This window comes from Artemia franciscana, unplaced genomic scaffold (genome assembly GCF_032884065.1).
Source record: "Artemia franciscana unplaced genomic scaffold, ASM3288406v1 Scaffold_1294, whole genome shotgun sequence".
Lineage (NCBI taxonomy): Eukaryota > Metazoa > Arthropoda > Branchiopoda > Anostraca > Artemiidae > Artemia > Artemia franciscana.
Window position 1 is genome coordinate 1 of NW_027062784.1, and position 114,620 is coordinate 114,620.

Sequence of the window (114,620 nt, forward strand, 5' to 3'; positions counted from 1 at the left end):
CTTCCTACAGTGAAAATTGAAGGATCCAGGGACACCATTTGGTTGAGGGTAAGTGGAACTCTATCTTTGCGGTTCTTGATTTCCGATAGTTTTGGAAAGTGGTTCATCTTAACTCTGAACTATTTTTGACATCTTGCCGTGAAGATGGACTATTTGCTTGAGGTAGAGAGCATCAATTTTGAAGATTTCTGCTCCATACGTAGGTATATACGATGGGGCTGATGTCAATCTAAATAATTGAAAATACAGTATTAGAAGGGATGTTACCGATACAAATAAATTAAGACTGCATCATTGCGGTTCCCTCAACCTATAGAAGGAATGGTCCTGTATCCTGGTAACCAGGATCCTCTTTTTGGAAGGAATAGCCGATTTAAATCTAAGAGAAGAGGAAAAATAAAAGGGTGACTCCTCCTTGTTGCCATTATGTTCTAAAAAAGTATATACTCTTTTTCAGAATTGCTGCCTTCATTTGTAGCAGATATACCTGATCCCACCTAGCTGGGCTACTTCCCACAACAAATATTGAATATATCAGAGAAACGTAAGCAGAAATATGGGACTTCAAGCAATATCACTTCAATAGAATCTAAAAAACTCTTACGATTTACACATAGATTCCAGATTTTGTACATAATTCGTTCGTTTTGTTGCGTTTCTCTTTAATCTTTCCTCCCTCCCCCAAGATAATTTGCTACGTGCATCCCAGTGCTATGCTATTTTCAAGTCAAGATATTCGTTAATGATATTATGTTGATATTCAACTCTTAGGAATTGCTTATGGAAGCAAAAATTAGGAATGAAATGATGCTAAAGTTAAAAAAAAATTAAAAGAAAAATTTTATAATATATCAGAAAGCTTGAAAATTTACATAAAGAAACCCATTAAATAATGATTTTCGAAGCTACAAATACTTTTTGGGTATAGAAGTGTTTCTAAAAGATAAAGATAAGAAGAATGAATGTTAGAACATTCCTGCTTTTAACTTGTAAAGTTCCCAAGACCTGATCATGCAACTTTCTGATCTTATAAATTTTTAGCTACAACATGGAATATTTTTGTTAATATGAAAATTCAATTATGATTTAAGGAGAAAAGCTTCCTTAATGAACGTGATTACGATTTCTAAGGATCACCATCCATATTTTCAAAGGGATATATTTTCACACTCACATTGAAATTTCCTATCCCCGAGATGCAAGAATCACACCACCATTCCTTTTAGTTTGTTGGCTTATTCGTTGCTTGAAAGCAGCTTTAAATATAGGCCTTTATGCAAAACAGTGACAACCCGGGCAATTGGGTTGTTTCTTTCAGAAGAAATTTCCAGGATTTATTAAACTCGGGGCAAGTATCCCTTACCGTTCCGGGCTACAAGTAAACTCAGGAAAATATCACAAAAATAATCACAAAAATCATTATGGTTATAGGCTGGTATTTATATGGTGAAAAACAAATGGTTACTGTCCTTCTGAAGGTGGTTTTACTTCCTGACATATATCTCAAATTCAATAAAGCTTATCATGAAACCGTATCCTGACTCAAACGTAATGTCCTGACACAGAGGTTGACTCCCGAGGTTGTCAGAGGAGAGGACATAAATTCAATTGTCTTCGATTCGTAGCTTTATCACACGAACATCTAGACGTTTGTATACAGTTTTCGCTTATCATATTTATTATGGCGCATTGAATTATGCCTGTAGTCGTTTGATTTCTAAGCATTTCTTCGTTTGCTTGTTTTTTTTTTTTTTTTTAATTTGACCCTAATTGGTGAAGCGTTCATAAGATCTACGATGTGGTAATATTTCCAAGCAGATCCAACTCAGCGATGCGTGTAAAGAGACCTGCAGGTAAGGGACGTTACGTGTCTCCCAAATTCCTTCTTCTGAGAATCAAACAGATCTCTGACACGATCAGGGTTGACGCTGACATATCACCGGACACAAAGCAGTGAATTTAGCGGGTATTCTTCAAAAATATGAGTACACATTTTCAATTGCTTCATTAAGGGAGTTGATAGAATCGAAGGTTGGTTTCAAATGTGCCGACAGAGGGATGAAATTTAGGTAAATAAAGCCGAGAAGCTGGAGCCAGATCTCCTGTTTAGATTTGAAGTTATTAGCTACTGAATAGGTCTGTTCAAATACATTTATTTAACGAGCTGGTTTCTCCTTCTGAATTTATGGAAACACTAGTGAAAGGCCTTCCACATTGCTACATTAGATCTTACATTGAAGAGCTTAAGTACACAAAATGGTCTTTGATTGGACAGCTCAGAGTAATTCACCAATCGGAAATGAGGTTATCTTCTTACTGACTTCAAGTAAACAATTCAAGGTTGCCACGGTTGCACCACTAGGTCACTTTTTTAGGCAACCGTACATTGAATTATTCAAATTAGAAAATTTTTCAAAGTGAACTTCTTGAAAAGTTACCTTGGGGTCGCAATGTTTCTCAGAACACTGTGCTCTTGACTAGGTCATATCCAGGGGGGAAAGCAACATGGTTTTAACCTCCTCTCTCCCTGGAACTCTGGCCGACATGTAAAAAGAAAGTGGCAAGAATGCACATCTATAGATTTTTTACCTGTTCTGTGAAGGTTTTTGTACCCCCTATCCCCCCAACGAAAATCATTCCCCCCTGAACAGAAATCCTGAATACGCCCTCGGCTCTCGGTACTATTTGCCTTTCATGGTTGTCCTATCTCTAGTATCTTTGTTATAGCCGTACTTAGTCAATGTGAAAGCCCTAAAAGGAAACTGGAGACTATTTAATAGGCTGGCCCTTATTTTCCAATTCAGCAGAAAAGGGGACAATTTTCCAGTACGTGAAACTTGAAACATCTATAATTAGATGGTAGCTATAGATAATTATTCTTATTATACATAAATTATATTTATATTTTATAACAGCGTAAATATTATAAATACATTATTATTATAAGGGAGGTAGTTAAGTATAATTTACTCGTGAAGATGTTTCATGACTGCGAAATGATGACCACTGCAGATGGTTAAGAGGTCTTTTTTTTCTTTTTTAGTCTGAGTTCTATAGCCCATACCTCCTTGATATTTTTTTCCACAATTTTTCCGCCATTCCATAATTTTCCATATTTTTTTCCCCATAATTTTCCGCAATTCCACAGCCTCGCAGAAAAGTATTATAAAATCTTGGTCCCAAATTGCTGAATTGCTTGATCCGATCCATTGATCTTGTTTCATTTCCCCCTTTCTCCCTTGTTTTTATTTACAGTCTAGTTTATTATGTAGTTTAAATTCATTTTCAGTTTACTCTTTGAGAGAAGAACCTTCATGAACCTTTTTAGTCTACCCCTGCATCTGAAATATATAAAACTATATCTTATAATAAGGAGCACGGGAATTGATATACTTTATTTACATACCTACCTTTTGAGTCCTTTTTTGTTTTGTTATACTGTTTAATGATCAAATGCTTTATTTATTATTTTTATTGTTTTTACTCTTTTCTTTTTATTTGAATTTGCTTTATTTTTATTTTACTATTTTGCCTCTTCAATTTCTTTAACATAAATTTTATAATGAAAAAACAAATCACCAGTACAACAGCACAAATACAGAAATAAAGGCACATCATGAAACCAAAAAAAAAAAACGTATAAAAAAAGAAAGACAGAAAGAGAAAGAAAGACTGTTTTCCTATTTTAATAATTAATATAGATCAGTACTTGAGCGAGGCCTTAACCCTACTCATCCATCCAATTACATAGGTCGAACAGCATAGCCATAATCCACAACGTAGCCAGAATCCTAATCCAAAAGGGATTTAACCAGGCAATCCACTGACCTTGCTCCATGTTACCTGTAGTAAGATTGTGCCCATTTATGGGAGGATTCCCTCAATCATGTGCATTCATGCTGACGAAGGCTAGGTTCGCAGCTGATTAAACATATTTTAAACGCGATCCTAACAAATAAAGTTTTATTATTTGTATATACAATATATTTTATATATACAATATATATATATGTCTTTTAATGATTCAACTTTTATGCTTAAATTTTCTACCTTGAGACTTTCAAATGTATTTTTATATAAATTTTACCACGCATGTTTTGTGATTTTATATGCTCCAGGGCATCATGCCTTAAGTAAAAAATATTGGGAAACATTGATCTAGAAAGTCGGGAATAGAAAGTGTAATTTAGGTAAAGCATGTACATTGGATTTCTGCTTGGGGAAGGGAGGGAGGGGCAATAACGAAAGGTGATAAGTGTATAGATTCCGAGAAAGTTTAGGATAACAGGGGAAGAGCAGGCACCGAATTCCCCTTTCCTTGTGTATTTTTATGATCTAAATAACGAATTTATACTCCAAATCGTCGAAAGAAAGCACCTAATATTTGGCAAAATTTACCATATAAGGTGTAATCTGCCAACTGAGGAAAGTGTAATTGATGTCACTTATTACAGTGATCTTCGTTGTCTCTACCATCCTCAGGTCCTTTCCTTAATTCGTCCGAGGGCTGCATCCAGAGTCAAATGCTAAGTGGGCTATTCTGGAAGTTTGTAATCCAGACTGGTGCTGCATTCTATCCACAAAGAAAAGGCACTTGAAGATTACCAAATATAGCGTTCTTCGGTGTCTATGCTAATTTAAGGTCTTTGGCTTTATTATTGTATGGACCACATTCAGAGTCAAATTCTTAGTGGAAGTAAAATTCTGGAAGTAAGTCTTTGTCATTATGTAAGTAGGTCTTCTTAAGTCTAAAGTAAGTAAGTCTCTGTTATTGCGGAAGTAGGTCTTCATAAGTCTGAAGTAAGTCTTTGTCATTGTCGAAATAGTGCTTGGTGTGCTATTATAGAGGTAAACAGGTCTTATATTTGGGTTTATTTCATATAGTTTATTTTTCAGTTCATCCGCAATACATGTAATTATTTTATCAATTTGAGAAGGTTTGTTTAAGAATTTATTTTTAGTACATGCCTTAATTCAGTCGTCCTTGCATTTTTGTGTAATAGAGATAAGATAAAACATGCATAATTCGTTTGAACCTTGTCTTGTATGTTGAAAAGATAGAAATGGCGCAAATTGTCTGAGGTATTGAAGACCGAAACTAGTCCTTTGTACATTCTAATAGAAAACTGTCCATATATTTTTGTATACAACCGAAAGTTTAAGGGGAGGATCTAAGCCTTACCCAGAATTTTCATTCTTTAAGGGGGTTGGGGCTTAAGGCATTTGGAAAGGCTTAGATGTTTTTCTTCCTTTTTGGATGATATATAAACAAACAGTGTATATCTTGATATTCTTTTTTTTTCACTTTAGAGCAGTGGGTCTCAGTCGATTTTATTGTGTATCAGCCGATTTATGTGTATTCACCTGAAGGAACCTCAAAAGGCTATTAACTTGGTATTTTTTCTCGGGTCGTCCTCTAGACCTAGGTTATACTAATGAAAAACATTATGAGAATACAGCACCTTTTATGCAATTCTAAAGTCATTATACCACTATTATGTATATTTATTTCTACTCTTTAAATGCATTTCATGTGACGTCATTCACATGAATTTTTTTTTAATAAAAAGTTTTTTTTTCAAAATTAAGCCCCTAAAGTATAGTCAGCCGGAAGGTGCACGTCCTACCCTTGACCCAAATTGGTTAAACGTCTCACGTTAGGAATCACACCCTTAGAGGCACAGCGAGACAATCCCTAGATGGGTTCTTGTAGATGGATCTTTTTTAAGTTTTACTGACCATAGTTCTTACCATATAAGATTTTTTCTCTGGCTTGTTTCTTTCGTTTCATTAGTTTTTTTTTTCGCTGATGTGTTTGACTAAGGCGACTTGATGGTGTGTTGAGTTGTTAGTTTGGAAGGGGATTGGGTATTTTCTGTCCTTTCTGAACTCTTTCTTTTTCATTTGAGAGCAGGGGCGTACCTCCAAAATTTTTGGTAGGGACGGTTTAACCATATTGTTCTCCCAAATAACTTTGGCTTAACATTATTTTTTAGAAATATGTCAGAAAATTTAAATGAACGATTTTTCCAGCCAAACCCGGTCAAAGTGCCATTTTCGAAACATACTTTTGAACGTGGTTCAAGTAATACTAATGAAATTCTTAATTATGTTTTAAATAATAGAGCACGTGACTTAATTCCAAAACGTTATGTTTATTTTATAACTGCTTAATATGCGACTTAATTAATCACTTGATAAATATTTCAGATCTTTCGAAAATGACAAATATGAACAAAACTAACAGAAATCAATCATAGAGCAGAAACAGAAATCAAAGAGTAGGCCTACTCTAACAGAATATACTGTTAAAAAAGGCGAGAATATTTTGTTTTATTTCATTACCTTTATCAAAAGTTTGAGATATATACTTGCGCATTGGGGGGGGGGATGATGGGGTGCATTATATCAAATACCTAACTTAACCTAATCACATCTATATATAAAATATTTAATTAAAATGTACCTGTATCGTAGCTTGTTTCACGAAATAGCCTAGATTCACTTACTGAGTGTGTTCTGAATAATACACAAGTACCCGTTTTTCGCCCTCTAAGCCCATCTTAGGTCTATCCTACCAGAAAACTGTGATTCCCTAAGATTTTCTTTTGGTTGCCGCGAAATGATAAAGTTTTCAGGGCTGTTTCATAATTCCAATAGCGTTGCCATGTTGAACCGTTAAAATAAATAAGCAAAACTAATTTTACTTACTTTAAGATTATATTGACAAAGCTCAATTTCACTGTCCTTGGTACTTTAAGAAATGTGTTTCAGATTTATACAATATCCCCCTTAGGTTTCTTTCGCATTTTCTGACATAAAACTGTTTATATACATTAGTGTCTACAAGACATTCCCTAGATGGGTTCTTGTAGATGGGTCTTTTTTAAGTTTTACGGGGGTATTGACTATAGTTCTTATCATATAAGATTTACCCCTGGCTTGTTTCTTTACCCCTGGCTTGTTCTTGTTTCTAGATTTCCCCTAATTTTTTCCATTTCTCGTTTTTTCTCGGTTTTCCTATTCCCATTTTGACTGTCCTTGGTACTTTAAGAAATACGTTTCAGATTTATTCGTTTTTTCCTTAGGTTTCTTTCGCAGTCTCTTATATAAAACTGTTTCTATACATTATTGTCAACAATCAAAACTTTAAGAAGAGAATATGAGTTTGACTGTTTGTCCCAATTTTTTAAGAACAACCCCTGAAAAACAAAGGGGGGTTTAATTAAAAAAGGAGGCGTTTTTAAACGTGCCGAAAACTTACCGTAAAGAGCAAGGTATTGAGAACAGGGGTAATCCCTTCGTAATTGGAATAATTTCTGTTCTTTTTGAGTTTAAAATGTTGCTCCTTAATTTCAGCTGAAAATACTTATTTTTTAATAAAATTACAGGGGCCAAACAAATACAATGTTGAAGCAATAGGGAAAATCTTTTCAAGACACTGGAAATCAATTCTGTGAAAGCCCTATGTCCAAGGGCCGTCTTCAGCACAATACAAGAAACAGAGAGAGAGAGGAAAAAAATATGTATATATGAATAGACTTACGTTAAAATGCGAGAAATAAAACTAATAATGTTTTTTTTTAACTTTTTTACAACAGCCCTAGCATCCTTACTTCAACGATGTTCAACCAACTTTGTTGAAGCAAGGATGCTAGGGCTGTTGTAAAAAGTTTTAAAAAACATCATTAGCTTTAATTCTTGTATTTTAATGTAAGTTTATATATATATATATATATATATATATATATATATATATATATATATATATATATATATATATATATATATATACTAGCTGTTGGGGTGGCGCTTCACGCCACCCCAACACCTAGTTGGTGGGGGCACTTCGCGCCCCCCCCCCCCTCCAAGCCCCCCCGCGCGCATAAGTCGTTACGCGCCATATTAGTTACGCGCCATTGTAGTTGTGTCCCTATGTCCCACCTGTGAATATAGATAGATATAATATACAACATTCTTTGCTGTCCCATTGTCTGTGCATATAAATAGATTGTCAGGTTTACCGACTCTTGAACATGCAACATATAATGGTCAATGGGAAAACAATCCGTATTCAGATCTATACCTCATGATTCTAATGATTGCCCTTGAGCTTTGTTGATGGTGATTGCTAATCGACCATTCCCTGAGTCGCCATCGTCATTTATATACCCCCCTGTGCACACCGGCGTCCCCTTTGTAGTTATGTCCCTGTGTCCCGGTCGTCATTTATATTCCCTGTGTCCCGGTCGTCATTTGTGTCCCAGTGTCCCAGTCTCTGATTTCTCTTTGAGTGTCCCGGGCGTCATTTATATTCCTTGTGTCCCGGTCGTCATTTATATCCCCCTGTGCCCCCCGGCGTCCCCGTTGTAGTTGTGTCATTTATATTCCCTGTGTCCCGGTCGTCATCCCGGTATACATTCGTTTTTGAATTGGTATATGATGAAATAAATTTTTAATTTTTTCCCTTTTTTCCTTTTAGCTTTTTTTTATTGGTTTTGACCTTTTTTTAGGTTTCTAGTTTTTTTCTTTTTTCTTTTTAGTTTTTTTTGAAGTTTTTATCTTTTTAGTTTTTTTATTTTTATTCCTTGTATTGTGCTGAAGACAACCCTTGGACATAGGGCCGAAATATTCTCAGAATTGATTTCTACTGTCTTGAAAAGATTTTCCCTATTGTTTCAACTTTGTATTTGTTTGTTATTAAATAAAAAAACTAGGTTTTTTAACTGAAAGTAAGGAGCGACATTAAAACTTAAAACGAACAGAAAATACTCCTTATATGAAATGGGTTGTCCCCTCCGCAATCCCTCGGTCTTTACGCTAAGGCTTTTAATTGTTTAAAAAGCAGAATTGTGGCAAAGACTCAAACTTTAGCGTAAAGACCGAGGGGTTGCAGAGGGGACAACCCCTTTCATATACTGAGCGATTTCTGTTCGTTTTAATTTTTAATATCACTCCTTACTTTCAGTAAGGAGTGAGTTACTTTCAGTAGTTCAGTAAGTAAGTTTTTTCGGTTACTTAAAAGGCAACTAGAACTTTTAATTTTTAACGAACGTTTTTATTAGTAAAAAATATACGTAACTTAAGAATTAACGTACGTAAACAGTTTTTATATTCTTATATTTTTATTATGTATATGAGGGGTTTTGTACCCTCGTTAACACCTCGCTCTTCACACTAAATCGTAAGTTTTGTCCCAATTCTTTAAGAATGATCCCTGAATCAGAAAGGCCGTAGAATAAATAGTTGAAATTACTAAAAATACTTTAGCATAAAGAGCGAGGTATTTATCTCCTCCTTAATACCTCACTCTTTATACTAAAGTATTTTTAAAACCCCTCATATGCGTAATAATCTCTGTTCGTTTTTTTTCAATGCTACTCCTTACTTTCAATTAAAAAAAACGTTTTCATGTTTATTTTTTCATTGTTTTTTTTTATAGCAATGCTAGAAAATCTTACGCCCTTTTCATTGAATTTTTCTTCCTCCATGACATATTCATACAAGGAAAGATCCTCCCACATAGCCCCCTTCCCTCAACCCCACCCCCAAACAAAAAAATACCCCTGAAAACGTCAGTACACTTCCCAATAACCATTACTGTATGTAAACACTGGTCAAAGTTTGTAACTTGCAGCCACTCCCCCAGGGAGGGATGTAAGTCATTCCCAAAGACGTAGTTATTAGGGTATTAGACTATGCGGAAAAAAATAACTATCTCAAAATTTTGGTCCGTTGAATTTGGGATAAAAATTGGCGTGGGAGAGGGCCTAGTTGCCCTCCAATTTTTTTGGTCAGTTAAAAAGGGCACTAGAACTTTTCATTTCCGTTAAAATGAGCCCTCTTGCGACATTCTAGGACCACTTGGTCGATACGCTGACCCCTGGGGAAAAAAAACAACAAATAAACACGCACCCGTGATTTGTCTTCTGGCAAAAAATACGAAATTCCACACTTTTGTAGATAGGAGCTTGAAATTTTCGCTACAGGGTTCTCTGATACGCTGAATCTAATGGTGTGATTTCCGTTAAGATATTATGACGTTTAGGGGGTGTTTATCCCTATTTTCCAAAATAAGGCTTTTCTCAGGCTCGTAACTTTTGATAATAAAGACTAAATTTGACAAAACTTACATATTTAAAATCAGCATGAAAATCCGATTCTTTTGATGTATCTTTTAGCATCAAAATTCCGTTTTTAAGTGTTTCGTTTACTATTGAGCCGGGTCGCTCCTTACTATTCAGGTACACGAACTGTTTGATGGAAAGGCAGTGTGGTCTTCGTCGCTATTTTTATTACAGGTGCCAAATAGGTATGGATTACTTTCAAAATTGACTAAGCGAATGAAATAACTAGGAAGGTTGTGTGAAATGAAAAGATTAAATATTTGCGTTTGATTAATTTCCTTGACTAAGCAAATAAAAAAGTATGGTTAGACACGTTCAGGATTTTTATCCGGCAGGGGAAGAGGGCTGCCAAAATATTTTTAGTTCGGGGGAAGGGGTTAAGGGTTTTAACCTATATTTTTAAAACTATATTACGAATTAGAAAATAATTCGGAAAATACCCGCCCCCGAACACAGCTCTAGTTACAATGGTTAGATGAGAAAAAACATAATTTTATTTCACTAATTCACTTTGACTAAGTATATAAGAAGGTTAAAATGGTTGGACAAAATGAATGAATTAATTTTGTTTTGGCTAATATTCTTCTAATAAGCAAACGTAAAGAAATAAAATTAACAAAAATAAAACCACTCACTTTTCTGATTTATCAACTAAAATAAGTCTTATAAGCCTACTAAGCACAAAAATTAGTCTTTCTATTACAACCTAATATAGTAGGAAAATCTATCAGAGTTTTCATTGACTAAACAAATGGAATGGTAGGATAGTCGCTATATAGTAAACCGATAAACTTAAATGTCAAAGAATCAGTGATTATATTCTTTTCTTTTTGATAAGAGACGTTCTAAGAAAAACCAAAAATTTTTAATGATTTTGCCATTCTTATCGTTGCAAAAATATAGTAGGTGCCTTCTTAAATTGTGACACTTGTAAATAATAAAAAAAGAGGATTAACTAAGCGCCATGTGGGCAAACCGATAATTTTCATAAGCAATTTAGTATTTTAATTACAATTAATTACAAGGACGAATTATAATATTTAAATTAATTTAATTATTTATACCCGTAAACATTTAAATAAAATTAACGTTAATTATAATTAGACCCCAACTTTTTGTAAATTTTACAATGCTAACGTATGTTTCATGTCAACGTTCCCAGTTCGCAGATTCAAAAATGAATATGTTCAAACATAAAACAAAACACAAACATAAAAAGGCAACTTTATTTACTTAATCTATTTAATCTAGCAAACCGATAATATTCGTAAGCAATTTAATAAGCAATCATGATATTCAGATTAAATTTAATTATTTATACTGGTAAACATTTAAATAAAATTAACATTAATTATAATCAGACACCGACTTTTTGTTGGGGTCTGATTACAATCCTAACGCATGTTGCATGTCAACATTCCCAGTTTACAGCTCCAAAAATATATATGTTCGAACACAAAACAAAATACAAGCTTACAAAAAGCAATTTTGTTTATTTAATCTATTTGATCTAGCAAACCGATAAGATCTGTAAGTAAGTTAATATTTTAATTACAATTAAATACAAGAACGAATTATAATATTTAAATTAATTTTAATTATTTATACCCGTATTATTTAAATAAAATTAACATTAATTATAATTAGACCCCAACTTTTTGTAAAATTTACAATGCTAACGTATGTTTCATGTCAACGTTCCCAGTTCGTAGCTTCAAAAATGAATATGTTCAAACAAAAGACAAACATAAAAAGGCATTTTTTATTTACTTAATCTATTTAATCTAGCAAACTGATAATATTCGTAAGCAATTTAATATTTTAATCACAAGGACAAATCATAATATTCAGATTAAATTTAATTATTTATACCCGTAAACATTTAAATAAAATTAACATTAATTATAATCAGACGCCAACTTTTTGTTGGGGTTTGATCCTAACGCATGTTGCATGTCAACATTCCCAGATTACAGCTCCAAAAATGTATATGTTCAAACACAAAACAAAATACAAGCTTACAAAAAGCAATTTTGTTTATTTAATCTATTTGATCTAGCAAACCGATACGATCTGTAAGTAATTTAATATTTTAATTACAATTAAATACAAGAACGAATTATAATATTTAAATTAATTTTAATTATTTATACCCGTATTATTTAAATAAAATTAATATAAATTTTAATTAAATCCCAACTTTTTGTAAATTTTTCAATCCTAACACATGTTTCATGTCAACATTCCCAGTTTCCAGCTCCAAAAATGAATATGTTCAACCACAAAACAAAACACAAGCATACAAAAGGCAATTTGTTTATTTCATCTATTTAATCTAGCAAACCGATAAGATCCATAAGCAATTTAATATTTTCATTACGATTAGTTACAAGAACGAATTATAATATTTAATTTAATTGTAATTATTTAAACCATTAAATATTTAAATAAAATTAACATTAATTGTAATTAGACCCAAACTTTTGTAAATTTTACAATAATAACGCATATTTCACGTCAACGTTCCCAGTTCCGTGCTCTAAAAATGAATATATTCAAACATAAAGCAAAGACAAACATAAAAAGGCAATTTTATTTATTCAGTCTATTTAATCTAGCAAACCGATAATATTTGTAAGTAATTTAATATTTTAATTACAATTAAATACAAGAACGAATTATAATATTTAAATTAATTTTAATTATTTATACCCGTATTATTTAAATAAAATTAACATTAATTATAATCAGACCCCAACTTTTTGTAAATTTTACAATGCTAACGTATGTTTCATGTCAACGTTCCCAGTTCGCAGCTTCAAAAATGAATATGTTCAAACATAAAACAAAACACAAACATAAAAAGGCAACTTTATTTACTTAATCTATTTAATCTAGCAAACCGATAATATTCGTAAGCAATTTAATAAGCAATCATGATATTCAGATTAAATTTAATTATTTATTGGGGTCTTTTAAATATTTTTTTTGGGGTCTGATTACAATCCTAACGCATGTTGCATGTCAACATTCCCAGTTTACAGCTCCAAAAATGTATATGTTCGAACACAAAACAAAATACAAGCTTACAAAAAGCAATTTTGTTTATTTAATCTATTTGATCTAGCAAACCCATAAGATCTGTAAGTAATTTAATATTTTAATTTCAATTAAATACAAGAACGAATTATAATATTTAAATTAATTGTAATTATTTAAAGCCATAAATATTTAAATAAAATTAACATTAATTGTAATTAGACCCAACTTTTGTAAATTTTACAATCCTAACGCATATTTCGTTCCCAGCTCCAAAAATGGATATATTCGAACATAAAGCAAAGACAAACATAAAAAGGCAATTTTATTTATTCAGTCTATTTAATCTAGCAAACCGATAATATCTGTAAGTAATTTAATATTTTAGTTACAATTAAATACAAGAACGAATTATAATATTTAAATTAATTTTAATTATTTATACCCGTATTATTATAATAAAATTAACATTAATTATAATTAGACCCCTACTTTTTGTAAATTTTTCAATCCTAACGCATGTTTCATGTCAACATTCCCAGTTTCCAGCTCCAAAAATGAAAATGTTCCACCACAAAACAAAACACAAGCATACAAAAGGCAATTTGTTTATTTAAACTATTTAATCTAGCAAACCGATAAGATCCGTAAGCAATTTAATATTTTAAGTACAATTAATTAGAAGAATGAATTATAATATTTCAATTATTTGCAATTATTTAAACCCTTAAATGTTTAAATAAAATTAACATTAATCAAACAGTTCGTGGTAACGAACTGTAGTAAGGAGCGACCCGGCTCAATAGTAACCAAAAGTCTAAAAAATGGAATTTTGGTACCAATAGCTACATCAAAGAATTGCATTTTTATGCTGATTTTAAATATATAAGTTTCATCAAGTTTAGTCTTACCCATCAAAAGTTACGAGCCTGAGAAAATTTGCGTTATTTTAGAAAATAGGGGGAAACACCCCCTAAAAGTCATAGAATCTTAACGAAAATCACACCATCAGATTCAGCGTATCAGAGAACCTTAATGTAGAAGTTTCAAGCTCCTATCTACAAAAATGTGGAATTTTATATTTTTTGCCAGAAGGCAGATCACGGATGCGTGTTTATTTGGTTTTTTTTTTTTTTTTTTTTTTTTTTTTTTTTTTCCAGGGGTGATCGTATCGACCCAGTTGTCCTAGAATGTTGCGAGAGGGCTCATTCTAACGGAAATGAAAAGTTCTAGTGCCCTTTTTAAGTGACCAAAAAAATTGGAGGGCACCTAGGCCCCCTCCCACGCTAATTATTTTCCCAAAGTCAGCGGATCAAAATTCTGAGATAGCCATTTTATTCAGCGTAGTCGAAAAACCTTATAACTATGTCTTTGGGGACGACTTACTCCCTCACAGTCCCCGTGGGAGGGGTTACAAGTTCAAAACTTTGACCAGTGCTTACATATAGTAATGGTTATTGGGAAGTGTACAGGCGTTTTCAAGAGGATTTTTTGGTTGGAGGCAGGGGTTGAGAAGAGGGGGATATGCTGGGGGAACTTTCCATCGAGAAATTTATCATGGGGGAAGAAAATGTCCATGAAGAGAGCGCAGGATTTACTAGCATTACTTAAAAAAAACAATGAAAAAGTTTTTTTTTCAGCTGGAAGTAAGCAGCAGTATTAAAACTTAGAACGAACAGAAATTATTACCCATGTGAGGGGCTCACCTCCTCCTAATACCTCGCTCTTTACGCTAAAATTTTTTAGTAATTTCAACTAATTATTCTGCGGCTTTTGTAATTCAGGGGTCATTCTTAATGAATTGGGACAAAATTTAAGCTTTAGTGCAAAGAGCGAGGTACTGACGAGGGGGCGAACCCCCTCATATATGTAATAAAAACATAAGAATACAGAAGTTCTTTACGTAAGCTAATTTATAAGTTACGTATATCTTTTACTTATAAAAAGATTCGAAAAAAATTAGAAGTTCTAGTTGCCTTTTTAATTAACCGAAAATCGGAGGGCAACTAGGCTTCCTCCCCCGCTCTTTTTTTCTCAAAACCATTCGATCAAAATTATGAGAAAGCCATTTAGCAAAAAAAAAAAATATACAAATTTTGTTTTGATTATTCCTCTGCGGAGAGCCAAGGGGCTTTTCCTTCTCAACGTCCCGCTCTTTACGCTAAAGTTTTTTTTTCTGTTTTTAAATGTGGAGTTAAGAGAAAGAGTCAAACTTTAGCGTAAAGAGCGGGGCGTTGAGAAGGAAAAGCCCCTTTCATATACGGAGTAATTTCTGTTCGTTTTAAGTTTTAATGTCGCTCCTTACTTTCATTTAAAAAACTTGTTTTTTTATTTAATCTTTTTCAAAGATAATTACACACATGAAAAAGCATATGGCTTTTCTTATAAAGCGGAGCCATATATAAAGAGGAGCCATAAGAAATCAAGTAGGGAAATCAAACAAATATGACACCATACCCCAGACAAGCCACAATTAAAAGATGTTTTCATTATATTATCTTGTCAAAAGATGAATGTGTTGCATCTTCATGCGTATGATGATTTATTTTAATATTTCTGTTGCCATGGGCTAGAATTCATTCTTTACTATATGTAGTAGCTATGCCAAAGTACTCACTTATTCTGGTTATTCAATTACGCTGTAACTTAATTCAGTAGCAACAAGGTATTTTTTTATCGCACATACCTCTCAAATATCTTATGCATTAACAGAGGTTATACCCTGTGGCTATAACGTTTTCATCACCTTGTATAAGAAAATGCAGTTTTTCATAAAAAAAAAACAGATTTTTTTAAATATTGTTATTTTTTTGCTAGCTACAAAAGATATTGGATTTGGCATTTTTTTTTTATGAACCATTAAACAGCTCTCGATGATCTTCCAGCGCCCCGCTAACAGAGGAGGAAAAACAAAATCCTTTCGTAGAATATAATGATTGCAGCCACTTTCAAGCCAAAAGACTGTAAGCTTGCTTTAAGATATAGACAATCAGTCTCTTTATCCAATCTCTTGTCCGATTTTTCAGTTTTGTTTGAATTTTTGCATTGCACACCTATTAGAGAATTCTGGTAAGTTTCGCTTCAAAACGTTATTTCATCAATATCTTTTTTTCTCTCTCTTTTTGTCTGTCTGTCTCTCTGTCCATCTATGTCATGCCTCATTAGAGATATACCACCAGCCATCACCCATCCGTCAAAAATATTTACATTCATCACATAGAACAACCACGGCCAGAAATAGAATTAATGTTTCAGGGGGGGGAGCATCAACAAAACTTGAGCCCTCATCGCTATTTTTAGGTCCTCTAATTTCTATAGTTAAAGAAATTTTCGATCTTTCAGGGTTGAGGCACGCATGCCTCAGAAACCACCTTCTGGATCACCCCCCCCCCCAAAAAAAAAAACAACAAACAAACAACTAATGGCAAAATGTGTCGTGATTAATAAGCGCATATTTCAGCCAATGTAATATATATCACTTCAACAAAAATTACACAATTAAAAAATATTTAGCCTAAATGGGCTTTGTCACTTCATCGTTTTTGGCAACTTTTATAGATGGCACTGATTTTATAATCATGTTTTTTCTAGTTAAGTTAAGTGGCCCTTGGATATAATATTTTCTGAAAGGGACGTATCCAGGATTTTTTTCGGGAGTGGGGTTACAAAAGGATTTGCTTTTAGGGGGCTACAAAAAACTTTAAAATGTACCCCCCCACCCCACTGGATACGGCCATGTTTTTCAAAGAAAAAAAAACTTACCAAACAGCTAATGGACTGTCAATACTTAGTCCAAGAAGTGTACAAGCATCTCGCGTAAAAGTTTCAGAGACATCTACCCAAAGGAACGGGTCCAAAAGATGACGATATGGAGACTGATCCATTCCATGTGAGACGTACAACAGTGTTGCCATCAATAACTGGAATTCTATAATGGTGTAAAACCCTTTGTTGAGTTGGTTAACATACCGGTTTGCCAAACACTGATAGATGAAAGGATGTACTACAAATTAAGGGTTGTATAGACGTGGCGTTTTTCGAACTAAGAACAGGAACATTTATTCAATGCTTGCTCTATTTACACCAGGTTTCAAACTAGGAATATTTTCTAAGTTAACACTCATCTCGAGTGCTTTTAACGCTGACTATTTCAAGTTTGAGAGCTACATTAAACAAATAAGAGATACCAGGTAGCAGAGCTTCGCTTGATGAAAAGAAAGACATTCCTTTGCATTTCTATCTCGACACATTATTCTAAGCTATCGAAATTAAAATTGAATAGCAATGTTCTTTGAAAACATTTAGCACAGTCACTCATCTTCATCAAAATTTATTATGACTATTCCAAGTATTTGTGACGTGATTCACATAAAAATTTCGGAAAAATTTTACTATGGAAAAACAAATAAAAGAAATACTCGACTATTGCAAGTCAGGCATAAAAATTTTTTAGAAAAACTTACTATGGAAATGAATTTCAAAGAAAAACTCTACTACTGCAAGAGTTGGATCTGCACCCCTCGGGCCTTAGAAGTCCGATTAAAAGTCGGGCCTTAGAAGTTCGATTCACTATCCATTTCAATACGCAGGCTTATTAACACCAATAATGGAAACAGAATTCATAGACATGCATACAAATGTGATGTCATTCATATGAATTTTTTTTCTCCAAAATTAAGCCTTTAAACCATGCTCAACCCATGCATTTCTAAAATCTTGATGCTTCGCCCCCACCTATGATATTTAAATTTTGTTTCCAAAAATTTACATGTATTCACCTGAAGGAATCTCAAATGGCCATTAACTCGGTATATTTTGTCGGGCTATCCACTTGGCATTATTTATGCTAACAACAGATTTTGTACGAATACAAAACGTTTTATACAAGTTATGACGTCATTTCAATACTATTATGTATTTTTTTGCTCTTTAAATGCATACGAATGAGACGTCATTCACACACAAAAAAATATTGTTTTTTTCGAAACTAAGGCTCTAAATCAGTAATTCCCAAAGCAGTCCAAGAGGACCCCCGGAGTCCACGGAAGACTCGACAAAGGTCTACGTTGACATGAAAAAATAATAGAGATTCACAATTCGTGAGCGGGGGTGCACGGAGATTTAGATGTTTTAGTTAGTGAAGAATTAAATTTAGGCTTGACTTCACCTATCAGAGTAGGCTCACTATGTGATCCACTGAAAAAATCAAGTAGCGAAAAACTTGAAAAATACATTGCACCAATAGTTTAAAGATAATAAATGCAGTCTACAAAATAAGAAGCAATGCATTGAATATGCGTTTATTTTCACAATGATGACAATGAGGAAGACTCATAATGATTGCGCTTACCTATTGAGGTACGCTGGTTGTCGAAAAGTGCAAGTTTAAAAAAAAAATAATCAATTTTTGAACTAGTTTTAGAGTTTCTGGAAAGTAAAGATTCAGATTTAAGAGAAAGCCTGATGAAACAAAAATTAGACATCGCATATTTGGCAAATTTGTCCAAAGATTGAATGACCTTTCCTTATAATTACGAGGGAGCAGTCTCAATTTAAAAAATAAAGCTTGTCGAAAAGTGCAAGTAAAAAATTGTTTTTTACAATTTTTGAATTAGTTTTAGAGTTTCTGGAAAGTAAAGATTCCGATTTAAAAGAAAGCCTGATGAAATAAAAATTAGACATCGCATATTTGACAAATTTGTCCAAATATTGAATGACCTTACCTTATAATTACAAGGGAAAAGTCTCAATTTAGAAAATAAAGGTTGTCGAAAAGTGCAAATAAAACAAAAAGATTTAACAATTTTTGAATTAGTTTTAGAGTTTCTGAAAAGCAAAGATTGAGATTTAAAAGAAAGCCTGATGAAATAAAATTTGACATCGCATATTTGACAAATTTGTCCAAAGATTGAATGACCTTACCTTGTAATAAATAAAAAAAAACTAGTTTTTTTAACTGAAAGTAAGGAGCGATATTAAAACTTAAAACGAACAGAAATTACTCCGTATATGAACTGGGTTGTCCCCTCCACAATCCCTCGCTCTTTACGCTAAAGTTATTAATTATTTCAAAAAGTAGAATTGTGGCAAAGAGTCAAACTTTAGCATAAAGAGCGATGGATTGCGGAGGGGACAACCCATTTCATATACGGAATAAATTCTGTTCGTTTTAAGTTTTAATATCACTCCTTACTTTCAGTTAAAAAAAACTAGTTTTTTTTATTTAATTTCTGAAAGTTTTTGAATTAATGCATTTTTGATTTTGGCTCAAAACATATAAATTATTAAATGAAATTTGCATATTAATTTATTTTTGTTTGGCTACATGGCTTTCTCTTGGTTTTGATGAGATGATTTTGAGAAATAAGGGGTGGGGAAGGAGGCCTAGTTGCCCTCCAAGTTTTTGGTTACTTAAAAAGGCAATTAGAACTTTTAATTTCTAAAGAACATTTTATTGGAAAAAAATAAACTAACTTAAAAATTAAGTCACGTAACAAACTTTTATATTCATATATTTTTTATTATGTATATGAGATGGTTTGTCCCCTCATTAATACCTCGCTCTTTACACTAAATCTTAAGTTTTGTCCCAATTCTTTCAGAATGACCCCTGAATAAGAAAGGCCGTAGAATAAATAGTTGAAATTGCCCAAAATACTTTAGCATAAAGAGCAAGGTATTTATCTCCTCCTAAATACCTCGCTCTCTATGCTAAAGTATTTTTAGAACCCCTCATATGCGTAATAATCTCTGTTCGTTTTAAGTTTTAATGCTACTTCTTACTTTTAGTTAAAAAAACTTTTTCATGTTTATTTTTTCATTGTTTATTTTATAGTCATGCTAGAAAATCCAGCGCCCTTTTCATTGAATTTCTCTTCCCCTATGACATATTCCTCCAAGAAAAGATCCTCCCACATAGCCCTCTCCCCTCAATCCCACCCCCAAACAAAAAAAAACCTGAAAACGTCTGTACACTTCCCAATAACCATTACTGTATGTAAACACTGGACAAAGTTTGTAACTTGCAGCCCCTCCCTCAGGGACTGTGGGGGAGTGAGTCATCTCAAAGACACAGTTTTTATGGTTTTCGACTATGCGGAACAAAATGGCTATCTCAAAAGTTTGATCTGTTGACTTTGGGAAAAAATGAGCGTGGGAGGGGGCCTAGGTGCCCTCTAATTTTTTTGGTCACTTAAAAAGGGCACTAGAACTTATCATTTCCGTTAGAATGAGCCCTCTAGCGACATTTTAGGACCACTTGGTCGATACGATGACCCCTGGGATAAAAAAAATAAATAAATAAACACGCACCCGTGATCTGTCATCTGGCAAAAAATACGAAATTCCACATTTTTGTAGATAGGAGCTTGAAATTTTTGCTAGTGTTCTCTGATACACTGAATGCGATGGTGTGATTTTCATTTACTTTTTTTTTTTTTAACAAACTTCCCCTATTTTCCAAAATAAGGCAAATTTTCTCAGGCTCGTAACTTTTGATGACAAAGATTAAATTTGATGAAACTTAAATATTCAAAATTTCGAATCCCAACCAGATCTTTTGACATTGGGGGAGTTGAAGGGGGAAATCTTGGAAAACACTTGGAGTGGAGAAATCGGGATGAAGCTTGGTGGATAGAATAAGCAAATGTCCTTGATACGTGATTGGCGTAACCGTACTGGATTCGCTCTCTTTAGGGGAGTTGGGGGGAGGGGTTCAGTGATTTGGCGAGTTTGGTGCTTCTGGACGTGCTAGGACGATGAAAATTGGTAGGCGTGTCACGGAGCTGCACAAACTGACCTGATAAAGTCGTTTTCCCAGATTCGACCATCTGGAGGGCTAAAGGGAGAGGAAAAATTAGAAAAAATGAAGTATTTATAACTGACGAGTGGGTGATCGGATCTTAATGAATTTTGATATTTAGAAGGACATCGTGACTCAGAGCTCTTATTTTAAATCATGACCAGTATTAAGCCTCTGATTTTCCTTTTAAATCAATCTATTGATTCTTAGAATTTTGTTAGAGCTCATACTATGTGAGCTCTTGGGTCTGAGCTCTTCTTGGCTCGTCACAAGTGCCATATGAGTTCTTAGCTCTTGTTTTGTTCTTCGCTTTTGTTTTTGGCATTGTTCAATTTTTGCTACCGCTTATTTTCGGACAAGATATATCATTGGTCTTCACTTTTGTTTTTGATTCGTTGTAATTGTCGCTGACACAAGTATTCTGAGTATAACAAAAAATATTTAGTATAAAAAAATAAGTATAAAAAAAAGTATAAAAAAATTTTTTTTAATAACAAAAAATAACCCCAGCAGAGAGCATAAGTCTTAAGTTGGATATATAAATAGTAGAGCAAGTCATCAATAAAATAATACACCCTGTAATAAAAATATTAATAACAAAAAATAACCCCAGCAGAGAGCATAAGTCTTAAGTTGGATATATAAATAGTAGAGCAAGTCATCAATAAAATAATACACCCTGTTATAAATATATTAATAACAAAAAATAAAACCAGCAGAGCACAAGTCTTAAGTTGGATATATAAATAGTAGAGCATGTCATCAATAAAATAATACACTCTGTTATAAATATATTAATAATAAAAAATAACCCCAGAAGAGGGTACAAGTCTTAAGTTGGATATATAAATAGTAGAGCATGTCATCAATAAAATAATACACCTTGTTATAAATATATTAATAACAAAAAATAACCCCAGCAGAGAGCACAAGTCTTAAGTTGGATATATAAATAGTAGAGCATGTCATCAATAAAATAATACACCCTGTTATAAATATATTAATAACAAAAAATAACCCCAGCAGAGAGCACAAGTCTTAAGTTGGATATATAAATAGTAGAGCAAGTCATCAATAAAATAATACACCCTGTTATAAATATATTAATAACAAAAAATAAAACCAGCAGAGCACAAGTCGTAAGCTGGATGTATAAATAGTAGAGCATGTCATCAATAAAATAATACACCCTGTTATAAATATATTAATAACAAAAAATAACCCCAGCAGAGAGCACAAGTCTTAAGTTGGATATATAAATAGTAGAGCATGTCATCAATAAAATAATACATCCTGTTATAAATATATTAATAACAAAAAATAACCCCAGCAGAGAGCAAAAGTCTTAAGTTGGATATATAAATAGTAGAGCAAGTCATCAATAAAATAATACACCCTGTAATAAAAATATTAATAACAAAAAATAACCCCAGCAGAGAGCATAAGTCTTAAGTTGGATATATAAATAGTAGAGCAAGTCATCAATAAAATAATACACCCTGTTATAAATATATTAATAACAAAAAATAAAACCAGCAGAGCACAAGTCTTAAGTTAGATATATAAATAGTAGAGCATGTCATCAATAAAATAATACGCCCTGTTATAAATATGTTAATAACAAAAAATAAAACCAGCAGAGCACAAGTCGTAAGTTGGATATATAAATAGTAGAGCATGTCATCATTAAAATAATACACCCTGTTATAAATATATTAATAACAACAAACTGTAAGTAAGGAGCGTAGCAGCTCAATAATCACCAAAGCTCTGGAGAAAGGAGTTTGTATAACAAGACACATCGAAAGAGTCAAATTTTTATGCTGATTCAAAATATATGAAGTTCATTAAGCATAGTGTTCTCCATCAAAAGTTACGAACCTGAGAAAATTAGCCTGATTTTGGAAAAAAAGAGGGAAATGCCAACAAAACTTCAAGAAACTTAAATGAAAATCATCAACGTTAAATTCGATAGCAGAGATTGAATGACCTTACCTTATAATTACAAGGGAACAGTCTCAATTTAAAAAATAAAGGTTGTCGAAAAGTGCAAGTAAAAAAAAAAAAACAAATTAACAATTTTGAATTAGTGAGTTTCTGGAAAGTAAAAATTCAGATTTAAAAGAAAGCCTGATGAAATAAAATTAGACATCGCAAATTTGACAAATTTGTCCAAAGATTGAATGACCTTACCTTATAATTACAAGGGAACAGTCTCAATTTAAAAAATAAAGGTTGTCGAAAAGTGTAAGTAAAAAAAAAAAATTAACAATTTTTGAATTAATTTTAGAGTTTCTGGAAAGTAAAGATTCAGATTTTAAGAACGCCTGATGAAATAAAAATTAGACATCGCAAATTTGACAAATTTGTCCAAAGATTAAATGACCTTACCTTATAATTACAAAGGAACAGTCTCAATTTAAAAAATAAAGGTTGTCGAAAAGTGCAAGTAAAAATTTTTTAAACAATTTTTGAATTAGTTTTAGAGTTTCTGGAAAGTAAAGATTCAGATTTAAAAGAAAGCCTGATGAAATAAAAATTAGACATCGCAAAATTGACAAATTTGTCCAAAGATTGAATGACCTTACCTTATAATTACAAGGGAACAGTCTCAATTTAAAAAATAAAGGTTGTCGAAAAGTGTAAGTAAAAAAAAAAAATTAACAATTTTTGAATTAATTTTAGAGTTTCTGGAAAGTAAAGATTCAGATTTTAAGAACGCCTGATGAAATAAAAATTAGACATCGCAAATTTGACAAATTTGTCCAAAGATTAAATGACCTTACCTTATAATTACAAGGGAACAGTCTCAATTTAAAAAATAAAGGTTGTCGAAAAGTGCAAGTAAAAATTTTTTAAACAATTTTTGAATTAGTTTTAGAGTTTCTGGAAAGTAAAGATTCAGATTTAAAAGAAAGCCTGATGAAATAAAAATTAGACATCGCAAAATTGACAAATTTGTCCAAAGATTGAATGACCTTACCTTATAATTACAAGGGAACAGTCTCAATTTAAAAAGGGTATAATTTCAGCTTTTCCTGGAAAACTGAAATTTATGAAGCAAAATATTAGGCAGCGCACATTTTTCCTGGTTTTAAACATTGTCAGTGGAAGAATGTCTTGGTGAGGCAGACATTCATACTCAGACAGACGTTGAACAAATAATTGCTCACCATGATCAAACAGTTCGTGATAACAAACTGTAAGTAAGGAGCGTAGCAGCTCAATAATCACCAAAGCTCTGGAGAAAGGAGTTTGTATAACAAGACACATCGAAAGAGTCAAATTTTTATGCTGATTCAAAATATATGAAGTTCATTAAGCATAGTGTTCTCCATCAAAAGTTACGAACCTGAGAAAATTAGCCTGATTTTGGAAAAAAAGAGGGAAATGCCAACAAAACTTCAAGAAATTTAAATGAAAATCATCAACGTTAAATTCGATAGCAGAGAACTTTAATGTAGAGGTGACAAGCTTTTTCATACAAAATGTACAGGAAGAAAAATATATTTTTTTGCCAGAAGAAACATGGATGCGTAATTGTAACTGCGTAACTTTTCACCAGAGGGGGTGGGAGGGGGGTGATTTCCAGGAAAAAAGTTCACAGGGGTATATTTCCGACATGATTTGAAAGACGATCAGAAATTAACGACTTTCAAATTTCATAAGAAAGTAAGCTAAGGAGAATTTTTACGGCAGTATCGTCTGTAGACAATTTTCTGAAGATTTTTTTTTTTTTATAGCGAGAATGGAATCATTAGGGGTAGCTTTCCCAGGAGGAAGGGGGGGTATTTTACGCAGAAGAAACTTTATTTTAGGGAATTTTCTTTGGGAAGAGATTTTTCCGTTGAGGGGAGCAGGATTTCCTGGCATTATTTGGAAAACAATCGGAAGTTAAATAATAAAAAAACAAGTTTTTTCAGCTGAAATTAAGGAGCAACATTAAAATTAAACGAACAGAAATGATTTTGTATACGAGGGCGTTTTCACCTTTTTCAATATTTCCACTTTACGCTATAGTTAGACTTTTAGTTCCGATTACCAAAGAATGACTGCTGAAACACAAGGGTCGTTTAACTAAAATAATAATCTTTCTTAAAATTTCTAAGATACTTTAGCGAAAAAAGCGACTTATTTAAGAGGGGCAACCCACCACACATACAATACAATTTCAGTTCGTTTTAGTTTTTAATGCTGGTCCTTATTTTCAGTTGAAAAAGTTTGTCTGTTTTTATTTAACAACTTCAAAATCCGATTTGAAGATAATCTAACGATGGAACTACCACCACAGATCCTAAATCTGTTTGATGAAACAGAAGTGGAGATTGTGAGACTACTACAAATGGAACTAAAATTATGGCCTAAAAAACAATCTATATAGGTCAGGGGTTTGAGAAAATTCGTTAAGAGCCTTAATTACGGAGGGGAGAGGGGAAAGTGAGGGACATTATACCTATGACCCCATTTCAGGAGCATACAAATGTGACATTTGTCTCAGTAGTGGTTGTATCTTTTTAGCCTCTATGATAAAGGCAAACTACACAAGAAACATATTATTGAAAAAAAACAACCTATGACTGAGGCCTTTTTTCATTAGTATATTTCAAGAGCATAAATTACATTATTTCTACCCCACACCCCTCTCCTACGACTGAACTTATAGTTTTTATATCTGTGTCTCTTGCAACATTGCATGAGGAACACAGCTAAGTATAAATATTGAGTATAATAAGTCTATTTACAAAAAGGCGTATTAAGTAGTTTCATAATGTCCAGAAGACAAGTGGACAACCTAGACCATCAAACGTCACAAGATCAACCCGAGCAGCAAAGGTAAAAGGTACTGAAAATGTCAAGTAAGGATAAACGAAAACGAAGAACAAAGACATATACTCAGAATACTTGTGTCAGCGACAATTACAACGAATCAAAAACAAAAGTGAAGACCAATGATATATCTTGTCCGAAAATAAGCGGTAGCAAAAATTGAACAATGCCAAAAACAAAAGCGAAGAACAAAACAAGAGCTAAGAACCCATATGGCACTTGTGACGAGGCAAGAAGAGCTCAGACCCAAGAGCTCACATAGTATGAGCTCTAACAAAATTCTAAGAATCAATAGATTGATTTAAAAGGAAAATCAGAGGCTTAATACTGGTCAGGATTTAAAATAAGAGCTCTGAGTCACGATGTCCTTCTAAATATCAAAATTCATTAAGATCCGATCGCCCACTCGTCAGTTATAAATACTTCATTTTTTCTAATTTTTCCTCTCCCTTTAGCCCTCCAGATGGTCGAATCTGGGAAAACGACTTTATCAGGTCAGTTTGTGCAGCTCCGTGACACGCCTACCAATTTTCATCGCCCTAGCACGTCCAGAAGCACCAAACTCGCCAAATCACTGAACCCCTCCCCCCAACTCCCCTAAAGAGAGCGAATCCAGTACGGTTACGCCAATCACGTATCAAGGACATTTGCTTATTCTATCCACCAAGCTTCAACCCGATTTCTCCACTCCAAGTGTTTTCCAAGATTTCCCCCTTCAACTCCCCCAATGTCAAAAGATCTGGTTGGGATTCGAAACAAGAGCTCTGAGACATGAATTCCTTCAAAATATCAAATTTCATTAAGATCCGATCACCTATTCGTAAGATACAAATTCCCCAATTTTCACGTTTTCCAAGAATTCTGGTTTCCCCCTCCAGCTCCCCCAAATGTCACAGGATCTGGTTGGAATTTAGCATTAGAGCTTTAAACCAAAAGATCAAAAGATCTGGTTGGGATTCGAAATAAGAGCTCTGAGACATGAATTCTTTCTAAATATCAAATTTCATTAAAATCCGATCACCTATTTATGAGATAAAAATACCCCAATTTTCACGTTTTCCAAGAATTCCAGTTTCCCCCTCCAACTCCCCCCAATGTCACAGGATCTGGTTGGAATTTAACATTAGAGCTTTAAAGCAAAAGATCCTTCTAAATATCAAATTTCATTAAGATCTGGTCACCCTTTCTTAAGTTACAAACACCTCATTTTTCCAAATCACCCCCCAATAGGACTTCAGAGCATGTCATCAATAAAATAATACACCCTGTTATAAATATGTTAATAACAAAAAATAAAACCAGCAGAGCACAAGTCGTAAGTTGGATATATAAATAGTAGAGCAAGTCATCAATAAAATAATACACTCTGTTATAAATATATTAACAACAAAAAATAACCCCAGCAGAGAGCACAAGTCTTAAATTGGATATATAAATAGTAGAGCATAATATCAATAAAATAATACACCCTGTTATAAATATATTAATAACAAAAAATAACCCCAGCAGAGAGCACAAGTCGTAAGTTGGATATATAAATAGTAGAGCATGTCATCAATAAAATAATACACCTTGTTATAAATATATTAATAACAAAAAATAACCCCAGCAGAGAGCACAAGTCGTAAGCTGGATATATAAATAGTAGAGAATGTCATCAATAAAATAATACACCCTGTTATAAATATATTAACAACAAAAAATAACCCCAGCAGAGAGCACAAGTCTTAAATTGGATATATAAATAGTAGAGCATGATATCAATAAAATAATACGCCCTGTTATAAATATGTTAATAACAAAAAATAAAACCAGCAGAGCACAAGTCGTAAGTTGGGTATATAAATAGTAGAGCATGTCATCAATAAAATAATACACCCTGTTATAAATATATTAATAACAAAAAATAACCCCAGCAGAGAGCACAAGTCTTAAGCTGGATATATAAATAGTAGAGCATGTTATAAATAAAATAATACACCTTGTTATAAATATATTAATAACAAAAAATAACCCCAGCAGAGAGCACAAGTCGTAAGTTGGATATATAAATAGTAGAGCATGTCATCAATAAAATAATACACCCTGTTATAAATATATTAATAACAAAAAATAACCCCAGCAGAGAGCACAAGTCTTAAGTTGGATATATAAATAGTAGAGCATGTCATCAATAAAATAATACACCCTGTTATAAATATATTAACAACAAAAAATAACCCCAGCAGAGAGCACAAGTCTTAAGTTGGATATATAAATAGTAGAGCATGATATCAATAAAATAATACGCCCAGTTATAAATATGTTAATAACAAAAAATAAAACCAGCAGAGCACAAGTCGTAAGTTGGATATATAAATAGTAGAGCAAGTCATCAATAAAATAATACACCCTGTTATAAATATATTAATAACGAAAAATAACCCAGGCAGAGAGCACAAGTCTTAAGCTGGATATATAAATAGTAGAGCATAATATCAATAAAATAATACACCCTGTTATAAATATATTAATAACAAAAAATAACCCCAGCAGAGAGCACAAATCGTAAGTTGGATATATAAATAGTAGAGCATGTCATAAATAAAATAATACACCTTGTTATAAATATATTAACAACAAAAATAACCCCAGCAGAGAGCACAAGTCGTAAGTTGGATATTTAAACAGTATAGCATGTCATCAATAAAATAAAACCCGTTGCTATAAATATATTAATAACAAAAAATAAAACCAGCAGAGCACAAGTCGTAAGTTGGATATATAAAAAGTAGAGCATGTCATCATTAAAATAATACACCCTGTTATAAATATATTAATAACAAAACATAACCCCAGCAGAGAGCACAAGTCTTAAGTTGGATATATAGATAGTAGAGCATGATATCAATAAAATAATACACCTTGTTATAAATATATTAACAACAAAAAATAACCCCAGCACAGAGCACAAGTCGTAAGATGGATATATAAATAGTAGAGCATGTCATAAATAAAATAATACACCTTGTTATAAATATATTAACAACAAAAAATAACCCCAGCAGAGAGCACAAGTCTTAAGTTGGATATATAAATAGTAGAGCATGATATCAATAAAATAATACGCCCTGTTATAAATATGTTAATAACAAAAAATAAAACCAGGAGAGCACAAGTCGTAAGTTGGATATATAAATAGTAGAGCATGCCATCAATAAAATAATACACCCTGTTATAAATATATTAATAACAAAAAATAACCCCAGCAGAGAGCACAAGTCTTAAGTTTGTTATATAAATAGTAGAGCATGATATCAATAAAATAATACGCCCTGTTATAAATATGTTAATAACAAAAAATAAAACCAGCAGAGCACAAGTCGTAAGTTGGATATATAAATAGTAGAGCATGTCATCAATAAAATAATACACCCTGTTATAAATATCTTAATAACAAAAAATAACCCCAGCAGAGAGCACAAGTCTTAAGTTGGATATATAAATAGTAGAGCATGATATCAATAAAATAATACGCCCTGTTATAAATATATTAATAACAAAAAATAATCTCAGCAGAGAGCAGAAGTTTTAAGTTGGATATATAAATAGTAGAGCATGTCATCAATAAAATAATACACCCTGTTATAAATATATTAATAACAAAAAATAATCCCAGCAGAGAGCAGAAGTCTTAAGTTGAATATATAAATAGTAGAGCATGTCATCAATAAAATAATACACCCTGTTATAAATATATTAATAACAAAAAATAACCCCAGCAGAGAGCACAAGTCTTAAGTTGGATATATAAATAGTAGAGCATGATATCAATAAAATAATACGCCCTGTTATAAATATGTTAATAACAAAAAATAAAACCAGCAGAGCACAAGTCGTAAGTTGGATATATAAATAGTAGAGCATGTCATCAATAAAATAATACACCCTGTTATAAATATATTTACAACAAAAAATAACCCCAGCAGAGAGCACAAGTCTTAAATTGGATATATAAATAGTAGAGCATGTCATCAATAAAATAATACGCCCTGTTATAAATATGTTAATAACAAAAAATAAAACCAGCAGAGCACAAGTCGTAAGTTGGATAGATAAATAGTAGAGCATGTCATCATTAAAATAACACGCCCTGTTATAAATATATTAATAACAAAAAATAACCCCAGCAGAGAGCACAAGTCGTAAGTTGGATATTTAAACAGTATAGCATGTCATCAATTAAATAATACACCTTATTATAAATATATTAACAACAAAAAATAACCCCAGCAGAGAGCACAAGTCTTAAGTTGGATATATAAATAGTAGAGCATGTCATCAATAAAATAATACACCCTGTTATAAATATATTAACAACAAAAAATAAGCCCAGCAGAGAGCACAAGTCTTAAGTTGTATATATAAATAGTAGAGCATATCATCAATAAAATAATACACCCTGTTATAAATATATTAATAACAAAAAATAAAACCAGCAGAGCACAAGTCGTAAGCTGGATGTATAAATAGTAGAGCATGTCATCAATAAAATAATACACCCTGTTATAAATATATTAATAACAAAAAATAACCCCAGTAGAGAGCACAAGTCTTAAGTTGAATATATAAATAGTAGAGCATGTCATCAATAAAATAATACACCCTGTTATAAATATATTAACAACAAAAATAACCCCAGTAGAGAGCACAAGTCTTAAATTGGATATATAAATAGTAGAGCATGTCATCAATAAAATAATACGCCCTGTTATAAATATGTTAATAACAAAAAATAACCCCAGCAGAGAGCACACGTCTTAAATTGGATATATAAATAGTAGAGCATGTCATCAATAAAATAATACACCCTGTTATAAATATGTTAATAACAAAAAATAAAACCAGCAGAGCACAAGTCGTAAGTTGGATATATAAATAGTATAGCAAGTCATCAATAAAATAATACACTCTGTTATAAATATATTAACAACAAAAATAACCCCAGCAGAGAGCACAAGTCTTAAATTGTCATCAATAAAATAATACACCCTGTTATAAATATGTTAATAACAAAAAATAAAACCAGCAGAGCACAAGTCGTAAGTTGGATATATAAATAGTAGAGCAAGTCATCAATAAAATAATACACTCTGTTATAAATATATTAACAACAAAAATAACCCCAGCAGAGAGCACAAGTCTTAAGTTGGATATATAAATAGTAGAGCATGTTATAAATAAAACAATACGCCTTGTTATAAATATATTAAAAACAAAAAATAACCCCAGCAGAGAGCACAAGTCTTAAGTTGAATATATAAATAGTAGAGCAAGTCATCAATAAAATAATACACCCTGTTATAAATATATTAATAACGAAAAATAACCCAGGCAGAGAGCACAAGTCTTAAGGTGGATATATAAATAGTAGAGCAAGTCATCAATAAAATAATACACCCTGTTATAAATATATTAATAACGAAAAATAACCCAGGCAGAGAGCACAAGTCTTAAGGTGGATATATAAATAGTAGAGCATGTCATCAATAAAATAATACGCCCTGTTATAAATATGTTAATAACAAAAAATAACCCCAGCAGAGAGCACAAGTCTTAAGTTGAATATATAAATAGTAGAGCATGTCATCAATAAAATAATACGCCCTGTTATAAATATGTTAATAACAAAAAATAACCCCAGCAGAGAGCACAAGTCTTAAGTTGAATATATAAATAGTAGAGCAAGTCATCAATAAAATAATACACCCTGTTATAAATATATTAATAACGAAAAATAACCCAGGCAGAGAGCACAAGTCTTAAGGTGGATATATAAATAGTAGAGCAAGTCATCAATAAAATAATACACCCTGTTATAAATATATTAATAACGAAAAATAACCCAGGCAGAGAGCACAAGTCTTAAGCTGGATATATAAATAGTAGAGCAAGTCATCAATAAAATAATACACCCTGTTATAAATGTATTAATAACAAAAAATAACCCCAGCAGAGAGCACAAGTCTTAAGGTGGATATATAAATAGTAGAGCAAGTCATCAATAAAATAATACACCCTGTTATAAATATATTAATAACAAAAAATAGCCCCAGCAGAGAGCACAAGTCTTAAGGTGGATATATAAATAGTAGAGCAAGTCATCAATAAAATAATACACCCTGTTATAAATATATTAATAACGAAAAATAACCCAGGCAGAGAGCACAAGTCTTAAGCTGGATATATAAATAGTAGAGCCTGTCATCAATAAAATAGTACACCCTGTTATAAATATATTAATAACAAAAATAACCCCAGCAGAGAGCACAAGTCTTAAGTTGGATATATAAATAGTAGAGCATGTCATCAATAAAATAAAACCCGTTGTTATAAATATATTAATAACAAAAAATAACCCCAGCAGAGAGCACAAGTCTTAAGTTGGATATATAAATAGTAGAGCATGTCATCAATAAAATGATAAACCCTGTTATAAATATATTAATAAAAAAAAATAACCCCAGCAGAGAGCACAAGTCTTAAGCCCAGCAGCAGAGATGGATATACCTCAGGCCTTAAAGGGCACATTATTAGGTTCGCTTGTTTGAATTTCAGGGATGAGTTCTGCGGATACATGTGAAGAAGGGAATGAAAATTTTATCTCCAAGTCCCCTACATTCCAATGGACGAATTTGGTCTAAATTTACAAAATGGACACTGGTAGATGACATTTCTTTCTTATTGCAAAAATATTATGCGTGACATAAAAGACTGAGTTAATAAAGTTAACTCCTTAAAAGGGGGGTGGGGAATAAAATTCAAGTAATATTTTCTTAAAGGGTCCCTAATTTAAGACCCCAAAAATTAATATCTTATGAGATTGTTATACCATTCTTGTATTTAGTTATACAAAATATTCAACTTGAAAATAAATACCGAGGGTCGAAAGGGATGGCAGCCCTACCAGTCATTTATGAGAGGCACTGATCAGACAGTTGGTGGCAATAAACTACAAGCAAAAATCGCAAGTGGTAGCAGTCTCAAGTAGCATAGCCACAGTTGGAAGAAGTCACTGTTGTACCAGCAGTAATAGCTGGGCAAAAATAGCCCAGAAAGTTTAAAGTTAATAGCCTTTAGCCGTTCCTAAGATATTGTGGATACGCAATTTTGATAATCTGGATGCACATGTTTTGGTTGTGTTCAACATCTTCCTCGACATTCCCTGAAGTTCCAGGTCAATACACTTAGCCTTTCGGACACACCCAGGATTAAACATTCCTCCTTTTCCAAAAATAAATCCTATACGCAAATAATGGGCAAATTGAATAATTTCCGATCATTGCCTGGGGGGCTGTAGGGAATCAGGTTTAAGCCAGAAGTACAGTTAAATGACCTTTACACTACTGAAAAAAAATGAAAATTTTTGTCGCATGTCTTTAGGGGGGGGGGAAGGAAAGCTACAAAAGATGTGGGAGGGGGGTCGGTAGCCTTCCGATAACTTTTAAAACGGACATTAGAACCTCCGATTTCCAATCCAATAAGTAATATCCAAAGTTTCAACGACTACAATTTCCATATGAAGTGGTTTCAGAACAAAATAATAAATAATTCATGGAAGCTTTATGGCTCTTTGCTACAGGCTACGCCAATGCATATACCTGCCCAATTTCTCTCAAGATACCAGAAAATTAGCAAAGAAAATAGACCTAAACACAAATATACACTCACCTAGATAAAATAAAAATAAAATTTACCCCCAGTGACAAGCCAGATTTTATATCTGCTAAGCTAAAACAACTTATTATAAAATTGGGATCAACTTTTTATATATTACACAATCCCAAAAAATTCTAACTAAATTTAAGCTGGACAATTTATTTATTTTACTGTTGTATTAAGCCTAAAAATATTGGCAAAGATACAAGTTCTTAATTTTCAATTGAACTACATGTATACAACTACCATAAATCTTTTGATTTTGTAATTACCTGTAGCAAAACTGGCAGAGCTAATAAGTTCATCATCTGACCCCAAATCTGTACTTGAAAGAACAACAATCTTGACACCTTCCTTGTGAAGATAGTCAATTACTCTGACTGCATCTTCTTCACTTGCAATTTTCATACCAGTCAGAAGCCTATAAGATTACAAGTCATACAAACCAATGTATAGACAAGTTTTGACACCCCACGGCAGGGGTTTCCATACTTTTCCGTAAGTCTTAAACCCTTATATCTCATCATACAGCAGTACAATTCCCCCTCCCCCTTGCGTTGACAACAATATTTTCGCCAGAGCATTATTTTTAAACCATTATGCGTAGAAGAATAGGATGGAGTTCATATGTTAATATTTTTACGACAGAGCGAAGAACTCTAAACATTTTGCAAGAGCAGGTCTTTTTTCAAGGATTTGAATATGAAAAACCTGTACGATTAGTGGTGTCAATTCACAAAAAAATGGTGGGAGGGGTGAATATATCTATTAAAAATACAAGGAGACAATTTTACTAGTTCTTCATTGAAAATATCAGAAATGCAATTTTTTGAAAACATCAAAAATGATATTTTCAAAATCTAGGGGATATGGGGGGAGAACTAATGAGGCAAATTCCCTTGCCCCTGCCTCATTGCCAACAATGGTAAATATGGCAATCAAGAGTCACCAGAATAGTTACTCCAACTTCAGATCAAGGTTGGTTGAGATTTGACAACGCCTTCTGCTAGATGTTAAGAATTTAGGTACATATTCCCTATTCCTCCGCACAAAGGTTGCATCGAAGTCCAGATTCCCAAAAAGCTAAACTCGTATATGAGTATTCACTTCCAACAAATTTTAGTTTATATCTGACCCCTGTTTCAGGTAGACGGCCAGATGAAATGAATTTATTGACCACATTTCCTCTCCCCAGAGAGGATGGATTGTGTTCAAACACCCGAAAGCTACATCGCTTTCTCTTTACGTTCCACGAAGTTTGATTACCTCTTTTTGTTATGTGTCCTGATAAAAAAAAGAAAGAAAAGTTGTGTAGATTTACCCGATGTTGCCTCAATTAAAGGACATTTTTTTAAATCCTCCAAAACAACCACTTAGTAGAAACCCTGAAAGTAGAAAATTATATAGCAATAGACAATTATAGTAAGTAGAAAATTATAGGCATAAAGGAAAACTGTCTTGTTTTATGCCAAAGCGTAAAAAAAAGATGAAGTAAAAGAAATTAGCGCATGATATCCCCTAAGAAAGATAAGCCCACGTAAGGTTCCCCAAAAAGTACGACCAAGACAGTTATTCTTACTCTCAACTCGGTTTGATTGATATCCAACAACCCTTCCTGCCAGTTGCCATGACCACAAACATTTGGAGACCCCTCCACTCCTCGACCATCTAAGAAGTTTGGTTCGGTAAATGGTCCGTAAAAGTTGTAGTTAGGATAGGCCAAGGATTGGTGAAGATCCAGCAATGCCTGCTGCTAATACTGAAGATAACTTAGGAACATCCTTCCACAGAGTGGTCTTGCTATGTCCAAGAACCCGAAAGAAAAAACTAGTACACAAGCTTTTATTTCCTATCAAGTTTGGTTGAGATGTGACAACACCTTCTGGCAAATATACGAATGAAAAAGTTCTATAAAACCAATCCCCTTTTGGTGTGAAATCACTGGTGGGTTTGTTTCAATCTATTTCTGCGACCGATCTTAATCTATATATATATAAAAATAAGTTGTCTGTGTGTGGATCTGTGGATGGATCAGGTGACGTCATGTTTGTTCGCATATGACGTCTGAATTATTTCACACTAATACAAAAGAAGAAAAAAACTAAAAAACGTAAAAACTACAAAAAAAAACTAAAAAGAAAAAAAAACTAAAAAAGCTAAAAAACTAAAAAAAAATAAAAAAGGTAAAAATCTAATAACTAAAAAAAAACTGAAAAAAAATAAAAAAAGGCAAAAACTACAAAAAAAAGGTAAAAAACTAAAAAAAACTAAAAACTAAAAAAGAAAAAAACTAAAAACAAGGAAAAAACTGAAAAATAAAAGAGAAAAAGAAAACTAAAAAAATATGAATAAATATATATAAAAATAAGTTGTTTGTGGGTTATGTCTGTCTGTCTGTCTGTCGAGTGACGTCATGTTTGTCCGCATATGACGTCTGAATTATTTCACACTAATACAAAAGAAGGAAAAAAACTAAAAAAGGGAAAAACTACAAAAAAAACTAAAAAGAAAAAAAACTAAAAAAGCTAAAAAACTAAAAAAAAACTAAAAAAAGGTAAAAAACTAAAAACTAAAAAAAACTGAAAAAACTAAAAAAAGGCAAAAACTAAAAAAAAACTAAAAACTAATAAAAAAAACTAAAAGAGGTAAAAAACTAAAAAAACTAATAAAACTATAAAAAGGTAAAAAACAAAAAAAAAAAACTAAAAACTAAAAAAGAAAAAACTAAAAAAAAGGGAAAAACTGAAAAATAAGAGAAAAAGAAAACTAAAAAAATATTAATAAATATAAAAAATATAAATATAAATATAATATAAATTAGCAATCAACAAAGCACCGAGACACAAATGACGACCGGGACACAGGGAGTATAAATGACGACCAGGACATAAGTAAAAAAAAAAACTAAAAAAACTAAAAAAATGGTAAAAACTACAAAAAAACTAAAAACTAATAAAAAAACTAAAAAATCTAAAAATCTAAATAAACTAAAAAAGAAAAAAAAGAAAAAAGGAAAAAAATAAAGGAGAAAAACAAAACTAAAAAACGAATGTATATACAGACCGGGACACCGGGATACAAATGACGACCAGGACACAGGGAATATAAATAACGACCGGGACACAAGGACACAACTACAATGGGGACGCCGGGGGGGCACAGGGGGATATAAATGACGACCGGGACACCGGGACACAAGGAATATAAATGACGCCCGGGACACTCAAAGAGAAATCACAGACTGGAACACCGGGACACAAATGACGACCGGGACACAGGGAATATAAATGACGACCGGGACACAGGGACATAACTACAAAGGGGACGCCGGGGTGCACAGGGGGATATATAAATGACGATGGCGACTCAGGGAATGGTCGATTAGCAATCACCATCAACAAAGCTCAAGGGCAATCATTAGAATAATGAGGTATAGATCTGAATACGGATTGTTTTCCCATGGACCATTATATGTTGCATGTTCAAGAGTCGGTAAACCTGACAATCTATTTATATGCACAGACAATGGGACAGCAAAGAATGTTGTATATTCGCAATTTTACGTAGTTAAAAACATATATATATATATATATATATATATATATATATATATATATATATATATATATATATATATATATATATATATATATATATATATATATATATATATATATATATATATATATATATATATATTCACAGGTGGGACATAGGGACACAACTACAATGGCGCGTAACTAATATGGCGCGTAACGACTTACGCACGCGGGGGGGGGGCTTGGGGGGGGGGGGGCGCGAAGCGCCCCCACCAACTAAGTGTTGGGGTGGCGCGAAGCGCCACCCCAACAGCTAGTATGTAATAAAAATTTCAGAACATCCGAACAAAATCAGAATGTACTAAAGAAAATTGGAACTTAGGATGGTCACATTGGTAAAATCCTTGGCGCTTTCTAAAACTGAAATCGACAGCTTAGGAGGAAAAGATAAAACCATAGCGTCGCTCTCGCAGAAAAACTATCCTAAATCTAAATTTTTCCACAAAATACCAATATTTTTCAGAGTATTCTCGTCATTTATTGTCCACCCTTTGACCATATTATTTAAAATTTTTCAAATTGTACATCCCTCCCCCTTCGTCATAAATTGGTCGAAGCTAAAAGCTCCACACCAAAAAATGGCCTTGACACACAATAACACGTATAAAATAAACAATTAGAAGTAGTTTGCTATCAGGTAGAGATTCACAATCAACAAGCTTACGAAAATAATAGCTAAAGAACTACAGGAAATAGGTAAAAAAAAGTTTTCATACAATACCAAAATTAAAAAAAAATATATATTGAAAAAATATTTCGAGCCAAAATTTCTCAATTATTCCAAGTCAGTCTGGACAAAATCCTAAGATGTCAAATTTATACCCTTAAGAATTCAGATAATGATATAACTTTTGATACCATACATCCACTACTATATTACATTAAAAACTCCCATCAATATAAAAAAAAAAAAAAAAAAAAATGGACTAAAACCAAACGTATGAAAACAAGAAAGGAAATAATAAATGAAAAGACAAAAATCAAATAGGTGAAAAACAAGGATTTTGTCAGCCAGTAGCAAAATATGAAAAACAGGCAAATTTTTCGACAAGGACCTCCGCCAAGTCGTCCTCATTGCTCATAAAAATAAGAAAGAGAAATAAGCCAATATTTCGACAAGGACCTCCGCCAAGTCGTCCTCAGTGATTTTAAGAAAGAGAAATAAATAATAAGAGAAAAAAAAATCGGATAATGATATAAAATGATGGCATACACCCACCACTATATTACATTACCGACTCATTACATTACATTAAAAAATATACTGGACAAAAACCAAAAAATAAAGACAGTCAATAAAAATATACCTGAACTTACTCTGCCTCATACTGATTCGGAGTGAGAATGTCAGCTACTTTGACCTCTTCTTTTGCATAAATTGGCACTAGCTCTTTAGGCACATACATTTTTCCGTTGTAACCCCAACACTAGATCACACACTATAAAATATTTTAAATAAACAAAATTCTATAAACTCGATAAGTCAGCAGTAAATAAGGCTACAGGTGGTTACGCCAGGATTGGTGATTGGGCCGCACGTTAAATACGTTAAAAAAGAAAAAAATAGGGTAATTACAAGACAAATAAATGCAATCAAAGACAAAACTATTAGATCTATTGCTGATCCTCCCATCAACTGAATTAATTGGAGGCAAAACTAAATTGGAAGGCAATTGAACTTGGTTGCCGAATCATGAATAGTATAGAACGTGACCCATTGGTTATTAATAATGACCTGTCAATGTAAATGTAAACTTTCAAAATTGAGAACATTAACAATGTCAGACGACCAATAATCTAAATACCAATCCAGCCAAAAGAGTTTGAATTCACAAACTATCTGATATTCAGTTAGAGACTGGCTTACTCATATGTCTAATAACCCATTTGTCATTTAAGATTTATTTTGTCAAATGCTTTAATTTAAAGTGATATTTTTACATATATTTATCTATATCGTATTTAAATCTCTCTTCAACGTGATTATGAAATAGAAATCGTCATCCTAACCAATTTCAACTATGAAGACCATGTCCATCGCTAGGAAACTTCTGAAGGACAAGAGTCAAGATATAAATAATTTGGACTAGAAACAAACAGTGTGTTGTCGCAATCCAAAACATTTTAGTTTAAACTTATTAATTATTTATAGCAGAATAGAAACTCTCAAAATGGCGCTCCTTCAGAGTGTTTAAAATAATGGTTTCGCTCACAAAAGTCAGGTTTAAAACTTCTATTTATTTTCTATTTGTTCTTTTTTCATTATGTACTGATTCTATGTTCATGATGTTAAGTGTCATGTCTGACATCCCATCATGACGTGATGTCAAGATTAAAACAAAATGTAAGTATATTCTGACAATTTTGTTTTTTAGTAGTTGATGAAAAGTTTACCAAAACCTTAAGAGACATAACATTATACCAAAATTGAACGATACAAAACTGCACTGGAAAATTAGTGACCCTGAAGTTGTTTAATGACCCATATTTGGATACTGATGTTAAATCTTAATTCAAATTAGGATCATTAACACCATTGAGCATTGATAGAGATCAAATGAAATTGCGCCCCAATTTACTGAGGAGCCCACATGAGGAAGAGAGAATTTTAGAGTTCAGAGTTTTATTCACCAATAAATACAGGCTACAAATACAATATTCTTGTTCCCTCTTGAAAGGCTCTATGGCCAGGGATACAAAAAAAAAAAAAATATAGGCAACAACCAAAAAGAGAATAATAGCCAAAAAACACAACGAGATTAAACAGAGACTATACTTAAGGTCTGGGAGTCAAAGCACAGATAAGAACCATTAAAAAAACAAAAAAAAACAAAACAACTAGGGGACACCAATTCCTCAGAGAACTAGGAAAAAGTAAAAATAAATACAAAATGGTAATCTATTTGATTCTTAACTAAATGATCCTTAAGAAAAGTTTTAAAAATTCCAAACAAGTGGTATCTCTGTACTGAAGAAGGTAGGTAATTCCAGACCTGTTGACAAGCAATGAGGGGATTGAAATCTGACCGGATGGTAGGATTAGAAGGAATGCAGATACTATGTGAAGAAGGAAGGCTATACGGAGCTGAGCTAGAGATAAACACATGAGTTTTTTGAAGAGATTTTGAAAGATTGCCATAAAGCTGGTTAAAGACAAAAGAAGCGCAAAAAAGAATGTAAATAGACTGAAGATTTGAGAGCGGTATTCGAGAGGAACGGTTGGTGTCAATAACTAGACGCCATGCTTTATTATGCATGACAGAAAGTAACCGCAGTATAGAAGAAACAGGAAACATCCATACAATGGGGCAATACGGAAAATATGACTGAACAAGGCAGAAAAAGAGACACTTCAGAATTGATCCAGGAAATATGCGTTCAAGCTTTTGAATTATACCCAAACCCCATGAGACCTTAACACTAATGATGGATATACGGTTTCTAAACGAAAGATTCTCATCAAACAGGATACCAAGAAACCGGACCACTCGATTCTTTGGTCTACACATGGAGCCTTGAGACACCTGTACTTGTACTTGTTTCAGGACACAAGCTCTTCAGCTCTCCCTGGTGCTATGATCTGGCAGACGGTTGAGTGCCAAGCCGCTCGGTCGTGTGTGTGTGGTGCACATATTTCAAGCCACTGCTTGTCCCATCTTCGGCCGTGTCGTCGGAAACCACCAATCGGCTCTAGGTCCGCCTTGAGTGTGTTAAGCCAGGTCTTGACTTGTCCACCTCGCTTCTTCTTCCAGTGTGCGAGGGGTTTGCAGTATAGCGCCTTTTTAGTGAGGGTGTCATCTGACCTCCGACAAACATGGCCAAACCAAGTTAGGCGGCGTTTTTTAATTAGGGCTTCAATGTCTGATGAATGTTCATATCTTCATGTCTTCACGAATATTGCCATAAGGTTAGACCTGATATCACATTCCGTCTTCCCAAGGGTCCTAAGTGTCATCAGCAAAAGCAACAAGAAAACATTCATTAGAAGTAGTATTGGAACACGAACGAACATCAGAATGACACAGCTTACAGCAAGCTAGAGACCTGGTGTTTTTACTGCCGAAATCAGACCATTACCATAAATCAGAAATATAACAGACCTTTAGAAGAACGCAACATAAACACAAACTACTCATGTTCAGTGTAGGAGGGGGAGGAGATGATAAACTGAACCATTGTTTTAGACGTAGGAATGCTGCACTCTTTACGCAGAAAAAAGGCTGAACAGGTTACACACACATCCACAGAGAATTGAGAAGAATACTTTTGATATTCTCAGGTCGTTAATAAAAACTACTGCTGAAAGAATTACTTGACATACAGATTAAAACGTGAAGAACCATCTTGAGGATTTTCAGTCTCTCGCCAAGTTCTTATAGGTTTTTATTATCCGAATCTTTGACGCGGCGTTGTCTGTGTTTATTAACAAATTGTAACTGAGCTTTTGTTTATCTTCGGCAGATTTCTTACGAAAATATTCCAAAAACTGATGAAACAATACTTTTTTCTTTCAATATAAATTCTGTTCTTCCAAAATTGTTATTCTAAGTCGATATATTGTTATATAAATCGCTTAAAAGCCGGCCTCAAGTTGGCTTGGAAAAAGATTCTATCATTCAAATCGCTTAACGTGGCATTGTCAGTGTATATTAACAAATTTTCGGAGTGAAAACATTAGATTTTGTTAATTTTCAGCAGATTTTAAAGAAAATATTCCAAAAACTGACAAAAGGATATTTTTGCCTTTCAATATAAATTCTGTCTTTCCAAGACAAAGTAAGTAAAAAATTATGTTAAGTTGTCAAGAAATTAGAGATAAGTAAATGGATACATCAATATATAGCTGGCTTAAAGGCTGGTCTTAAGTTAGGGTTCTCTTTCGCTACTGTCACTTGACCATTTTCTCAAAAAGCTATCAACCAAAGAGCGTTATAAATTATTTTCATTGAAAGCAGTTGCACTGAACGCTAGAAGACAAGTTTGGTAGTCAGTGTGAAAATCTTACTGAAAGGAGATGCATGTTATGTATAGATTCTACAACTAAAAAATGCCCGTGGTTACCTCACCCATACTATATTCAGCGAATTTGATATAACCTTTTAATACATCCGCGTTATCAAGAAATAACTACACCCAGGCCACATTTTGTTATACTACGTTATGTAATTAACCCTAATAATATGTGAGTTATTTACTATGATTCTGCTATCCGATTTCCTTCCAATTCTTTTTGTGCATGGGGAAATGGTAATGAACATATTATTCTTCTTCCCCATCGTATTAAGAATCCTATCATGATAAGCAAGCTGTTATCTTCCTCCTTTTTTTACACAATCTCTCTTCAAAATGATGCATAAAGCCATTAAATGGCATAATCAAAACATTGCACAAAAATAGTGCACTCAGTTGTAAGGGAAATCCTGCCGCCACATCCTTAATCATTAACACCTTAATCCTTTTTCTTTTACTAGAACTGTGAAATAATAAATTCCTCGTGCATATTTGGGTTCCTCTGAGCTATTCCTTTAAGGACCTGAATTCAGTTATGTTAAGTTATTTCCAAATTAAGAATTCCATCCCTTCCAGTATCAATCAAAACTATTCTTTTGTCAAGATTTCTTCCCTACATTTAAAATTACTTTAAATTCATTCCACAGAAATTGAAAATGTCTCCACTTGTTTCAAAATTCTATTATTGTTCCATCGATCTTTCAATTTCAATCTTGTCTCACTTTATCCCCCCCCCTTCTCTCTCTCCGAGTGCTAATGTTCTTGTCTATACCGCCATTTACAATTAATTTTAGAACAAAGACTTGATCGATTGAAAAAGAAAAACGCCAGGTCAGGAATCAGTCAGGTTCTTCATTGCTCTAAAGCCTCACTTTCATCAAAGAAACGGAAAACTTAAAATGGCCGAAGCATCAAAGCTTTGACATATTCACCTGGGTGTCAAAGAGGAATATTTGACACGCTGCCATCAGTGTCAAAAAGGAAGCCTTGACAAATTCGCAAGGGTGTCAAATATTTGAAAAATTCATATGGGTGTCACTTTAAACTTGGGCACTTTCGCATGGTCGTCAAAGAGGATGCTTTGACGCGTTCACATGGGTTTCAAAGCCTTAACATGTTCTCATGTGTGTTATAAGAATTTTGAAAAAAAACTAGCACCACTGACAGTCCAGCCATGACATTAAATGCCATTAAATTCCTTTAAATTAATCATGCCATAAATGCCATGACATTAAATGCCTGACATTAAATGCCATGGCATTTAAACTCATTTTTATTCAACGTCGAATTACATGAAAACAGGAATGTTCTTTTACTTATGAGCTTTTTGTATGCTGATTGTACATTATTAACAGCGAGTTTAGAATGCTAAATACCGAATAATTTTAGGAACATGCACAAACACGCCTGTAATACTTTTATCACAGATTCTGACCTTTCATTTAACGCCCAAACTAAAAAAAAAAAAAAAAAAAAAAAAAAAAAAAAAAAAAAAAAAAAAAAAAAAAAAAAAAAAAAAAAAATGAAAAATCTGACATCATTTTCATTTAGGTCATTTATACTTAACATGATTTTTCTAGATAACGTTAGATGGCGTGAATCTTTTTTCTTAGAGAAGATCTCGAGTTTCATCCCTTAGCATATTCTTGGACCTAGAGCCTTTTTCTCCCCCTGAGCTAACCGGTCTTGACGAAGACAGTAGAAATCGAAACAGTTTGGTTTTAAAATTCAGAATGTCGGGAAAGTAAAAAGTAAAGACTTTTCATTGCATTGTTTAACAGCTTTTACGATGTCTACAACGTTGTCAGCAGGGTGTTTTCTGGATGTCACACGAGTTGCTATATTAGCATGAGTCCACACTAGCTCCTTGGCTACCATAATGGAATCTATACCAAAAAAGGCAAGGGCTCTTATCGCAATATCATCGGAGCGGATAAGTTTACAACGGCGAGTTGCAATCGGTGGATATCTACAAATAGCATGGTAGAACCTATCATTAGATAACTTCCCAAAAACTGACAATAAATGCAAAGCAAAAAAGGAAACTTTTATTTGCTATCAAACAAGCTAATGATACTGCTACTATTACTAATGCTACTCCTGTTGTTCCTTCTATTACTTCTGCTAGGATATCAAGAATGATTGGTATAGGATATTTCTATACCTGAGATAAGGGCATGAAGTAGGCTTTTTTGGTAAGCAGGGTGTTTTCTTTTTTTTGATAAGTTTACAACGGCGAGTTGCATAGTTCAAAACTGCGTTCCAAACAAGTTTTTCGCTTGGCATCTCCAAAATGGGAAGTGCGGGACCCGGTGCACCTGTCCCCAGCAGTTTAAGTACAAAAATACGGCCGGTACAACGGCACTTCTATAGCGTTCCCGCTCCCTTCTACAAAATTAAAAACTATCTCTCTTTTTCCTCTTTTTACTTTCTTTTTCCTCTTTTCTCTCTTGTTCCTTCTGAAATATTAATCAACTTTCAATCTAATTCCTTTGTTATCTGTTTATCCAGCAATGGAATTGAAGTAAACCAGTCAGACAAGTTTTAATTAAAACCGATCTTTAGCCAAATATTGCAAGATCTAGCTATCTTCACTGTGTTTAAGATTCATTATTAATAAAGCTCCCTAAGAAAGCTTACTCGTTTGATTTTTGAACACTTTTCTTAGATTTACTCAACTTCCATGAAGTTTCTTCATATTAGAAACCTTTATCAACTTAATAATAAACACCTCCCCAATTTAGACGGCTCCATACGAATGTTCCAATGTTTGAAGAAATTCTGCATTTTGTCTCCAGATTTGGCCCTAATAATCTCCATTGCTTTTTCCTTTACAACCACTACAGACTCAAAACGTGTTCCTTTCAATACTCCATTGACATCTCAAACCAAAAGAAAATCACATAGAGAAAGGTCAGATAATTAGGGTGAATGCTCCAATAAAGGAAAAAATGAGAAAGGTAAAATGAGTCATGGGGGCGTGTAAGGTTTTTATGGAAGGGATGGTCGTATAAACTTCGGAAGGGGCTTTTTCGATTGTAAATCAGAATTTCTAATGCCCTTCTCAAGAGTCAAAAGTGATCAGAGGGCAACTAGTCTCCCAGACCCTTCCTCCACACCCCCAATGCATTCAAGCAAAATTTGAGATAGCTATTTTGTTCAAAATAGTTTAAAGATCAAATAGCATAACCCTCGGGGTCGATACATCCCCCCTAGAGGCCGGGGTAAGTATTGTAAGCTATGCCCCAAGGGCATATAAAGTTATATACAACAGGTGGTCGTATAAGCTTCAGAGATGGCTCATTTGATTGAAAATTGAAAGTTGTAGTTGCCTTTTAATAGCCATCAAAAGTGATTGGAGGGTACCTACCACCACTCCTTTTTCCCAAATACATCCAATAAAAATTTTGAGCCATTTCATTCAAAATAGTCCAAAATTCAAATTACTTTGAATTAGGGGTTGAGAAATCCTCCATAGCACCCGGGATAAGAATTATAACTTATGTAAGCTGTGAGTTCTTAAAAAATCGAAAGTAATGAAAAAGTAACAAGCCCCACCTCCACTGTGCCTTTTTTCTCCAAATGCATCTTATCAAAATTTAGAAACAGCCATTTTGTTCAAAATAGTCCGAAATTCAAGTTGCAATAACTCAGGGGTTGAGAAATCTTCCCTTGCCTCCCCTGGGCAAGTGTTGTAACTTATGTAAGCTGCCCATTATTAGAATATAAGGTTCTGTGGAAGGGGTGGTCGTATCAACTTTGGAGGGGGCTCATTCGATCGGAAACGGAAACTTCTAGCTCTTTTTTAAGAGTCAAAAGCAGTCAATGGCCAACTCGCCAACGCCACAATTTCCCAAAAGGAATCTGATCAAAATTCGGAGATAGCCATTTCCTTCAAAATATTTCAAAGGCCAAATAACTATGCTTCCGGGGTAGACCCTAGCCCCCCAACCCCAGAGAAATGGCTTTGAGTTACAGAACTTAATTATTGTTACTTTTGATACTTTGTTTACATTGATACTTGGATTTAGTGATTTACGTGGTAATTTCGATGTACAGTGCAAGGGCTGTAAGTTGTGCAATTTGCTTATAGTTACTTGATACCTTGTTAACTTTGATCCTTTCTTTACTTTGATATTTTTACTTTGATACAAATTTTGATACTTTGAAGAAAGTTTGAAGTTGAAAAAAAAATCGTATTTTGAAATAAGGAAATTTTTAAAAGCTTTAAACTTTCTGCAATCAAAAGACAAGCAAAATTAATAATTCTAATTACTAATAATTAACATTATTATTAATTATTATTAATTGAAAATTATTAATTAAGAATTAATTATATAAATTATTAATTAACAAATATTATAATTAACAATTATTATTAAATTAATTAATAATTCCAAAAAATAATAAATAATTAAAAAATAATAATTCCCTTTCTTTCCGAAATAATTGGGGTTATGTGCTTCTAATGAATGGTGGCTTCACTACAAACAAGAGTGTGACTTCTGTCTATCAAATTTCATTGAGATCTGATAGCCCATTTGTAAGTTAGAAATACCTCATTTTTCAGAATTAACCCCTCCCCCAACTACCCCAAGGAGAGCAGATCTGTTCCGGTTATGTCAATCCTGTATCTAGGACTCGTGATTATTTTTTCCACCAAGTTTCATCCCAATCCATCCACTCTAAGTGTTTTTCAAGTTTTAGATTTCCCCCTTCAAACTTCCCCCCCCCCCAATGTCACCAGATCTGTTTGAGTTTAAAATAAGAGCTCTGAGCCACGATATCCTTCTAAATATCAAATTTCATTGAGATCCAATCACCTGTTTGTAAGTTAAAAATACCTCATTTTTTCCAATTTTTCAGAAATAACCCCCCCCCCCAAGAAAAAAAACTATCCCAAAGAGAGCGGATCCGCTCCGTTTATGTCAATCATGTATCTAGCACTTGTGTTTATTTTTCCCACCAAGTTTTATCCTGCTCCCTCCACTCTAAGTGTTTTCCAAGTTTTAGGTTTCCCCCTCTCAACTCCCCCCCAATGTCACCAGATCCTGTCGGGATTTGAAAAAAGAGCTCTAAGACATGATATCTTTCTAAACATCAAATTTCATTTAGATCCAATCACCAGTTTGTAAGTTAAAAATACCTCATTTTTATAATTTTTCAGAATTATCCCCCCCAACTACCCCAAAGAGAGCGGATCTGTTCTGATTATGTCAATCATGTATCTGGGACTTGTGCTTATTTTTCCCATCAAGTTTCATCCTGATCCCTCCACTCTAAGTGTTTTCCAAGTTTTTTAGGTTCACCCCCCTCCAACTCCCCCAAATGTCATCAGATCCGGTCGGGATTTAAAATAAGAGCTCTGAGACACAATATCATTCCAAATATCAAATTTCATTAAGATCCCATCACCATTCATAAGTTAAAAATACTTCATTTTTTTATTTTTTCCAAATTAACCAGCCCCCACTCCTCCCCCATATGGTCAAATTGGGAAAACGACTATTTCTAATTTAAGCTGGTCCTGTCCCTGATACGCCTGCCAAATTTCATTGTCCTGGCTTACCTAGAAGTGCCTAAAGTAGCAAAACCAGGACCGACAGACAGACAGACCGACAGAATTGGTGATTGCTATATGTCACTTGGTTAATACCAGGTGCCATAAAAACCTTTGTTTGTCATCATAAATATTTCCAACTGTGCTAAAACTGTTTTGCTTGTGACAGATGAGTGCAGACAGCCGAGATACTTCCAACCAAGTTGTACCAGTCTCATGAAACACTGTTATTTTGCCACCACTCCAACAAACAGTTCTTTTTCCTGTCAAAGATAGCCTTACTCATATACCTTCCTAGTTCCTGATCAATATTATCTGCTAACTCTTCTTACTCACTTCTTGAAGTTGTATGAATGTTATAAAAAAGGCAATAAATAAAACTTGCTGTTTCTACTTTCTTTTGTTGTGGGTTAGCCTTGTCTTCTGTTGAAGTGGCTAATTCTGTTTCTTATAATGTCTGACTGTATTTCTTGTTGTAGTCACCTTTTAGTGTCACTGAGTGCCACTTGATTAAGGGATTGGTACTTGTATATGAGATCCATTAGACAAGTAGGAACAACTTCTGTGGTTGTGTATTCTTGAACTCACCATACATTTTGAATACTCCTACACCAGCTGTGTATTGACAATATATATAATTTGACTTCATTTGACTCACCTCGCCTGCTCTCTCCACCATGGTCAGACTTAGCTGGCAGCACTACCCCCAAGGCCAAGCCAAGCAAACACTACCTGATGAAATCTGGCACTATTTTCAAAAAAATTGCACAAATAATGACTGATATCCATTTTTTTTTTACAATATCCAATAATGACACCGACTCCACATCAGCCCAATAATATTGGCTGGCAAAATATACTGGTCAGGCCTCATCTATAGTGAATCCTAGCACATCTTGCACAAGTTGGGAGAGGAATTTGAGATAATGTCTGGCTATCATTTATAGTATATTGGTGCTGAGGATTATTGTGACCAAAACAAATGGTGACACATTTTGAAAATAAAGAAGAGGAGACACCTGTCTGTATACAATTAAGGTTAGATTGTATTGATAATCTGTCATGTAGCCTGAACCAAATAGCTTTGAATCTTCAGCATAAAGGGGCTAAGTGGTTGCTGACTTAGGGTATCATATCATTGATGTAAAGAAGCAATAATATTGTTTCAAGAACAGTTCCCTGGGAAACATTGCTTAACACTTTACAGAGATGTGAGTAGATAAATTTGCCTACCCATTTTGAAGAGTCATAAAGTCTAAGACCAATCAGCTAAGAAGTCCATTAGCCAATCTACTAATTCTTAGTTAACTCCTGATGCTATTAACTTAGAACAAAGCCAATTTATGTGGAACCTTCTCAAATGCTTAATCTAGGTCAAAAAGAATGAAGCCAACAGAAAGGTCTTTCTGTAGTAACTGGATAACATAATCATAAGTATCTAGACAATTAGTTTCTAGAAATCATTTAGGAAATAATTTGGTTTATTTGTTCTTCATGTCTAATTCAACCATAGCTATAACTTTATATATACTAGGGCTAATATTCGTTGTGACTGCAACTTAAATGTTGATTACAAAAATTGGTGAATATATTTGCATAAATTTAGAAACATTACATAAAATCAAAATGTAAACAAGCAGTGGCGTTAGTTCACACAAATCTAGAAGATAGGGCAAGGATTGTATCAAATTGTTTCAATAAGGATGCAAAAAACAATAGTCATTCAAAGTCTGGGGATCCTAGAACCAATTTGTATTATTATGAACTTGTGGAGGGGTAAGCATTTAACACCAGCCAAAAAATTGACATAAAACACACCCTAGCTAAAAACAACATTAATTTAATGCTAGGTTTCTTGTTTTCCAAAGACTATTAAAAAATTATCCATGGGGGGAGAAGGTGCACAGTCAGGATATCATATATAATATTTGGAAACACTAGGTCAATGGGGAAAAATAGCCTAATGGTAGAGTTGGCTAATATCCTAGCTTAGTACTTGGACAAATATTTGTGTCCATAATTAGGCTTTTTTGTTGATAGTCAAGAAATTTGAAATTATTACTGTTGCATATTATTGAATTATGTAAGCTAGCCTAATCTACTGATCAATGTAACTTGGATACATCTAATGGTGGAATAATCCACTTTCTTTTGTAATTAGTTGTCTGACTATAAGATTTGAGCGTATAATACATATTTTAGCACTTAATTCACTATTAAAACTCAATTAAACCACCTAGAAATTTGGTTTTCTTCAATATTGGATTTCCCAATGGTCTACGGAAGTAGGTCCTAATTTGAATAGAATTGCTATACACAGCGACACCTTTTTATAATTAGTAAAAGCTGATCCAATTTAACTTTAGATTTATGTTTTGAAATTTGAAATTCGCGAGGAGCGTGGTTTTTGCAATTGGAGCTTTAAGATAGAGCAGAAGTAAGTAAAATGCTGGCCATTTTTGGGCCTAACCTATGAAACAGTGCTTCTATAATATTTCGGCTAGCCTGAATCAGGGTCCAGGTATCAGATGGGAGTAGGCTAGGTATATATAGGCTATAGCCTAAATGGGAGAACAGTTGGCCTAAATGCAGTTCAGTTCCTTTAGCCTAAAACAACTTATCTCTTGCGATAAAATTCTAGTTAATTGACTTCTTGCTATCAGAAAGGGTTTAGGTTAGGAAATTGAAACTTTCAGGGATGAATCTACAGACTATAGTGTGTCCCAGGAAGGTATTTTGAAGCAACTACCTCCATTCCTTCTGCCTCTGATGACCTTTATAAATATTTCTGTTATAAAAGTTAAACCTTGCAAAATAGATTTTATACTTAATTGAAGTTGGCCTTCAACAAAATTGGGTAAAATTTAGTTAATTGACTTCATCCTACCTTGGAAAGGGTCTAGGTTAAACATACTTTAGTCTGTAGATTCATCCCTGAAAGTTTCATTTTCCTAACCTAAACCCTTTAGGCAAGAAGTCAATTAACTAGAATTTTACCCAAAATTGTTTTCAGCTTCATAACTTTGCTCAATTCCATTTTATAAGGTTTTAAAAATAAGCAAATATATTTCCTAAATTTTGAAGAAAAACATTGATGTGGCTCAAAATTCTACTCAAATAACAGAAATTTCATTTTCATAACTAAAGGCAGAGAAAAAGCAACTAGTAACTGAAAATTAAGGTAAAATGTTGTTTTTTCAAAATTCCAGTAGGTATAAACCTGTCGTGTAGGTAATTTCAGAGTCCTCTAGAGGGAGAAGGAGTTGAGGTGGGTACTTTAAAATACCTTCCTGGGATATACTCTAGCCTGTAGACCCATCCTTGAAAGTTTCATTATCCTAACCTAAACCCTTCCCATGATAGCAAGAAGTCCATTAACTAGAATTTTACCATCTCTTACTGTATATTAATCAGTCAATTGATCAGCAAAGAAGCTAGTAAAATTCTAGTTAGGCTAATTGACTTAAGGGACTAAAAGGGTTTAAGTTAGGAAAATGAAACTTTCAGGGATGAATCATAGACTAAACTATATCCCGGGAAGGTATTTTAAAGCAACTACCTCCACTCCTTTTCCCTCTAGAGGACCCTGACCTTTGATGACCTTTAAAAATATATGTGTTATAAAAGTGAAACCTTGCAAAAAAGATCTTCTGCTTAATTGAAGTACAACAAAATTGTTTTTGGCTTTGTAACTGCTCAATTCCATTTTACAAGGTTTTAAAGATATGCAAATACATTTCCTAAATTTTGAAAAAAACATTGATATGGCTCAAAATTCTACTCAAATAACAGGAATTGCATTTTCAGAACTAAAGACAGAGAAAAAAAACTAGTAATTAGTTTACTAGAAAAAGCATACTGTTATTAGTGAATAAAAGTAAGTGGCATGAAATAATATTTTCCCAAATTTACAAGAGACTAAGAACATTTATCAGTGTTTGAAAGTGGCTGAATTAACAAACCAAAAAAGTGATTAATCTGAATAATCATAACACTGTATTTACCTGTTGATGTATAGCTGCTACAAGTAGGTGTTACCCACAAAGTTACACTCTTATTTGCACATGCTCACTGGGTCTCTGAATCTGCATTTGCTTTCAATTTTGAATTAGTTGTGACCCATGATTTTGAACTTAAGAAAATCCTTATTCTCCACCAAATTCAAAAATTCTCTGGAAGATGGCAGAACAGTACCATGTAGCAAAACGTAAGATGATCTCACCACAGAAAGGCGGAGAGGACATTTGTGCCTCCTGCAAGGTAGCACTAATGCCACAATCCACTGCCTTGAATTGTGATCATTGTTTGAAGTGGTTGTGCATTCAGTGTATCAACACCCTATGTGATGGAAATGAGTTTCACTGGCTTTGTTCTCTGTGTGAACTCTACTCATACCAAAAGAGAGGCATAAGCAAGGAGGACGTTGCCAGCATTGTCAGTACCATAGTTGTAAATTCAACCAAGCAACTTAAGGAAGATATTAAAAGCAACATGGAATATATGCTGTCAGGTCTTACAAAACGAGTTGGGGACATTGAAAGAGAATTGGTTAAACTCTGCACAATGGATGAAATGCGGACTGAAGTTAGAAAGCAATTAGAAGACAGCCTGCAAGCTGCTTCAAAGACAATAGCTAGTGAAATAGACAAAAAGGCAGCTAAGGCTGTATGAACTGACAGAGAAAGACAAAAGCATAAAAACAATCTCATCACTTTTGGGGTCCCAATTAGTCCTACACTGTCAGTTGAAGCACAAAACACAGCTGACAAAGCTTTCTTTTTTAGAGTTTCTACAGAAAGAATACAGCCTGCCTGCCATTATCACAAGTCTTAGGTGTCTAATAAAAAACCTTCTTCAGCATCTGCTCAAGATCCATCCAACACCACCATACCAATTGTCTTCACAGTTACCAGTCCTTTGTTGCCTAGAAAAATTGTGAATACATCATACAAAAGAAGAAACAAAACGACCAAATACAGTCCCGCCACGACAAGGTTAAAGCTGACAGAGAAAGCAAAAAACTTCTACTGGCAGAACTACGTGATCATGAATCTAATGGCAAACTAGATCTGGTCATTTGAGGCAACAAAATTGTACAAAAAAACCTGAAAGCAATGGTGGTGTGATTTCAATTGTCATCCCACCATCAGTATGTAGTGTAAATAGTTATACCATTCTTTGTAAAAATAATAATGATGAAGCAACCCCTGGTGATATTATTAGTGATAAATCGTCAGACTTGTTTGTAACTGGAGATGCTTCCCAGGAAGAAGAAGAAGAGATGAGCTTGGTTTCTATTGGTAAAAGCAAAAGTGACTGGAAAGCATTCAACAACAGCAACACTTTAAAAAATTTATAATAAAATTTCTTGTGATATTTATCTAGATTTATGAGCAGTCAATTGAACCAGTCTTACACCAAACCATCTTCTGGACAACACTGTAGTGTTTTTTCTGTGGATGGTGAAGTCCTCCCTTTGAAAGAGTGCAGAGAGCTTGGTTTTATAATGTCAACTTTTTCTTCTTCTTTTTGATTGTATTAAAGCTTATTCCAATAGGCAATGCATAGAACACCCCCCAAAAAAGTCCCCCCAGACCCTACCCCAAGTAGACCAAAAACATTCAACCCCTTGGCTGGTCAAGTCAACTTTCTCAAAGCTCACATGAGGGGTCATTGAATAATAAAATGGTGGAAGTCGGCGCGTATGTTACAATACAGGATGATAATGAAAATGAATTTCAAGAGGTCCTATCAAAAAACTCAAAAAAGGGAAAAACTTCCCCAATCAAAAATAATACCCCTCCTCATGATCCAACATCCCCCTCACAAAACCTTGGAATATAATTAAAAATCATTCCGGATACCCCCTTTGAGATAAAAAAGATAGCTCTCTTGAGGGTTGCAATCTTCAAAGTGTTAAAATCAATGTTTTCATTAAACACTAACCATGATGGATCTCTGCTAATAGCCCTCCAAGATTCTAAATCAGCAGATATATTACGAATTCAAAATCTCTTCTTAACATACCAATAAAATCTGTTCTCTGGACCTCAAACCAAAACCCAACCAAAATAGTAGTGTATAACATGTCTCCAGAAATTCCTATTCAGGGTCTAAAAGAAGGCCTCTCTGACAGAACTGGTAACCCAATCCCAGTAGCTGATGTAACCCAATTGGGTAAACCAAATGCCAATGGCCAAAAATTAAGCAAATCTTTCTTATTCACACTAAGAGAAGAAAATAATAACCTGGATCAGATATTCCTCTTTGGACAAAGGAAACCCCACAAGCCCTACAAGCCTAAACCTATCCAATGCCAAAAATGTTTAAAACTAGGACACACAAAAACACATGCAGTGAAACATTATATGAATGCAATTCTTGTAAAAACTCCCACCCCACTGGAATAACAAATTGTAAAAACAATCAGCCAAAATGTATCAACTGCAATGGTCCCCACAATTCTATAAATAAAATTGTATGTCCTGTATATAAAAAACGAGCACTAACACTCCAAATAGCAGCAGAAAAAACATACCTTTCCCTTTTGCAGCAGTGGAAACAAATGCAGTTCAATCACACCTGACCAAAAACTTTATGAAACCACCCAACCCTCTCACCCACAGACAAACCATTCTACCAAAAGCATCAAGCACCCCCAATAATACTCCTTCCTCAAAGCAACCGAGCTCACATTCCTATAAGAGAGATTCATCCTGGACAAACCTTCTAGCCTCTGCAAGTAATGATAGAAGATCAGAATGGCCACCTCTCCCAAGTAGAAATGAATCAGAAGTATTAATGGGAATTAATCAAATTATCAACAAAAGGCCAGATGAAAATCTAAATGAATTAACACCTAACATGTGCCTATTTATACTAAATTCTAATGCAGTACAGTCAATGAACCTAAAACAACCACAAAAAGCAAAAATCATAAGCGAATTGGCAAAATTGTACCTACCCAATCACATGCATATCTAAGCAAAAAAAGATCTTGCTCTGCTCCTTGCAAAGCTGAACATTGATTCGCAGCAAAATGAAAATTAAAACAACAAAGCAGCACATTTCAATACTTCACTGGAATGTAAGATCACTTTCAGAAAATAAGTTAAAGAAACTTTTATCTTTTATGAATAATAATTCCTTTGATATTGCTTGCCTTCAAGAAACCCATTTGACTAATAACCAACAAACAAAGTTTCCAGGATATACTATCCTGAGAAAGGATAGGTCTTCACAGAGAAAAGGAGGTGGTGTAGCTATAATTTTAAAGAATAATATTAAATTTTGTGGTATTCATTTCCCAGATTTTTCAAATGATGTTGATGTTATTGGTATCAATGTCTGGATAAATAATACAAAACATACATATTAAGTCTTTATAACTCTAATGGCCAGACTACAGAGGCCATGGACTTTTTCACTTATATTACTAATTCTAATATGCTAAAAAACATAATCATCTGCGGGGATTTTAATGCCCACAGTCTTCTGTGGGGGGGATAAGCCAGCAAACAAAGCTGGTAAGCTTATTGAAAGATTGATTTCGAATAATGCCGATTTAGCAATTCCTACCCCTCCTAATCTAAATACATATTTTCACCCCAAAAGTGGCAAATTCTCAACTATCTACCTACAAATGGTTTCAATAAATATACTAAATAAAATTTATATTAAGAAAATTGAAAATCTATGCACTGACCATTTTGCAATAGTATCCTCTTTAAATGAACCAGCCAAAAATCTCTCACATATCCCTAAATATGTCAACACCAAGGCAAATTGGACCGTGTTTAGAAATAAGCTTAATGAAGAAATCCTAAGTTTAACCCAGAAATCTCATACCTCAGTTGTAACTGCTGACACATATGCTGAAGGTATGACATCGATACTACCAAATACAGCTATTCAAGCTATCCCCAAAACGTCATCTAGGAAAACCATCCCTAAACACACCCGTAAAGCATGGCGGACAAAAGATTGCCAAATTATTTGGATAATTCACGTCGCTGTGCGAAGTGAATTTGCTATAGCCACGCCCCTAGGATACAGTGTTTTTTCACTGAGAACAAGCTCGATTGAATAGGATTTCAGATTTGCATTTGATGAAAGCGGGCCCTAGTAATAACTGGTTTTATTACAAAACGGGGCCCTTGCGAGTAAGTTTCACTCGATGATATTTTAGAATATTAGATAGGCAAAGCGGCATTATCGTCAGAAATTAGTAATGGCAGTGACAAAAGAGCATTTTGACCGGAGGATGGACGAAATGCTACAGCTAATTTTGCAGTTACAAACTGAAAATAAATTGCTCAAGACTGAGCTCGTCCAAGTGAAGACTTCTACTTTACGAACAGAACTATATACAAGAAAAAATAATATCATTATACACGGAATTGAAGCGCCGCAAGGCTCAGAAAATCTTCGGCAGACTGTAGCCTCATTTTTTGAGGCTAAGCTTGGAATATCCAACGCTAACCAAATACGTATGAGTGCCATTTATCGTATTTCAAAGAAATCTAGTCGACCAGAACCAGAGAGTGTTCTGAGCCTCCGGAGTACAATATAATTTGTTAGAATGCTTCAAACGCCACAAAATTCCACTAACGCCCAAGAGTCTTGCTGACTATACTTGCACACAGAGCAGAGAGCTCAATATATATTCTCTTATAATTCAAATGCTAACATCAAAAAATATACTACAAGATATCTGAGCAGATGCAAACTATATAAGTCAAACTTGCTCCATAGCTCTGTCCATCTCACAGAGTGAGTCAAAAGGAAAAGGGCTGAATAGTTTTGACTGAAAAGCCCGTCTGCTGAACAAGAAGAAGAAGATAAAAGCGAAAGTGACTGGAAAGCAGATGTTGAAGAAGAATTGCGGATATCCATTGATCTCAGTGTAGCCATCACCAATATAGACCAGCTACCAAACAAAACCAATGAACTCAGGTCAGCAATTTATAATAAAGGTTATGATTTGATCCTCCTTACCAAAATTTGTCCAAAAAATAGCTGGAACTAAGTAACTGACCAACATGTTAAAATCCCAGGATACCAGATAATATCCAATCTCTCAAGCCCTGATTGCCATAGAGGTATTATAGCCCTTGTTAAAGCTTCGTATTTCATCAAACCTATGCAATTATCACTTCAATTTAAAAACATCAAAACAGTATGGTTCAATCTCTGTGAAGCTGAGAACTCGCACAATTTTCTAATCAGGATGGGATGCATCTACAGAAGCCCCTCATCACCGTCAATGTTGGAATCCAAGCGGGCACTTGCCTGTGTCTTCAAAAAAGCGACCACCAATTTCAGAGGAAATTTACTCATTGCTGGAGACTTTAACTTCCCTGACATAGCCTGGAGTGATGGATTCCCGTATACAATGTCACCATCGAATTGCCCGTAAGAGGAGTTATCCCCATTCGTTCAATGCATCCACAATCTCTCCTTCACCCAAGTTGTAGACCCGCCAACGCGGTATCGTTTGTACCAGAAACCATCACTCCTTGACTTAGCTTTCGTGAACAACCCAGAACTAGTCCAGAAAATCAACTACATGTCACCAGTTGGAAAGAACGACCACCTACTGCTAGGAATCCAGACATTGATCAAGATAATAACCAACAGACTTGTTAAGAAAACATTTGTTGACTACAAATCCATTAGAGTCGGTTAATCTAATGTTAATTGGGACAATATCCTCGAAGGACCTGTGGAAGACATATGGAACATCTTCAAAACCCATCTTCTCGATGCGGAGAAACAGCACACATCGGTTAAGATGGTCCCCAAATCTAAAACCCTGCCATTCATGACCAGGGAAATCAGGAAAGAGAGGAATCGAAAATCCCGCTACTGGAAGAAGTACAAAAAGAAGGGGGACAAAGCCAACTATGCCAAGTTTGCTACTGCACGTAACAGACTGCGCCAACTGACTAAGCAATTGTACCTGGACTTTGAATCCAAACTTGCTGATGACTGCAATAACAACTCCAGGAAATTCTGGAACTACGTCTCCAGCAAAAACCATAACCACCACAACATCAAACGTCTGATGAGGGAAGACAATAGTGAAGCAACCGATCTAAGAGAAATTGCAGAGCTGCTCAACCAAGAGTTTGCCTCCGTCTCTACATCTGAATCAGATGGCCAACTACCATCAGTGCCTTTATCCAACACCTCTAGTCAAATGAATGAAATAATCATAGACGAAGCTGCCGTACTAAAGCAACTTTCAAACCTTGATGCCTTCCTTTGACGCTGGTATACCTGTTGACCTGATTCTCCTTGATCTAGCCAAAGCGTTTGCCAAGGTCCCCCACAGAAGGCTTTGCATAAAGCTTCTCTCTGCAGGCCTGAACCAGATGACGGTCGATTGGCTCATGTGTTTTCTTACTAAAAGCACACAAAGGGTCAGACTGTTTGGATCAGGTGGTCAGAAGATATACTCCAAACCTTGCGATATCATCAGTTGTGTCCCACAAGGTACAGTCCTTGGACCAACCCTCTTCTTGATTTACATCAATGATTTAGTCATCAGGGTCAGCAATAATGTCACACTATTTACCAATGATTCTAAGCTTTTCGGTCCAGCACACAGCGAAAGCCTCCAAGCCAATCTTGACCATATCAACGACTGGGCTGAAGAGTGGCTACTGTTATTCAACATTAGCCAATGCTGCGTCTTGCTCTTTGGACCAAAGAAAGCTTCGAAGACCACACTGCCTTTCCATAACGAAAGTAAAACAGTTCAAAATAGGGATGAAATCTTTTTATTGACAGTGAATAGATATAAAATTATTTAACTAGATATTTCAAACACATATACAGTGTTCATCATCAGCAGTAAAACTAAAAGACATGAATAAAAATAAAGAAAATTTATACCTAATAAACTAATTACAGTTTATTGCTCTTATTTTTTTCAATGCAACAGCGGAAGCTAATCTCTTTGACCTTTTCGGTTCCAGTTCAGTAGAATTATCTGACATATTACTTAGACAGAGGTCATAGCTCTTAGGTGAGGTGATATTTACTTTACTTGACCTCAGTAAATTATCATAAATTGAGTTCAATCCAAATTCACCTGTATCATGGAATTATTCTTGAATATTTTTTTTTTAATTTCGATTGTTTCCCTGAAAATTTGCTTTAAACCTTGGTCCCTAGAAATCAAAGAAACATTTTCAAACAAAATAAAATGATTTGGATAATTAAAGATATGTTCCGAGAGGGCCGACGTGAAATTTTCAAGTTTTGTATTTTGCTTTAAAGGCGATGAAATATAACTATGATGTTGAATCAATCTCATTTTTAAATTCTAGTTAGTACGTCCCTCATAAGAGCTTCCTCAAGTACATGGGATTTTATAAACCCCACTTTGTTGCTCTACGGAAGTCCGATCATTTCCAGAATTTAAAAGACTAGCCAAAGTATTACTACCTCTTAAAGCTACCTTTAAGTCATTATTTTGTAAAATTCTTTTAAGTTTTTCAGTCAAACCTGGAACATATGGTAGAGAACAAAAGATATCTTTCTTTTCTGTTGTTTCCAGAATATTGTCAGAAAATTCTAGAAATTTTTTCCTTCTTTTCGAAAAAGTCTGGTCAATTAACCAACCAGGATAATGGTTACTTATTAAAATCTCTTTTAACAACAATAATTCCTCCTCAATGAATTTTGGAGAGCAAATTGTAAAAATGCGGTCAATTAAGGATATGATTAAACCAATTTAATCGAGTAAAAACCCTCCACCTATATTTATGGCCCCAGGAGAGGGTACCCCGTTTCTATCATGGACCCCCAGGGGCAAAATCCCCCTTCGTCCGTGCCTCCTATGAAGGTACTCTGTTTATCTGTAGGGCATTCCCCTATCTGTTGTCCTCTACAACAACCTAGCATGAATATCTAATAATCAACTACCCCTATTTGTTGTCTTCTACCAATACCTAGCATGATTATCTGATAATTAACTAACTAATGCAACTAATAAAGCCTATACCTGTTTTAATCTTGGCGGAAAATTATTTTCCTTTAATTTTGGTAAAATTTTAGACAAGCTACTTTTTCCTATCTCGTAAAATGGTTAAGTTAGGGCAATAAAACTTTCAGGGATGGTTTCACAGACAAAATTAGGCCTTTGGAAGGCATTTTGCAGTACCTACCTCCACTCCTTCCCCCTTTAGAGGGTACTGGCCTTTAAAAATTCTAAAAGTAAAACCGTGCATGATAGGTTTTCTGCTTAAATGAAATGCAAATAATCTCCCAATAATGAGTTTCAAAACCTGCAAAAATTGAAACCAGAAAATTAAGGTATAATGTTGTTTTGTCAAAATTGTAATAAGTAAAGACCTGTCAAGTTGGCAAATTTTCAAGACATAAAAATGAAAAAAAAAAATGATACTATTGTAGCTTGGCAACACCTTCCCATAGTATTTTCTTGGCCCTGGATTCACTACTGTAATTTTTGTTTTACAACCTAACCACTTACCAAAGTTAGTAAAAAATAAGTTTGTATAGAATGTTACAGTAATTTTAGTTTGAGCCTAATTTTATTTTAACCGGGGTGGAAGCCAGTAGAATTGGAGGTGGATCCGTTGTAACCAGGGATCAGAAGTGGGGGAAGCAGAATTGGATATCACTTTATTTAAAAAAATATAAAAAAGTCTTAGGAATGATGAGTGGTGTCAAAGGCCAGTCATAGTGTGGCATGATAGTGTGAAATGACATGGTGTATCATGGAGGTTCGGCTTGTAAAAACATGAACCAATGGATTTAAAGCATGATTTTGAACAAGAAAATATCTCGCAAATTCTTAAGAATAATGAGGGATGCAAGAGGGCCAGTCATAGTTTGACATGATGGTGTGAATTGACATGCTGTATTTTGTAGGGTGTGGCTTACAAAAACATGAACGAATGGATTTAATGCATGATTTTTAACAAGAAAATATCTGGAAAATGTCTGAGAAATGATGAGGGGTGCCAATGGACGAGTCATAGTGTGGCATGATTGTGTAAATTAACATGCTGTATCACACTGGGGACGGCTTATGAAACACGATCCAATTGATTTAGGGCATAATTTTCAATAAGAAAATATCTGGAAAATGTCTTTGGAATAATGAGGGTGCCATAGGATGTCTTGTGGCATCCGTAGTTTGCCACAGTGACTTGAATTACCTTGGACTAACACCTTCTAAAGCTTAAAGTTAAGGTGGGAGGTGTTGAAAGATTTTTTTTTGGCAGAGGGGGATTGAAATCTAACATCCAGTCAAATAAATAGAGGGCATTTTCATTAAAAGCTCTAAAAACATCTTTTAATATACCTTAAATTTACATAACAGCCCTCCAACCCTACCTACCTAGATTTGGTTGCTATTGCCTCCGCCTTTCTTTAATTAACCCTTGTTTTTGCTTATATTTTATCCTATATCACGTTTTTTCACGTTTTGTTTTTCTGTTTGTTGTGTTGTAATTGCTTTGTGTGTGATTTCATGATTTAATCATTTTTGTTATGAATAAAACTTGCATGTACAAAAAAAAGTCTTCGTTCTTTAGATTTCTTGTTCAAGGATGAATCTTCATTGGGTAAAAGTTTACACAATGAAATATCTAAAGCCAATGCTATGTAACATTTTACTGATTCAATAGCTAACTTAACCTGTGTAGGTCACGTTAGGAAATTAATAACGCTGTAACAGACAGTTATGCTTAATAAATCAAAATCAATAGTCTTGGCGTGCTTTCATCTGGAAGGGCTTGGAAACATGCGATCCATTTAATCATTTTAGAAAGCGGGACAGGGAATTCTTTACGCATTGAATAGGTTATCATGTAGAAAGTATTCCCCAAATATTGATATTAGAAAGAATTTTCTGATCCAAGCCTCTAGCGCTCCATTCCATTGAGGGGGAGATCTTTCGAATCCCAATGCGGATGAAAATCTTTTGATTATCAAGGTTTTCTGAGAAAAAAAGAAAAAAACGCATTGAAAGAAAATGAAATCACTTGAAGTATTATGTAACATCGCACATGCCCATTGTCATTATCCTTAGATTATAAAGGTTTTCTGAGAAAAAAAGAAGAAAAAAACGCATTGAAAGAAAATGAAATCACTTTAAGTATTATGTAACATCGCACATGCCCATTGTCATTACGTAACATTTCCTGTGTGTGTCCTCAGTTACAAGCGAGGATTCTCCGTTGGCCCCTGAGCCCTAACATGTCATGTGAGAATACGTCATCCCTAACATGAGTAAACATTCCCCTTTGCGTAAGAACCTAAGAAATCATGGAGGAAAACATCTCGAAGAAAAATGTCTTAAAAGCGTCTTGGAATATCTTGAAACATCTTGAAAAGGGTGTGGAAAATGTCTTTAAAATGTCTTGAAACGTCTTGACGGTGAAATTGGATGCTAGGGGGCCCTGTTGGAGTTGCTTGCTAGGGTCCGGGTTGAATTGCTTGCCAGGGGCCTCTTTGGAATTGCGTGCTAGGGTCCCTGTTGGAAATGATTGCTAGGGGCACAATGAAATTGGATGCTAGGACCCTGGCGGTCAGGTACGGTTAGGGGTCCAGTAAAATTAGAAGCTAGGGCCCCAATGGCATTGGATGCTAGGGCTTCCGTTGGAATTGGTTGCAATTCGTGTCTGCAAATTTGACATTTCTCGTGATTGTTTTTTTTTTCTGGCATTAATACGATGCATCTTTCCTGTTTATCCTTCACATACACCAAAATAACTTTATTGCATTCCAATGTGGTTAAGAAATTCAGGAGCGAATTAATTTTATCCTGCTAAGTATCTCTGCGAATACTAAAACGATACTTCTTTATTTTCACATTAAAAATCTGAAATTCGAATTGAATTGTTTGAATGTAGATTTCGTTTTGCAACATTTCATGTTGCAATTCAGTGTGATTTCTCCTGTTTCTTGTTCCATGACTTTTTCTTTAGTTGTTCAGAATAATTTGTTACTTTGTGCAATTTTGCACTTGATTAAGTGGAAACTTACACTTTCATAAATGTGTTAAAAATAGTAAAAATTGGCAATTCAATTTAAAAAAGATCACTTCCATATGCGGTTTTGTAGTTTTCAGTTTTAGTAAATTCCTTAAAAAAACTAATGCAAGAACTCGGCAAAAATATACTAAAAACGAATGGCACCAAACAGCTTAAGAAGATGTAACTTTTTTATTGAATGTGTAGTGGTCTTTTGGAATCAACATATTTTTAATGTTCGAATTTTTATGGGCAGAAATAACTTTAAAATCCTTCTAATTAGTTTAGCCGGTAAATTTTCCTGGTTGATGCGGCAACACTGACAATAATGCTACTCAAAAAACTTCGAATTTTTAAGACAACTATAAGAAGAATCTTAGAAAATTGAAGTTTTCAGGTATAAAAAGCCCCAAGGAGAGGTTTAGGAGAAAAACGTCTTTATTTGATGTCTAAGGTACTTTAATTTAACTATAAAAAGTTGTTTTCTCGGCCTAAAACAGTAGTTCAATAAACAAAAGGTCGCAGGAAAAAAAAAATTTAAGAAAAAAAAAGATTCGACCCTCATGCACAAAATAAGCTTTTATTTGTCATGCTTATGTTTTGCTTGCTGACCAATGGTCTGCTTTGTGCAGGTACCGATATCCTGACTCTCTGCCTTCAGCTGGGAGTGTAGTGTTTGGTTGGGGGGTAAATCATCTGATGCATCCCCTGTTTTCCCCCAGATTTCTCCAGGTACCTATTTAGAGCTTAGTCGAGAGCTCTTGGCTAAGCTTACAGAGTCATACTGCTGGCCCCCATTCCCAACCAAATAACCAGCAACACCAGGACTCGAACCCCTGTCATCACGAATGAAAGATTTGAAGTCTAACGTGCTAACCTCTTGGCTAGGACGAATTTTATCAATTTGTCAATAGATTTGTTGATTTTTCGATAGATTTCAATCAAATATATGAACAAAATTACATGCAAAAGCAAAGGTGTAGAAAACTTTAATTATCATGTAACAGTCTAATACTACTAATAGCATGCCACTACAGCACCAATCTGCCTGACGTCAGCTCAGCTATGCCAGCTCCTCCATCCTAATCTGTTTAAAGCATTCCTCTTTACACCCTACCAGGAGTTACGGATTTTCTTAAATCTTACCTTGCGATTTCGTCTCAACCCGTTCGGGAACGAGCTGTTTCTCTTTCTGCCTTAGACGGCCGGCCGACAAAACAGTCTATGGTAATTTATCATCATCAGAACGTATCCTAGCCATCTCAACATTTCTCTCATTATAGCCCTAGCAAGCTGTTCAATGAGTATAGCCCTAACAACCAATAGCGTGTGAGATAATTAGGCTCTACTGATAAAAACAAATAATTAGACTCGAATGGTATTAAGAGGGTCATGAATGTCACTGACTATTTTTCAAAAGTTTTTTCTGGGGATGAGTGGCATAATTGAAAGCATTGAGGTCTTAGGCTCAAGAACTATGGGTTAATTTTCTTGTCGCTCACTCGTATTGGGTTAACTCATGCATAAGTTCAATAATATTTTCCAGAAAAACAGTGTCACTTTAATGAAAGCTGATTCGTTTTGTTCTGTAGCATCGTTCCTAGGCTTTCGTTTTCTGGACAACATCCTTGTAGTCTTTCCAATTATCTCGCTTTTTTTAAGTAGCAACGCTATGTCTTCCCTCTCCAGAAGTAATGATTGTGTAGTTATGTTGCTTATTGTATCCTATTCTTTCTAGGAATATGTCAGACTCTAAGAAAGCTGCTAGCAGCAGTGAGCTTGAAGTCGATACATCCAATTCTGAAAAGAACGTATGGCTTGTGAAAGTCCCGAAGTATATTTCAAGCATATGGGAGAATTTGGAACCAGATATGCCTGTTGCGAGTTTAAAAATTACCAATTTGCCTGGTGAGGAACCATCGGTTTCTCTATCTCTAACAGAAGAAGCAGTGAGATTAGAAAGTGATTTGATACCAAAAGACTACGAGATGCTTATTACTCCAATTGAGAATCACTCTGAATATCGTTATTTTTATGAATATCGGCGGGATAAAAATGAGAATTTTCTGTCTGACGAAGTTAAAATATGTATGGCTGGGAAAGTAATCAAGCGTTTAGAATGTCAAGCTCCTACGTCTGCTCAATATATGACATTTAAGAAAAATGCTATACTTGAAGCTGCTAAATCAGCGTGTATGACTCAGCCATTTGAGACGGCGATTGTTAATCCAAAGCCAGTGTCTGCACATAAAGAACTTATTGAAAATAAACAGAGAAAGAAAGCTAAAAAAGTGCGTGATGACAAGAATGTGGTTGAAGAAACACTGTTTATGGCCTTTGGACAGCATCAGTACTATAAATTTGAAGAGTTAGTGGTACTGACAAATTAACCGGAAAAATATTTGAAAGAGATCTTGAATGAGTATTGTGTCTATAATACAAAGAATCCGCATAAAAATACGTGGCAGCTCAAAACAGAATATTGTAGTTATACTGAATGTGAGTAGAATTGTATGTGAAGACTTTTGTGTGATTATTCCCAGAAATATGCAATTTTCTCGGATGTCAGTGTGACCAATGGCTTTCTTGGTTTTCGAGGTTTTAAAATCAAAGCATTCTATGTATTCCCAATTATATTGCCCAACAATGAAAGTTGATATAAAAACAAAAAACAGCTGTTTGTTATATTTTTTTTAATAACATATATATATATATATATATATATATATATATATATATATATATATATATATATATATATAATTTCGTATTTAAAAAAAAGTATAGTAAAACAAAAATATAGTTTGTGCATATTTATATATATTATATACTGAATATTTTTTAGAATCCAGTTTGGCAAAGTTAACTTTAAATTTACTTGTATATTTTCTGTACTCAAGCTCTTAAGTTAAAGACATGGAATTTTCTCAATATTTACCCCACCAATTGGATATTACGGTTGTAGGCTTGTTCAAACTGTCTTCAAGTGATTTGTTTGTTCATACAAAAGTGACTGTTACAAATGATTATTTTCACAACAAAATTGTCTGTGACCAAAATAACTCTTTAATTTTAAGTTATGTAAATGCTGTTTTGAATAAATTTAAAAAAATTAAGTTTGATGTATTTTTATTATAAATAATTTGTATGTTTATTTTACCGGTGGCTTAGTTTTGCTAGCATGACGGATTGCTAGTATTTCGAACTTCTTTTCTTTTGCTTCTACTTTTCACCTGTGTATTTATTTGTGTATTTAAATTAAAAAGATAGTTTACCAAGATAAGCCCCTTACTAGGGTATCAAATATTCCTAGAACAAATCAAACTGAAAACTACCAAAAATTACTATTAAATAATAAATGAAGCCTAAAGTGAAAAGAAATCAAATAAAGACTCTTAGCAAACAAAAATACAACAGGCACTAATGTAAATGAATAAATAAATCTTAAAACGAGTAAAATTTAAGTTAAATATGCGAATCAAGCCTAAAACAATAAAAAACACTACAAACAAGAGCCGGACTACTGCCCTCTTCCCTAACTGTAAAAGTCTAAAGCCATGATACTGATACTTGTAACCTATCTAAATCATTTTTTCAGGCCAGAAAATCCTAGTGTACTATTTTGAAAAAAGAAGAAAATGGAAGCGTTTTCAAGGAAAAAATTATACATGCATGAATCATATACTTCGCTAGTATAAAGATCTGTAGAGGATAAACATGAAGGAGGAATTGAATTTATTTCGGAATTTCTTAATTCAACTGAAATTACTGATTTGCCACCCTCTGACTTGAAACAAAATAATATAGCAGTGATTATGCACATACGTAATTTAGATGAGTCATAGGATATTGGTATTGGAACGTTCGTCGTTGTTACTAAATTAGGTAACGACGCAATTAAGACAAACATCTAAAAATTATTGAGAAGCTGGAAAAAAAAAGGTTTTTTGGTATCATTGAAGTCAGGTAAAATTTTTCAAAATTAAGAATGAATCCGAACAGCTAAGGCAAAAGACATGAAAAAATGTCCGAGGTAATGATATACGACAACGAAACGAAGCTAGATTTTGGCTTGAAGACATGTGACAACAAGTATCATAACGAGTCCCAAGTGAAAATAATGGATGAAGAAATTTAGGGGTGGAATATATATGATAGTAATGATTACATCTATTAGTAAATGAAATCTGCAGTTAGAAGAAAAATAACACTAAGAATCACAACGAGCCAAAAAAGAAATAAATCCTATTAATCTGATGATTCTTTGATGCATTAAAAAAGGACTTGAACTCCTCTCCTCTCATTGATCCCACCCTGAACATTTGCTCCGATTCGCATATAAATGCAGAAATAAACTTTATCAAAACTATTCTTTTTGGTAATGGATACCCCATTCTTTTTGTCAATAAGATAATTAACCGTAGACTAAAAAGACATTCCCGTAAAATTGAAGAAGATATTTCACAATTAGAGGTTACTGAAAAGCCCTCAAATATTATCTATCTTCTGTGTATCCCAAAAGCCACAACAGAATTAAAATTATTTGCACAAAATATAATCTGTATGTAGGTTTTACTAATAATTTTAAAATCATAAACTTTTTAGATTCTGGTAAAGATAAAACCCCAGTTTTCGCCAAAGAGGGACCTGTCAAATACCTTGTGATTATGGAAATTACTATGTTGGCAGGACCCATCAGAATCTAGAAAAACGGCTACATCAGCATAAAAAAGACATAGACTAGGCATTAATTTCAAATAGTTCCAACAACGCCTTTGATTCTGCTTTAGGTTGTCATATATTTAATAATCCCTCCCACACGATACTTTTTGAAAAATCTTCACTCATCAGTAATGATTTGGGGATAAGCAAAAATACTCACCAACAGTATTGTCAACATACTTGCAATATTCCTCTTCTGTTTAATTTAGGTCTGTTGACAACAGAAGTGGCAATTTCTCTTATTTTCTGAGTATATTGCCAGAACACTTTTCTTGACTATCTGTCAATTCATTGTAGCCTTCTTCTTTTTGTATTTATGATTAAATCTGTGAAGTGTTACCCAGGTTATTTAACATTTTTGTAAAACGAAATCCACGCTATCAAATCAGGAAGAATTCAAAGAAAGCATAGAATACATTCCCTCCTGTCGGTGCAAAAAAAAACGGCTCTTCTAAAGAAAACATTTTTGAAGAAAAGACTTGTTGTTGGATAATTTGGAATGTCTCTTAGAGGGTGAATTTACTAACTAGACCGCTATTATTGCATCTGCCTTAGACCCATGATTATCTGCCTAGCCAAAGAAATGTAGTCTTACCTTTTATTGACTGTTCCTGGCAAGTCAATAACCAAACAAGTTTTTAATTTACCACAAAAAAAAATGTTTTTATCCTCCATCACTTAGTTTTGCTGTTTTCTCACAAAGAAATACCAATTTTTCGTCAGATAATTTCTGTTAAGACTTTTTGCTGGATAAAGACTTTATATATTGCTGGATAAAGACTGTTAAGACTTTTTGCTGGAATTCAAACTTCCAAAGATATTCAACAGCAAACTAACTCTTTGACCTGTTCTAAAATGTAAATTATATTTATAATTATGAATATAACAGTCTACACCATTTGTAACAATATATTTATTTTTAAGTTGTTACTAGCGGAATTTCACTCTTAAATATTTAATAGACAATATTACAAAACTTAGTAACTATTTGAGATTTACGTCACAAACCTGACATCGGTAGAGCAATTTGCCAATTTCTCTTTAATGGTAAACACTTCAAGAATCAGAAGATGCACACGCTAAATGCTATATTAGGTTCTAAACAGTGCCATCTATATAGCGATCAAAATGATATTCGAGGAAATAAAAAATGAGTTACGTATGACAAAATTAAGATTTCATAAGGGGTGTTTTCCTTCAGAATGGGTTATTGACTCTTCCCGAAATTGATGTATTCAGAGATGCTATTAACAGTTAATATATTAAATCTGTATAAATGTTAAAGAAAAAGTAAAACATTAATAAATCTGTAATAATAATAATTTTATAATAAAGTGAAACTCATCATCCTGAGAAACACAGATGTCTTAAATGTTAGCGACGTTGTATGGTAAATAGACAATAAATATTTCTGCTTATCCATATTTTGTTTTCATAATTATTAATTTAAACAGTTCTCGTGTCACTCACAAATCAACACTAAACTAGACCTACGTTGCCCGGGCAACGTGAAGTGTCGCGGCAACCTTTGTCCGGCTTCGCCGGCTAAAGTGTTGCAAGAGCAACACTTTGGTTTTGTTTCTTCGCTATCGATCAGTAATCACATGATCAAAGGCTATTCCTCAGCGTTGAAAAAACAACACCAAAATAGTATCAAAAGAAGGGACTAAATTGACTTTACAGCCAGTTGAACTTTATGCTTTTCAATCGTAGACATCATGACGGATAAAAACTCGGAACAATATCTTATATAATCTAGTTGGTATTATAAAGCCATCCCTAACTTTTCAGGATCAAAATACCATAGATGACATTCTATTAATTATTACGAAACTATCTCATTGTTTTACATTCTCGTTTGTGCTTGTTTCTTCGCTATCGGTTAAATGATGAAGTTGTCAGCCTATCGAAGTTTTTAGAACGGTATGTCCTAACAAGAACGCAATCAGTTATCTCATGACCAAAGGCTATTCCTTAGCGGTGAAAAAACAACAACTACAAAATAATATCGAATAAATTGTACCCGTTGTACCCGTTTGTACCCGTTGCGTAAACACTTAATTCTGTCAGATTTAAAGAGATCAAGTACAATGTGCACCAATTTGCACAAATAACTAGCCCAAGTGAATAGATTCTTACTTACAAGTCCCTGTCCCGTGATAGACATCAAGTTCACCGGATACAAATAAATGGGTACACCAACTAGCAAACGTTGCAAACCTCTCATCACCGAAGATGATTGTAGCCCAAAAGCCGATTAATACTTACAAGTCCCCCACATGTCCTACCACTGGAACCAAATTGGTTTAACCATCAACTACACCGGAAACAAATAATAGGTACACCAACTAGCAAAAGTGGCAAACCCATCATTGCCGAAGATGATTATGAGCTAAAAGCCGTTTCTCGCCCAAAGTGAAGCGATTCTTACTTATAAGTCCCTTTCCTGTGGTAGGCATCAAGTTCACCAGAAAAAATAAATGGGTACACCAACTAGCATAATGACAAACCCCTCATCCCTGAAGTTGACTGTAGCCTAACAGCAGATTATTACTTACAAGTCCCCTACATGTCTTACCACTGGAGTCAAATTGGTTTTATCATCAAATACACTGGAAACAAATAATAGATACACCAACTAGCAAAAGCTGCTAACCTCTCATTGCCGAATTCGATTATTACCTAACATCCAGCTGTTGCTTACAGGTCCTCTATATGTGTCGCAATTTGTATCGGCCTAGATTTTGTTTCAGTGTGTACCTTACTACTGAAGTTGTCAACCCCTTAAAACTTTCAAACTGGTAAACCTCATGAAGGAATTTTTACCAAAAAAATGGATGTCATATGCTTTGATTAGCTCATTAAGAGCTATCGATTGCTGTCGAACAAAAAGTTCCATCTGTCTTAGTTAAAAAGTTGATTTTTTTGCCGTAGGCCAACTTTCTAACGTCACCACTTAGAAAGGAGCAAAGGATAAGCTCCAATTTCTTTGGAGAACTTTGAAAGAACTTCTAAAGTTTATTAGGCACATCTGATACCATTTCTCTGCCGCAATCCCAAGTCCGAAAAACCGAATGATAAACTCAGCTGAAATCGCGAACAGAAATCGATAGAAACAATAGATGACAGCACTTTCGGACCCGTGGGAAAATGCCACATTTTTGCTTCGGTAAATTTTTCTATTTGTCACTCAAAGAAGATATATTGGCTGTGGGCCAGGTAACTGCCGCATATATTTATCACTTATAGATTTTAGTCCATCTTCAATTTGAAACTGGTGCCTGCCTGCTTGCCTGCTAGAACGGAGCTTTCCACTCGAAAGCAGAAACATGGTTTGATGAAACGAAGGCTTGGCTGCACAACTTCAGATACTCCTCTCTAACATAGGCTATATATCTCCACTTCACTTTGCACACCATAGGCTCTGGCTCGTGGACAAGCAAAAACCATCCTTTTTGGCCCAAGGCAAGAGTTCTGCGGAGCTTTCCAAAATGTAATGTCATATTCATCAATCCGGCCTGAGGTCCACACTTTCCGTAAAAACCGCACAGGTTAGACCCTTACCAGTTTCCAGGAATAAGCTGAGAACGGTGGCATAGGAAAAAAAAAACGGGACAAAACCAAAGTGTTGCTCTCGCAACGCAATTATGCTACTTTTATAATTCCAAAGAAAACACAAAAAAGTTACTTGTTAAATAAAGTGATGAAATAATAGCACGAATGAGTCTATAAGTATGTATGAATGACACTTGACAGGTTGCAGTCTGTTCTGAAGGTAAGTCCGCTGATTGGGGGGGGGGGATGGAGAATATGTGTTTCTTGTTTTTCTTTTACAAATGTCGCTGTCGTTATCAGATCATGTTTCCGACACAACACGGTGGGTAAATTTAAGAACTCAAGGGCCCTTTCATAGTTGCTATAAGGGGGCCCTAGTGCTATTTAGTAGCAAGTTTTTGAACATTTTCTATTTTCTTGACAAAAAAGCAGTGTTATGTGTTTGGAGACCCCAAATAGGATAGCAATACGTGAGGATAAGCCTGATATAGCCTGTATCTGCAATATATTTTCGGTGTTTCTTGTATATTAAATCATCTTTCCGAATTTCATCCTTAGATCATATTTTCGAAAATACAAAATTAGCACACTTAAGAACTTTTCAAGGCATTTTCATGGCTGCTATAATGGCCTCAAAATTATTTTAGTAACAAGTTTTTGAAGATCTTCTATTTTTGCTGACAAAAAGCAATGTTCTGAGTTCGAAGAACCCAAACAGGACAGCAATACTTGAGGATAGGCATGACATATGTTGAACTTACGATATTTGATCATTCTTCTTGGTTTGTTAAACCATTTTAGGATTTTCATTATTAGATCATGTCTTTAACAAGACAAAATGGGAAAATTTAAGCACTCTGACATTTTGATGGCTAACATAACGGGGTATCAGTATTATTTTAGTAGCAAGTTTTTGAACATCCTCGATTTCCGTTAGCAAACAGTGTTCTTAGTTTGTAGATCCCAAGCAAATACTCATTTCTACGTGGAATTAAATAAAAAAAACTAGTTTTTTTTAACTGAAAGTAAGGAGCGACATTAAAACTTAAAACGAACAGAAATTACTCCGTATATGAAATGGGTTGTCCCCTCCGCAGTCCCTCGCTCTTTACGCTAAAGTTTGACTCTTTGCCACAATTCTACTTTTTAAAACAATTAAAAACTTTAGCGTAAAGAGCGTGGGACTGCGGAGGGGACAACCCATTTCATATACGGAGTAATTTCTGTTCGTTTTAAGTTTTAATGTCGCTCCTTACTTTCAGTTAAAAAAACTAGTTTTTCTTATTTAATTTCTGAACGTTTTTTAATTAATGCATGTTTGATTTTGGCTCTCCGCACATAAATTATTGAAATGAAATTTGCATATTAATTTTTTTTTGGCTAAATGGCTTTCTCTCAGTTTTGATCAGGCGATTTTAAGAAATAAGGGGTGGGGAAGGAGGCCTAGCTGCCCTCCAATTTTTCGGTTACTTAAAAAGGCTACTAGAACTTTTATTATTCAACGAACGTTTTTATTAGTAAAAAATATACGTAACTTAAGAATTAACTTACGTAACAAACTTTTATGTTCTTATATTTTTATTATGTGTACTAGGGGGTTTGTACCCTCATTAATACCTCGCTCTTTACACTAAATCGTAAGTTTTGTCCCAATTCTTTAAGAATGACCCTTGAATCAGAAAGGCCGTAGAATAAATAGTTGAAATCACTAAAAATATTTTAGCATCAAGAGCGAGGTATCTATCTCCTCCTAAATACCTCGCTCTATATGCTAAAGTATTTTTAGAACCCCTCATATACGTAATAATCTCTGTTCGTTTTAAATTTCAATGCTATTCCTTACTTTCATTTGAAAAAACGTTTTCATGTTTATTTTTTCATTGTTTTTTTTTATAGTAATGCTAGAAAATCCTGCGCCCTTTCATTGAATTTTTCTTCCCCCGTGACATATTGCTCAAAGGAAAGATCCTCCCACAAAGCCCTCTCCCATCAACCCCACCCCCCCCCCAAACCAAAAAATCCCCATGAAAACGTCTGTTCACTTCCCAATAACCATTACTATATGTAAACACTGGTCAAAGTTTGTAACTTGCAGCCCCTCCCTCAGGGATTGTGGGGGAGTAAGTCATTCCCAAAGACATAGTAATTATGGTTTTCGACTATGTTGAACTTAAAATTTTAATCTGTTGACTTTTGGAAAAAAATGAGCATGGGAGGGGGCCTATTTGCCCTCCAATTTTTTGGTCACTTAAAAAGGGCACTAGAACTTTTCATTTCCGTTAGAATGAGCCCTCTCGCGACATCCTAGGACCACTTGGTCGATAAGACGACCCCTGGGAAAAAAACAAACAAACAAGTAAATAAACACGCACCCGTGATTTGTCTTCTGGCAAAAAATACAAAATTCCACATTTTTTAGATGGGAGCTTGAAATTTTTGCTATGGAGTTCTCTGATATACCGAATACGATAGTGTGATTTTCGTTAAGATTCTGTGACTTTTAATGGATGTTTCCCCCTTTTTTCCAAAATAGGGCAAATTTTCTCAGGCTCGTAACTTTTGATGACAAAGACTAAATTAATTGAAACTTAATATTTAGAATCAGCGTAAAAATTCGAATCTTTTAGCATCAAAATTCCGTTTTTAGAGTTTCGTTTACTATTGAGCCGGGTCGCCCCTTACTACAGTTCCTTACCACGAAGTGTTTGAAAAGAAAATAATTCGGTATTTCGGGGCTTCTGATATTATTACTCCTTTGCGGAAGTTAGGCTCAAAATTGAAAAAGGATTATATTTTTTCTCTGGGCCCCTTCCACCTCTTAGTTCGTTTATTTTCCCGTTAGTTTTCACCTGTTTTCGCTTTATAGTTGTGTTATCTCTTAGCAGTTCTTTCGTTAGTTGAGTTATGGTTGTGGTATACATGTTTTATCGCTCGTATAGTTGTGTTATTTTCAAATTATACTCCATAATAGAGAGGCTCCGAACACCCAGCATTGTATATTAAGCTCTTAATTTGACATTTTTTTCTAACGTGACCAGATTCGTCCTGCGCCCTTTTCATTGAATTTTTTCCCCCATGGCATATTTCTCCAAGGAAAGATCCTCCCACATAGCCCCCTCCCTCAACCCTACCCCCAAAACCAAAAAAATCCCCCTGAAAACGTCTGTACACTTTCCAATAACCATTATTATATGTAAACACTGGTTGAAGTTTGTAACTTGCAACCCCTCCCCCAGGGGCTGTGGGGGAGCAAGTCATCCCCAAAAACATAGTTATTATGATTTTCGACTATGCTAAACAAAATGGTTATCTCAAAATTTTGATCCGTTGACTTTGGGAAAAAAATGAGCGTGGGAGGGGGCTTAGATGCCCTCCAATTTTTTGGGTCACTTAAAAAGGGCACTAGAACTTTTCATTTCCGTTAGAATGAGCCCTCTTGCGACATTCTAGGACCACTTAGTCGATACGATGACCCCTGGGGAAAAAAAAAAACAAAACAAAAAAACAAACAAATAAACGCGCACCCGTGATTTGTCTTCGGGCAAAAAATGCAAAATTCCACATTTTTGTAGATAGGAGCTTGAAACTTCTACAGTAGGGTTCTCTGATACGCTGAATCTGATGGTGTAATTTTTGTTAAGATCCTACGACTTTTAGGGGGTGTTTCCCCCTATTTTCCTAAATAAGGCAAATTTTCTCAGGCTCTTAACTTCTGACGGCTAAGACTAAACTTGATGAAACTTATATATTTAAAATCAGCATTAAAATGCGATTCTTTTGATGCAGCTATTGATATCAAAATTCATTTTTTTAGAGTTTTGGTTACTATTGAGCCGGATCGCTCCTTACTACAGTTCGTTACCACGAACTGTTTGATATTTTTCTTCTTGGATTTGTTGGTTTTTTGTTGCTGTGTGCCCTTTTTAAGGACAAAATTAATCGACAAGCAAGTGGACCCCCTCCTCTACCCGGTCTCTTTTTATGTAGATAGTTACCTCTTTACCTCTCCATGGAATCGGCTCAAAAGTTTTTGTTGTTTATTTGACTAAAAATGGGTGAATGGTCCACAGAATATGATTTGCGGGGAGAAGACGACCTGTTCAGCTTTAGGGGAAAAAAAATATGTAAACAGCCCATTCTTCTTACGTGCATTTTTAGAAAAGTTGTGCAAAAGGAAAAAGAAATAATTGACGAAAGAAGAAGAAAAAGAATAACCTAAAAAACGAGGTTCCTATCAGCAAATGGACAAAAAGGAACCGAAAAAGACAAAAGCAGAAATTTTAAAAAATACCTTGTCTAGCCGTCTCCAGTGTTGAAAAAAAAGGAAAATTAGCCTTTTGAAGTGAACTCTAACAGAGCAGAAAAAAACACTGGAGTGTCTTATCACGGAGTGAAACGACTAGGAATGGGGCCTAAACTCCTTCTCTAGCCTTTGCACGGAAGTGATTTTATTTACCAAAAGTGTATGAAGTAAGTAGTTTTTGCCGAGGGTAGAGGAGCTTGGGTTCCAGAGGGAACTGTTGCTGTTGAGACATTGTTACGGTGAAGGAAGCCTAGACAGCTGGCAATTGCAATCTTTGTGCTAGTTGAATTCAACGTTTCAAAATTGGGATTTCCAAAATATATAATTTCGGAGATTTCTAGTACTTGAACAACAAGGGTCAGTGGTTAAAAATGTCTTGGGAACATAGCTATGGCTGTAGGCGCATGTCAACCAAATTTTAGATGGATTCGAATACCTTTGTTCAAAAAGTAACCAAGTCTCTAAAACTCCTAGTGTTTCTGAAGCAATTTGTCCCTTTGATCTGCGATACTTCTTCTACAGGCTTAAGGTCTGCCTTGGGAATTTCTTGCAAAGGTCAGAGAGACGGTATACGCCTCTGAAAAAGTAGAAGTCCTAAGCTATCGCAAAAACTGTGAAAAATGGGCTCCTTACACCAAAATGGACTATTATACCAAGTGCATTTGAGAACAGGGATATTAGTACAGGCATTATCATACCTGCACATATAGAGATCATCCATCCTTTATCGTTCGATTGGCCATATGGACTTTCTCTTCGAAAGTTCTAAATTTAGGGATTTTTAGATATTTATTTCTTAGTTTGATATGAGTAAGGTGTCTAATAAATGAATATCTTAAAGTTTGGTCCGATTTGGTCCTTGCAGCATAAAGAAAGACAACAAAGGAACAGACAACTGGAAAAGGAAACAACAACAAAGATGGAAACAGACAACAACAAAGGAAAAGACAACTTGCTGTTCCTTTTGACAACTGAACTGAACTGAAAAAAAACTGAACTGAATGTAAGAATTTTGGTTGAATCAGAACTGCTGCATCCTTAGACGATCATTCTTTCTAAATGATAAGGTTCAAAATTGTCTAAATGTCCTAAATGACAAGGAAAAAAGACAAAATCAACTTTGCTTTCCGAGCAAACCCAAAAAAAACACACTATCTAAAATAATTGATAAAATCTGTAATACCTTAATGCTTCTTTAATTCTGCTCTTTCCCAAAGATACTATCTCTTTTCCTGTTTGCATGTCCTCTACTACAGGTAAGTTAATGGTTTTTAACTCATCGAAGGGAAAGGAGACTTTCCCATGAGCATCCAAGTTGCATGCTTACTTCCTTTTATAATATCCCTTTCATACTGATCTGAAGGACCTCTCAAGGTGTTGGGAAATTCCCAACTAAAAGAATACTCTTTAAAGCTTGTTTTCGAGCGTTTAGGCACGAATACGCCAGTGTTTAGTAGCAGCCCGGCAACTTTCTAGTAGAAATATGGGCCAACTTTCTAGTCAAACAGCCTCTTGTTTGAAGCAAAACTAGACCTACGTTGCCTGGGCAACGTGAAGTGTTGCGGCAACCTTTGTACGGCTTTGCCGATTAAAGTGTTGCGAGAGCAACACTTTGGTTTTGTTTCTTCGCTATCGGTTAAATGCTGAAGTTGTCAGCCTATCGAAGCTTTTAAAACAGTATGTTCAAAGAAGAACGCAATCAGTAATCACATGATCACACCCCAGCGTTGAAAAAACAACAACAAAACAATATTGAAAGAAAGGACTAAATTGACTTTGCAGCCAGTTGAACATTATCTTTTTCAATCGTAGACATCGTGACGGATGAAAACTAGGAACAACATCTTGTATAATCTAGTTGGTATTAATTATAAAACCATCCGGAGCTGCGTAACATCTTAATTCTAGGTTACAGTGATTGATAGACCATCGGTATGAACTTTCTTACCGACAGATTTATAGGGATCGAATACAATGTGCACCAATTTGGACAAATTTCTAGCCTAAAGTGAAACGATTTTTACTTACAAGTCCCTCTCCCGAGATAGACATCAAGTTCAACCGGAAACAAATAATGGGTACACCAACAAGCAAAAGTTGCAAACTCCTCATCTCTGAAAATGATTGTAACCTAACAGCCGATTATTACTTACTAGGCCCCTAAATGTCACTTTGCAGTCGGTCGAACTTTATCCTTTTCAATCGTAGACATCGTGACGGATGGAAACTTGGAACATTATCTTATGTAATCTAGTTGGTATTATAAAGCTATCTGTAACTTTTCAGGATCAAAATACCATCAGGGACCCATAAATTTCCTGTAATGACTCGCCATCCAGGATCGCTTATTATTGGATGGCGAGTCATTACAGGAAATTTATGGGTCCCTGATTCCATAGATGTGTACCAATTTGCACAAATTTGTAGCCCCTCGTGAGCCTCCTCTAGCAACCGATTCTTACTTACAAGTCCCTCTCCCGGGATATACATCCAAGTTCACCGGAAACAAATAATGGGTACACCAACTAGCAAAAGTTCCAAACCCCTTGTCGCTGAAGTCATTGTAGCCTAACAGCCGATTATTACTTACAACTCCTCTACATGTCTTACAATCGGGAACCAAGTTGTTCTTACCATCAATTACACCAGAAACAGATAATAGGTACACCAATCAGCAAAAATTGCAAACCCCTCATTGCCAAAGATGATTATAAGCTAATAATCGACTGTTCCTTGGAAGTCCCCTACATATCTCACAATTGGTATCGGCCTATTTTTGGTTCAAGTGTGTACCTTACCACTGAAGTTGTCAACCCCTTGAAACTTTCAAACTGGTGTATATCATGAAGGAATTTTTGTAACAAAAAATGGATGACATATACTTTGATCAGCTCATCAAGGTCTATCGATTGTCATTGAAAAAAAAAAAATTCTATCTGTCTTAGTTCAAAAGTTGACTTTTTTGCCGGAGGCCAACTTTCTAACACCACCACTTAGAAAGGAGCAAAGGATAAGCTCTAATTTCTTTAGCAATGAGAGAACTTTAAAGTTTAAGAGGTATATCTGATACCATTTCTCTATTGCAATCCCAAGTAGAAAAAAAAGAATGGTAAAGTCAGCTGAAATCACGAACAGAAATGGCTAGAAACAATAGATGGCAGCACTTTCGACCCGTGGGAAAATCGCACTTTTTTGTTTCTGTAAATTTTTCTATTTATCACTCAAAGAAGATATATTGGCTGTGGGGCCGGGGAACTACCGTATATATCTAACACTTATAGATTTTAGTCCATCTTCAATTTGAAACTGGTGCCTGCCTGCTTGCCTGCTAGAACGGAGCTTTCCACTCGAAAGCAGAAACATGGTTTGATGAAACGAAAGCTTGGCTGCACAACTTCAGATACTCCTCTCTGACATAGGCTATATAACTCCACTTCACTTCGCACACCATAGGCTCTGGCTCGAGGACAATCACAAACCATCCTTTTTGGCCCCAGGCAAGAGTTCTACGGAGCTTTCCAAAATGTAATGTCATATTCATCAATCCGGCCTGAGGTCCACACTTTCCGTAAAAACCGCACAGGTTAGACCCTTACCAGTTTCCAGGAATAAGCTGAGATCGGCGGCATTGGAAAAAAAAAAAAAAAAAAAAAAAAAAAAAAAAAAAAAACGGGACAAAACCAAAGTGTTGCTCTCGCAAGACAATGATGAAAATATTTTCAATCTGTATTACTGGAGACATAAAGAGTACTTGCGGCTTCCTGACCCTGCCACGTTCTAAATTTTAGCAGAAAAGTAGACATGATGCACCTTTATTAAAATCAGAATCACCCTAAAATTTTAAAGAACAAACATTATTGGACAACCGATGTTGGCCCATAACACCTCTCCCTCTCCACCGCGTTTTGTAATGAACTTTTTAATTAATACAAAATAATTCTATTTTTAAATTATTTTTGTTAATTATAAAAGGCACAAGATTTAGATATTTCCTTTCAAGTGACCCTTTAAATAGCTCTCTATGATGTTGCAGTGCCCCGCTAGCTGCGGAGAACAAACAAAATGGAAAAAATATCCGTTTACGTCAGTCCAGAATAAGGTGGTTGCAGCTATCTTTTTTCAAGCCCATGGATATTCTTCGTTATCCAAGCCAGGGTACGGCGAATTTCTCATACAGATGCTTCAGACAAGGCAATCCTAATAGTGTACTTAGTGTTTCGATCTGACTCTATTCTTAAAAGTTATGGGTTGTTTCGTTTTTTACTATGTGACCTAATCATTTCTTACTAGGTTGCCAGCTAACACTGCAATACGGATTTTACCCATAAAAACACGTATTAAGTAGACTAAAAAGCAAAACTAATTTCTAAATTTTCATTTTTTTTTTTCGAGTCTGTATTAAAAAATCAGCTTATTGCTCAGACACCATAAATATTTTCGTAGTTTACATAGTAACTTTAGTAATTCTGAAAAAACAAAACAAATGTAGGCTATACTTCTAGGGAAATATAGAACAAATTTATAGAGAAGCCCACTTTAAGAGTTAAGCCAAAAAAGTTTGATTCCAAGTGACAAATATAACTTTGACCTGAGAGATGAAATGAAAATATTTTTTTTTTTTTTTAATATTCAGCAATTACTCTAGTTTCAATTGACAAATCAGACTTTCCGTTAAAACCCAAATTGCTGTAATTTATATTGCAGCAATTTGTAATTTATATTACAGGGGGTGGGGCACTTGACCAAGGAGCGCCAATATGATTTGAGTGTAATGATAGGGGGGGTGTAGACGCTTTCGTTAGACCAGTTCGTTGGTATGAATCTGGTTGGTGCTGATGTAAAATGACAAAGAAACTTCTTTAAAAGTCAATAATATTTACCTATGGCAGTAAAATGCGTATTAACAACAGACACGAGCAGATTCTCTGATGAATAAATTAGTATGGCTTCATTGAGACTTTTTGAATTTGTAAACCAGACTAATTTTGTTTTTCTTTAGAGTTAGATGAAAAATCCATTAATTCGGAAACCTCCCCCTAATTTGGACCACCTTGGTCCAGTGGCCCCCTTACCAAAGATTTTGATTTTGATCTGCTAGAGATTCAGACATGAAAATGCTCGCATTATCAGTTTACGAATCATTTCGTCATAAAATTACAAGACTTTTTCACTATTCAATAAATAGATTCAAATCTATTTGAATCTAGAATCAAACTTTCTGTTTGATTCTAATAGAATCAATAGAATAGCACTAGTTCGTATGTGACGTCTTGCATATGGTTCTAGAATTCTAATCTATTGATTCTAAACCAGCTAGAATCAATAGTAGATAGACGAGCAAGAATCAATAAAACTTTTAATAGATTCAGCAGTGAAAGTTTGATTCTAGCTAGTCTATCTACTATTTCTATGAGTCATATGCAAGACGTCATTTTAGAAATCTATTTGAATCTAGAATCAAACTTTCTCTGCTGAATCTATTAAATCTATTTGAATATAGGCCACCTAGAGGCCTAGAGGAAAATGTCCAGAATCAAAGTTTTATATAATTTTATTTCTATGAGTTTTATTAAACTTTCTTGTATTCTAATTGATTTTAAAAACTTACTATTGATTCTAGACCAGCTAGAATCAAAAGTAGATAGACTAGCTAGAATCAATAAAACTTTTAATAGATTCAGCAGTGAAAGTTTGATTCTAGCTAGTCTATCTACTATTTCTATGAGTCATATGCAAGAATATAATATCGGTAGAAATAGACAATAATATCGGTCAATGCGCGTCTTTTCTAAAATGACGTCTTGCATATGACTCCGTTTAATAAATGACTTTTAAAGTCATTAGAAAAAAAAATAAAATTTTTTCAGCTATGAATCTAGTAAGCAAGAGTCATATGCAAGACGTCATTTTAGAAAAGACGCGCAGTGGCCGATATTATTGTCTATTTAATAGACAATAATATCTTATACAATAAAATCAATTAAAATACAAGAAAGTTTGATTCTAGCTAGTCTATCTACTATTTCTTATCAATTTCTACTATTTCTGTTCGTGGGTTTGCTTACTAGGTCAGAGATCTACTCATCCAGATCTCTAGATGAGGTCTAGTCTATCTACTATTTCTATGAGTCATATGCAAGACGTCATTTTAGAAAAGACGCGCAGTGGCCGATATTAATGTCTATTTCTACGATATTATTGTCTTGCATATGACTCATTGAAATAGTAGATAGACTAGCTAGAATCAAACTTTCACTGCTGAATCTATTAAAAGTTCTTACCAAAGATTTTGATTTTGATCTGCTAGAGATTCAGACATGAAAATGCTCGCATTATCAGTTTACGAATCATTTCGTCATAAAATTACAAGATAAACCTCGTTTTCAGGAAAGAGTAATCATATAATTAAACTTGCTTGCTAGATCTTCATCTTCAGATTGTGTTTTCTTTTTTCTTTTTTTGGCAGATTTTTGTATTGTCTTTCTTAAGAGCCTGTCGATTCACGGTACGGTTGCTGGGAGTCATTGATAGGTGAATGATAAGGATGGGCCACGGGAGGGGAGACATATTATAAAGAGGGCTTTTGGGAAGTGTTTCGGACATTTGAGTTTGCCGTGTGGAATTTGGGAGAGCCAATTCACACGCCCTATCTTATTAAGCTGCCTGACTTTAGTAAGAAGCAGGGTAAAATACTATTTTTCCAGCACGAAGTCCTAGTTGAATGTCGTCGCTGTTATCCAAACATAATGTGGAAGTTAGAAACTTCCCAGATTGATAAGGTCAACGTGGGCTGGCTGATTCAGTAATATCAAATACCCCAAGTTCTGTCATCCCTGCAAGACAAGTTGGAAGACTATTGGATTTTTTTATTGCCCTCCCTTTCATCATTGACTACCCCGAAATTACCCCTATATTTTGTTTATTATCACCCCGAAATTAAGGGGGATAAATAGATAATAACCTAATCAATGTCTATCTCATCGTACATTATTTTGTCTGCCATAGCTATAGTTTCTTTGATAGAAGCATAATTCCTGGGACCCATCTGCAAAACAGAAGTGATTGCCTGCTACAAAGCATGTGAAAAATTTTAGGTCTACAAAACACCCAAATTTACCGGTTGGGAACACTTTTAGTTAACTGATACTCTATCGTTCTTTTTGCAGATATTTTTTTGCAATTGTTTCACAGATTCAAAGAGTGATGATAATAGAACAACAAAACGCTAAAACAAGAGGTTTCAACCACTTGCTTTCCCTGGTGTTCTATTAGAAACAGATATCTCTCAAAAAATTTCTTTTTTTCCATATTTCAAAAAATCCAGAGAAACAAACTAAACCAAATTCAAGTGCGAAAAAATTTGAAAACTTCTCTGGTGCTTATGACAGTTTAAGGGACGCTTAAAATTTCCCCTAGTTGCTACCGTGTTAGTCATACAAATTTAAAGTAAGGTGTTCCCAGACGGGAACGCTGGACGCTACTAGGTTAAGTTAGAAATTATCAAAGCACGTTTTTAAACAGCATTCTGACCTTGTTTCGGCGAAACGCCCTAAATTGAGATCCAAGGCCATCCATTTCTGAAGTGAACAATATCATTACACGAAAACGCTGTATCTCTACATAAGTGTATTTTTGAGAATGTTTTTCATATTTTTCACCGCTTCACGGAGAATTTGTGAAGAAAAAATTAGCTTACTGGTTCTAACAAAAGGAATGCTCAGAATTGACCATTTAGGACTTGATTGAGCGCTGGAGGTCAATATACTGATCAAAGAGAATTAATGAAATGTAAGAATGATTGAAAGGTAAGAAACGTAGAGAAAGGTGTATCTAGTAGAAAATGGAACTATTTTCCATTACAATATTGATACTTTGTGATAATGGATGGGGGGGTGCCTAGCTGTTATTCCACGTGTTGCTGTGGCGCGCAGTGTCACAGCAACGTATGGCAAGGGTCAGCTAGTATATTATAAGTTTCTCTATCATTATTAGACTTGTGTGGTTTTCAAAGAAATTAGGAACTTTAAAAATATCTGGGTATTAAACCCTGCCATGATATGGTTAAGGTTTATAATAAACATGATAATATAAATTATTTTCTTAAAAAAAAAAAAAAAAATCAGCTTTGACAGTGCAGAACAGGCCCCGTTCCATGTTTTGGTTCTGATTCCGATTAAAAAATCCTCAAAAAAAGGAGCCCTTGACACAAGCAAAAACCAAATATTCCCATGCTTGACGTGAAATGTCTTCGAAACATTTTCTTGCTGCCAAAGCAACAAGGCAGGGCCCCCACATTTCAAGTGCTGCTCAGATATTCCGCAACAACCAGGCATGCAGTTTGTTATCAGTCTCTTTATAGAAAATGTTTAAATCGTGTAGCGGATGAAGGGGCTGTTTTACTATTCTCTACTTCTTGTAAAAATAGTTGTATTTCCACTCTCAGATATTAGAGGTTTCCGAATTAATTGATTTTTCATCCAACTCTAAAGAAAAAAGGATCAGTCTGGTTTACTCATTCAGAAAGTCTCAATGAAGCCATATTAATTTATTCATCAGAGAATCTGCTCGTGTCTGTTGTTAATTAAATAAAAAAAACTGTTTTTTTTTTTAACTGAAAGTAAGGAGCGACATTAAAACTTAAAACGAACAGAAATTACTCCATATATGAAATGGGTTGTCCCTTCCGCAATCCCTCGCTCTTTACGCTAAAGCTTTTAACTGTTTTAAAAAGTAGAATTGTGGCATAGAGTCAAACTTATATCGAATACCATACTTATATCGAATGTATCGAATACTTATATCGAAAAACTTACATCAAACTAATATCGCTCCTTACTTTCAGTTAAAAAACCTAGTTTTTTTTATTTAATTTCTGAACGTTTTTGAATTAATCCATGTTTGATTTTGGTTCTCCGCACATAAATTATTAAAGTGAAATTTGTATATTAATTCTATTTTTGGCTAAATGCCTTTCTCTTAGTTTTGATCAGATGATTTTCAGAAATAAGGGGTGGGGATGGAGGCCTAGTTGCCCTCCAATTTTTCGGTTACTTAAAAAGGCAACTAGAACTTTTAATTTTTAACGAACATTTTCATTAGTAAAAAATATGCGTAACTTAAGAATTAACTTACGTAACAAACTTTTATATTCTTATATCTTTATTATGTATACGAGGGGTATGTACCCTCCTTAATACCTCGCTCTTTACACTAAATCGTAACTTTTGTCCCAATTCTTTAAGAATGGCCCCTGAATCAGAAAGGCCGTAAAATAAATAGTTGAAATTACTAAAAATACTTTAGCATAAAGAGCGAGGTATTTATCTCCTCCTAAATACCTTGGTCTTTATGCTAAAGTTTTTTAGAACCCCTCGTATGCATAATAATCTCTGTTCGTTTTAAGTTTCAATGCTACTCCTTACTTTCAATTGAAAAACGTTTTTATGTTTATTTTTTCATTGTTTTTTTTTATAGTAATGCTAGAAAATCCTGCGCCCTTTTCATTGAATTTTTCTTCCCCCATGACATATTCCTCCAAGAAAAGATCCTCCCACATAGCCCCCTCCCCTCGGCCCCACCCCAACAAAAAAATTCCCCTGAAAACGTCTGTACACTTCCCAATAACCATAACTATATGTAAACCCTAGTCAAAGTTTGTAACTTGCAGCCCCTCCCCCGGGGATTGTGCGGGAGTAGGTCATTCCCAAAGACACAGTTATAATGGTTTTTGACTATGCGGAACAAAATTGCTATCTCAAAATTTTGATCCGTTGACTTTGGGAAAAAATGAGCGTGGGAGGGGCCTAGGTACCCTCCAATTTTTGGTCCCTTAAAAAGGACACTAGAACTTTTCATATCCGTTAGAATGAGGCCTCTTGCGAAATTCTAGGACAACTTGGTCGATACCATGACCCCTGGAAAAAAATAAAAAAATAAATAAACCCGCACCCGTGATTTGTCTTCTGGCAAAAAATACGGAATTCCACGTTTTTGTAGATAGGAGCTTGAAATTTTTGCCACAGGGTTCTCTGATACGCCAAATGCGATGGTGTGATTTTCGTTAAGATTATACGACTTTTAGGAGGTGTTTTCCCCTATTTTCCAAAATAAGGCAAATTTTCTCAGGCTCGTGACTTTTGATGACAAAGACTAAATTTGATGAAATTTATATATTTAGAATCAGCATGAAGATTGGGTTCTTTTGATGTATCTCTTAGCATCAAAATTTCGTTTTTTAGAGTTTCGTTTACTATTGAGCCGGGTCACTCCTTATTACAGTTCGTTACCACGAACTGTTTGATGCGATTTTACTGCTATAGAAAAATATTATTGGCTTTAAAAGAAGTTTTTTTGTCATTTTACATCAGCACCATCCAGATTCATACCAACGAACTGGTCTAACTAAAACGTTATCTACACCCCCCCCCCTATCATTACGCTCAAATCATATTGGCGCTCCTTGGTCAAGTGCCCCCCCCCCTGTAATATAAATTACAAATTGCTGCAATATAAATTACAGCAATTGGGGTTTTAACGGAAAGTCTGATTTGTCAATTGAAACTAGAGTAATTGCTGAATATTTAAAAAGAAAAAAAAATTCATTTCATCTCTCAGGTCAAAGTTATATTTGTCACTTGGAATCAAACTTTTTTGGCTTAACTCTTAAAGTGGGCTTCTCTATAAATTTGTTCTATATTTCCCTAGAAGTATAGCCTACCTTTGTTTTGTTTTTTCAGAATTACTAAAGTTACTATGTAAACTACGAAAATATTTATGGTGTCTGAGCAATAAGTTGATTTTTTAATACAGACTCGAAAAAAACTGAAAATTTAGAAATTAGTTTTGCTTTTTAGTCTACTTAATGCGTGTTTTTATGGGTAAAATCCGTATTAAAGCGTTAGCTGGCAACCTAGTAAGAAATGATTAGGTCACATAGTAAAAAACGAAATAACCCATAACTTTTAAGAATAGAGTCAGATCGAAACACAAAGTACACTATTAGGATTGCCTTGTCTGAAGCATCTATATTAGAAATTTGCCGTACCCTGGCTTGGATAACGAAGAATATCCATGGGCTTGAAAAAAGATAGCTGCAACCACCTTATTCTGGACTGACGTAAACGGATATTTTTTCCGTTTTGTTTGTTCTCCGCAGCTAGCGGGGCACTGCAATATCATAGAGAGCTATTCAAAGGGTCACTTGAAAGGAAATATCTACATCTTGTGCCTTTTATAATTAACAAAAATAATTTAAAAACAGAATTATTTTGTACGAAAAACTATATTTTTCTATGACTCTGTAAAAGCAAATTTTACTAATATCGTATTGCATACGAAGACGAGAAAATATAGGATTTTTAACATTTAAAAAACTTCTTATAAATTAACTAAATTGTAAACAAAAAATCCGATTGGACGGAGCAGGTAGTTGCGGTGGGTGCATTGGCCTGGAAGGACTAAGGAAACACTTTATGGGTCAAAAATACATATTGAACACACGTGCGTCAGTCCCTCACAAATTAATTACAAAACGCGGTGGAGAGGGAGAGGTGTTATGGGTCAACATCGGTTGTCCAATAATGTTCCAATAGTACTAGATAATTCAATACCCCAGACAATTACTTTTAATACCCCGGACAATTACTTTTAAACACTCCTCGTGTAAAATTGAGACGGAAAAGAGAAAGCAAGCCAAATAAAAAGAATCTTATTTAAGAATTCTGGCAAATTCCCATGACAAGTTCACTCCCTGGAAATTTATCCTCCTATGGCATATTCCACTGTGGAAAAACCCCCAACAGACAATCCGTCCCCTCTTCACCTGAAAATGTACGCATGTATCTTTATGACAAATACTTTACGCAAACGATAGGTAAATAATACAGTCATAGGCAATCGCTACACAAAGTCACTAATTGAAACTAATGACTTATAAGGAATTGATTGGTTTTAAGGAGATTAATTAATTTCAAGTATTTACTTAACTTTTTCCAGGAAAATTTAATTTTGACGGCTCACTGCCCTAATATATATTGGTCGTCTAGATCATTAATCGATAAATATGAAAATCAGTTTTTAGGATATTAATTAATTCGCAGTTCGTAAAAATAATGCTTTTCATACTTATCAGTTATCTAGTAGACAATCGGGAAGTGAAGTTCCATTGCTAATAAAATCAAATAAAATATGACGGAAATATCTTACCTCCACCAAAACGTCCTCAGGGCTAAAAAAAATAAATCTAACCTTCTTAAGTGAGCTCTACGAGAGGAAAAAAGACTCAAAAAATTGTAAGACACAAAGACATTTATAGTTGTGTAAGACAAAAGCAAATCAACTCTATGTGCTAGCACAGTGATTTTTCTTTGTTGAAACCCCTCGTTTTAGAAAAATTAAATACAAAAAACAAGTTTTTCTAACTGAAAGTAAGGAGCAACATTAAAACTTAAAACGAGTAGAAATTACCCCGTATATGAAAGGGGCTGTTCCCTCTTCAACACCCTGCTCTTTACGCTAAATTTTTTGTTGAGAGAAAGAGCCAAACTTTATCGTAAAGAGCGAGGGATTGCGGAGGGGAAAACCCATTTCATATACGGAGTAATTACTGTTCGTTTTAAGTTTTAATGTTGCTCCTTACTTTCAGTTAAAAAAACTAGTTTTTTTAATTTAATTTCTGAACGTTTTTGAATTAATGCATGTTTGATTTTGGCTCTCCGCACATAAATTATTAAAATGAAATTTGCATACTAATTCTTTTTTTGGCTAAATGGCTTTCTCTTAATTATGATCAGACGATGTTGAGGAATAAGGGATGGGGAAGGAGGCGTAGTTGCCCTCCAATTTTTCGGTTACTTAAAAAGGCAACTAGAACTTTTAATTTTTAACGAACTTTTTATTAGTAAAAAATATACGTAAATTAAGAATTAACTTACGTAACAAACTTTTATATTCTTATTATGTATATGAGGGGGTTTGTCCCCTCGTTAATACCTCGCTCTTTATACTAAATCTTAAGTTTTGTCTCAATTCTTTAAGAATGACCCCTGAAACAGAAAGGCCGTAGATTTCCATATTTTTGTAGATAGGAGCTTGAAATTTTGAGATTTGTGATTCTATGACTTTTAGGGGGTGTTTTCCCCTATTTTCCAAAATAAGGTAAATTTTCTCAGGCTTGTAACTTTTGATGACAAAGACTAAATTTGATGAAACTTATATATTTAAAATCAACAGGAAAATCTTATTCTTTTGATGTATCTTTTAGCATCAAAATTCCGATTTTTAGAGTTTTCTTTACTCAGGGGCGGATCCAGAAGGGGGGGGCGAGGGGTTTGATCGCCCCCCTAGACGGACTGTAATTTCTTTACTGCACTTAAGGAAGTCTGCATTAGCGCATGTTCTAACTACTCTAACTAGACTATAAAACCTTTTTACATTACGTTCATTCCACAGTTTTTCCACTATCAAGCTAGCCTCGAAGTATTTTTTGTCACCTCATAGCATAGCAACACTTCACCCGGTAAATTTTAGCTAGTTCTCACCTCCCAGTTTGATGTAAACATTGGACGTGGGTGGGGTTGCGCAACGCAACCAGACCTGAAGTGTCAAAACAAACATTTCGTTCCAGTGTATAATGAAATTTGAATGTGCATGTGTCACGAGGATTTTCGTCGTTTAAGCGATATTGATGTCGGGAAAACGTGGACAAAAGACGCTTGACAGCTTTGTCATTTCAAAGTCTCGCAGAATGGATAGTGTAACTGTAACTGCAAGTAGCTCTTCAATTAGTTCTGTTGGAAGTGGCGAACACGGGCAAACTCCTAACACTTTGCAATCTTCTGTTAACCCCGTTAGCGTTCAAAGTGATCATCCAATAATACCCCTGCCCCCTACCCTGTTTCCAAAAAACGATATTGGGATCCACATCGGTACAATACATGCCATTGACGACTGAATAAAGTGCGAGCTTCTGGAGAGGCCATGGAAACTCCCGATTGGATGCCAAATACTGTATTCTGTTCATTTAAAGCGGGGAAAAGACGAAAAAAAGGTACTTGAACGATCCTCATTTGCAAAGTTTCCACTGGCTTGTATATTCTGCTGCCCAGAAAGGCCTTTTTTGCAAATACTGCCCTCTTTTTGTAACTGGGGCTAGCGGGGGTTCAAACAGACAGGTTCCCCTACAAAAGCTGGTCACAAAACCTGTCACAAAATTTTATAAGTTACTGGGAAAAGATGGATACCTGACAGTACATGATGCTACCCAGTACCATCATGACGCAGTAGAGGCTGGAAATTCGTTTCTAAGAGCCTACCATTCACCGCACGAATCTGCAAATAATCGCGTCAACGAACAGCGAATGAAGCAAGTAACAGAAAACCGAGAGAGACTTAAGCCGATTCTGGAATCAATCATATTTCTAGGAAGGCAGAATATTCCACCGAAGGGCCATTGGGATGATGGCAGCTTAAACTTGGATGACATGCCGCTTTCCAATCAAGGAAACTTCTTAGAACTACTACGTTATCGTGCTGAAAGTGGTGATAGTAAACTAAAGGAACAACTGAAAACGTCAGGAAAAAATGCTACCTACATCAGCAAAACGACTCAAAACCAGTTGATTGACTGTTGTACGAAAGAAGTTACAGGTGTCATTCTAGAAAGAGTAAAGTCAGCAAGGTATTACAGCATCATTTTCGATGAGACAACAGACGTGTCACATTCATTGCAACTTAGTTTAGCTCTCTGCTATGCCTTCGATAACCATAGACGCGAGGACTTCATAGGTTTTGTTGACATTCATCATGCTACCTTTGAACTTCCACTGCGTACAAAGAGCCGACTGTCAACGGAAAAAAGTGATTGTCCAGCTAGTTCTAAGCCTTTTAGAATAAACGAGTTTGAATTTACCCGACTGTGTTGGAATCGGTACGGATGGGTGTGCAATGATGGTATCAAATAACTGTTTGCGGTAGTTGAAATTCAGAAAAAAAGCTAAAAAATTCTTCTCGTTATCCCTGCTTTAACCGCACCCTGAACCTTTCTTTGTCAAGAAGCTCAACTTTTTCGAGCATCAGAAATGCCATAGGCATTATAAAAGAAGCTGTTGCATTTTTTAATATATCTGCGAAGAGAAATTACGTCTTGAATAAGGTTCTAAAATATCAGCTCACGGGGATCGGCGAGACGAGGTGGATCGAGCAACACGAGTCACTTATGCAGTTTATGTCCGAACTTCCAAAAATCATCCAGGCTTTGGAACACATGCTTAATCACCAGGCTTAGTCACTGGAGTGAATCAGTGACCGCTCCGAAGGCAAAGACGATTGTCACAGTGTTACATAGTGCGGAATTCGTGGTTTCCCTTCAGTGTCTACACGGTATTTGCGCTCTTACCTTGCCTCTTAGTCGGCTATTCCAGAAGAAGACTTTGGACTTGGGCGCTGCCAATGGCATGTTTCCGACCTTTTGGATGTTCTAGCAAAGGGACGGGAAACGTGTGACGACGAGTTTGCATTAGTATTCGAGCAAGTAAAAGAATTGTCAGATAAAATCCAATTGGCTGTTGAAGTTCCAAGGATTACACAAATACAGGTTTATCGATATAATCCTCCTCATACTACGCCTGAAGAATAGTATCGACAAGTTGTTTTTATACCTATGCTCGACTCAGTCATAAGTGACCTATATCCTTATATATCCTTACGTCAGCTCACTTCTTGATATGTTTATATCTCTTCCGGTGAACGTGTCATCTAACCGAGCGTAGCTTCTCAACTTTACGCAAACTGAAAACCTGTCTCAGAGCACAGATGGGGCAAACTAGACTCAGTGGTTTGGCCCTCCTTAATGTGTACCGCAATATCATTATCAGCATTGACAGAGTAATCGACAGGTTTATGAACAGTGGAGCCAGGAAGCTTGAATTTTGCTTGTAAACAGTTGTCAGTTGATCAAGTTCAGTTTTTGTAATCATTATTGTAATATACGAAAACCACATTTTCGTTAAACAAGAGACCGCCAGGGAAACTTAAGACGTGAAAAATAAAGTAAGCCTTGTCACCGACAAAAAGGGCCCGATCCCCACTCTTTTTGGTAAGAATTGCCCCCCCCCCCCCAGGACGAAAGGCTGGATCTGCCCCTGCGTTTACTATTGAGCCGGGTCGCTCCTTATTACAGTTCGTTACCACGAACGGTTTGAAAACATTGGTTTGAATTTAGAGTATTAATCTTCCAGGATAAAAAATTTAATTTTTTATTTTTGTTGGGAACATAATAGAGTTATAAGCAATCGCTACACAAAATCACTAATTGAAACTAATGATTTATAAGGAATTGATTTGTTTTAAGGAGGTTAATTAATTTCAAGTATTTACTTAACTTTTTCCAGGGAAAATTAAATTTTGACGGCTCACTGCCCTAATATATATTGGTCGTCTAGATCGTTAATCTATAATTATGAAAATCAGCTTTTAGGATATTAATTAATTCGAAGTGCAGAAAAACAATTTTTTTCGTACTTATCAGTTATTAGTAGTGAAGTTCCAATGCTAATGAAATCAAATAAAATATGATGAAAATATAATAGTTTAGAAACAGATCTAGGCGATATATTTACACATTGGGGGGGGGGGGCAAAGCATAGTATATATTAAATTCGTGACCTAATCTACCCTAACTAAACTAAAATACCAACTAAATACTTAAATAAGATATACCTACAATTTATTTTCCAACCAAGCCATAGTTAATTGTGTGGTATAGAGAAGTTGCTTGACCTGTTTTTTGTGTCATGTTCACATTATTCGCGATCAAGACTCTATAGTGTTTATTCATAACCAATAAGTATTTTTTTTTATTATTTTTCTTCTATAATTAACATTACTATTTAGGTTACGCCTCTAACGCAAACCAGAAATAACCAAAGAACTCCAAATATAACCGCTAATTGAAACTACTTACTTTTAAAAATAAATATAAAATACTTTTAAAAATAAATATTAAAAATACTTACTTTTAAAAAATATAATCACTAATTGAAACTACTTACTTTTAAGGATTTAATTTTATAAAAATTAATAATAGTTTATTTGCAACATCATACAATTTACGACTCAAGAAATTATGCCTTATTTACTGACTAAGTTTGTCGCTCAGATAACAAAGGACTTTGCACCATAGGTTCTAATATAAGAGAAAAGAAATATCCCTCATATTGCATGCCATAATATGTCGATTCATTAAAAACTGACAATTCTTACACCTGTTTTGATAGGTATGCCCTCCTTTGGATCACAGCTCGGGAATCAAGTTGGAATTAGCCAAAAGTTTTATTTTATTTAGAGAGGGTGAAGGACACTTACCATTAAGGCGGTAATTTTTTTTATTATCAAATCCCTTCGAGACAATATGCGCTAGTTTTTCACAATTTTATAAAAATTAATAATAGTTTATTTGCAACATCATACAATTTACGACTCATGAAATAATGTCTTATTTACTGACTAAGTTTGTCGCTCAGATAACAAAGGACTTAGCACCATAGGTTCTAATATAAGAGAAAAACAAACAGACCTGGAACTTAGCACGATCAACGTTTAAGGCGTCATCAAAGCAAAGGCTGGCATTGATGGAGGAAACAATTTGACCAATGAGTCTGTTCAACTTGGTATAAGTTGGGCGCTATATGTCCAAGTAACGGGGACAAATATCATAGATGGCTTCGTTGTCAACCATAAAAGCGCAGTCAGAGTACTCCAAGGTGGTATGAGTTGTCAAGATGGAATTGTACGGCTCAACAACGGCAGTAGAGACCTAAATAAAACAATCGTTTATTTTATCAAATATAATTTCCCTTCAAATAGCATAATACCGATTTATATTCTGTTACCTAGGTCATATTTATACGCATAGTGGTTTTTCTTAGTAATACCTCTTCTTTCTAGAAAAAAATGTTGGTTTGAATTAGGTTAATTGATCATTCAGGGGAAAAAAAATTTATTTTATTTTATTGGGAACATAATCAAGTCATAAACAATTGCAACACAAAATCACTAACTCAAACTACTTACTTTTAAGGATTGATCGGTTTTTAGGAGGTTAATTAATTTCAAGTATTTTCTTAACTTTAGCCAGGAAGACTTAATTTTGACGGCATACTCCCCTAAAATCTGTTGGTCTTCTATATCAATAATCGATAAATATGAAAATCAGTTATTATGATATTAATCAATTCGAAGTGCATATTTTTTTCTTTTATAATTAACATTACTATTTAGGTTGCGCCTCTAACACAAACCAGAAATAACCAAAGAACTCCAAATATAACCGCTAGCAGAAGACAGATGAATAATCGGTTAAGATAAAAATCGGTTATCAGGATACCAACTAATTTGAAGTGATCAGACAAGTTCTATAATAAAAAATATTTTTTGCAGGACATTGCCCTAATATCTTTGTAGTTAACATTACATTTTAGGTTGAACCTTTGATCTAAATCAAAATTTTTCATAACATCCAAATAAAAAGGTTATTAGAAGACAGACGAAAAATGTAATAGACGCAAAAATGAGAACCAGTACTGCCACACTGAACTGACGTAAGCAATTAAACGAAAACTATATGTAGGCTGTTATTTGACATTAATAGATTCAATAAAGAGAATAAGATATATCTATCAGATGTTCAACAGAACGGCTTCAAATATGATAGATGCCCCTAAAAACCGATTTATCTCAAATATTTTTTACATTTTATCGTAAAAAAGCTTAGCTTGTAGTCGTTAAACTAAGATAATTAATACAAAGAAAAAAATTTTAAATAAAAGACCAAATTATAAAATTTAATCAAGATCCCTTTTAATACATTTTAACAAAGGAATCTTCTTAATACCAAATAATGAAAAATTAGGAAAGGAATGGGAAATAAATGACCAGTGGTGCCGAGTAGACGGCAAATTCAAGCTTAAACTTCTTTCCATAGTCGACAATCAGGTGTTTCATAAGAAGAGAAGTGAACCCAGATCCGGTACCTCCACCGAAGGAGTGGAAGATCAAAAAACCTTGGAGACCGCAGCAGTGATCGGCCAATTTGCAAAGACGATCGAGATCAATGTCAACGATTTCTTTTCCAATGGTGTTTTTACCGCGGGAATATTTGTTAGCAGCATCTTCCTTTCCTGAAAGAGATGTCAGTACATTGAAACACCATTTCCTCGAGTAACCCAAACAATAAAACTAACACTAACAACAGAAACTTGAGAATATTGAGATCAGTGACCAGGCTCCTTACTTGACTTAAGGCAGAAAATATGTTTTTTTTTCACAACTTCGAAACAGCAAGAAATGAAGAAGGAGAGAGTTTGTCAGGATTATGACCCTCAGTACTCTCTATCCTGAAAAGAGATGCGTTAATACACTGTGTTATGATACCCCCACCCCCGACAAAATACCTAAACCAAAAAAGAAAACCTTTACTACACCCCCCTCCCCCAATAGGAAATTGGCTATTACTTCCAAGAAAATACATAAGAAATAGACAACCGCGACTAATTCAGTAGTGGTGGTAGACACATTCACTCCCTCTAGTAAAACTACAAAGTCGCAGCACCAATAGCACTCCTTCATACCACTTGTGTAACACATATACAGAAGATACCAATATGTTGCGTCCAAAAAATATAAAGGATATCTAGAAAACCATCCTGAGCCCCCTCCCCCTCTAAAATAGAATTTACCAGCTAATTACTCCTTAAAAAGTTCAGCCAGACATAGTATATTTCAATATAGTCACAGTCATGCTCATAAGTAGTATCTAAAATTTTGTTATGGTTCCTCCTCATTTGCTTAGTTGTTTTCAAAGTCAAGGATCAGCAGGGCACAGTAGATGTGAGCTTTAAAAGTAAAATAATCTTTTAGCTTCAACATCTAAAGTAGTTTCAATAACCTACGTATAAATAATTAACATGCGTATTTGTTAATACAGAGATGAAGAGGGGAGGTGAAAATTGACTAAAGGGTACCCAGCAGAAATTTGAACCCATTAGACCTTTATAGTTGTATTTGTATGCCGGTATTTACATTTAAAAAATGAGAAGATATCCCCCCCTCCCCCAGAGTTTAGACGACTGTGAGTCTGAAATACGTAATGTGTATATCGGACGAAATCAAACTGGTCAAAGAAAGACAGTAAATGAGTAAAATATTATCAGCAGTAATAGGTCACAGGCAAATCTAACTTCTCTGATTTAAGGTAAGTTTAAGGAAGAGAAAATTAATTAAAAACGAATCGCGGCCATACTAACTGGCAAAATAAGTTTATGTTCTCATACCAGAATTTGTTTTTCCAGGGGTGGGGCATAGATAGAAAGATCTTTTTCCAAATATTATATTCATTTCCAATTTCTAATTGTTGGACCTATTTTGTCTATCCAAGGAGAAGAGAAATTAACTTTTCTATGCTCCACTGATACTTTCGACATAAGGCAAAGGCCAAAAAAAAACAAAAACAATCAACAATACAGAAATGTCAAGATACCTACAAGTGACCAACTGCGTAATCAACATAAAATGAAATAAAAAATTAATAAAAAATCGTCTCCAGGATATACACAGCAAAGAATCTTAAAACTATCGCTTACCGCATTTCTTTTTCATTATTATTCTTATTATTTTTTTTACCGTGAACCTTATCGTTATCTCTTAATGAAAATATTAAACAATTAAAAATTGCAAACGTAAATAATATTTCTAAGCTTCATGGATGCTTCCGGCTTAAAGTGAAATAAAAAATCAATAAAAATACAGGAATATCATGGAACTCACCAGTGATCAACAGCTCTGGGTGGAAAAATTAACGGTAAGTGGCAGATCTCACTTCATCGACAACAGTGGGCTTCAAATAAACGAAAACAGCACGTGGGACATGTTTGTGACTCCCAGTTACTCCCAGTTAAAAGGACAATGAGATTTATAATCTCCAATTAGAGCAATTAGTCAGCAAAATCAATTCGGAGCCAAATTCACTTAAAATGATAACCCCTCCTTAATTCATAAATTGCGAGAGGGACACGTGACCTTCTCTTCTAGACAGAGCTTGAGCGTGGTGGTTATTTGACACAAGTACAATATTTTCAGTCAGGAAAGGGGGGGGGGTCAACTTTGATTTTTCAATGAAACTGACGAGAAAGAGACAGACGAGAAGATTTCAGCTAATGCTTCAACCATGTCAAAGAGTTCAGTGAAAATTCTCCCAACAAATTAGTTAACATTGAAATCTGTGAAATCTAGTTAAGAATGGTAGATTCAATAAAAAAAAAAGAATAAAAAGCCCGTTGATAAGAACAAAAGCTTTTAAATGAGCCATTAAACATAACTTGTTAAGTTCTGCTAGGCCAATAGCCTCAGCTTTACACAAGATATGGCATCAAAAGTTTCGTTTTTAGTACCATTTAGAACTTGTAGATGGTGGAATTTATTGGGAGAACATAGATATGAGCACTATCTTTTGTATGAGCTATAAAAATTCTGTCTCTGACGTTCTCGTAGCCTGTTAGCGCCGCCACTTGAGAAATGACGCAAAAAGTGCCCTTTTAGTGCCATATGGCTCTTGCAAACGGTGAAATTTATAAAAAGCATGTAGATATAAGAAATAGTTTTGAATGAGCAATCAAGTATGTCTATGATGTTCTGGTAAACCGCCAGGCCGGAAAAAAAAGATGGAAAAAGTGGGAGACAGATCAGTGGTACCAATGATTAAAGCGATTTCCTTTGTTGTTCAAGGAGGGGGATTGTAATTTTTCTGTAGAAGGTTTTCGACCATGCTGATTCCAATGTTACACATTTTATTTTGATCTGAAGACATTTTTGAGGGGTTTCATTTTTTTTTGAAATACCATAAATTTCTTCTTGCAAAGAGCTTTTACTTTTGAGACGAACTGAAATAATAGTTATTATTCCTGAATCAGTGTCAGATGGCAATGTATTTCACTAGGCATTTTTCTTATGTGTTTTTTTTTTTTATCTTTTTGTTACCATGAGCTGTGGCTCACTCTACTACACCATGATTTGTACTAAGTGATAAATCAGTTTAGCGTGATAGTGCATACACACTACAATGCAGGTAATGCAATGCGTTGTGCGAGGTCTGATTTCTATGATTCTCTGGTATAGTTTACATTATTTTGTTATTAAATTGTATTATTTTCATCATACTTTGGTATATTTTATTTGTAATAATCTAATTTCACTTATGAGACAAAGAAAAGAAAGGATATAATAAATTAGAAATACAATCAAATAGTTAAAAAACAAATATTTTTGTCAGACAGAAGTGTAGACTATGAAAACCAAGCAAATGTTTTGAGAAGGAACCCTCCAAGTCGTCCTCAGTGCTAGGAAAAAAAAACATAGAATGAAAGAGAAAACTAGAAAACAAGAAAACATGGAAAAATCATATCTAACCTTTTAAAATGAACTCTACAAGAAGAGAAAATACATTCAAAAAGATATGGCTTGGCGAAGGTTCTTGTCGAAATACTTGCATGATTTTATTTTCATAGTTTGCTTCTGGTTGACGAACTCCTCATTTTTTCTCCTATTTGATTTTTATTTTCAATTTTTTAAATCCCTTCTTTTCTGTTTCATACGTCATGTATAGCCAGTGTGGTCTTAGAATATATTGACTATCTCAGCTTATTGAGTGTGGTGGGTATAAGAGAAAAGTATCCAATTTTTGTTTATACCTTTCTTTTTCATCAGATCTTGGGTAAGCCAGATATAGCAAAATAAATCATGCAAGAACCACAAAAAGAGATAAGGAAGTCATTTTGAAATTTTTGTTGACAATGTTGGTATTGATTTCTCAAGCTGTCTGTCTGGCAATAGGACCAATATCTCCAGGGTGGGAATTGATTTCCTGTTGACAACATAAAGAACATCGGTTTATGAGTAATCCATTGAGCAAAGCGCCTACGCTTTTGGATAAAAGCAATGAATTCCAACACTAAAGTTTCGTGAAAAAGAAAATTTTTGTTGTCATGAGGATCATTTAAAAAGTTTTTCTTTCAAAGAAAATCAAATTGGTAGTCGATCTGAATAGAAGTCGAAACCATACTGTAGTGCAGGTTGGGAAATCAAATAAAGAACATAAATAGACGCCGCATATGTGTTCTGTTTGGTGGGGTGGGGGGTATTAAGCATGATCAACATGATCTTAGGATAAAGAGCGCATGGATATTATTTTCGGTTTCATTGGAGGGAGAAGATATAAAGGCATTAAACGAATTCAATGGATGTGCTAGGACTGTATCAAAACTACATCATAGTTTTCTTTTAACGTATAGTTCTTGTAGGCAGGGAGTTTGTCCTACAAGTCAAATGGACAATGTTCATCATGCGTCGCCCCAAAATATTGGTCGCCCCCATGGAAATTCCAGTGGGCCTTCCCAGTAGGCAAAGCTCTTAAAGTATGAACAATCTTAGCCACCCACAAGTCCTGCGGGCATGATCGGTCATAAATCTGCATCATCCTTGGAACCTCCATTCACTTCAAATGGCTCACAGAACTAATGCAATTTGAATAACTCTTGTTCTATATCTTTTTACCTTGGTTTTACCCTTGCATGCATAATTAACAATGATGCAGCTAACGATGCAACTTAGTAGAGCGAAACACAGCTCATGGTAATTAGAATTTAGAAAAACACGTTAAATAAATGCCATGTGAAAAATATTGCCATCTGACACTGATTCAGGAATGGTAACTATTATTTCGGTTCGTCTTAAAAGTAAAAGTTTATTGCAAAAAGAAATTTAGGGCGATTAAAAAAAAAAAGCCTGAAACACCTCCAAAATGGCGTCAAATCAAAATAAAAAGTGTGACATTGCAAGCATCATGGTCGAAAATCTTGTACAGAAAATTTCCAATCCCCCTCCTTGAACAACTAAGGATATCACTTTTATCATCGGCAACACTGATCTGTCTCCCGCTTTTTTCTTCTTCTTTTTTTCCGGCCTGGCGGGTTACCAGAACAGTATAGACATTCTTAATTGCTCATTTAAAAGCCATTTCTTATATCTACATGCTTTTTAAAATTACGCCATTTGCAAGAGCCATATGGCACTAAAATGGCAATTGTGTGCCATTTCTCAAGTGGTGACGCTAAAAGGCCACCAGAATATCGTAGACAGAATTTTTATAGCTAATATGAAAGATATTACTCATATCTACGTTCTCTCTCTAAATTCCACCATCTACAAGTTCCAAATGGCACTAAAACCGGCACTTTTGGTGCCATGTCTCGTGTAAAAGCTGAGGCTAATGGTTTAATGGTTCATTTGAAAGCTATTGTTCATATCAACGTGCTTTTTTTTTATCAAGTCTACCATTCTTATTTGCAATATAGCACTGAAAACAACACTTTTGGTGCTACATCTGAAGTGGAAAAGCTCTGAAGTATAAAACAAATGCTATTGTGATATTTATGTTCCAGAACCCTTAACTGGAGGCTTACAAGAATGCTTCAAGTACACTCCCCCTGCCAACCCCCTTAGTAAGTTTCATAAATAGTTTACTCACCAGGTAAGCTACTGAAATATTAGCAGGCTACCATACCCTCGTAGAAAGATTTTCAATGGCTCAATTATAAGATATTACTTATATTTACGAGGTTCTTACAAATTGTAACCACTATCAGATTTCACAGATTTCTATTTGAACTCTTTGACACGGTGGAAGCATTAGTTGTAACCTTCTCGTCTGTATCTTTCTCGTCAGTTTCATTGAAAAATCAAAGTTGATCCACCTCCTCCCCCGACTGAACATATGGTACTTGTGTCTCATAGCCACCACACTCAGGTTCTGTCTAAAAGAGAAGGTCGCGTGTACCACTTGCAATTTATGCATTAAGGAGGGGGTTATCATTTTAAGTCGATTTGGCTCCGAATTGATTTTGCTGACTAATTGCTCTAATTGGAGATTATAAATCTCATTGTCCTTTTAACTGGCAATAGCTGGGAGTTGCAAACATGTCCTGAGTGCTGTTTTCGTTTATTTGGAGCCCACAGTTGTCGATGAAGTGAGATCTAGCACTTACCGTTTACTTTTCCACCCAGAGTTATAATATTTGGAAAAGACCTTTCTATCTATGCCCCACCCCCGGAAAAATAAATTTTGGTATGAGAACATAAATTTATTTTACCAGTTAGTATGGTCGCGATTCGTTTTTAATTAATTTTCTCTTCCCTAAACTTACCTTAAATCAGAGAAGTTAGATTTGCCTCTGACCTATTACTTCTGATAGTATTTTACTCATTTACTGTCTTTCTTTGACCAATTTGAGTTTGTCCGAAATGCACATTACATATTTCAGACTCACAGTCGTCTAAAGTATGGGGGAGGGGGGGGGGGGTATATTCAATTTTGTAAATGTAAAATACTGGCATACAAATGCGACTATAAAGGTTTAATGGGTTCAAATTTCTGCTGTGTACCCTTTAGTCAATTTTACTTCCCCTCTTCATCTCTGTACTAACAAATATGCATGTTAATTATTTAAACGTAGGCTATTGAAACTACTTTAGATGTTGAAGCTAAAGGCTTATTTTACTTTTAAAGCTCACATCTACTGTGCCCTGCTGATTCTTGACTTTGAAAACAACTAAGCAAATGAGAAGGAACCATAACAACATGTTAGATACGACTTATGAGCATAACAGTGACGATATTGAGGTATATTAAGGCTGACCGGAAATGGGAATTGGCCGGAAAAATTTCTCAAGGGGTTATTAGCTGGTAAATGCTATTCTAGAGGGGAGAGGGTCAGGCTTGTTTTCTGAAAGTCCTATATATTTTTTGGACGCAAAACTTTGCTATCTTTTGTGTATGTTACACGAGTGGTATGGAGGAGTGCTATTACTGCTGCTACTTTATGGTTTTACTATAAAGAGTGAATGTGCCTACCACCACTACTGAATTAGTCATGGTTGTCTATTCTTGGAAATAATGCCCGATTTACTATTGGGGGGGGGGGGGGGGGTAGTCAATGTTCTCTTTTTGTTGTAGGTATTTTGTCTGGGAGTGGGGGTATCAGAATAAAGTGTATTAACACATCTTTTTTCAGGGTGGAGAGTACTGAGGGTCATAATTCTGATAAACTATCTTCCCCTTCATTTCTCGCTGTTTCGAAGCTATGAAAAAAAAGTCAAGTAATGAGCTAGGTCACTGATCTCTAAATTCTCAAGTTTCTAAATTGTTAGTGTTAGTTTTATTGTTTGGGTTATTCGAGGAAATGGTGTTTCAATGTACTGACATCTCTTTCAGGAAAGGAAGATGCTGCTAACAACTATTCCCGCGGTCAAAACACCATTGGAAAATAAAATCGTTGACATCGATCTCGATCGTGTTTGCAAATTGGCCGATCAGTGCAGCGGTCTCCAAGGTTTCTTGATCTTCCACTCCTTCGGTGGAGGTACCGGATCTGGGTTCACTTCTCTTCTTATGGAACACCTGGTTGTCGACTATGGAAAGAAGTTTAAGCTTGAATTTGCCGTCTACTCAGCCCCACTGGTCATTTATTTCCCATTCCTTTCCTAATTTTTCATTATTTGGTACTAAGAAGATTCCTTTGTTAAAATGTATTAAAAGGGATCTTGATTAAATTTTATGATTTGGTCTTTTATTTAAATTTTTTTTCTTTGTATTGAGACCAAATCATAAAATTTAATCAAGATCCCTTTTAATACATTTTAACAAAGGAATCTTCTTAGTACCAAATAATGAAAAATTAGGAAAGGAATGGGAAATAAATGACCAGTGGGGCTGAGTAGACGGCAAATTCAAGCTTAAACTTCTTTCCATAGTCGACAATCAGGTGTTCCATAAGAAGAGAAGTGAACCCAGATCCGGTACCTCCACCGAAGGAGTGGAAGATCAAGAAACCTTGGAGACCGCTGCACTGATCGGCCAATTTGCAAACACGATCGAGATCGATGTCAACGATTTTATTTTCCAATGGTGTTTTGACCGCGGGAATAGTTGTTAGCAGCATCTTCCTTTCCTGAAAGAGATGTCAGTACATTGAAACACCATTTCCTCGAATAACCCAAACAATAAAACTAACACTAACAATTTAGAAACTTGAGAATTTAGAGATCAGTGACCTAGCTCATTACTTGACTTTTTTTTTCATAGCTTCGAAACAGCGAGAAATGAAGGGGAAGATAGTTTATCAGAATTATGACCCTCAGTACTCTCCACCCTGAAAAAAGATGTGTTAATACACTTTATTCTGATACCCCCACTCCCAGACAAAATACCTACAACAAAAAGAGAACATTGACTACCCCCCCCCCCCAATAGTAAATCGGGCACTATTTCCAAGAATAGACAACCATGACTAATTCAGTAGTGGTGGTAGGCACATTCACTCTTTATAGTAAAACCATAAAGTAGCAGCAGTAATAGCACTCCTCCATACCACTCGTGTAACATACACAAAAGATAGCAAAGTTTTGCGTCCAAAAAATATATAGGACTTTTAGAAAACAAGCCTAAAATGACTCCAGGAAGTCATCAAATTAAAATAGACATTAAATGTTTTTTTTAAGAACAGATACTGAAACACAAGGGCTGTTTAATTAGAATAAAAATCTTTTTTAAATTTGCTAAAAATTTTGCGTAAAGAGCAAGGTATTGTGGAAGGGGGCAACCTCTTATAATGCGGAATAATTTTTGTTCGTTTTGACTTTTAATGTTGCTTCTGAATTTCAGTAACCTTTTTTAAATTCAGTTTCTTATGACGAGTATCCAAGACAAACCCAAGAAAAACATATTTCCAAATTTAATTGCCAACGATAAAATTTCTTGGAAGCGTTATTACCCGAAATGGTGGAGGGATATCACGTAATATGTGAGCCATTTCTTGGAAAGCCGAAGGGAAAATAAAACCGCATGCTTTGCTTCAAAGAAAATGTATTCCAGCATTAGTTTTTTTTTATATTGCACGTATGAAAAAACTCGTGAATTTGTTCTTATATATGTTTTTACTGAGTGTTGTGTTGATGTATCAAGTTCAGATGCAGCTTAAGTATTGCGACCTCGGCCTAAAATTTTTGTTATATACCTTGGCAAAGGTGATATCCACGTGGAAAATCCAACCGCCACAAAAATCTTATTGTTCTGATATGCCTTGTTAAGTCAGGCAGCCCCAGACACAGTAGACATTTTTAGATAAATCAAGCAAATATTTCGACAAGGACCTAAAAAAAGAGAAAGAGGGAAAAAAAACCCAAAAAAACAACAACGAAATCTAACCCTCTTAAGGGAATTCTACGAGAGGAGAAAAGACACTGAATCAAACAACAAAAACCAACTTGAAATAAATGAAAGAGAAGTTACCAATTAGATTGAATAAGTATCCTTTGCCTTTCACCAGATTTTGCCTGTTTATAATTTCCGTGTTCATATGATATGAGAACAGGCTGTCTTAAATTAGACTGTGCAAAAATATTGGAAGAGTCTTTTATTACTAAGTTATTATAAATTGGGCTTAAAGAAATATCTCCCGTATCTTAACCAAGTGTGACTTTGAAAAAAAGAAAAAAAATGATTCCTATTCAAAGAGTTAATATGCTGCATTCTTTTTACCAAATATAAATTTGGCAGTTTCAGAGCAAAAAATAAGGTGTGCATTTCTAGTTGAAGGTGCAAACAGAGCTGTAATATTTGACAGATTTGTTGGTGTCAAGAATAACGTGATTGGCGAAGGTACACATTTCTTCATTCCTTGGGTTCAGAGGCCTGTCACTTATGACATTAGATCACAACCCAGGAATGTACAAGTTATGACTGGCAGCAAAGGTTAGCAGTCATTTCTGTATCTTCATTCATATTTCATTCATCAAATCTTTGACGAATTGAAGAAAAAAGATTGGACACTGCTGATAACACATTGTCTTGGAGTGGATCATGCTAGTCATAGGTATGGCCCAAATCATCAAAAAATGGAAAGGAAACTTAGAAAATGGATATGCTTGTAAGGCTAGTCATGGAAAATCCCCGTCAGTAGTGTACTTCTTACATTGGGTAATCATGGAATTACGTCAACTGGAGATCATGGAGGGAACACCAACGATTAATTAGATGCTGCATTGTTTATGCATAGCAACAGCCACTCTGTCGTAAATAATGCAAACAGAGACATTCCCAAGGTGGACTTGGTACCTACACTTTCAGCACTTTTTGGTATTCCGATACCTTTTTATAATATTTGCCGGGTTGTAAAAGGACTTTTAGCATTATCATCTAAGGACCGACTCTATTCTTTGACACTGAATCAAAGTTGTTTAATCCAACTGAGGCAATACCTGGAAAAGTACGTTTCTCACGCACCGTTCTTATTCATTTAAATTGTCAAAGGTGTTTTCTATAGGGTGTTGGCTTGTGAGATGTTTCAAACAGGCTAAATTGGATACTTAGGTCTACTTTTGCAGTATTAGCAGAGTCTCTAATAAGTTTTCTTCTTCATTTAAATTCTCAAAGGTGTTTTCTATAGGGTGTTGGCTTGTGAGATGTTTCAAACAGGCTAAATTGGCTACTTAGGTCTACTTTTGCAGTATCAGCAGAATTTCTAATAAGTTTTCTTATTCATTTAAATTGTCAAAGGTGTTTCCTATAGGGTGTTGGCTTGTGAGATGTTTCAAACAGGCTAAATTGGCTACTTAGGTCTACTTTTGCAGTATTAGCAGAGTTTTCAACTAGTTTTCTTATTCATTCAAATTGTCAAAGGTGTTTTCTATAGGGTGTTGGCTTGTGAGATGTTTCAAACAGGCTAAATTGGCTACTCAGGTCTACTTTTGCAGTATTAGCAGATTTTTCAACTAGTTTTCTTATTCATTTAAATTGTCAAAGGTGTTTTCTATAGGGTGTTGGCTTGTGAGATGTTTCAAACAGGCTAAATTGGCTACTTAGGTCTACTTTTGCAGTATTAGCAGAGTTTTCAACTAGTTTTCTTATTCATTTAAATTGTCAAAGGTGTTTTCTATAGGGTGTTGGCTTGTGAGATGTTTCAAACAGGCTAAATTGGATACTTAGGTCTACTTTTGCAGTATTAGCAGAGTCTCTAATAAGTTTTCTTCTTCATTTAAATTCTCAAAGGTGTTTTCTATAGGGTGTTGGCTTGTGAGATGTTTCAAACAGGCTAAATTGGCTACTTAGGTCTACTTTTGCAGTATCAGCAGAATTTCTAATAAGTTTTCTTATTCATTTAAATTGTCAAAGGTGTTTCCTAAAGGGTGTTGGCTTGTGAGATGTTTCAAACAGGCTAAATTGGCTACTTAGGTCTACTTTTGCAGTATTAGCAGAGTTTTCAACTAGTTTTCTTATTCATTCAAATTGTCAAAGGTGTTTTCTATAGGGTGTTGGCTTGTGAGATGTTTCAAGCAGGCTAAATTGGCTACTCAGGTCTACTTTTGCAGTATTAGCAGATTTTTCAACTAGTTTTCTTATTCATTTAAATTGTCAAAGGTGTTTTCTATAGGGTGTTGGCTTGTGAGATGTTTCAAACAGGCTAAATTGGCTACTTAGGTCTACTTTTGCAGTATTAGCAGAGTTTTCAACTAGTTTTCTTATTCATTTAAATTGTCAAAGGTGTTTTCTATAGGGTGTTGGCTTGTGAGATGTTTCAAACAGGCTAAATTGGATACTTAGGTCTACTTTTGCAGTATTAGCAGAGTCTCTAATAAGTTTTCTTCTTCATTTAAATTCTCAAAGGTGTTTTCTATAGGGTGTTGGCTTGTGAGATGTTTCAAACAGGCTAAATTGGCTACTTAGGTCTACTTTTGCAGTATCAGCAGAATTTCTAATAAGTTTTCTTATTCATTTAAATTGTCAAAGGTGTTTCCTAAAGGGTGTTGGCTTGTGAGATGTTTCAAACAGGCTAAATTGGCTACTTAGGTCTACTTTTGCAGTATTAGCAGAGTTTTCAACTAGTTTTCTTATTCATTTAAATTGTCAAAGGTGTTTTCTATAGGGTGTTGGCTTGTGAGATGTTTCAAACAGGCTAAATTGGCTACTTAGGTCTACTTTTGCAGTATTAGCAGAGTCTCTAATAAGTTTTCTTCTTCATTTAAATTCTCAAAGGTGTTTTCTATAGGGTGTTGGCTTGTGAGATGTTTCAAACAGGCTAAATTGGCTACTTAGGTCTACTTTTGCAGTATTAGCAGAGTTTTCAACTAGTTTTCTTATTCATTTAAATTGTCAAAGGTGTTTTCTATAGGGTGTTGGCTTGTAAGATGTTTCAAACAGGCTAAATTGGATACTTAGGTCTACTTTTGCAGTATTAGCAGAGTCTCTAATAAGTTTTCTTCTTCATTTAAATTCTCAAAGGTGTTTTCTATAGGGTGTTGGCTTGTGAGATGTTTCAAACAGGCTAAATTGGCTACTTAGGTCTACTTTTGCAGTATCAGCAGAATTTCTAATAAGTTTTCTTATTCATTTAAATTGTCAAAGGTGTTTTCTATAGGGTGTTGGCTTGTGAGATGTTTCAAACAGGCTAAATTGGCTACTTAGGTCTACTTTTGCAGTATTAGCAGAGTTTTCAACTAGTTTTCTTATTCATTTAAATTGTCAAAGGTGTTTTCTATAGGGTGTTGGCTTGTGAGATGTTTCAAACAGGCTAAATTGGATACTTAGGTCTACTTTTGCAGTATTAGCAGAGTCTCTAATAAGTTTTCTTCTTCATTTAAATTCTCAAAGGTGTTTTCTATAGGGTGTTGGCTTGTGAGATGTTTCAAACAGGCTAAATTGGCTACTTAGGTCTACTTTTGCAGTATCAGCAGAATTTCTAATAAGTTTTCTTATTCATTTAAATTATCAAAGGTGTTTTTATAAGGTGTTGGCTTGTGAGATGTTTCAGGCAGGCTAAATTGGCTACTTAGGTCTACTTTTGTAGTACCAGCAGAATTTCTAATTCTGCACATACACTTCAAGTAAGAAAAGTACTTATCTCTATAGTCAGAATTGCATCCTGAATCCAAAGTTATTGTGCATTTGCATCAGAAAGGAAATTAATATTCACCATATACAGACCTAGCCTAACCAATTCAGGGTATATATTTGCACGTTAGTGAGTATATGTGTATGTATGTGTATATGTGTGTATGTGTATGTGTATGTGTGTATGTATGTATATGTATATGTATGTATATATGTATATATATATATATATATGTATATATGTATATATGTAAGCCCTATAGATAGGTAGAGTAGCTCCATAGGAGGCTTAGGCCAAGTAGGACCTTGTCCCAGTGGGGCCCATATTAGAAACTGGGAAACCCTCCCCTGGGGGTCATAATTTCAGGTGGAGGAGGAAGAAGACCCCTCAAATGTACACTCAGCAGGGCCAACTGCCGTGTTCACGCGTCAGATGAGTTAAAAACCTTCTCCCAGTAATGGGTTAAATTGCATGGTGAAGCAGAACACCATCGTGGGAGGATCCTCTATAGGAGGACAACTGCGGCAGGGCGTAAGATCCAGATTTATGAACAACGGCCTCTGTAAAGGGCTGCCTCGACCCTTTCGGGGAACCTGCAAGACTGGGAAACTGGCGGTCAACTCTATTTTCACTTGAGGAGTGGCGCCCGTCGAGAATTATAGCCAAGTAAACGAGACATCATTCGTACGGGATTCAGATTAATGGATAATTTTCTGGGCTTGGTTTGTTTTGATGGGCGTTTTCGGGCTGAAAAACCTCTTCCAAGCTCATTTATCTTCTATGGATTGTCTCCCCGTAGTAGCACAATATTTGTAGGCATGAATAAATAATCAGTCGGAGGTAATAGGCTTGGGACTGTCTGTGCAGGATTTCGACTCTTCTTGATAGAAGAGCATCGCCAAGTGCTGAAAACCATGTTGTGACCAAGATGGGCCCAGGATTGCACAAAGCCTCCAACTTACTGGAGGTCCCAGGGACTTTTTGCTGTCCGGTTCTAAGCCGGCTTAAGCGCTTCGGTGTAGACTTGAGAAGATATGTTGGTCCCCATCCTGCACTGGTATCCGGGATCACTGCTTTTCTTTAGGCCAAAATAATTTCAAAGATTTAAAGAACATGAAAATTGGAACTTGGAATGTTACGACGTTAAAAAATGACTATCGCATCGACATTTTGACTGACGAATTCAGACGGTTTGAACTGGATTTATTAGGAGTTTCAGAAACTCATATCCCAGGGGTAGGAAGCATAAAATTAGGTGACATAGAATTTGTTTACTCAGGAAGGAAGGATGGGGTACATAGACAGGGAGTAGGGCTCATGATGGATAAGGAAGCTGCTAAGTCTTGTTTAGGCTGGGAAGGTATTAATAATAGAATACTAATTGCTAATTTTATGATTAAAAAGTTCAGGGTATCAGTTATAGTAGTATATGCCCCCATTGAACCAACTGATGGAGATACTAGTGACTCAGATGAATTTTACTTACAGTTACAGGAGCAAATAGACAGGGTACCAGGTAGAAATATGGTGTTTTTGCTAGGAGATTTTAATGCCCAGGTTGGTAGAAATAGGGATAGATGGTATCCTAGCCTAGGTAATTTTGGTGTAGGAAAAGAAAACAGTAATGGCTATATGCTTTTGCAATTTTGTAGGTATAACAACCTAGTTATAACCAATACGGTGTTTGGTCACAAAATGGCACATAAGTTGACATGGTATTCACGTGATGGTAAGACAGCAAACCTTATTGATTATGTTATTGTGAACAGAAGACTAGCAGGATCAATACAAGACACTAGGGTGTATAGGAGTGCCGTTATTGATGTTAAAAGTAAAGATCACCATCTAGTAGTGTCTAAGGCTAATTTAAAGCTGAAATTTCGGAAGAGTAACTCCCTCCCGGGAAGTTATGATGTTGGTAGACTTCAGGATGAAAATTTGAGAAAAAAATTCCAGGAACAGTTGAGTACTAAACTTGAGGGTTTAAAATTTGACAATGTGGAAGATGGATGGAATACTTTCAGAAAAACAATTTGTGAAGTTGCTGATGGTGTCCTAGGGAAGAGTGCTAAGACAGCAACTAGGAATATTAGTGAAAAAGCTTTAGGTTTAATAGAGAGTAGAAGGGGTTTGTATAAGAATTATCTGAGCGATAGGTCGTATGAAAACAAAAGGAATGTAAAGAAAGTGGAGAAAGCATTAAAATATGAACTAAGGAGATGTGAAATGGAGGCGATGGATAAAATTGCTGAGGATCTGGAAGATGCGGCTAGACGACATAATAGTAAAATATTATACTGGCATGTTAATAAATTGAAAGGGAGTAGCCGATCCGGACTAGTCCCAGTTAAAGATAGAAATGGGGTCACAATTAGTGATAAGGAAAAAGTTAAAGAAAGATGGGTGGAACATTTTGAGAATGTGCTAAACCGAGATACAGTTGCAGGAAAAGATATAGATGAAAATGAAAAAGTTTGTGATACCTTGGATGTGAAGGAAGATTTGTTTAGTGAGGAAGAATTAGCGACAGTATTAGAAGGATTAAAAAATAATAAGGCCCCAGGTGCTGATAGTATGATTAATGAGTTCCTTAAATATGGTGGCTCCGAGGTTAGGAATAAGCTACTGAAGATTATGAACATGATTTTTGAAAAAGGGGAAGTACCCAATGATTTTAGGAAAACCTTAATTAAACCACTGTATAAGAAAGGTGACAAGAGTGAATGTCGGAATTATCGAGGCATTAGTCTGGTCTCTGTAGGTAGCAAATTACTGAGTAATATGATACTTTTTAGACTGAGACATGCTGTAGACAAAGTTTTAAGGGAAGAACAATGCGGTTTTAGAAAAGGTAGAGGATGTGTCGACCATGTTTTCACTCTTAGGTTAATAATTGAGAAGTCCCTTCGTTGTCAAACACCTTTGGTCCTTAGTTTTATCGATTATGAGCAAGCTTTCGATTCTGTTGGTAGAACAGCGTTAACAAAGGTCTTATCGTTATATGGTATACCAGAAAAATACATTAAAGTGATTTGCGCTATGTACGAGAATAACACTGCTGCGGTTAAGGTAGGAAATGAGGTTAGCAACTGGTTTTGTATTAAATCAGGAGTTAAGCAGGGTTGTGTTCTATCCCCCTTTATATGGATCATTTTGATGGACTTCGTCTTAAGGAGCACAGGAAAGGCAATTGGAGACCATGGAATCAAATGGGGAGGAAGAACGCTCCTGGACTTAGATTATGCTGATGATTTAAGCATATTAGATGAAAGTGTGAGCAAAATGAATGAATTTTTAGAGGTTTTACGAGTTCAGGGTGCTAAAATAGGCTTGAAAATTAATGTTAAGAAGACTAAGTCACTAAGGTTAGGAATAAGTGAAGATGAACAGGTGACCTTAGGTAACGAAAAGATTGATCAGGTTGGGAGCTTCAGTTACCTTGGTAGTATTATTAGTAAAGATGGTGGGAGCAGTGAAGATGTTAAAAGTAGAATAGCTAAAGCTCAGGGTGTTTTTTCACAGTTAAAAAAAGTTTGGAAGAATAGAAAGATAAGCCTACAAACCAAGATTAGAATATTGGAAGCTACAGTGATGACAGTGGTCAAATATGGCTCTGAAGCATGGACACTCCGAAAAGCAGATGAAAATTTACTAGATGTTTTCCAGAGAAATTGCCTACGGATTGTTCTGGGTACCCGGCTGACTGACCGTATTTCAAACAGTAGGTTGTACGAAAAGTGTGGTTCAATCCCGCTTTCTGGGGCTATAATGAAAGAAAGGTTGAGATGGCTAGGCCACGTTCTACGGATGAAGGATGACAGATTACCGAAGATTGTCCTTTTTGGCCAACCGTCTGGGGCTACACGGAAAGCAGGTCGTCCTTGTCTGGGTTGGGAGGATGTCATAAATAAGGATTTAAAGGAAATGGGAACTTCCTGGGAGGGTGTAAAGAGGGAGGCTTTAAATAGATTAGGTTGGAGGAGGAGCGTGCGTAGCTGTGTTGGCCTCAGGCGGCTTGGTGCTGCAGTGAGCTATTAGTAGTAGTAGTAGTAGTATAAAAGTAATTCTCATTTGGAATAAAGATTTATGAGCAAAAACATGCTAGGGTTTCCAATGATGAAAAATATGATAATGAAATTGGACATGTTTTTCTAGTGTGTTACATATTTTACTACAAGGAATGGGCAACTTTTAAGAAATAATGAAGCATAACATGAACGTAAAAAAAGTAAAAAAGAAAGTGTTTCTATGGGATTAGCATTTACAAGAATAACATTTTTATACATATTCCTACATGCCACATGTGCAGATCAGTTCAATGTGAGTACATTAGGCCTATTAAATTTGACTTTACATTCCATGTACCAAACCTGTGAATGCAGCTTATAACAACTCACCGCAGCACCAAGTCGCCTAGGGTCAACACAGCTGCGCACGCTCTTTCTCCATCCAAATATATTCAAAGCCTTCCTCTTTACATCCTCTCAGGAAGTTCTTGTTCCCCTTAAATCTTTCCTTACGACTTCCTCTCGACACAGCCAAAGACGACCTGCTTTCTGTTTAGTCCTAGACGGTCGACCGAAAAGGATAATTTTAAGTAATCTGGCATCATTCATCTGTAGAACGTGCCTTAGCCACTTCAATCTTTCTCTCATTGTAGCCCTAGGAACTTGGATTGAGCTACACTTGTTGTACAGCCTACTGTTTAAAATACGGTTAGTTAGTCATGTACTCAAAACAATGCGTAGGCAGTTTTTCTAGAAAACGTCTAGCAAATTTCCCCCCTTTTTTCATAGCGCCCGTGTTTCAGAAACATATTTAACCACTGTCATCACTGTAGCTTCCAATTTTCTAATTTAGGTTTGCAGACTTATCTTCATATTTTTCCAAACTTTTTTCAGCAGTCAAAAAACACCCTGGGCCTTGCCTATTCTAGTTTTAACATCTTTGCTGCACCAACCACCTTTACTAATAATACTTATGATTTAAATATCAGAAAATTAAAAACTGACAGAACTTAAATTTAAAAGAAAAACGCAGGTTTAATATAATGTGTTCGAAAAAAAAAACGTGGCCTCAGCAATACCGGTTATATTTTGTTAGTTTTGGTGCATATTTGTTTTCTGGATTGTACGTACCAGCGTTGCCAACGTAGTACAATTGCTCTGTTTTTGGTTCAACGTAGAGGTCCTGGTACAATTCAGTACACTAGGATGTATATTTGGTACAATAAAAATTTTTCGGTACATCTTGGCTTAACTCATTCCTTTCTGAGTCGGATATCTGTTCAAGTTTTAGCTTATTAAAAATGTCCTTCTTGTTATGGTAAATTTTTAATCTCCTGTTTGGATGGTACAAATTAATTTCTTGTGGTGAAATTTAAGTCAGAAAAATGAAACAATTTATTTTACAGCGTTGGCAACGATGGTACTTGCTTGTACTAGCAGCAGGATCAAGTATTTTGGTCTCAGTCTGCACCTTAACAAGGCTTCTGAACAGGGCTGGATTCAAATCTTTGGTGCCCCTAGGTGCAATCGTTTTGGAACCCCCAGACCCTATAAATGTTTTCGGGGAGACACAGGGATTTACGCGGAAATCCCCATAAATTCAGGGATAGTGTAAGCCAAGAACACAAGGCAACTCATGAGTGATGAACTAAAAGTAATGCAAGAGAGGGGTGATACTGAGCTTTCAGCTGCCATTTTTGAGAGGCATCTGACAGATAATAAAGGGCTACGGAATTTCTGTTTTGTTTTAAAATCTCTCTCCTGTGAAGAGGCAGCGTAGCAGCAAAGTGAATCTGGCACTTTGACGGTAAATCACATCTGTCCAGTTTTAGTTAAGACAAAAATTCCTCAGTGTTTTTATTTTGTGCACCTCGACATTGTAAGTCCCTATATCCGAACCTAGTGAGGCTATGTGTAAATCCTGGTTTGATTCCAAATGACGGTCACTCACTTTGTAAAACAATTAAACTTCCCATGTTGCCATTCGTTCTTTCGTACTGTGACACCTAGAAAACTGGGATCACTGATGAAACTAGATGAAACATTTTTCACATATCATTTTTGTTCAGGTACATGTTTATTTTAAATAATTGAAGAGTGATAACTTCTTCAGAATAATATTGTTCAGGTAGGCTATGCTATTTTTAATACTTTTAGGTATTTTTTGTCTTTTGCTGAAGCTCAAAGAAGTAAGTTGTACAAAACATGGTCATAATTTTGTACGTGGATTTGTGTGTTTTTAAACTCTGTAATTACCAAAAGCACTCATGAGAGAGGGGAGATTATTGAACCGTTTCCTAAAACACGCTTTTTTCTGATTTTTCATTTAAAAATTCGAAAGAAAATGCCCTGTCCCTCTAGATTTTGAAAAAAAAATACATCTTCATTAAAAATTCAAGATATATCCCTCCCCTAAATTTTTATGGAAAGGCTGTTACTAATTAAGTCTCAATGAGCTAAATCCATGCATTCATAACTAGAATTTGTGGCTATAATCGAGCCTCTATCCTTAGCTTCTTTACACCCAACTAAAACTGGTAGATGTTTCAATGTGCATGACTAACTGGCCCAAACATAATAGGAATTTCTCGCAAAACTGAACTCATTGTTTTTGGAAGGCAAGCCAGAAGCTAAAAAAATTAACCTGGAGATAAATTATTATTGACAGCAGTCATGAAATAAAGAGAGGATTAATTTCTATAGATAGATATATTTATTCGAAACCCCAATTGGGCCATGATGATATACACAAAACAAGTGAAAAATAAAAATACAACAACAAACACAGACTGAAAAGACATTAAACTAATTATTTAAGAAAACATCACGATACCTTATACCTACCTGGACGAACTTTTTAATATTATTTATACTTAAGTAACACCTACTTCTCAAAATTTCCAAAATCCAATTTCTCCCCCCAACCTCCCTACAAAATATTTCCAAGTGCAACTCCCTACAAAATGATGCAAAGACTCACCCATCTCTCCACACATAGGGCAACTGTAAGGACCATCCCTCAATCTATTTCTTCGTAAATATTTCCTACATTCACCAAGAGGCATAAAATTCCCCCTTTACATACATTACCCATTTCAAATCATCCGGAGCCAGTCCCATTTTTAGGTAAATTTCTTCGCCCCAGTTTTCCTTGACCTTCACATATATCCCAAGGGACGGCGAGGTGGCCTTCTAAGCTTGCCAAACCTAAACTCCCTGAGATTCTAGCCTATTAGCAACTAACCAAGATACAGTCCCTACCATTTCTCATATCCACTTTCCCTCATTCCAGCAATTATCTAGCCCTACACGGTCTAATATATTTCTCACCTGATTTGACCACGAACCCTTCCTCCTATCTTAAAGCATC

General features: G+C 34.8%; 2 protein-coding genes and 1 pseudogene across 2 annotated transcripts; 1 reads left to right on the forward strand and 2 right to left on the reverse strand.

Annotated features, from left to right (window-relative positions):
* Positions 1-36: 36 nt before the first annotated feature.
* Positions 37-49,950, reverse strand: LOC136042441 (pyridoxal kinase-like). Its single transcript, XM_065727407.1, has 5 exons — positions 49,898-49,950; positions 38,409-38,530; positions 33,765-33,913; positions 16,929-17,208; positions 37-229 (listed from the first exon to the last, which is right to left on the reverse strand). Exons 2-4 carry the CDS (start codon positions 38,495-38,497, stop codon positions 17,177-17,179), a joined length of 270 nt encoding a protein of 89 aa, XP_065583479.1. The 5' UTR covers positions 38,498-38,530; positions 49,898-49,950; the 3' UTR covers positions 37-229; positions 16,929-17,176.
* Positions 49,951-50,000: 50 nt separating this feature from the next.
* Positions 50,001-65,908, forward strand: LOC136042440 (general transcription factor IIF subunit 2-like). The gene is made up of 2 exons (XM_065727405.1): positions 50,001-50,098; positions 64,411-65,908. The coding sequence occupies exon 2, from the start codon at positions 64,415-64,417 to the stop codon at positions 65,060-65,062; it is 648 nt and encodes a 215-aa protein (XP_065583477.1). The 5' UTR covers positions 50,001-50,098; positions 64,411-64,414; the 3' UTR covers positions 65,063-65,908.
* A 24,754-nt stretch (positions 65,909-90,662) lies between these two features.
* LOC136042442 (tubulin alpha chain-like) lies at positions 90,663-102,305 on the reverse strand (annotated as a pseudogene).
* Between the last annotated feature and the right edge of the window lie 12,315 nt (positions 102,306-114,620).

Excerpts from the sequence above, each read along its gene's own strand:
- LOC136042441 (XM_065727407.1), bottom strand. The coding sequence starts at position 38,497 with ATGTATGTGCCTAAAGAGCTAGTGCCAATTTATGCAAAAGAAGAGGTC. Across the intron at positions 33,914-38,408 it reads CCGAATCAGTATGAGGCAGA|GCTTCTGACTGGTATGAAAA; the intron begins GTAAGTTCAGGT and ends GTAATCTTATAG. Across the intron at positions 17,209-33,764 it reads CTCTGCCAGTTTTGCTACAG|TTCGAAAAACGCCACGTCTA; the intron begins GTAATTACAAAA and ends TCCTGTTCTTAG.
- LOC136042440 (XM_065727405.1), top strand. The coding sequence starts at position 64,415 with ATGTCAGACTCTAAGAAAGCTGCTAGCAGCAGTGAGCTTGAAGTCGAT.